Raw genomic sequence first — 144,179 nt, forward strand, 5'->3', positions numbered from 1 at the left:
CGGAACACAGCCTGATATACAGACATATACGGAACACAGCCTGATATACAGACATATACGGTACACAGCCTGATATACACACATATACGGTACACAGCCTGATATACACACATATAAGGTACACAGCCTGATATACAGACATATACGGTACACAGCCTGATATACAGACATATACGGTACACAGCCTGATATACACACACATATACGGTACACAGCCTGATATACACACACATATACGGAACACAGCCTGATATACACACATATAGGGTACACAGCCTGATATACAGACATATACGGTACACAGCCTGATATACAGACACATATACGGTACACAGCCTGATATACAGACATATACGGTACACAGCCTGATATACAGACATATACGGTACACAGCCTGATATACAGACATATACGGTACACAGCCTGATATACAGACATATACGGTACACAGCCTGATATACAGACATATACGGTACACAGCCTCATATACAGACATATACGGTACACAGCCTGATATACACACATATACGGTACACAGCCTGATATACAGACATATACGGTACACAGCCTGATATACAGACATATACGGTACACAGCCTGATATACAGACATATACGGAACACAGCCTGATATACAGATATATACGGTACACAGCCTGATATACACACATATACGGTACACAGCCTCATATACACACATATACGGTACACAGCCTGATATACAGACATATACGGTACACAGCCTGATATACACACATATACGGTACACAGCCTGATATACAGACATATACGGTACACAGCCTGATATACAGACATATACGGTACACAGCCTGATATACACACATATACGGTACACAGCCTGATATACAGACATATACGGTACACAGCCTGATATACACACATATATACGGTACACAGCCTGATATACACATATACGGTACACAGCCTGATATACACACATATACGGTACACAGCCTGATATACAGACATATACGGTACACAGCCTGATATACACACATATACGGTACACAGCCTGATATACACACATATACGGTACACAGCCTGATATACAGACATATACGGTACACAGCCTGATATACACACATATACGGTACACAGCCTGATATACAGACATATACGGTACACAGCCTGATATACAGACATATACGGTACACAGCCTGATATACACACATATACGGTACACAGCCTGATATACATACACATATACGGTACACAGCCTGATATACACACATATACGGTACACAGCCTGATATACAGACATATACGGTACACAGCCTGATATACCCATATATACGGTATATAGCGCCTGATATACCCATATATACGGTATATAGTGCCTGATATACCCATATATACGGTATATAGTGCCTGATATACCAATATATACGGTTTATAGAGCCTGATATACCCATACTGTATATACGGTTATACGGTATATAGAGCCTGATATACTCATATATACAGTATATAGCCGCTGATATACTCATATATACGGTATATAGCGCCTGATGTACCCATATATACGGTATATAGCGCCTTATATACCCATATATACGGTATATAGCGCCTGATATACCCATATATACGGTATATAGTGCCTGATATACCCATATATACGGTTTATAGAGCCTGATATACCCATACTGTATATACGGTTATACGGTATATAGAGCCTGATATACTCATATATACGGTATATAGCCCCTGATATACCCATATATACGGTATATAGCCCCTGATATACTCATATATACGGTATATAGCGCCTGATGTACCCATATATACGGTATATAGCGCCTGATATACCCATATATACGGTATATAGTGCCTGATATACCCATATATACGGTGCACAGTGTTGTGATTTTGCTTTTTGCTCCCTCTAGTGGTCATTAGTGATTTGACTCTGGAGCGTCTGTCTTTTCCTATATCCTCACCTGGGCCGTTAGTTCAGGGGTGTTGCTATATAAGCTCCCTGGACCTTCAGTTCAATGCCTGGCATCGTTGAAATCAGAGCTAATCTGTTGTGCTCTTGTCCTCTGATCCTGGTTCCTGTTTTTCAAGCTAAGTCTGCTTCTTTGCTTTTTGCTTTTGTTTTGTTTGGTATTTTTGTCCAGCTTGTTCCTATCTGTATCCTGACCTTTGCTGGAAGCTCTAGGGGGCTGGTGTTCTCCCCCCGGACTGTTAGACGGTTCGGGGGTTCTTGAATCTCCAGCGTGGATTTTTATAGGGTTTTTGTTGACCAGATAAGTTATCTTGCTATATTCTGCTATTAGTAAGCTGGCCTCTCTTTGCTGAACCTGGTTCATTTCTGTGTTTGTCATTTCCTCTTACCTCACCGTTATTATTTGTGGGGGGCTTGTATCTTGCTTTAGGGTCCCTTTCTCTGGAGGCAAGAGAGGTCTTTGTTTTTTTCTCCTAGGGGTAGTTAGATTCTCCGGCTGGCGCGAGTCATCTAGCGATCACCGTAGGCATGATCCCCGGCTACTTCTAGTGTTGGCGTTAGGAGTAGCTATTTGGTCAACCCAGTTACCACAGCCCTATGAGCTGGATTTTTGTATCTTGCAGACTTAAACGTTCCTCTGAGACCCTGTCCACTGGGGTCATAACAGTTTGCCAGGCCAGTATTAAATGTTTAATGCATTGCAGAAGTGGGATTATAAGAAAGAAAATTTTGAGTTTTTTTTTTTCCCTCTCTCATTTTTTTTTTTCTTTTCCCCTTTACCTCAGAGTGGCTTAAGCTTGCTGCAGACATGAATGTCCAGACCTTGATTACAAGTGTGGACCAGCTTGCCGCTCGTGTGCAGGGTATACAAGATTATGTTACCAGAAATCCTAGGTCTGAACCCAAGATTCCGATTCCTGAACTGTTTTCTGGAGACAGGTTTAAGTTTAGGAATTTCATGAATAATTGTAAATTGTTTTTGTCCCTGAGACCCTGTTCATCTGGAGATTCTGCTCAGCAAGTAAAAATTGTTATTTCGTTCTTACGGGGCGACCCTCAGGATTGGGCTTTTTCGCTGGCGCCAGGAGATCCGGCATTGGCTGATATTGATGCGTTTTTTCTGGCGCTCGGTTTACTTTATGAGGAACCCAATCTTGAGATTCAGGCAGAGAAAGCCTTGCTGGCTATGTCTCAGGGCCAGGACGAGGCTGAGGTGTATTGCCAAAAATTTCGGAAATGGTCCGTGCTGACACATTGGAACGAGTATGCACTGGCCGCTAATTTTAGAAATGGCCTTTCTGAGGCCATTAAGAATGTTATGGTGGGTTTTCCCATTCCCACAGGTCTGAATGATACTATGGCACTGGCTATTCAAATTGACCGGCGGTTGCGGGAGCGCAAAACCGCAAATTCCCTCATGTTGTTGTCTGAACAGACACCTGATGTGATGCAATGTGATAGAAAAACCGCAAATTCCCTCATGGTGTTGTCTGAACAGACACCTAATTCGGTGCAATGTGATAGAAAAACCGCAAATTCCCTCATGGTGTTGTCTGAACGGACACCTGATTTGATGCAATGTGATAGAATCCTGACTAGAAATGAGAGGAAAATTCATAGACGCCGGAATGGCTTGTGCTACTACTGTGGTGATTCTACACGTTATCTCAGCATGCTCTAAACGTATAGCTAAGGTTGTTAGTCCTGTCACCGTTGGTAATTTGCAACCTAAATTTATTCTGTCTGTAACTTTGATTTGCTCACTGTCATCTTATCCTGTCATGGCGTTTGTAGATTCAGGTGCTGCCCTGAGTCTTATGGATCTCTCATTTGGTAAGCGCTGTGGTTTTATTCTTGAACCATTAGAAAATCCTATCCCTCTTAGGGGTATTGATGCTACACCATTGGCAGAAAATAAGCCGCAGTATTGGACACAGGTTACCATGTGCATGACTCCTGAACACCGCGAGGTGATACGTTTTCTCGTTCTACATAAAATGCATGATTTGGTTGTTTTGGGGCTGCCATGGTTACAGACCCATAATCCAGTCCTTGACTGGAAAGCTATGTCAGTGTCTAGTTGGGGCTGTCGTGGTATTCATGAGGATTCCCTGCCTGTGTCTATTGCTTCTTCTACGCCTTCGGAAGTTCCGGAGTACTTGTCTGATTATCAGGATGTCTTTAGCGAGTCCAGGTCCAGTGCATTGCCTCCTCATAGGGAATGTGACTGTGCAATAGATTTGATTCCAGGCAGTAAATTTCCTAAGGGAAGACTGTTTAATCTGTCGATACCTGAACATACCGCGATGCGTTCATATATCAAGGAGTCTCTGGAGAAAGGACACATCCGTCCGTCTTCTTCCCCTCTTGGTGCGGGATTCTTTTTTGTGGCTAAAAAGGACGGATCTTTGAGGCCTTGTATTGACTATCGGCTTTTAAATAAGATCACTGTCAAATTTCAGTATCCTTTGCCGCTGTTGTCTGACTTGTTTGCCCGGATTAAAGGTGCCAAGTGGTTTACCAAGATAGACCTTCGTGGTGCGTACAACCTTGTGCGCATTAAGCAAGGGGATGAATGGAAAACCGCATTCAATACGCCCGAAGGTCATTTTGAGTACTTGGTGATGCCTTTTGGGCTCTCTAATGCCCCTTCAGTTTTTCAGTCCTTTATGCATGACATTTTCCGGAACTATCTGGATAAATTTCTGATCGTTTATCTGGATGATATTCTGGTTTTTTCTGATAATTGGGACTCGCATGTGGAGCAGGTCAGGATGGTCTTTAAAATTTTGCGTGAAAATTCTTTGTTTGTCAAGGGCTCAAAGTGTCTTTTTGGTGTACAGAAGGTTCCCTTTTTGGGGTTCATTTTTTCCCCTTCTGCTGTGGAGATGGACCCAGTCAAGGTCCGAGCTATTCTTGATTGGACTCAGCCCTCGTCAGTTAAGAGTCTTCAGAAGTTCTTGGGTTTCGCTAACTTCTACCGTCGTTTTATCGCTAACTTTTCTAGCATTGTGAAACCTTTGACGGATATGACCAAGAAGGGCTCCGATGTGGTTAATTGGGCTCCTGCTGCCGTGGAGGCTTTCCAGGAGTTGAAACGTCGGTTTACTTCGGCGCCTGTTTTGTGCCAGCCTGATGTCTCGCTTCCCTTTCAAGTTGAGGTGGATGCTTCAGAGATTGGAGCAGGGGCCGTTTTGTCGCAGAGAGGCCCTGGTTGCTCTGTTATGAGACCTTGCGCCTTTTTCTCTAGGAAGTTTTCGCCTGCGGAGCGAAATTATGATGTGGGCAATCGGGAGTTGTTGGCCATGAAATGGGCATTTGAGGAGTGGCGTCATTGGCTCGAGGGTGCTAAGCATCGTGTGGTGGTCTTGACTGATCACAAAAATCTGATGTATCTCGAGTCTGCTAAACGCCTGAATCCTAGACAGGCCCGCTGGTCATTGTTTTTCTCCCGATTTGACTTTGTTGTCTCGTATTTACCAGGTTCAAAGAATGTGAAGGCCGATGCTCTTTCCAGGAGCTTTGTGCCTGATGCTCCTGGAGTCGCTGAACCTGTTGGTATTCTTAAGGATGGTATTATCTTGTCAGCTATTTCTCCAGATCTGCGACATGTGTTGCAGAGATTTCAGGCTGATAGGCCTGACTCTTGTCCACCTGACAGACTGTTTGTGCCTGATAAGTGGACCAGCAGAGTCATTTCCGAGGTTCATTCCTCGGTGTTGGCAGGTCACCCAGGAATTTTTGGCACCAGAGATCTGGTGGCCAGATCCTTTTGGTGGCCTTCCTTGTCTAGGGATGTGCGGTCATTTGTACAGTCCTGTGGGACTTGTGCTCGAGCTAAGCCTTGCTGTTCTCGTGCCAGCGGGTTGCTCTTGCCCTTGCCTGTCCCTAAGAGACCTTGGACACATATCTCCATGGATTTCATTTCTGATCTTCCGGTGTCTCAGGGCATGTCTGTTATCTGGGTGATATGTGATCGCTTCTCCAAGATGGTCCATTTGGTTCCTTTGCCTAAACTGCCTTCCTCTTCCGATCTGGTTCCTGTGTTTTTCCAGAACGTGGTTCGTTTGCACGGCATCCCTGAGAATATTGTGTCAGACAGAGGATCCCAGTTCGTTTCCAGATTCTGGCGATCCTTTTGTAGTAGGATGGGCATTGACTTGTCGTTTTCGTCTGCTTTCCATCCTCAGACTAATGGACAGACGGAGCGAACTAATCAGACTTTGGAAGCTTATTTGAGGTGTTTTGTCTCTGCTGATCAGGACGATTGGGTGACCTTCTTGCCGTTAGCTGAGTTTGCCCTTAATAATCGGGCTAGTTCCGCCACCTTGGTTTCGCCGTTTTTCTGCAACTCTGGTTTCCACCCTCGTTTTTCTTCGGGTCATGTGGAACCTTCTGACTGCCCTGGGGTGGATTCTGTGGTGGATAGGTTGCAGCGGATCTGGAATCTTGTGGTGGACAACTTGAAGTTGTCACAGGAGAGGGCTCAGCGCTTTGCCAACCGCCGCCGCGGTGTGGGTCCCCGACTACGTGTTGGGGATTTGGTGTGGCTTTCTTCCCGCTTTGTTCCTATGAAGGTTTCCTCTCCCAAATTTAAACCTCGTTTTATTGGTCCTTACAAGATATTGGAAATTCTTAATCCTGTATCCTTTCGCCTGGATCTACCTGTGTCGTTTGCTATCCACAACGTGTTTCATAGGTCCTTGTTGCGGCGGTACGTTGTGCCTGTGGTTCCTTCTGCTGAGCCTCCTGCTCCGGTGTTGGTTGAGGGCGAGTTGGAGTACGTGGTGGAGAAGATCTTGGATTCTCGTCTCTCCAGGCGGAGGCTTCAGTACCTGGTCAAGTGGAAGGGCTATGGTCAGGAAGATAATTCCTGGGTGGTCGCCTCTGATGTTCATGCGGCCGATTTAGTTCGTGCCTTTCACGCCGCTCATCCTGATCGCCCTGGTGGTCGTGGTGAGGGTTCGGTGACCCCTCACTAAGGGGGGGGTACTGTTGTGATTTTGCTTTTTGCTCCCTCTAGTAGTCATTAGTGATTTGACTCTGGAGCGTCTGTCTTTTCCTATATCCTCACCTGGGCCGTTAGTTCAGGGGCGTTGCTATATAAGCTCCCTGGACCTTCAGTTCAATGCCTGGCATCGTTGAAATCAGAGCTAATCTGTTGTGCTCTTGTCCTCTGATCCTGGTTCCTGTTTTTCAAGCTAAGTCTGCTTCTTTGCTTTTTGCTTTTGTTTTGTTTGGTATTTTTGTCCAGCTTGTTCCTATCTGTATCCTGACCTTTGCTGGAAGCTCTAGGGGGCTGGTGTTCTCCCCCCGGACCGTTAGACGGTTCGGGGGTTCTTGAATCTCCAGCGTGGATTTTTATAGGGTTTTTGTTGACCAGATAAGTTATCTTGCTATATTCTGCTATTAGTAAGCTGGCCTCTCTTTGCTGAACCTGGTTCATTTCTGTGTTTGTCATTTCCTCTTACCTCACCGTTATTATTTGTGGGGGGCTTGTATCTTGCTTTGGGGTCCCTTTCTCTGGAGGCAAGAGAGGTCTTTGTTTTCTTCTCCTAGGGGTAGTTAGATTCTCCGGCTGGCGCGAGTCATCTAGCGATCACCGTAGGCATGATCCCCGGCTACTTCTAGTGTTGGCGTTAGGAGTAGCTATTTGGTCAACCCAGTTACCACAGCCCTATGAGCTGGATTTTTGTATCTTGCAGACTTACACGTTCCTCTGAGACCCTGTCCACTGGGGTCATAACAACACAGCACCTGATATACCCATATATACGGTATATAGCCCCTGATATACCCATATATAGGGTATATAGCCCCTGATATACCCATATATACGGTATATAGCCCCTGATATACCCATATATACGGTATATAGCGCCTGATATACCCATATATACGGTATATAGAGCCTGATATACCAATATATACGGTATATAGAGCCTGATATACCCATATATATGGTATATAGCGCCTGATATACCCTTATATACGGTATATAGCCCCTGATGTACCCATATATATACGGTATATAGAGCCTGATATACAGACATATATATGGTACACATCCTGATATACACACATATACGGTACACAGCCTGATATACACACATATACGGTATATAGCCCCTGATATATTCATATATATGGTATATAGCGCCTGGTATACCCATATATACGGTATATAGCGCCTGATATACTCATATATACGGTATATATTATTATTATTATTTATTGTTATAGCGCCATTTATTCCATGGCGCTTTACAAGTGAGGAGGGGTATACATAATAAAAACAAGTACAATAATCTTGAACAATACAAGTCATAACTGGTACAGGAGGAGAGAGGACCCTGCCCGCGAGGGCTCACAATCTACAAGGGATGGGTGAGGATACAGGAGGAGAGGATAGAGCTGATCGTGCAGCGGTTTGGTCAATCGGTGGTTACTGCAGGTTGTAGGCTTGTCGGAAGAGGTGGGTCTTCAGGTTCTTTTTGAAGGTTTCGATGGTGGGCGAGAGTCTGATGTGCTGTGGTAGAGAGTTCCAGAGTAGGGGTGACGTGCGAGAGAAATCTTGTATACAATTGTGGGAAGAGGAGATAAGAGAGGAGTAGAGAAGGAGATCTTGTGAGGATCGGAGGTTGCGTGTAGGTAAGTACCGGGAGACGAGGTCACAGATGTATGGAGGAGACAGGTTGTGGATGGCTTTGTATGTCATGGTTAGGGTTTTGTACTGGAGTCTCTGGGTAATGGGGAGCCAGTGAAGGGATTGACAGAGGGGAGAGGATGGGGAATAGCGGGGGGACAGCTGGATTAGTCGGGCAGCTGAGTTTAGAATAAATTGGAGGGGTGCGAGAGTGTTAGAGGGGAGGCCACAGAGCAGGAGGTTGCAGTAGTCAAGGTGAGAGATGATGAGGGCATGGACTAAGGTTTTTGCAGATTCTTGGTTGAGGAATGAACGGATTCGTGAAATATTTTTGAGTTGAAGTCGGCAGGAAGTGGAAAGGGCTTGGATATGTGGTTTGAAGGAGAGATCAGCGTCAAGGATTACCCCGAGGCAGCGAGCTTGTGGGACTGGGGAGAGTGGGCAGCCATTTACTGTAATGGTTAGGTTCGTTGGGGGGGTCGCGTGAGATGGGGGAAAGATGATGAATTCTGTTTTGTCCATGTTAAGTTTCAGAAATCTAGTGGAGAAGAAGGATGAAATAGTGGACAGACATTGAGGGATTCTGGTTAGTAGGGAGGTGATATCTGGTCCAGAGATGTAGATCTGTGTGTCGTCAGCATAGAGATGATACTGAAAGCCGTGAGATTCTATGAGCTGTCCGAGGCCAAAGGTGTAAATGGAGAAGAGCAGGGGCCCTAGGACTGAACCTTGTGGGACTCCGACAGATAGGGGGCGAGGTGAGGAGGTGGTGTGCGAGTGGGAGACGCTGAATGTTCGGTCAGTTAGGTATGACGAGATACAGGATAGGGCCAAGTCTGTGATGCCAAGGGATGAGAGGGTCTGTAATAATAGGGAATGGTCCACTGTGTCAAAGGCAGCCGGCAGGTCCAGGAGGAGGAGGATAGAGTAGTGTCGCTTGCTCTTGGCGGTTAAGAGGTCATTGGTGACCTTAGTTAGGGCAGTTTCAGTGGAATGGTGTGACTGGAAGCCAGATTGTAAGCGGTCAAAGAGGGAGCAAGAAGAGAGATGGGAGGACAGTTCAAGGTAGACGTGTTGTTCCGGTAGTTTGGAGGCATAAGGGAGAAGTGATATAGGGCGATGGCTAGATACAGAGGATGGGTCAAGAGAGGGCTTTTTGAGGATAGGTGTGATGGAGGCATGTTTAAAGCTTGAGGGGAAAACACCAGTTGTTAGTGATAGGTTGAAGAGATGGGTTAGGGTTGGGATGAAGACTGTGGTGAGGTTTGGGATGAAGTGGGATGGGATCGGGTCAAGTGCACAGGTGGTGAGGTGTGATCTTGAGAGTAGAGTGGCGAGTCGATCTTCTGTAATGGTGGAGAAGTTGGTTTTCGAGGTGGAGGGCTGGGTAGTTAGGAGGAAGGGCTCTGGGGGTTGTTGACCAAAACTGTCTCTGATGTTCTCAATCTTCTGCTTGAAAAATGAGGCAAAGTCTTCAGCTGAGATAAGTGGGGAGGGAGGAGGTGCTGGGGGACGGAGGAGAGAATTGAAGGTGTTGAATAACTGTTTAGGGTTGTGAGACAGGGAGGATGAGAGATGAGAAGTAGGTTTGTTTTGCTGTGGCGAGTATGGTCTTGAAAGTAGTGAGGGACTGTTTGAATGCGATGAAGTGCTCGTTGGAGTGGGATCTTTTCCATCTGCGCTCATCAGCCCTGGAAGCCCGCCTCAGTTCTTTGGTCAGGCTGGTGTGCCAGGGCTGTCTGTTGATTTTGCCAGCTTTGGTATGTGTAAGTGGGGCAGCAGATTCCAAAGCTGCAGCTATTGTGGTGTTATATAGAGCGGCAGCGTCATCCGCATTGTGTATGGAACTTATGTCTGTGAGAGGGAGGAGGGATTCAGAGAATGAATGTAGGTCAAGATGTTTAAGATTTCTGCGAGGGTGTGAAAGTTTGTGGGGTGGGGATTGTAGACATGGAGTGGAGAGGGAAGAGAATGTGAGAAGGTTGTGGTCAGAGAGTGGAAGAGGTGAGTTAGAGAGGTTAGATAGGGAGTAGAGGCGGGTGAAGATGAGGTCCAATGTGTGACCATCTTTGTGAGTGGCTGCAGAAGACCATTGAGTGAGGCCGAAGGAAGAAGTGAGAGATAGAAGTTTAGTGGCTGCTGAGAGGGAAGTGTCAATGGGGATGTTGAAGTCGCCCATGATGATAGTGGGGATGTCCGCAGAAAGGAAATGAAGTAGCCAGGTGGTGAAGTGGTCAAAGAAGGTGGTGGCTGGCCCTGGGGGGCAGTAAATTACAGCCAGTTGGAGGGGAAGTAGATGCGCACAGAGTGCACCTCAAAGGAAGGGAGGGTAACAGAGGGTGGCAGTGGGATTGGGGTGAAGGAGCAGGTATCTGACAGGAGAAAACCAACTCCTCCGCCATGTTTGCTGCTAGGGCGGGGTGTGTGAGAAAGGTGGAAGCCACCATAAGAGAGTGCAGCAGGGGAGGCTGTGTCAGAAGGGGTGAGCCAGGTTTCGGTGATGGCGAGTAAGGAATGTTTGGTAGTAACAAAAAGATCATGGATGTAGGAAAGCTTGTCACAGACAGAGCGAGCGTTCCACAGAGCTCCTGTTAGTGGGACGGGGAAGCGGTGGCTGGGCGAATGGGTATAAGGTTAGAGAGGTTACGGAAGTTTGTGATGGAGCGTGGGTGGGAGGTAGAAATGACTGTGGGAATGTGGTGAGGAGGACCAGGATTTGGACAGATATCACCAGCAGTGAGAAGGAGCAGAGAAAGTGTTAGCAGGTGGGAGCAGGAGAGGGCGTGAGGGGGCTGTCTGTGTTTGGAGGCAGATGATTGTAGGTTAAGGAACAGTTCTGAGGAGGAGGTGAGATGGATGGGGAGGATTGAAGAGGAGATGAACAGTTCCTTACTTGGTGTGGGGATTAGGGGAGGTAGCAGAAAGTGAAGGATTATAGGGGTGAAAGTGAAAACAAACAGAAACATTGTTTGCAGTGACTGGCCAGTTACCTTCAGTTCCCTTCTGGTTCAATTCAGGTTTTAATTCTAATGTAATCCACACTTTTAGGACACACTTCTAGAAATCACACTGCAGACTGAAGTCTAGCAGACTTGTGCTATGCAATATATGGAAAACTAAGTGCGTTCAGGTGTGGAGCAGAGAGGAGTGGTCTCTGCTCATCTTGGTCAGAGAATTAAGGGTGGACCAGATGCATACAATCAAGCCTGAGTAAACAAGGTCATAAATAACACAGGGTAAGCTGGGGTTAGCTGAAAGGCATACCATGAAAATGCTAGGAGCAGAGGAAAGTCTATGTGCAAAGCTGGGTGATGTACTATGTGCACTTCACAGACAGACAGCAGGAGAGCTGGGTGGATGAACATACCTGTCGGAAGAATAGAGATGCTTGTTAGAGGGCGATGGTGGCAGGTAGCAGGGCACAGTCTGTATACATCTTTCAGGTTTTAATTCTACTGTTATCTGCACACTTTTAGGACACACTTCTAGGAATCACACTGCAGACTATATAGAGAGAGAGAGAGAGAGAGAGAGAGAGAGAGAGAGAGAGAGAGAGAGCTTGATATACCCATATATACGGTATATAGCGCCTGATATACCCATATATACGGTATATAGCGCCTGATATACCCATATATACGGTATATAGCCCCTGATGTACCCATATATACGGTGTATAGCACCTGATATACCCATATATACGGTATATAGCGCCTGATATACCCATATATACGGTATATAGCGCCTGATATACCCATATATACGGTATATAGCGCCTGATATACCCATATATACGATATATAGCGCCTGATATACCCATATACACGGTATATAGCGCCTGATATACCCATATATACGATATATAGCGCCTGATATACCCATATATATGGTATATAGCACCTGATGTAACCATATATACGGTATATAGAGCCTGATATACCCATATATATGGTATGTAGCGTCTCATATACCCATATATATACGGTACATAGAGCCTGATATACCCATATATACGGTATGTAGTGCCTGATATACCCATATATACGGTATATAGCGCCTGATAGAGCCTGTGCAGAAGTCTGGTGGATACACAGCTGATAGTCCTACTGAATAGACTGTTAGCTGCTTTTTTCTTGCCATAATACAAATTCTAAGTAAAGAAAAACGAGTGGCCATCATTACTTTAAGAAATGAAGGTCAGTCAGTATGAAAAATTGGGAAAACTTTGAAAGTGTCCCCAAGTGCAGTGGCAAAACCATCAAGCACTACAAAGAAACTGGCTCACATGAGGACCGCCCCAGGAAAGGAAGACCAAGAGTCACCTCTGCTTCTGAGGATAAATTTATCCGAGTCACCAGCCTCAGAAATCGCAGGTTAACAGCAGCTCAGATTAGAGACCAGGACAATGCCACACAGAGATCTAGCAGCAGACACATCTCTACAACAACCGTTAAGGCTGGTTTCACACTTGCGTTTTGATCTGCAGGGTTTTAGCGCTAAAAAACGCATGCGTTTTTTTTTCTATACTTAACATTAAAAACGCATGCGTTTTTTAGCGTGCAATTTGACGCGTTTTCGGCAACGCATGCATTTTTTGACGCGTGCGTTCATTTGCAGAAATGCAACATGTAGTAATTTCTAGCTGCGTTTTTTTGCCGCAAAAAAATGTATTGCTGTCTATGTAAACGCATGCGTTTTTAAGCACATGCGTTTGTTTGCGTTAAAAACGCATGCGTTTTTTTAGAAAAACACAAGAAAAAACAAGAAAACCCTAACCCTAAACACAAGAAAAAACAAGAAAACCCTAACCCTAACCCTAGGGTTACTAGGGATCCTAACCCTAACCCTAAGGTTAGGATCCCTAGTAACCCTAGGGATCCTAACCCTAACCCTAACCCTAGGGATCCTAACCCTAAACCTTAGGGTTAGGGTTACGATCCTAACCCTTAGGGTTAGGATCCCTAAGGTTAGGGTTAGGGTTAGGGTTAGGATCCCTAGGGTTAGGGTTAGGATCCCTAGGGTTACTAGGGATCCTAACCCTAACCCTAGCTATTTCTGTTTTTAGTGGGTTTTCTAGTTGATTTTGATGATTGGCAGCTGTCACACACTTCTCAGCATGCATTTAAAAAACGCAAACGCAGGAAAAAACGCATGTAAACGCCGCAAAACGCCGCATTTTTTTTTCTGCATGCAAAAATGCATGCATCTAAAAAACGCGGCGTTTTGCTGCGTTTACATGCGTTTTTTCACCACATGCGTTTTTTTTTAAAACGCTGCAGATCAAAAGGCAAGTGTGAAACCAGCCTAAGAGGAGACTTTGTGCAGCAGGCCTTCATGGTAAAATAGCTGCTAGGAAACCACTGCTAAGGACAGGCAACAAGCAGAAGAGACTTGTTTGGGCTAAAGAACACAAGGAATGGACATTAGACCAGTGGAAATCTGTGCTTTGGTCTGATGAGTCCAAATTTGAGATCTTTGGTTCCGTGTCTTTGTGCGACGCAGAAAAGGTGAACGGATGGACTCTACATGCCTGGTTCCCACCGTGAAGCATGGTGGAGGAGGTGTGATGGTGTGGGGGTGCTCTGCTGGTGACACTGTTGGGGATTTATTCAAAATTGAAGGCATACTGAACCAGCATGGCTACCACAGCATCTTGCAGCAGCATGCTATTCCATCCGGTTTGCGTTCAGTTGGACCATCATTTATTTTTCAACAGGACAATGACCCCAAACACACCTCCAGGCTGTGTAAGGGCTATTTGACCAAGAAGGAGAGTGATGGGGTGCTACGGCAGATGACCTGGCCTCCACAGTCACCAGACCTGAACCCAATCGAGATGGTTTGGGGTGAGCTGGACGGCAGAGTGAAGGCAAAAGGGCCAACAAGTGCTAAGCATCTCTGGGAACTCCTTCAAGATTGTGGGAAGACCATTCCCGGTGACTACCTCCTGAAGCTCATCAAGAGAATGCCAAGAGTGTGCAAAGCAGTCATCAAAGCAAAAGGTGGCTACTTTGAAGAACCTAGAATATAAGCCATATTTTCAGTTGTTTCACAGTATATAATTCCACATGTGTTAATTCATAGTTTTGATGCCTTCAGTGTGAATTTACAATTTTCATAGAAATTACAGAAAAACGACTCGCACATCCAAACTAGTGTGAATAGGTGCATACCAGGAGCAGCTACCTCCATACACAAATATACAAAAAAGGTTGCACTCTATCGTGCCAAAGCATGTCTGATATGAAATACATGAAATATGAATAGCAAAATGGCTTTTGAACATTAGGAAAATATTTAAGAGACGCTTTGCACAGAATTTGATTTAATCAAATAGTGTGAGCCCATAAACCAGCTGCTCCTGGTATGCACCTATTCACACTAGTTTGGATGTGCCGGTCTTTTTTCTGTCATTTCTATGTTAGCTGACTGACTGAGCCACTCCTCCCGTCACCATCTGGTTTCTAATTACATCTCATCACACTTGGTTCCAGCCAACCCATATGTAGGCTTTGCTGAACAGAGGTGTCCACATTCACCCAGGCATACAGACATTGGCCTTTGGTAAGTGTCCACATTTGGACAGGGAGGTCAGGGACCCATCAGTTTAATGAGACCACCTTGACGATGGTTGATGGGCTCACACTATTTGATTAAATCAAATTCTATGCAAAGCGTCTCTTAAATATTTTCCTAATATTCAAAAGCCATTTTGCTATTCATATTTCATGTATTTCATATTAGACCTGCTTTGGCACGATAGAGTGCAACCTTTTTTGTATATTTGTACAATTTTCATAGTCATGAAAATACAGAAAAATCTTTAAATGAGAAAGTGTGTCCAAACTTTTGGTCTGTACTGTATGCCTCAGTGCACACAAGCAGCCTTGGTTCTCTGCAGCTCGAGTCTTGATCACACAATGCGCTGCTGAGAACTATGCACATGAGATCATTGCACTGGATGAAGCAGAGTTCTGCGGATTTACCGAGTGATCGGTGGCCTGGTTACACTGCCAGATAATAAGTGTTCTACAGAGAAGGAAAGTGTTCTCACTACATGGTGCACTCCACTGACAATCCCCTGTGGTCGGACACGACCCTGACAAACACACTGACTTACATGAAGCAAAGTCTAAGGGTACTGTCACACAGTGCCATTTTGGTCGCTACGACGGTACGATCCGTGACGTTTCAGTGATATCCATATGATATCGCAGTGTCTGACACGCAGCAGCGATCAGGGATCCTGCTGAGAATCGTACGTCGTAGCAGATCGTATGGAACTTTCTTTCGTCGCTTGATCACCCGCTGACATCGCTGGATCGTTGTGTGTGACAGCGATCCAGCGATGTGTTCGCTTGTAACCAGGGTAAACATCGGGTAACTAAGCGCAGGGCCGCGCTTAGTAACCCGATGTTTACCGTGGTTACCAGCGTAAACGTAAAAAAAACAAACAGTACATACTTACATTCCGGTGTCTGTCCCCCGGCGTTCTGCTTCTCTGCACTGTAAGCGCCGGCCGGCCGGAAAGCGAGCACAGCGGTGACATCTGACGTCACCGCTGTGCTTTCCGGCCATGGCGCTTACACAGTGGAGAGAAGCAGAACGCCGGGGACAGACACCGGAATGTAAGTATGTACTGTTTGTTTTTTTTACATTTACGCTGGTAACCACGGTAAACATCGGGTTACTAAGCGCGGCCCTGCGCTTAGTTACCCGATGTTTACCCTGGTTACCCGGGGACTTCGGCATCGCTCCAGCGCCGTGATTGCAACGTGTGACCGCAGTCTACGACGCTGGAGCGATAATCATACGATCGCTGCGACGTCACGGATCGTGCCGTCGTAGCGATCAAAATGGTACTGTGTGACAGTACCCTAACTCGAGAAACTTTGGACTGAGTTTTCCTCCTTTCCTGCTGTGTCTGCAAACCGGCTGACACCAATCTAGCAAGGGAAACGGAGGCCAAAGGTTCAGGTTTTAGACTTTGCTTTGTTCAGGTGACTACACAGGAATGCCTTTCTATGGCTGTTCAGGTAGAACCTCCGGGCATGCCCAATGGAGAACAGGTCGTCATGTGGACTCTCCCTTACCAGCAATCTTTGGGCCCTCTCTTTTTCTTTAAGCATTTCCTTTCCATGAAGATCTCATCAACACCAAAGCTTTCCATGGCTCAGGGTTGTTATGATGGGCTGTAAAGAAGTGGAAATATGCATCTGACAGCAGAAAATAACCTCGGGTCGTGCTGCCGTTGGACTAAGGCCTGTGTCACGCAGAGACTTTTTGTAGCAATTTAGTATAATTTTATGTGAGATCAGATACACAATATGGCTGACTGCCACCATGGAGACGTCCAATGATCTGCAGCTAAAAGCCGGATTACTTTTAGAGCAAATCGGTCTATTGATTCCAAACCATGGGAAGCAGGATCCGGAACCGACTGCATAATTGGTTTTCTCTAAAATGCTCCGATGCTTCAGAGAAAACATAGTTTACAGATCTGCCCGCGGACCATAGCTGGAGGCAAAACTGGAGTGGCGATTCCCCAGCCGCCTGCTCCCAACATCGCTCTAGTTGATTGACAGGTTTGGTCCATGTGTGTATGTAAGAAGCGACCTGTCAATCACTTGGAGCGATAGGGGGAGAAGATGGCCGAGGCGGAGCTGGTCTAGTCTCATCTCTGGACGGCCGAGGTGGAGCTTGCCTAGTGTCATCTCTGGACGGCCGAGGTGGAGCTGGTCTAGTCTCATCTCTGGACGGCCGAGGCGGAGCTGGTCTAGTCTCATCTCTGGACGGCCGAGGTGGAGCTGGTCTAGTCTCTCTGGACGGCCGAGGCGGAGCTGGTCTAGTGTCATCTCTGGACGGCCGAGGTGGAGCTGGTCTAGTCTCATCTCTGGACGGCCGAGGTGGAGCTTGCCTAGTGTCATCTCTGGATGGCCGAGGTGGAGCTGGTCTAGTCTCATCTCTGGACGGCCGAGGCGGAGCTGGTCTAGTCTCATCTCTGGACGGCCGAGGTGGAGCTGGTCTAGTCTCTCTGGACGGCCGAGGCGGAGCTGGTCTAGTCTCATCTCTGGACGGCCGAGGCGGAGCTGGTCTAGTCTCCTCTCTGGATGGCGGAGGTGGAGCTAGTGCAGCGCCCCAGAGTCCTGGTCGTTGCAGTATTGTCGCTCTTCCACTAGGGGGAGTGATGGTACGTCTGATGGCACTAAATGAGTTCACCTGACCAGGTATCACAGTCACACACTACACTTTACACTCCAACCACCAGGGGGAGCAAAGGGTTCTATCAGACCACTCCTCACACTCGGGTAAAACTGGTGGGTTGGATAGGAAGTTAGTCGGAGAACGCTACTGGGTGAGACCCAGGAAAGACCTGTCAGGCAGACAGGGGGAGCAGGAACATCTGAGCTGCAGACAGAGGTCCCTGTCAGGGGTGGGATCCTGGCAGAGACTGAGCGAGAGATAGAACGTTACGGAGCTGCGCCTGCACTTCATTGCGGCAGTCTCCTAAGAAAGGACACGAAGCGGAGTATATTGTGGAGAAGTGAGAAACGAGATCACAGCACAAGGAGATAATACCGGGAGGAGTTCTCCCTTAAGATCGGCAACATCCTTCTGAATCGCGTAGCCGGTGGCCGGAACACCGAGGAAGTAATAGGCTTTACGCATTACTTCAAACTACGGCAGGACAGTTAATTCCAAGTTGGCTGCCCAACCTTAATACCTAATGAAGACAACAGAGACAAATTGTGGGAGAGGGGCGTCTCTAGGGTCCCTATAAAATAGCTCCAGGCCTACCCCGTCATACGGGTTGTCCTATCCATACCATCTGGGGGACGGAGAGAGAGAATATCAGAAACATACACGACAGTTGTGAGGACTATCCCGTGGTGCTCAGCAGGGAGGTACTACAACACACAGGCGCAAGTAGGAAGGCTACTGATTTCCACCTGCAAAGGGAACTCTGGATGTGCCTTCGGACCGGCCGGATTCAGCCAGCCCTGTTAGCAGTGCTCTGGATTGTGGATGCTGAAGTCTACAGTAAAAGGTAAAGAGACTGCAACCTTTGTGTCTTCGTTATTTACTGCGACCTACACCATCATCATCTACCTTACTGGGAAGCCCTGGGGACACACTTCACCTGTGGGAAGGTATTCCATCTAGTTGCCATAACATCACCCCAGTGGACCCCTAGCAGCGTCGGTCATCCTGACCGAATACCACAGGTGGCGTCACGAACACCGTACAAACAACTAACTACACCTTTAATTGGGCGCCCCTTAGCAGGCCCACGGACCGGGTCGGGCCACCGTGATATCCCCAGAATTGAGACAGAAGGGACCCGGTACCGAGTACCCCACTGCCCTGCGCCTGGGGGCGATCCACTTGCCTAGTGTCATCTCTGGACGGCCGAGGGGGAGCTGGCCTAGCCTCATCTCTGGACGGCCGAGGCGGAGCTGGTCTAGTCTCATCTCTGGATGGCTTTTCAAGCTACATTTTCTCTGAAGTGTGGGAGCACTTGATTGATGCTGCCCGTGGTTTGAATGGAGTGATAGGTTTGCTTTAATGTCAGTGCAATAAACTACTACTCGGCTGGAGAACCACACGGCTATTAACAATGAAACTGCTTTTAGCTGCAGTTAAAAGTATGACAATCTGATCTCAGTGTCACATCTCCACCAGGACCCGCTCCTACGCTGTCTTCTCTTGCCAGATGCTTCTGTATTCATTCTGCGGGCAGTGCTGGTGCTAGAGGAGACGTTGGACCCAGAAGCTATGGACGGCACTGGCTCTGTCCAGCCACTTAGATTTGGGTGGCTTTGGCCTGTGGCGCCATCCAGTCTGGCAGTATGGATGTGTGTCCAGCTGGAGTTATCAGCTCTCAGCTCAAGCCAATTAAAGAGCACCGCACCCTACTGAAGTCCCAGCTTACTGCTGGAGGCTGCCCGACCTTGCCTTGTCCTCCTTTGTGTCTCTGCTCCAGTTTAGTGTATGTGTTCCTGTTTTGACCTCTGCTTGTTTATTATCATTTTCCTGGCCTGACAATTTTGTACCTTTGCTGCCTTCTTGGTTTTCACTCAGCTACCAGACCATTCTTTTTGCCTGGTTTACTCCTCCGTCGAGCAGTCCTTCCATGGAAGCAATCCAGTAGACCCCATTAAAAAGTCCAGATCCCCGTACAAGGGTTAAAGAGTGAAGGCTGGGGTTCTTCTGGTATCTACCAGATGGAGATGATTGTGCAAAGTCTGTCTGTAGTAGACTTTTTGGGCCTCGGACAGATGTAACACTGTCAGTGAAGTTTATGCAACGAGCAATCAACGTATTTTAGTCTCAGAAATCGGCCTAAATTTTCAAGCAGAAGACACTTCAGGAAACTCTGGTGTTTTTGCTCCTGAAGCGTCTTTTGTTTTGTACTTTGGAGGTTTCTTGAGTGTTTTCCTGATGCCTTTTCAACTGGCAGATTTATGTAGCTTTTTCCCATGGTTTTTGTGATGTCCTCTTTACTGTCATTTTCAATCTATTGAATAATGAACAAACAGCTAGCATTGTTATAGGGAAAACTGTGGGAAGACACCAAAAACGATGTCTGAGTTTTCTCATTGACTTGTACTGTAAAGCACAGTGTTTTCTGAGGGGAAACACCAGAAGAATGGGCCGGTCACTTCTTTTAACTGCTTGGTATTTTTAGAAACGGGAAGCAGTTAAAAAAAGTTTAAATACCTGAACATGTGAACAGCAACTCACATTTACATCATGACGCATATTTGTAACCTTCTAAGCGTTTTCTGACAAAGCCGGCATGTGCACATAGCCTTATTCCGAAACCTGTAGCCCCAGCTCCAAGTACACGTGTGAGTGAAAGATCCACAGGTGTCTGTAGCCCGAGCAGACAGGAGCAGAAAAGTGCAGTCTCTTTACCTTATAGCAGTGGCGGACACTGTCAGCTTGTGGCCCCTATGTAAAAAATGTGTCTGGGCCCCATTTATCCCCCTCCTTTTATTGCGACAAAGATATGTAAATTAATAATAATAATCTATATTTTCATATAGCACTAACATATTCCGCAGCGCTTTACAGTTTGCACACATTATCATCGCTGTCCCCGATAGGGAATTTAGATTATGAGCCCCATTAGTATGTCTTTGAAATGTGGGAGGAAACCGGAGAACCCTGAGGAATCCCACGCAAACACGAGGAGAACATACAAACTCATTGCAGATGTCGTCCTTGGTGGGATTTGAACCCAGGGCTCCACCACTGCAAGGCTGCAGTGCCAACCACTGAGGCACCGTGCTATATATTGTGACAGAGTCAGTGGTAATTTAATAAAGGGGAGATATGTTTCACTACTCCTAATGATATCAGTGATCTAAATCCAGTCGCATGAGGTGCGGGTGGATAAGGACTTTTTACACCCGGTGATAATAGGGCAGGACTTTAGCCTATTCTGGGACTTGTGGGGGAAGTCGGAGATACCAAATGTTCCAAACAGGAGCCTGTCCAACCCTGAGGGAACTCCATCGCAGTTGGAAGTGGATGAATTCCCCTTGTATGTCCTGGTTGGCGACGAGGAGACGAGGAGGAGACGGTGACCAGTGATGCCGAGATTCTGGAACTCGGGGTTTCTGGGGGAAATTTTGGGACTGCTCAAATGCAGGAACTTAGCCTAAAATGGGTTTTGGAAAATGTGACCGTGATAAATGGGGTTGCCCAAGAGCCAGAGGCTGACACCAGGTATCAACATTTTGTATTAAATGGAGAGCTGCCGTATCGGGTCACTAAGCTGAGAGACAAAGTGGTACACCAGTTGTTAGCACCGGGTCCCTATAGGCATAGGGTCTTAGACCTGGCCCATTCCCATGTCTTGGGTGGACATCTGGGAGTTGACAAAACCCAAGAGTGGGTCCTTAGGAGGTTCTACTGGCCTGGGTGTCACGGGGAGATTGTTAACTATTGCCGGTCCTGCCCTACTTGTCAGCTTACAGCCCTCGTGTCCCATTTCCGAAGTCCTCTAATGCCATTGCCCATTATAGAGGTCCCATTCGACAGAATTGCCATGTACCTTGTGGGGACCCTGGTTAAGTCCACCAGAGGGCACCAATACATTCTTGTGGTGATGGACTATGCAACACGGTACCCGGAGGCAGTACCCCTTAGGAATTCCTCCACCAGGAGCATAGCCCAAGTGTTAGTCCATATTTTTTCTCGGATGGGACTGCCGAAAGAGATCCTGACAGACCAAAGCACATTGTTTATGTCCAAAGTGATGAGGGAGTTGTTTAAGACTCTTCAGGTTACACAACTCTGCAGGTCTGTGTACTATCCGCAGACATACGGCCTGGTGGAGAGATTGAACAAGACGTTAAAATCAATGCTTAAGAAGGTCGTGGAGAGGGATGGCTGAGACTGGGATTGCCTACAGCCGTACCTGTTGTTCTTCATCAGGGAAGTTCCTCAGTCTTCTACGGGACTCTCACTATTCGAGCTGTTGTATGGACGACACCCCTGTGGACTTCTAGATGTTGCAAAGGAGATCTGGGAGGCAGAAGTTACACCCCACCGGAGCATTATTGAGCATGTGGCCCAAATGCAGGATTGAATCACAAGGGTGATGCCGATTGTGAAGGAGAGCCTCCTTCAAACATAAGAAGCCAGGGCGAGGGTCTGAAATCGAGCTGTGAGGCTGAGTTTAGCCCTGGAGAAAGGGTGTTGGTGTTGATTCCCACTGGGGAAAGCAAATTCCTGGCCAAGTGGCAAGGGCCATACAAGGTGGTCGAGAAGATGGGTGACATCAACTGCAAGGTCCACCAAGCAGGGAGAAGGAAGTCGCACCAAGTGTACCACATTAACCTGCTAAAACCATGGAGAGACAGGGATCCGGTAGAAGCACCATGCCTAGGGGCCAGTCCTGAAGCCAGGGTTGAGGATGTCACAGTGGCAGAGACACTGTCACCAGCCCAGAAACAACAATGCCGTGAGCTACTTCAGCAGAACCGGGACCTGTTTACGGAGCTACCAGGTTGTACGCAGGTTGTGGAGCCACATGTGAGGGTGAATCAGAAGCTATGGCGGATTCCTGAAGCCCGCCACGAGGTCATCCCCCAGGAGCTGAAGAGAATGTTGAGCCTGGGTGTCACAAATCCCACCGGGATGCCTCCAATCTGTCACTGTTCACGGGGAGGATACCTTTATCATCCCCACCAATCACATCAATTTGTCACGAACTGGGGTTGTTTGGTTGCCCCTGGTTCCTTTTGCAGGGGATTTATCTATATTCCAGTTCTGGTTTGGAACTTGCAGCTCTCTGGTGCCCCCTTACCCTCTGGTAAGTCAGAGTACTGCACCTAGGGTAAATAATTATCAGAAAGGCTGCCTGCTATGTATTGGGCACACTGCTGCGAGGGAGATATAACTACTCCCACACAGGTGGGAACAATAATTATCAATGCTGCCAGTCACTGCAAAGACGCCCAATAGCACAGGACAAAGTATGCTGCCACCAGCACCGCTTCTCTTAATTGTTAACCGGTCCGGAGCCAAACGGAATCAGTAGCGTAATTCACCTCAGAGGACACGACAGTTCATTATAGAGCACAGAGAGATAAGCTAGTAATTTTATATTTTACTCCCAAAAAAGTAGGCAGTGTTTACAAAGTATAAAAGATATTATAAAGAAGACAAATCATATGAACTATACAATAACAAATAAAATGGGATTAAAATTGAAAAGAACACTTACAGGTCATTATATCATTGCATCATCATGGCTGGCCGTGTGCTGGGGGGAAGGGCAAGCATATATCCAGATGCATAGCACCCCTCTGTATAGCAGCTAGACCCAGGACAAAAGACACTGAAGACTCCTACTTCACACAGTTATTCCTAGCCTAAAACCAAAGTCCTCCCCCTGTAGTGACCTCCCTTAGAGGCTGAAACCCCCCTTTACTTAGAATTATGAAAACTATTTTTATGCCTAGCTCGCTGTATGAGTCTCGTATACGAAAGACACGATGATCAGAATGTGCCCCATGGGGATTATTTTAAGTGTAAACAAAAAGTAATTACATGACCCCCAGATGGAGAAATCCACTCTTTGTACTTGTTGCGTTTAGCTGCTAGCAGTTTCATTGAGTGGTAGATCAATCAAGGGACATCCAGAATATATAATTCTTATATCTCTAGCCCGGATAGGTGCCCCTATATATCACTTTACTAGAACAATAGAAGCTCATGGTTTCTATATACCAGTTTCAACCAGTACCAGTTGGGAGGGGGAATGAGTAGTGTAGGATGACTTGTCTGCTGCAGCTAAAAGCCATAAAACTTCTTCAGTGATTCTAGTGAGGGTTGCTAGCACACTGAGATCACACTACACTATATAGCATCAGGGAGGGAGAGGTGGCTTAGAATTCCAGCCTTGTTAACAGCCAGAGAAAAGAAGGGGTTGAATCAGCAGCGGGTGTCTGTGCCATGGTACCTTCTAGAACTAAACTCACATTATGGCATTTTTACATTATCGTGACACTGGGTGTTATCGAGGAGTCAAACAGTGGTTGGTCCAGCCCTATTATCCTTGTGCTGAAGCCCAATGGAGAGTGTCGCTTCTGTAATGATTACAGGAAGCTGAAGGAGGTGTCTAAATTTGACACGTATCCAATGCCCTGGGTGGATGAGCTCATTGAAAGGTTATGGTCAGCCAGATACATCACCACCCTGGACCCAACAAAGTGGTACTGGCACATTCTCCTGTCCCCAAGTGCCAAGGAGAAGATGGCTTTCTCCACACCTGATGGATGCTTCCATTATACTAGAATGCCGTTCGGTTGACAAGGAGCCCCTGCTACCTTCCAGAGGGCTATGGACTGGATTCTAGCCCCTCACAAGAAGTACACCGCCGCTTATTTGGACGACATTGTGATTTTCAGCCCAGAGTGTGGAAGTCAACTGCAGAAAGTCCTGGTGGTACTGGATGCACTGAGGAAGGCAAGGTTTACCATAAACCCAAAGAAGTGCACGCTCGGGAAAGAAGAGGCAAAATACTTGGTCTACCTTGTCAAAAGGGGCGAAATAAAGTCACAAATAGACAAAGTGGAGGCAATCCGAAAGTGGCCACAGCCGGTCTCCAAAAGCAGATCAGAGCATTCCTGGACATTGTGGGATATTACCACCGGTTTATCCCAAACTTCGCCACAGTAGCTGCCTGACGGACCTCCTTAAAGGGATAAAATCGACAATGGTCAAATGGTCCTTTGAAGCTGAAGCTCGTCCTGTGCCGACAGCCAGTCTTGGTCGCACCAGATTTCACTAAGGAGTTTGTGCTCCAAATGGACGCTTCAGAAGGCAGGTTAGGAGCTGTGATGTCCCAGGTAATAGATGGAGATGAATACCCAGTCCTATACCGGAGTAGGAAACTCTCCTCCTGTGAGAAGAACTATGCCATCATGGAGAAAGAGTGCTTGGCCATCAAGTGGGCGATTGACAGCCTGAGTTACTACCTGCTAGGCCAGAAGTTCAGGCTAGTATCAGATCATGCGCGCCTGAGATGGATGAAGGAAAGGAAGGGGAAGAATGCCCGGGGTGACTGGATTGTTTTTAGCACTGCAGGATTTTAATTTTCATGTTGAGCACTGGCCAGAGAAGCTGCATGGGAATGCATATGCCGTGTCCAGACTCCCCTGCTTAGCCAGTGAAGGTGCCAAAACCCCCGGCTTTGGGCGGGAGGGGGATATGTGACAGAATCACTGGTAATGTAATAGAGGGCAGATATGTTTCACTACTCCTAATGGCGTCAGTGATATAAATTCCAGAGTTGTATTTCCTCCAGCACAGTAAGTATTGTGAGGATTAAGTTATGTTATGGGCTGGTTTTTAGGGGGACATTCATAGAGCGGGTGGGAGTGTCCCCCATATCTCCACCTACAGAGCCGGCACCACTGTGTGCTGACAGGACCTGGGTGAGGTCACAGTCATGTGATCGGTCACATAATGGAGGAGTCACATGGTCTGGGCTTAAATGGCTGAAGGAACAACCTCTCAGTGTGTTCGGCTGGAGAAGGAGCTCTGCAGGAGACTGCTGCATGGACTTGTGAACCTGAACTGTGTGTGTTCTGTCAGCCGTGAGCGGGAGGAGCCCCGCTCACAGAAGGACTGTGTTCTGCTACCATTTTGCTTTTTTCTCCCTATTTTGCCTGTAGGGCTGTATTTCCTTTACCACCTGGCTTTATGCTGCCTGCAATAAACCCAAGGAAGTTCTTAGAGCCGCAGTGTGTCCGTGTCTACCTCCGTGTGCAGCCGAGTGAGCCGACCTACCATAATATATACACGAGTATATATATTACTTAGTCTCCTTTATTATTTTTATCTATATTAGGCCGGGGTCACACTTGCGTGTGTAATGTGAGAAAGTCGCACATCAATACCCGGCACTGCTGCTGGCACTTGGGGCCGGAGCGCTCAGCTACATAGAAATACATGCAGCCGCACACTCCCGAGTGCCGCCGGCAGTGCCGGGTATTGATGCGCGAGTTTCTCGCATTGCGCTCGGAAGTGTAACCCTGGCCTAACACATTGACCTCTCTTGTTACGTACAGCACCGTCCCTTACATGTCAGATTACATACACTCCTGTCTTGTTAGATGTATAATGCAATGACGGCTGATGGAGCATGGGACAGCTTCTTTTATATAATATATATAATGGAGGAGCTGCTGGACTGGTCATCTGGTCACGGACTGCTCCATCGTCAGCAGTCATTTAATATCTAACAACAGAGGAGACTATGTAATAAAAGAGGGCGCTGTGAAGAACTAAAATAACACAATGTAAGAGACAGTGCTGTACATAACAGCAGAGAAAGCTATATAATAAGGGACAGCACCACATATAACTAGAGAGGATGGTACGTAATAAGGGACGGTGTTATACATAGCAAGAGAGGAAACTATGTAACTAAAGAGAGCGCTATACATAACCGCTCACTTCTTCGCACGCTCCCCTGCAGCTGTCATGTCGGACGCTATTCAGACCAGGTCATCCGACAGACAGCGGTAATTCCGCTTTTGACCACTATTTGCTCATTGGCGTCGGCTAGATTTTATCTAGCTGTTCCGGGGTTAATTTACCTGATCCTCGGATTGGAAGCTGGGCCATGCCCACTGCCTTTAAATAGTTCTCCTGAACATTCGGCGTCGCCGATTATAGCTTCTCTCTTGTGCGTTGTTATCTCGGTCTGGAGTGGAGAGCTGGTTGTTGGAGATTCGTTGCTGGTGGTGTATTTTCCTCGGTCTTATTTACTCCTTCCTATATTTGTATTTATTTTGCCCTGCACATTTATAGTGTATTCCTGAGTGACTGCGGTGTGGTGTATATTTTCCTTTATCCTTGTCTGTTCTATCTGTGGGTATTGGAATATTACCTCTTCACTGGGTGGAGGGCGGAGGTATCAGCCTAGGGTTATTACAGGAGTCAGGGTGAGGTTCGAGGCCTGGACATGCACACCATCAGTGTAAACTCCAGGTAGAGGGTCAGTCAGGATTTCCCTAGTCTGAGGGAAACTGCAGGGGCCCGGGTTATTAGCTCTCGCTCACCTAGTCTCCCCGTGACATTATAATCGGCCCAACAACAAAAAAAAAGAAAAAAGAAAAAAAAAAAAAGGGGGTTCTTTTTTTTTTTTTGTGTTTTGTCATGGATCCCATGACTTCCATAACCCGCCAGTTGGAGGCGCTGTCCCTACAGGTCACTGAGTTGAGGGGGGCACTGCAGCAACAGGGACTAGCAGTATCTAATGTGCAGGCCCTTCTGATGTACGAGACTCCTGCTTCTCTAGATTCCGCTATGAGTCTGATTGTCTGCATTGATCGCTGTTTGCGTCAGGGGGAGCATGAGACACCGCCTATGGGAGAGGGTTTAGGTTCACATGAGGTTGCTGCAGGTGAGCCCACGGAACCTATGCAAATCGCAGGGGTGTCACATGTGAAGCGTCGAGCCCCTAAGCTCAGGAAGCAGGGAGCCTGTTTTTACTGTGGTAAAACGGGTCATTTTATTAACATCTGTCCTCTGCTGCCTAAGAAAAACGCATCGGCGGAAAACTTCTAAGCTCAGAGGGTGTGGAGGAGACCAATCTGAGCTTATGTATATCCTCCATGGTGGTTTCTCAATGCATGCTCCCAGCTAAGGTTTTTATCGCTGGCAGTGAGCTGCCAATTACTGTTTTTGTGGATAGTGGTTCAGCCACAAATCTCATTGATGAGGAGTTTGCGCGCTCAGCAGGTTTTAGGATTGAAAAACTGCCTCATCCTATCCGTGTGGTCACCATCAATGCTGCTCCTCTCTCACAGGGGGAGATTACTGAATTTGTGGCTGAGGTGAAACTCCACATAGGAGTTCTACATTCTGAGCGGGTTACATGTAAGGTGCTCAGGAATCTTCCTGCTCAGGTGGTTTTGGGTTTTCCTTGGTTGTCCATGCACAACCCGGTAATTGACTGGAAAACTCAGGACATAATTCGGTGGAGCGAATTCTGCCAGGAGAATTGCCTGGCCACATGTGTGGCTGCGGTGACTTCAAGCGTTCCGGAGTCACTTCTGGATTTTGTGGATGTGTTCTCTGAAAAGGGTTGTTCAGAGTTGCCGCCACATCGTCCTTATGACTGTTCTATCAGGTTTAAACCAGGGGCCAAATTGCCTAAAGCAAGGATGTTTAACATCTCCGGTCCGGAGAGACAAGCGTTAAAAGATTACATTGCTGAAAGCTTGAGCTAAGGGCACATCAGGCCGTCATCCTCGCCGGTGGCAGCAGGGTTCTTCTTCGTGAAGAAGAAAGATGGCGGATTACGCCCGTGTTTGGATTTCAGGGAGCTGAACCAGATTACGGTACGTGATCCATACCCTATGCCTCTGATACCAGATTTGTTCATCCAGGTGGCAGGTGCTAAGTGGTTTACCAAGCTTGACCTCAGGGGGGCGTATAACCTCATAAGAGTCCGTCAAGGTGATGAGTGGAAGACGGCTTTTAATACCCCTGAAGGTCATTTTGAAAATTTGGTGATGCCGTTTGGGTTGACTAACGCACCTGCAGTGTTTCAACATTTCATCAATGATGTGTTCTCGCATGTTTTGGGGAAATTCGTTATCGTGTATCTAGATGACATTCTCATATATTCTTACGACCATGATGCTCATTTAGATCATGTCAGGCAGGTGTTACAGCTTCTCAGAGAAAATAAGCTGTATGCTAAACTTGAGAAATGTGTATTTTCTGTTCAAGAGTTGCCTTTCTTGGGTTATATTGTGTCTGCTTCTGGTTTTAAAATGGACGCCGCTAAGGTGCAAGCGGTGCTGCATTGGGAACGGCCTTATAACCTGAAAGCACTTCAGCGGTTCCTTGGGTTTTCTAACTACTATAGGAAATTTATCAAGGATTTTTCCATCATTGCTAAACCGCTAACTGACATGACTAAAAAGGGTACCAATTTCTCCGTTTGGCCTGAGGCTGCTGTGCGCGCATTTGAATTTCTTAAGAACAGTTTTGTTTCAGCCCCCATTCTTGTGCAGCCAGACGTATCTAAACCCTTTGTTGTGGAAGTCGATGCGTCTGAGGTTGGTGTGGGGGCGGTACTATCTCAAGGCTCATCTTTGAGTGGTTGAGTGGTTTATGTCCGTGCGCCTATTTCTCCAAGAAACGGTCGTCCGCCGAACGTAACTACGATATCGGCAACAGGGAGTTGTTGGCAATTAAGTTGGCCTTTGAGGAATGGCGACACTTCTTGGAGGGGTCGGTACATCAGGTTACTGTTATTACCGATCATAAGAATCTGCTGTATTTGGAGTCAGCCAAGCGTCTGTCCCCCAGGCAGGCTCGCTGGGCATTGTTTTTCATGCGGTTCAATTTTGTGGTCACTTACAGACCGGGGTCTAAAAACACTAAGGCGGATGCTCTGTCCAGGTGTTTTCCGGGGGGAGAACCTCGGGAGGTTCCAGTACCCATCCTCCAAAAGGGTGTTGTTGTTTCGGCTCTCACTACCGAGGTTGAGGCTGAGATTGCCAAGGCTCAGGAGGAGGTACCATCTGAGCTTCCCGTCAACAAATCTTTTGTACCACTTCATCTCCACCTAAAGGTTTTGGCGGAGCATCATGATGCTGTCCTGGCTGGCCACCCAGGGGTTAGAGGTACCTTGGAGTTGGTGTCACGTCGGTTTTGGTGGCCCAAGATCCGACAGGACGTGGTCTCATACGTGTCAGCTTGTACCATGTGTGCTAGGGCTAAGGCGCCTCGCTCCCGTCCTGTTGGCATACTACTTCCTCTTGAGGTACCTAGTAAGCCTTGGACGGAAATCTCCATGGATTTCATCACTGATTTGCCCCCATCAGCTGGGAACACGGTCATATTGGTGATTGCTGATCGGTTTTCTAAAATGTCGCACTTTGTGTCTTTGCCTTCGTTGCCTAACGCTAAGACTCTGGCCCAAGTATTTGTGCAGGAGGTGGTCAGACTTCATGGGGTTCCGTCTGACATCGTGTCTGATAGAGGGTCTCAGTTTGTGGCAAAATTTTGGAGAGCATTTTGCTCACGGCTGGGGATCAAGTTCTCATTCTTCGGCATTTCATCCTCAGTCAAATGGTCAGACTGAGCGTATGAACCAAAATTTGGAACAGTACTTACGCTGCTTTGTCTCTGATAACCAGGAGGAGTGGTCTACCTTTCTTCCTTTGGCTGAGTTTGCCATCAATAATCACCACCAGGAGTCGTCTGGGGAGTCTCCGTCTTTTTGTGTTTACGGGCTACATCCTCAATTTTGTACCTTGAGTCAGAGGGGCTCTTCCGGCGTTCCGGAGGAGGACCAGTTGGGGACACAATTGTCATCAGTCTGGAGGAGAGTTAAGCAGCGCCTGTTGAGTGTTGGTGCTAGGTACAAACGTGTGGCTGACAGTAGGCGTGTGCCAGGTCCGGACCTGAGTGTGGATGACTGGGTGTGGTTATCCACAAAAAACATAAGACTCAAAATACCGTCCCTTAAATTGGGTCCATGGTTTATTGGTCCATTTATGGTCACCGCCGTCATTAACCCAGTAGCGTACCGATTGGAGCTCCCTACGGTGTATAAGATACACAATGTGTTCCACAGGTCTCTTCTAAAGAAGGTGGTGGGTTCTGTGGACGCGGCGCCTATGCCACCTCCAGTCTTGGTGGATGGTAATTTGGAGTTTGAAGTCTCCAAGGTGGTTGACTCTCGTGTAGTGCGTCGCACTTTACAGTACTCGGTACACTGGCGTGGTTATGGGGCTGAGAGGTCCTGGGTACCAGCCTCGGACATTCATGCGGATCGGCTGGTCAGGTTTTTTCATCGTCGCCATCCAGACAAGCCGGGTCCTATAAGCCGTGAGAGCCCTGGGGGCCCTCGTAGAAGGCGGGGTACTGTCATGTCGGACGCTGTTCAGACCAGGTCGTCCGACAGACAGCGGTAATTCCGCTTTTGACCACTATTTGCTCATTGGCGTCTGCTGGATTTTGTCAGGCTGTTCCGGGGTTAATTTGCCTAGTTCTCGGATTGGAAGCTTTGCCATTCCCATGGCCTTTAAATAGTTCTGAACATTGGGCATCGCCGATTATAGCTTCTGTCTTGTGCGTTGTTATCTCGGACTGGAGTGGAGAGCTGGTTGTTGGAGATTCGTTGCTGGTGGTGTATTTTCCTGTCTTATTTACACCTTCCTATATTTGTATTTATTTTGCCCTGCACATTTATAGTGTATTCCTGAGTGACTGCGGGGTGGTGCATATTTTCCTTTATCCTTGTCTGTGCTAACTATGGGTATTGGAATATTACCTCTTCACTGGGTGGAGGGCGAAGGTATCAGCCTAGGGTTATTACAGGAGTCAGGGTGAGGTTCGAGGCCTGGACATGCACACCATCAGTGTAAACTCCAGGTAGAGGGTCAGTCAGGATTTCCCTAGTCTGAGGGAAACTGCAGGGGCCCGGGATTTTAGCTCTCGCTCACCTAGTCTCCCTGTGACAGCAGCATCTTCGTCATCTGCAGCTTTCTGACACAGACGCATGCTGAATGCTGACGTCATCCAGCCGCATGGCTGTGTTAAGACAGGAAGCGGCGGGCAGGAAGTGGAGGATGAATCCCTGCAGCTCCGCTGCCATTTTGTCCTGTAGGCAGCGGAGCTGCAGGGATCACTCCCTGCCTGTCGTACATTAGGGCAATCTGGCCAGGGACCCCCGGAACCTTGGGGCCGGAGAAACAAGCTAGATTGCCCTCAGTGTTAACCGCCCTGCAGGGGCCCCCCTGCACCTTCGGGCCCCAGTGCGGCTGCACTGGCTCGGTGTCACAGGGAAACTAGGTGAGCGAGAGCTAAATACCCGGGCCCCTGCAGTTTCCCTCAGACTAGGGAAATCCTGACTGACCCTCTACCTGGAGTTTACACTGATGGTGTGCATGTCCAGGCCTCGAACCTCACCCTAACTCCTGTAATAACCCTAGGCTGATACCTCCGCCCTCCACCCAGTGAAGAGGTAATATTCCAATACCCACAGATAGAACAGACAAGGATAAAGGAAAATATACACCACACCGCAGTCACCCAGGAATACACTATAAATGTGCAGGGCAAAATAAATACAAATATAGGAAGGAGTAAATAAGACCGAGGAAAATACACCACCAGCAACGAATCTCCAACAACCAGCTCTCCACTCCAGACCGAGATAACAACGCACAAGACAGAAGCTATAATCGGCGACGCCCAATGATCAGGAGAGCTATTTAAAGGCCATGGGAATGGCCCAGCTTCCAATCCGAGGATCAGGTAAATTAACCCCGGAACAGCTAGACAAAATCTAGCAGACGCCAATGAGCAAATAGTGGTCAAAAGCGGAATTACCGCTGTCTGTCGGACGACCTAGTCTGAACAGCGTCCAACATGACACTCGGCCGCACATGTGATATGTCCACCCCTGCCTTATAGTGAACTTAAGGATAAGCAGAACTTACAAAACTCAACTTTAACAGATTTGCTACAATTTGGTTGTGGAGATCAGAAAATACTTCAAAGCCTCCAATTGCCCTGAAAAGTCATGGGTCAAACATCTCATCAAATATGACTATGGTTAAGGGGATGGAAATTGCTGGTAATAGCATGCGATGCATTTGGAAAAAGTCATGATTTCTCAACTAGTGGTGGTCCAAAAATATATTCTTTCTTGGGGAGTAGCAACAAGTTGGTGTCGAGAAGCTGAAATGGCTTGGATTCCTTAAAGGGAACCTGTCACCCCGTTTTTTCAGTATGAGATAAAAATACCGTTAAATAGGGCCTGAGCTGTGCTTTACAATAGTGTATTTTGTGTACCCTGATTCCCCACCTATGGTGCCGAAATAACTTACCAAAGTCGCCGTTTTTGCCTGTCAATCACGCTGGTCTGGTCAAAAGGGCGTGGAGATGCGAACTCGGCTTCAGGAAAATGGCCGCCGCGATCTCCATCTGCGCACGCGCGGCATCCCGCGGCCATTTTCCTGAAGCCCCGGGCAGCAGAGCGCTCTATCTGCGCACGCGCGGCCTCAGGAAGATGGCCGCCGCCACGGAAAAGCCGGTGAATAGCGCAGATCGCGCTCTTTGTCTGCCGCTGCGCAGTGCATTCGGCAGTTGCGCATGCGCAAAACCCTACGCCAAAGCTGGGAAGATAAGCAAGAGGTGGGGGAGAAACAGCCATTTCACCACACCCTTTTTACCAGACCAGCGTGATTGACAGGCGAAAACGGCGACTTTGGTAAGGTATTTCGGCAGCAAAGGTGGGGAATCAGGGGATAATAAAGGCACTATTGTAAAGCACAGCTCAGGCCCTATTTAACGGTATTTTTATCTCATACTGAAAAAACGGGGTGGCAGGTTCCCTTTAAGCCATCCAAATATTATCTCTTCTCTGTTGAGTGGCTATAGATTTCTTTTTTCTTTGCAAAGTGAATAAACCACGGATTACCACTAGATGCAGACAGCATGTCAAATGAAAAAGTAATGGCACCTCACCAAAACTGGTATCGAAGCAATGGCATCTCACCAAAAATGGTAATGAAGCAATGGAATATTTCAGTGGTGGTGACAACAGTGAAAAATATTTGTGTAGCAGGAAACTTTTGGCTGGACACCATATTACATTTCTCTGGGGTGCTGTGAACCACAAAGAAGCAATTGCTTATTTATGAACAATTTTCAATTTTTTTTTACACCAGCAATAAAAAAAAAGTTTTCTCCCTGGATAGGGTGCAATTTCATGTCAGCAGCAGCGGGAAGTCATTGTTGCCAATAATCATGAAGAAGCAATGGCTTTTGGCACTGGGTGAGTAAATTTAGGATTGGAAGAAAATGTAACCTTTCTGGTTTCACTGCGCAGTCAGGACCATGAAGATGCAATATCTTACTTTAGCTAGTCCTTGACAATTTTCAACATTTTAATTTACTTTTTGTTGGCAGCAGTGAAGATGTTTTAAAAGGATTTTCACTGTGTGTTGTACAAAATATTGCCCACAGCTTCCCAACAATACGGCCATCCTCATTTTCACCAAAAATGGTGAAGAAATGGCTTATTTCAAAAGGACCATGAGTATCTGAAGTTTTGGTTGGAAAATAACTACATTTCTTGCCCACAGGACAAAGATAGCGGATGTGTTATCAATAGCACCAGGTCTGGGGTCAATGTAGCTATATGGTGTGGATACTAATAAAAACCAAAATAACCCAAATAGTGAACACAATACTTCAAGTGCAATGTGCAGAAACGGCATAAGAAGTTCACCAGAATGGTGCGCGGTGTGCCACCAAATCAATGGGATCCCACTTATTTCTTACTGTGTGGATTCATTAGGGATAAGAAACTGTAGTAGCTATAGTTCGGCGCACACGATTTACATCAGGGGATCCCAGTGCAGATCCACATATATAAGGTACACGGAGGTATCTGTGTCCACTGCAGGCAGGCAACATGCCGCTCACCAACTCAATAGTTACATTTTCACCTCATCTGCTACACATTCTGGTTGAAGAGGTGTATCGTCTTGCAAAACACTGACCAGTGGACCATGAAAAACACATACTGTCCCAAGCCATAAGTGAGAGTTTCTCATGGTGCTAGCGGGGATCTTATCGAGGTCACGGTAGTTCAGCCCAGCTAGGAACGCAGCCTCAGTGACCGGAGGTAACCTCGATGACGTCACTGCCGGTCACTGACGCTGCGCTCGCAGCAGTTCAGTCACCAGTGGTTCTCAGCCTGGACGGTCACATCTTGGCACCGTCCATGTTGAAAACTATTAAGGCCCAGACATGGATTACGGAGTGGGACAGAACGATGGACAGGTGAGGGATATTGTTTTTTTATTTTTGGTTTATTACAGGAGAACGAGGGCTTCGATGGAATAGGTGTTAGGTGAGTATAACTGTGTTTATTAATTTTAAATAAAAATGGAAAAGTGTATTTTGTTTTATTTCTAATGAAGGACTTTATTCTGGCTGTGTCTTTATTTACCATCTAACAATAGGACTAGTAATGGAGAGGTGTCTTATAGATGCTTCTCCATTACTAATCCGTGGGCTTGATGTCACCTGACAATACAAAGGGGACATCAACCCCACAAATATGAACCCCACCTGCCATTTCTACAGGGCAAGTGGGAAGGGCTGGGCAAAGCGCCAGAATTAGGGCATTTAATAAATGTGCCTTTTCTGGGCAGCTGCGGGTTGCTATTTTTAGGTTTGGGGTCAATATCAATGGCCCCTTGCGAACCTAAGAATACCAGCCCCCAGCTGTCTGCTTTAGCTAGGCTGGTTGTCAAAAATGAGGGGGGACCCCATGCCGTTTTTTTAAATTATTTATTTAAATAATAATAAAAAATACGGCGTGGGGACTCCTCTATTCTTGATGACCAGCCTTGTTGAAGCTGACAGCTGGGGGTTGCAGCCCCCAGCTGTGAGTTTTGCCTGGTTGGCTATAGAAAATACAGGGGAAGCCACGCCGTTTTAAGTTATTTCTTTACAGCGCAGGAGCCAGCTAATGAATACTCCCATCAGCCGCTCCTGCTGTTATTCGCTGCAGCAGGTGTCGGATGATGGGAGCAGTAGTCCCATCCTCTGACACCAGTGATTGGAAGTAAACTTTATACCTTCAATCACAGCTGAGCGCTCACGCTGTCTTTTGGCAGGGATGATTTCACCGCTGATCAGAAGCAGTGTTTGCAGCGCTGTCATCCACATGGATGTTCGGGCGCTCCATTCAAGTGAATGTGGTCAGAGTCCTGTTCTGGTGCCGGAACCCAAACTTTTTGTAACTGTTCGGCCGAATCCGGACATCCAGGTGTCCGCCCATCTCTAGTAAGCAGCTGGCAGTCTCCATAACACTATAGCACTACGGAGATTTTTTTATAATTCTCTCTATTTTTGGAAACTTTGAGCCGTTTGGTCTACTTCTCACTTAAACAGATAAATATAAGCATTTGAGATGGAAAATGTAAGTTTTTCATTTAGATGCCCAATAATTCTGCACAGTGATATTCTCCTACGAAAGATAAAACCACACTGACTTTCTTAACTATTCAGGTTTATACATTTTTTTGGGGATTGACGGACAGCACTGCAGATGTTCAATAATACAATGAATCACACACAAAGTGCTCAATAATGAAGCACAAAGTGTAGAACATGGTGGAGTGGACAAGCAGGAGATGTACAGCTGAGCAGGGCCAGCATCGGCAGCAGCAGGAACATGATGGAGAAGGCAACGGCTGTGGCATCATTGTGAAATGCAGACAGTCCTTACTCTTAGCCAAGGCAGATCTAATCATTTAGCAGGTGTGTAAAAATCCTGATTCATTTTCCCAATTGTACGTTTCTCCACACTAGTGGAGGGCACTCGCATCTACTTGGGTGTGACGACATCATGTGCCACACTGACTACCCATCTGACTGTATACTGGGGCTGGACAAGACCCTATAGCAATGGCAAATTGGGCCTGTCCCTAGCACTGCTGCAACTGGCTGACCCAGAGGCCCACGGGATGGATTCTCTGGGTATCCAATAGATATAAGGCACTATCCAGGTACAAGCAGAGAACCTCCGTCTTCAGGCAGTGTATCTCCATCTGAAGATGTGCATTGGGATGGCACAGAGGACAATAAAACATCTGGTGCATCATGTCCCGTAGCGATCATCATTAATGCTGGCAGAGATGTTGGAACGTTGGTTGTGTGGGAAGCAGAACGACCGATTTCTTCAATTTGCTCTTATGGCAAGGGTCTAAGAGTATAACTTTTCAATAGCAATCACTTGGCTTGGTGCTTACAATACACCTTCCAGACCACAAACATCCAACTTGCCAACGGGTGACCCAAAGAACCCGTTGGCTTGTTCTCTGCTGTGTTGTGAAGGTTGGCCATCATGGCCAGAGTAGTTCTCAAATTGATCATGCGTGTCCTCATCCCCAGGTGAGCCTGGATAACTCAGTCTCTTTCCACATTCTCCAGCTTCTCAATATCCTCATGTGTAGGACACTCTACGTGCAGGAACCAACAACCCCAAGGTGCAGCTGAAGCAGTTTCCTCCATCTCTTGAAGCAGAAACGAGAGCATTGCTGTAATGTAAGTATCAGAGAGAGGAGATCATTGATGCCATAATTGTCCCAACTTATAAATTGGGTGGACTCACATACAACTCATATCAGCCATGCCTGATATCTGCATGATGCAATTGTTGACCTCTTTGCGCTGTTCGTTCGGTTGGTCCAGCGTATGCAATGTGAAATTTGATGAAGTTTTGGAGGGCATTTTAAGTCACATATGAATGGCTGAAATAGCCAATAATCCAAACCTCCCACTCCCGTGTCCAAGACTTCTTGCATGCTGCACCAATTCTTTAGAATGCACTACCTAGGACAATTTGATTAATTCTCAATACCCACAGTTTTAAGTCTGGCCTAAAAAGCATTTATTCAGACTGGCCTACTGCCTCACCTCACTTATCTAACTATCCCCGTTTTGTCCATACAAAATTTTCCACAAAACCAGGACCCTCGTATCATCTGTTCACACCATCCATGCACTTATTAGCCCTCGGTGTCTCTACTGTACACACTGGGTGGTCACCGGTCCTTGCAGCCTTATGTGCACACCCTAGTTAGAATGTTTTGGCTGTATTGCACAATATGAGCACATTTTACCATTTTCCTTTCGTGTCCCCCCCAATTTCCTCAGATTGCAGCTAGGAGCAGCTGGACCCTCATTCCTGATATCTGAGTTATGTTTATTCCCTCTAAAATATAAAGTGCTGCGGACTATGTTGGCGCTATAGAAATAAAATTATAATTATTGTTAGCCAAACAATGGCCTTTGCCAATGCCATAATCCAACCACAATGTGTTGAGAAGACGTTACAGCACCACATTTAGGACTTGTATAATGCATTAAATTGCCCAATCGTCAGCCAGTACTGCTCACTACATTGCCTACAGTAGCTGCAGAATTGTCACACAAGCAGTGACTTTGCTCCTAGATGCAGAGGAGCTCCTCCATCTCCTCGGTGTGGCTCCTCTTGACCACGCTCTTCAGGTGTAAGACAGCATGGCGGTGCTTCAGCATACACAACTGCAAGTAGAGGCCCACTGTCTCCGACACGAGGGCAATGGCACAGCATTCCAGAAGAAATGATGCGAGTTCAAGCCATCGGCTCCCGAAAGACAGTAGAATACACCACTAGTACGGCAGTGACTTGGCTGATAAATTGACGTATGTTGTGGTTTATAAACCACACAATCGGGTATATCGGATAATTGCTGATGCAATGAAGGCCGAGGAGGACGCCAAGCAGATGATGGTGACGACAACAACGACCAGGAACTATTTGTGCACGTAGTTTGGTTATTAGGAAGACCATGATGAAAAGGGCGAGTGTCTTGATCACATTACTATGGTTTCCTTTTCTAATGCAAGCTGTTGTAATGTGCTGCTATACAGCTGTAGTTTGTACCAGCAGGTCTCCAGGACACTGCAATACATTGGCATTTCAGGTGTGGGAATTCTTTTCTACATTTTCGGAGAACCAGCCTGTTGCCACCAGCTTTGTTATGTTGGCCTCCACATTATTTCAGTCCAAACACTGCCTGTTCTCATCCAAAGCATCATTTGGAAGAATCACTTGTGAAATATCTCCTTTGGCTCTCAGAGTACAGTCTCTTGGGAAACAAGGCACCTGGCAGTTACTAGGGATCAAGGAAAGCAAAGATGTCAGTGACAGAATTGAAAGTCGAAAATAAAAAATATTAACTAGCCAAAGGCGGCAAGTGCAGAGCGCTGACTCAAACTGATGATGTCACTTTCAGAGGCAACATCACCCTGCTGTTAATAAAGGATGTGCCATATCGTGCTATAACATGTGCCATAACATCATAGGTTTCCACCTCAATAATAGTTTGATGGAGGCAGAATAGAACACTAATGGTCTGCCTTCGGTGGTATTACTGGCCACAGAGGCTGGACAGACATCTGTCTGGGATGATTTAGTGAATCCTGCTTTGAGCAGGGGGTTGGACCAGATGACCCAGGAGGTCCCTTCCAACGCTACCATGCTATGATTCTATGAAAGCAGGAGAAACTGCAGGCTTCTGACTCACACGTTCTTCCTGAAGGGTGACCCAGGGACTCTATGGATGAATTAACTTGTTTTGTAGGCTTTCCAAGTACCAAAAGTAAACATAACCATCTTTGTGGTAAGTTCTCCAATGTGTATAACCTGTGGTAGATCGACTCACTTGGCTGCACACAGAGGTACACACAGGAACACTATCTCTTTAAATCTTCCACTGGTTTATTAAAAAGTACTGCATAAACCAGTGCAATGCTAGCAAAACAACGTGGCCTTCCTGGCCTAACAGGAAACCAAAAACATAATGTACAGCACAGTCCTTGTTGGTACGGGAATCCGTCTTCATCAGGAACAAACAACAAAAGGTTCACCAGCTCCAGTGCGGCACCTCCAGGCCCACCCCACACCGAATGCTCTAGACGGCTGGGTATTTATCCTCCGGACCCTCCCATTCTACAGCTGTTCAATGAACCTAGCAATAAACATGGCCGATTAACTACTTTCAGCACTTGGGGTGCTGGAGCATTTGCTAGGTTGCCATCATTGAAGCCAACACCCTTAGTGAAACCTAGCTCCCTCCAACACTTTGCCTCTGACTGTCACAAACCCAAGCTTGGATACAGGTTTCCAGACTCCAGCACATTTTCTGGCCATTAGTAAATGATGTATTATGGCGCACAGTTTTATAATATTGATACACAACATTTTATTCCAGGATCTGATAGGTGGACGACTACCAAATGTTGTGAACTAAGGGTGAAAAGTGTTGAAAATCTACAAAAGAACCATCAAGATTGAAACTGGAGCAAAAAATCAGTACAAATTTACCACCACAACCAGAGTGTCTGACAATACTATTCCCAGGGGCATTGTGGGGGAGGGGAGAAGATGGGGTCAATGTAAGAATATCAGCCAATGGTAAGTGTGCGGCAGTTTATTGGACCAAGCTGGCCATATTGGATATCTACAGACAAGTCTCTGAAGGTCACAGATTACATACAAGATACAGACATTTTGTTTCCAGACTTAGTTCTGATAGGTCAGGGCAAAAACAGAAGGGCTGGGGCAGTTGTAGGGGTTAATTTAAAGGCACATTATAATCAAACCAGACAGTGAAAAAGAATGTCACGTTTTTCCAAGAATCAGGGGGAAATATACAGGCAGCGGCATAGAAGAGCATCTTATGGCAGGAGTTAGCGCGGAGGCTGCGAGACTGCAGGTACTGAGGATGGTTGTTCTACAGATGGGGAGGGAACAAACATGGAGAGATTGTCCACATGGGACACCCCGAAGAGGCACCACAAGACAGATGTGATGGCCACTAGGCTAAGGGGGTTACAGTGTAAGGTGCCCCTGGGACGTTGATGGAGTGCTGGAGAAGAGTTACAGAGTCCGATGTGTGGCGTTGTACAGTGTGAGGCAGACAAGACTGGACATGATGGAAACAAACATGGCAGCTGTAGAGTTAGAACCAGCAAGGAGCGGCTCCACCATCTGCTACACGACAGACACAAACCAACATGGAGCCTCGTACAGATGAAGCGTTGAGGTCACCAGCATCTGTGCGGCCTCATCTATCGTGTTCTCACAGGGGTTCAGCAATAGAGAAGTCTGCGGTCAGTAATCATCATCTAGACAATTATTTTATTACCTATGTGCAGTTAAAACCACAAATTAACATGGTCTAACAGATGAAAACGCACAGATAAGACCCTGATCATCCATGAACCTGTCCCCCCAACACAGCGGTGCAAGGGGAGGAAAGAAAATCACGAGAGCAGGTAATGGAGGGACAGGGCTGGCAGAGTGGACTCTGGCTTGTTGCTGGTGAGTGTTTGGCACACATAAAAGATGGCCCCATAAAGCTAGAGAAGACCACGGAGAGCCTGGAGGTCACCACTTCCTGTAGGCAGAGCTCCTCTGGTTCCAGGGACTGCTCTCTCTGTGCTGGGGCCCAGGGTCTCTATGTGGGGTAGGACTGGAGTCTCTACATTGGTCCCGAGGTTTCTTAGTAACCATGCTTTATAACACAGTGCCCCGAATGATCAACTCTGGGTTCTCAATGTCCTTCCTGCTCTGCACCATCCGGAGTTCCAGCTGAGGATATGACGGTCTCACCCCAGGTCCAGCCAGAGCTGCAACGAGACAACAATCAGAATTGTTCCACACACACCTCACACTAACGACGAAAAAGACTCTCCCGATGTGGTGGCCCCTTCCCCATATTTCTAGCCGAGGGTCCATATACTGCACGTCTCAACCCTTCTTCTTCCCCGGGACTCACTGTGTGCACTGGTGATGGTTCTCTGCAGTACAAGCTGCATCGCGGACACGGTCTTCTCACACGCCAGCTGCAAATGACAGGAACAAGTCAGGATTCAGCGTCTCACAGTAAGGCTCACACAGGAAACAGCGGCAGCTTCATTCAGAACATTGGGAAGATAGTCTTCTTATTTGTCGCCTGCTTTTTTTACAGCAGCAGTTATTAATAATTTACACGACCACTTTCAGTTCATGTTGGACAGCGGCAATGTATCTGCAAAAAGCTAACGCTATATGGAGGCTCCATCCTGCAAACATGGGAAGATTCCCAACCTCTCCTCCTCTGCCTGTGTCACAGAAGATCTTTGTAATTGTATAGATCGTTATACTACAGTATATATTGTTTTGTTGCAATGTTGTATAATCTTTTATATACTTTTATAAACACTGCCAACGTTTTGGATTAAATATATAAAATGTAATAGTTCCTCCTGCTGCAGAAACCGCACCCCTGTAGCCATACGCTACCTGTTACGTGTGTATATACAGTATATATATATATATATATATATATATATATATATATATATATATATATATATATACATATATACATACACACACATATACATATACACACAGTTTTGCTCAAAAGTTCACATACCTCATCAGAATTTTTGCTTTCTTGGCCTTTTCTCAGAGAACATGAATGATAACACCAAACCTTTTCCTGCCGTCATGGTTAGTGGTTGGGAGAAGCCATTTATTGTCACACTACTGTGTTTTCTCTTTTTATATCATAACGACAACCGAAAACATCCAGTATTGTAAACAATGAGCACAACTGATTATATATACACACATATTCCATGTGTTGGCATTGGATGTGTAAAGATTATGAGCTCACATTGTAGTTATAGTCAAATTAGTGACAAAATGGACAATTTGTGGAGAAAGTTTGTACTTGATGGATCTAAGTCTTTTTTCAACTTACCGGTATGTAAAAACAGTGTAGTGAAAACCGCGGCGGCCTCGTCCATCACACGTCAGGCCATTGTGTGATGCTCCCTGACAGATCGCTGTTCTCCTTGACATATGTACATTTCTGTACTGTAAACGATATCTATAACCCTGTATGTAACCCCTTTCTCATGTTCAGCACCATGGAATTAATGGTGCTATATAAATAAATAATAATAATGTACAATGCGGTCACCAGTCACCGACATATCGCAGAGATTACCTTAAAGTTGTTGGGGTGAAGGTGCGTCCAAGCCAACAGCATAGCTGCAAAGAGATCTCCAGTGCCCACAAACACTGCGTCTACGCGGGGTAGTTCAAAGCTAATCCTCAATGTCTGGATCTCTCCGTCCTCCCGCACTTCAAAAAAGGCAGAATAAGCAGGGGGTGTTCATTAGACGCAACACAGTTTCAGGATTTCTATGCCCTGTCATTATGTTTAAAATTAAAGTGTCCCCCATTTTATTAGAATGTAGGTTCGGCCAGTGCGTCAAGTCCCCGGGACCAACACGTGTAACAGACTCAGAGACAGCAGCCAGAGAGTGACAAGCTTCAGGGACAGCGGCCAGGGAGTGATGAACCTCCTTGGCGAGTGGTCAGAGAATGACGAGCCCCCAAACGTAAGGCCAGAGAGTGACAAGCTTCAGGGACAGCGGCCAGGGAGTGATGAACCTCCTTGGCGAGTGGTCAGAGAATGACGAGCCCCCAAACGTAAGGCCAGAGAGTGATGAGCCTCAGGGACAGCGGCCAGGGAGTGATGAACCTCCTTGGCGAATGGTCAGAGAATGACGAGCCACCAAACATAAGGCCAGAGCGTGATGAGCCTCAGGGACAGCAACCAGAGAGTGATAAACCCCCTTGGTGAGTGGTCAGAGAATGATGAGTTCCCTAGAGAAATCCCAGAACGTGTTGAGCCTCAGGAACAGCAACCAGAGAGGGATGATTCCCCCCCATTGAGCGGCAGAAAGTGACAAGACTCAGGGACAGCGGCCAGAGTGACTAGCCCCCCCAGCGAATGTTGAGCCCTCGAGGCCTGCACGAGTCTGGCCTCAGGCCCAGCGGTTAGAGAGTGATGAACCCCCTCGCTGAGCGGCCAGAGAGTGACGAGACCCACCCTCCAGCGAACAGTCATCGTGTGTCGAACCCCCAGGGACAGCACGAGTTTAGCCTCAGGGACAGCGGCCAGAGAATGATGACCCACCCAATGAGCAGACAGAGTATGACGACGAGCCTCAGGGACAGTGGCCAGAGAGTGATGAACCCCCACAGCAAGCGGCCAGCATGTGTTGAGCCCCCGATCTAGCCTCAAGGACAGGAGCCAGAGAATAACGAGCCTCAGACACAGTGGCCAGAGAGTGACGAGGCCCACCCCCAACGAGCAGCCAGCATGTAGGGCCCTCGGGGCCAGCACGAGTATAGCCTCAGGGACAGCGGCCAGAGAGTGATGAACCCCCTCGGTAGCAGTCAGAGAATGACTAGCCTCAGGGACAGCAGCCAGAGAGTGATGGGGCCCCCACAGCAAGCAGCCAGCGTGTGTCGAGCCTCTGGGGCCTGCACGAGTCTAGCAAGCTCTCAGGGTGGACATCCAATGTGAATTAGCAAATGAGATTAATGCATGGTTGTGTTCTGGAGCAGCGTTTGGAGGGTGGGTAAAACAGATGGAGCTGGAGTGAGAGACTGTGGACATCATTGGGGGTTGTGTACTAGAAACGATACATAATTTGGAAGTCTGTGGGACCAGACTGGTTGGTCGTGAAACGCTCGAGCCTTGGTGTTATTATTGGAGACCTAGGGGGGAGAGACCTAAACAAGGAGTTACCGGACATCTGACCCCATTCAGGTAACAGAAGGATGGAGGAAAGATTTACATATAACTCAGCGTGAAAATCAATGTTCAAGTTGTTTTGACCAAAAGCAGAACAGCAGTGAGTGGCCAATGAACAGAAGTTAGTGGTCAGAAGCGTCACCGAGTCCTCACCTCGTCTCTGGCTCCCCAGTGTAATGAGATAATCAGAACCTCGTGATGCCGGGAGATCTGAGCTGGTGATGACCACGGTGCTCGGTCCCAGAGAATGTAACATGTCCATGACCTGAGAGATGTAAGCGGCGTAAATCACAATGCAGGACAACAGTGAAGACACAGTGGGGATCTGCTCACCTGCACGGCCTCCTTCTGAGTGCGGATCTTACGTCCAGTCAACAACCTGAGGAGGAGGACAGTATTAGAGGACAGACGACCACCATTCCTCTACATACAGCTGCCTGCCATAGAATCACCATCCTCAGCTTACAGGATCAGACACACATGAGACGCCCTACACCCGGGCCCATCACCTCCATTCCTGATTACATTCACTACCAGGTATCACTTTATGAAGGGACTGGAGCAAAAACCTAACAGTAAATGTCACTTGTGGGGCAGCCGTTACCGTACGTCGAGGTACAAGGATTTACTTTACAGTCGGGCAGACACCGGAAGCTCAAAACAGAAAATATTGCAAATATTGGGGCAAATACATTACACAACCACACTACACAAAAAAGCTAAAGCCCTTCTCACATTCCCCTGTGCCTTATATATCAGCTCCCTCCATTAAGGAACCAACCTCCAAGGGCACAGAACCGAAGACCCCATAACCTCCAAAGGGCATCGGCATGGTGGTAATTCCATGTCACCAATTACAGAAGGCGCAGCTTTGGAGCACTATTTGCGACTGGACAGCAGGCTCCTTGGGAGGTGGACTGGCGTGGAGGAGATCAGCTGGAGACCCCAGGTGGACAGTAAGATGGTGATACAACTGACCAGGGAGCAAATATACGGCTCCTCCATGCAGGATGTAAGTCCACTTACTCTGCTTCAAATTGGTTTGGAGTGATGATATCAGCGACCGGGACAACCAGATCTTTATAGACTGGGAGAAGCTCCTCCGGGACATACTGACGAAAGACAGAGAAATGTACCAGCAAGAGGAGTCACAGCAAGAGGGGAGGGGGTCAGAGCATGAGGAGAGGGAGTCAGAGCGTGAGGGCACGGAATCAGATCATGAGAAGAGGGGGTCAGAGCGTGAGAAGAGAGGGTCAGAGCGTGAGAAGAGGGTCAGAGGATGAGAAGAGGGGGTCAGAGCGTGAGAAGAGGGGGTCAGAGCGTGAGAAGAGGGGGTCAGAGCGTGAGAAGAGGGGGTCAGAGCATGAGAAGAGGGGGTCAGAGGATGAGAAGAGGGGGTCAGAGGATGAGAAGAGGGGAGTCAGAGCGTGAGAAGAGGGGGTCAGAGCGTGAGAAGAGGGGGTCAGAGCGTGAGAAGAGGGGGTCAGAGCGTGAGAAGAGGGGGTCAGAGCGTGAGAAGAGAGGGTCAGAGCATGAGAAGAGGGGGTCAGATCATGAGAAGAGGGGGTCAGAGCGTGAGAAGAGGGGGTCAGAGCATGAGAAGAGGGGGTCAGAGCGTGAGAAGAGAGGGTCAGAGCGTGAGGAGAGGGTCAGAGCATGAGAAGAGGGGGTCAGAGCGTGAGGGCACGGGATAAGATCATGAGAAGAGGGGGTCAGAGCGTGAGAAGAGAGGGTCAGAGCGTGAGAAGAGAGGGTCAGAGGATGAGAAGAGAGGGTCAGAGGATGAAAAGAGGGGGTCAGAGCGTGAGAAGAGGGGGTCAGAGCATGAGAAGAGGGGGTCAATGTGAGGAGAGGGGGTTAGAGCATGAGAAGAGGGGGTCAGAGCATGAGAAGAGGGGGTCAGAGCATGAGAAGAGGGGGTCAGAGCGTGAGAAGAGGGGGTCAGAGCATGAGGAGAGGGAGTCAGAGCGTGAGGGCATGGGATCATATCATGAGAAGAGGGGGTCAGAGCGTGAGAAGAGAGGGTCAGAGCATGAGAAGAGGGGGTCAGAGGATGAGAAGAGGGGGTCAGAGCGTGAGAAGAGAGGGTCAGAGCATGAGAAGAGGGGGGGTCAGAGGATGAGAAGAGGGGGTCAGAGCGTGAGAAGAGAGGGTCAGAGGATGAGAAGAGGGTCAGAGAATGAGAAGAGGGGGTCAGAGCGTGAGAAGAGGGGGTCAGAGCATGAGAAGAGGGGGTCAATGTGAGGAGAGGGGGTCAGAGCATGAGAAGAGGGGGTCAGAGCATGAGAAGAGGGGGTCAGAGCGTGAGAAGAGGGGGTCAGAGCATGAGAAGAGGGGGTCAATGTGAGGAGAGGGGGTCAGAGCATGAGAAGAGGGGGTCAGAGCATGAGAAGAGGGGGTCAGAGTATGAGAAGAGGGGGTCAGAGCGTGAGAAGAGAGGGTCAGAGCATGAGAAGAGGGGGTCAGAGTATGAGAAGAGGGTGTCAGAGCGTGAGAAGAGGGGGTCAGAGCATGAGAAGAGGGGTCAGAGTGAGAAGAGGGGGTCAGAGGGTGAGAAGAGGGGTCAGAGCGTGAGAAGAGGGGGTCAGAGCGTGAGAAGAGGGGGTCAGAGCGTGAGAAGAGGGGGTCAGAGCGTGAGAAAAGGGGGTCAGAGGGTGTGAAGAGGGGTCAGAGCGTAAGAAGAGGGGTCAGAGAGTGAGAAGAGGGGGTCAGAGGGTGAGAAGAGGGGTCAGAACGTGAGAAGATGGGGTCAGAGAATGAGGAGAGGGGGTCAGTGTGAGGGGACAGGGTCAGAGCGTGAGAAAGGGGATAAAAGCATGAGAAGAGGAGGTCAGAGCGTGAGAAGAGGGGGTCAGAGCGTCAGAAGAGGGGTCAGAGCGTGAGAAGAGGGGGTCAGATTGTCAGAAGAGGGGTCAGACCGTGAGAAGAGGGGGTCAGAGTGTGATGAGAGGGGGTCAGAATGTGTGGAGAGCAGGTCAGAGTGTGAGGGGACTGGGTCAGAGCATGAGAAGAGGGTGTCAGAATGTGAGGGGACGGGGTCAGAGCGTGAGTGAGAAAGTCAGAAGAAAAGAGGGTTTGGTACCGTGTTAGCCAGTTTAAAAAAGATTGTTCTCAGTGAGAAAAACAAGATAATCTTGTAGTTATGAGAACTTTAATGGCTAATCATAATATAAGTAATCTTACCCTGCAGCCTCCAGACTTCTCACATCTCGTCATCAGGCAACAAAGCTTCTAAAGAAACAATAATATATGCACAAAAAACAGAGGCGTGGCCTAATAAACGGTCATTTAAATAAACAAGCTGCGCTCAGAGAATGAGTCCTTCATTGGGTTAGATTTGAATCAATGTTTTGTAGTCCAAGCATCCGAGTAAGATCTCATCCTTACTCTGGTTCTGTACTGTTCCTCCAACATAGAGATCCCCAACAGGACATACAGTTGTGTGAAAAAGTGTTCACCCCCTTCCTGATTTCCTATTCTTTTCCATTTCTGTCACACTTAAATGTTTCGATCACCAAACCAATAAATATTAGACACAGGTAACACAAGTAATCACAAAATGCAGTTTATAAATGAAGGTCTTTATTATTAAGGGTAAAAGAAATCCAAACCCCCAGGGCCCTGTGTGAAAAAGTGATTGCCTCCTAAACCTAATACCTGGTTGTCAGCAACAACTGCAGTCAAGCGTTTGTGATAACTGGCAATGAATTTTGGCAGCTCATATTTGCAGAATTGTTGTATTGCAGCAGCACTGGGTTTCCGAGGGTGGACCGCCTTTTTAAGGTCATGGCAGCATCTCAATCGGACTAAGGTCAGGACTCTGACTAGGCCACTCCAAAGTCTTAATTTTGCTTTTCTTAAAGGGACTCTGTGACCTCAATTTGGCTGGATATTAAAATGAGTTGTTACCGGTCAGATGGGCGGCGTATCCTCGTAATTTCTCCACCCCGTCTGTCCCTTTTTTCCGCAATATTTTAGTGCATAAGAGTATGTGTGCGCCATAGTTGGCGCGTGAGCCTGCAGTCTTCGGTGGAGCATGCGCAGTATGCTTTGCCCTACTGCGGGCAAAGCCGAAAACATTACTGCGCATGCGCCCGCGTACTATGTCCCGGAACACAGCAAAATACATCCGGAACATAGTGCGCTGGCAAAAAGCATTACTGTGCATGCGCCATGTTCCGGAAGAATTTTGCGTGCGCCACCGAAGACTGCAAGCAAACGCGCCAACTATGGCGCACGCATACTCTTATGCACTAAAATATTGCGGAAAAAAAGGGATGGACGGGGTGGAGAAATTACGAGGATACGACGCCCATCTGACCGGTAACAACTCATTTTAATATCCCGCCAAATTGAGGTGACAGAGTCCCTTTAAGCCGTTCAGAGGTGGACTTGCTGGTGTGTTTTGGATCATTGTCCTGCTGCATAACCCAAGTGCACTTCTGCAATGTAGCAGTTGTATTCAGAAGGAATATGCAAAACCTTTATCCGCAGGCTTAATAGTGATCTCCTTGCTGTTCTTCAGGCTATGAGTAGCCAGTCTCTCCTGCACATTGATGTTAGGTGTTTCATTTAGACATTCTGTGCAGTCCATGATATTGGACAAAAAAAGAAAGGAGTCAATAGTGGTCCAAGATGGTGTTGCGGCCAGTCAAGCTTTTTCTTGTCCTGCAGTCTGACTTGTGTTTGGCTCCTTAGAAGCCTCAACTCCTCTTTAACATCAAACAACTCCTTCAGTCTCAGTCTCCTGAAATATTGTTCCATGTCACTAGAAAGTTCTGTTTTGTCTACAGCTTTAGTACGACAAAATGTGAGACCTCTGGAAAGCCCACAGAGCTGTAGTTTGGTGGGTTTGTGAGATGAATAACCCAGCTGACCGTACATGTGTCCTGGAAGTCTTGCCCCATACTGTTGGGCTTAGCAGGACCTTCACTAGTGCTGGAACAGAATCCAGCGTTCAGTGAAGGGTGTGGAGTTTCTTTTTCTAGTCTATTAGGCATGACTGCAGTGTTGCAGAATGTTGCATTTTCTGCTGTACGTTTCCAGTAAGCGGACTTCTTAAAGTTAGTATTTGCATTTGGACCTTTTTCTTGGTGCTGTAGAAAACATGTGTAAGGCGATTCCGTATTCTCTCCAAAGTTCTGTAGCAGAAGTGTTGTGAATAATGAGTATCGTATGGGTTCCAGTCCTTTGGGTATTAGATGTTCTTTCTTGCATCTGGGTAAAAAATGGGAACACTCACTGAATAAATCTCAGGGTGGGTAGAAAATGTCTTTAAACCGCTGGTAAGGAGGACAGCTAGCTATTTACAGGACAGCATGGACCTTTCAAAAAAAAAGCTATCTACAATAGGTCCTCTCCCTAAAAGTGCCATCTTAGCCACCATGGATGTGGAATCCCTATAGTCAAACATCTCACATGAAGAGGACTATCCACCTGCCAAATGTTTCTTGTAGCTAATGAGATCCCTTCTGAGTCTGTACTAAGACTCACCAGATTTATCCTCACACATAACTTTATCTATTTAGGAGAGGAGCTATATGTACAACACACCAGAATTGCTATGGGTAGCAAGTGGCCCCCAGTATGCCAACTTTTTCATGGCTAAACTGGAAAATGACTTTTTAGCATCCTGCTCAATCAAACCCTTTCATCTATTTCCGTTACATCGATGATATCTTAATAATCTGGACTGAGTCTGAACAAGAACGTCAAAAAATTCCATCATACATTCAATACATTTCATCCCACCATAAATATAACATTGGACCACTCAAAAACGGAAACTTTCTGGATACCACCATAAAAATTCAAAATGGCTCAGTCCAGACAGCGGTGTATCGGAAACCAAATGACCATCCCACATACCTCAGATGGGACAGCTTCCATCCGAAACACATGAAATAGTCCATCATCAACAGCCAGGTCCTTACACGTAATCGTATCTGTTCCAGTCCAACAGATTTAACCCATCTTAAAAAGACATTTTTAAAACAATGCTACCATCCCACCACATTGATGATCAGATCATTAGAGCCACAAGGATCAGTCAGTTACTTCAATACGGAGAAAAATAGGAAAATAATCGCGCACCTCTGGTGGTGACCTACTACCCACAGCTTGAGGTAATGAGGAAAACTGCACCATAGCTTACACAAGGATGACCGGCTAAAGACAATATTCAAAGACCCTCCCTTGTTGTGCTACAGGCAACCTCCAAATTTAAGAAACATCATGATCCGAAGTTCAATGCTTTCAGATACACCGAGAGGAAATTATCCGTGCAATGTGAAGATAATGTGAAGAGCTGCAAAACCTGCAGTCATGTAGAGACCAAAGACAGCATACAAACTCCCAACACACAGCAGGGCTAGAAGACTCCCGGGACATTCACAGTTCGTCTTCCAATGTGGTGTAGTTAATTCTGTGCTCTATATGTCCTATTGGGGGCCTCTGTGTGGGAGAAACAGGACAAAAACTGAGGGCAAGGATGAGGTCTCATCACCACACAATTACAGATAAAAAAAAACCATTTACAGGTGGCACAACATTTCTGTGGTCCAGGACACAATATAAACAATATGAAAGTCATAATATTAAAAGGCAATTTTAAAACACAAAAACATTGAAAGGTTTGGGAATACAAACTTATTAGAGTCTTTGATTCTATCCACACAGGACTAAACCGGTCAGGAGGATTTATGACTTACTACAGAATCTGAGGAATCTGCTCCAGAGACAGTGAGGGCACCAGGAATCTGCTCCAGAGACAGTGAGGGCACCAGGAATCTGCTCCAGGGACAGTGAGGGCACCAGGCCTCTGCTCCAGAGAAAGTGAGGCCACCAGGAATCTGCTCCAGAGACAGTGAGGGCACCAGGAATCTGCTCCAGAGACAGTGAGGGCACCAGGAATCTGCTCCAGAGACAGTGAGGGCACCAGGAATCTGCTCCAGAGACAGTGAGGGCACCAGGAATCTGCTCCAGAGACAGTGAGGGCACCAGGAATCTGCTCCAGAGACAGTGAGGGCACCAGGAATCTGCTCCAGAGACAGTGAGGGCACCAGGAATCTGCTCCAGAGACAGTGAGGGCACCAGGAATCTGCTCCAGAGACAGTGAGGGCACCGGGAATCTGCTCCAGAGACAGTGAGGGCACCAGGAATCTGCTCCAGAGACAGTGAGGGCACCAGGCCTCTGCTCCAGAGACAGTGAGGGCACCAGGAATCTGCTCCAGAGAAAGTGAGGCCACCAGGAATCTGCTCCAGGGACAGTGAGGGCACCAGGAATCTGCTCCAGAGACAGTGAGGGCACCAGGCCTCTGCTCCAGAGACAGTGAGGGCACCAGGAATCTGCTCCAGAGACAGTGAGGGCACCAGGAATCTGCTCCAGGGACAGTGAGGGCACCAGGAATCTGCTCCAGAGACAGTGAGGGCACCAGGAATCTGCTCCAGAGACAGTGAGGGCACCAGGAATCTGCTCCAGAGACAGTGAGGGCACCAGGAATCTGCTCCAGAGACAGTGAGGGCACCAGGAATCTGCTCCAGAGACAGTGAGTACACCAGGACTCTGCTTCAGAGACAGTGAGAGCACCGGGAATCTGCTCCAGAGACAGTGAGGTCACCAGGCCTCTGCTCCAGAGACAGTGAGGGCACCAGGAATCTGCTCCAGAGACAGTGAGGGCACCAGGAATCTGCTCCAGAGACAGTGAGGGCACCAGGCCTCTGCTCCAGGGACAGTGAGGGCACCAGGAATCTGCTCCAGAGACAGTGAGGTCACCAGGCCTCTGCTCCAGAGACAGTGAGGGCACCAGGAATCTGCTCCAGAGACAGTGAGGGCACCAGGAATCTGCTCCAGAGACAGTGAGGGCACCAGGCCTCTGCTCCAGAGACAGTGAGGGCACCAGGAATCTGCTCCAGAGACAGTGAGAGCACCGGGAATCTGCTCCAGAGACAGTGAGGGCACCGGGAATCTGCTCCAGAGACAGTGAGGTCACCAGGCCTCTTCGCCAGAGAAAGTGAGGGCACCAGGCCTCTGATCTCACTTGGATATTGGGACTTTAAATCTTTCACACCATTAATCTAATCCAATTAAGGATTCATTCTCTGAGCTTAGCTTTATTTAAATATTCATTTATTATGCCATGTCTGTTTTTTGTGCATATACTTGTGTTTATTCAGAAAAATTTTTTTATACCAGCCTGAGGAAGAGACCTATAAGAAGTCTCAAAATATTGCTTTGTAACATCATTTATTGAGGGAGAAGGTCAGAGAGAAGGGACAGGTGGTACAGGGGAAGGGTCAGTGTGAGGGGATAGGCAGAGCAGGGGGGAGTCAGAGTGAGGGGACAGGCGGTACAGGGGAAGGGTCAGTGTGAGGGGATAGGCAGAGCAGGGGGGAGTCAGAGTGAGGGGACAGGCGGTACAGGGGAAGGGTCAGTGTGAGGGGATAGGCAGAGCAGGGGGGAGTCAGAGTGAGGGGACAGGCGGTACAGGGGAAGGGTCAGTGTGAGGGGATAGGCAGTGCAGGGGGGAGTCAGAGTGAGGGGACAGGCGGTACAGGGGAAGGGTCAGTGTGAGGGGATAGGCAGTGCAGGGGGGAGTCAGAGTGAGGGGACAGGCGGTACAGGGGAAGGGTCAGTGTGAGGGGATAGGCAGAGCAGGGGGGAGTCAGAGTGAGGGGACAGGCGGTACAGGGGAAGGGTCAGTGTGAGGGGATAGGCAGAGCAGGGGGGAGTCAGAGTGAGGGGACAGGCGGTACAGGGGAAGGGTCAGTGTGAGGGGATAGGCAGAGCAGGGGGGAGTCAGAGTGAGGGGACAGGCGGTACAGGGGAAGGGTCAGTGTGAGGGGATAGGCAGAGCAGGGGGGAGTCAGAGTGAGGGGACAGGCGGTACAGGGGAAGGGTCAGTGTGAGGGGATAGGCAGTGCAGGGGGGAGTCAGAGTGAGGGGACAGGCGGTACAGGGGAAGGGTCAGTGTGAGGGGATAGGCAGTGCAGGGGGGAGTCAGAGTGAGGGGACAGGCGGTACAGGGGAAGGGTCAGTGTGAGGGGATAGGCAGTGCAGGGGGGAGTCAGAGTGAGGGGAGAGGCGGTACAGGGGAAGGGTCAGTGTGAGGGGATAGGCAGTGCAGGGGGGAGTCAGAGTGAGGGGACAGGCGGTACAGGGGAAGGGTCAGTGTGAGGGGATAGGCAGTGCAGGGGGGAGTCAGAGTGAGGGGACAGGCGGTACAGGGGAAGGGTCAGTGTGAGGGGATAGGCAGTGCAGGGGGGAGTCAGAGTGAGGGGACAGGCGGTACAGGGGAAGGGTCAGTGTGAGGGGATAGGCAGTGCAGGGGGGAGTCAGAGTGAGGGGAGAGGCATTGTGTTCACAGAACTTATCACCAGTGATGGGGGACGCACCATTGAACCTTCCCCGTTCCACTTATCTCCCAGCACAGGATCACAGACTGCGGGAAACAGAGAGAGATTAACCTGTGAATGTCACTCTACTTAAGTTATTGATCTCACGTCACAGTTTGACGGCGATGTGGAGACACAGCATTGCATCTTAATTAGCCAGACGACTATCTTTAGCAAACCAAGACAAATAGACTTATCTGTATGCTGACTTATGAATTTATGTGTTTGCGTAAACCTGTAATATTGCCATTTCATATAACATATTGTGCTCTTATCCTTGATGACTAGTGAGGTTTACTGATATGTTAATTATGCGTTGTGTAGGCCAGAGTTTGGTGACTTCGAAAACAGAGGAGGAAACACTATGCAAATAGATCAAATAATGCTACTGTGACGACATAGCATTTCTTAGTTACACCAGACATAAATTGTGTAGGTCCAGAATCAGAAACTGTTGTCTGAAGTACTGACTCTTCTTGTAGGATATTTATCTCTAATATTATCTTCTACAGTTTATCTTCTGTTATCTTTGCAAAACAGTAATGCCTGGCCACTGAAAAATTATGTTTGCGTATATGTTGATTATATGCAATGTCCATACTAGACTGTTGGCATTCCCAAACAGAGTAGGAAAACTAAGAAACTAGAAACATAATCAAACAATGCAGGTTGGCCTCATTCACTTCTCTCTCTGACCTCTGGATGCTGGTTGAAGGCCAGTTCTGAACTATATAAAGAGACTTTTTCTTCTGGTCCGTGTGACTCTACAGGAGATGAGCTTAGGGGACTATGGCCCAGCTGGAAGAACACAGGACTGCGTCATTAACCATCACTGAAACCCCAGAGATGTCTTAAAGAATCCAGGTTGGGACAATCGGGTAACTTGGCCACATACCTCACTAATCTCGGTTAGCATCTTAAGCTTGTCATTACCGCCTCGCTGTGGGGGTCTGCCAAAAGTGGGGAGCCACTGGTGGGGGTATTTGGCACTGGAAGCAGCTCTAATCCGGTGAGTAAGCGGAAGAGTAAGACTCTGTAATTTGCACCATCTTGGGTATTTGCTGGGACGGTTCTGTTTGCTATTGTGTGTTCGTGGTTCAATAAATTATTGCCACACTGTTTTACCCTCACCATGTGTTGTCTGAGTAGTGTTCTGCCCACAGGGAGAGAGTGACGGTGTTCAGTGGTATGAGCCCTGGTCCATGCAGTCTTTCTAAAATCAGCAGGGCCAGCAGACGAGAACACCCACTGACCCCCATGTCTCCACAGCTACTTGTTCTCATCTCCATTCTTACCCTTTATGTAAATACTGAAAGAAGGACACTTGTTAAGTGTAAAAGAAGGGTACATGCCTCTGTATAGAGGGACAGAAAGACAGCCAGAGATTCTGCTAAGACATCTAAACATCCAGGGGACCCAACAGGACTGCTGCCAATACATCTTGGCTTCATCACAAGGGACATGGATCCGTCATTCTACAGGAAAGAACCTAGGGGACCTCGGCCTTGGTTGGAAGAATACAGAGCTGATCTATTGACCATCGCTGAACCATGGATATATTTGGAGAAAACCAGGATTGGGACCCGCCGGTCGCCTGGCTCCATGGAGATGTTCCCAGAAGCCAGGTTGTGACCCTCGGGTCATCTGGCATTGTATCTCAATTGACTGTCATCTTCCTATGATTGTCGTTACCTCCTCCCTGTGTGTGTATCCCAGGTGGGGTAGCCGACCCTGGAAGCTCTGAAGTAACAGCTGCCATTATCCCGGCGAGTCAGCGGAAGATTGACTCTGTAACTTGCACCATCTTGGGTATTTTGCTGGGACTGTTCTACGTGTTATCTGCCTGTTTTGTGGTTCAATAAAGCATTGCCACAGTTTTACCCTCACTCTGTGTTGTCCGAATAGAGTTATTCCCACATTAAAAGGAGAGTGGGCGTTTGGTGGGACATTTCCTGGCCCATGCGATTTCAGCTAGCTGATCTGGGTGCCCACCGACCACCCGTGTCTCCACAGGCGCCATAATAGAAATGAACACGATCATGATGCTTGTGACATGGAAACCATGAGAAATCCAGGCCTGCACAATTCTCGTTTAAGGGGTTGTCCAAGAATGATATTTTTTTTTAGCCAGAGGTCTTCAACTGATGAGAATAACAAAGTCTCCTCAATAACCCCCCACCACCCCCAGACCCAGCGCTACCTCCTCACTGCTGCAGCCAGTACTGTTAAGCATTGGTGAGCTTTTTTGTTACTTTCATCATCTGCCCGGACAACCTATTTAACCTCTTATTTAGACAATTTTTTCTTCATTTTTGCATCTCTACTTTTCAGCAGGTGAAACTGTGATATAATGAATTTTATATGAGGATTGAATTTTTGGTAGGGGTCTTTTCTATTGCGCCCCCTCCAGAGGTTTATATACATTGTTATGTACTGCTGAAATATGTATCCATATATCTAACTAATCTATCTAACACATACACACAGCAGAATACTACACCCCCTTTGGCATTTTTCATGTTTTGCTCCCTCACAACCTGTAATTTCACTGTTTTTATTGAGTGTTTGCATCAGTTCATGTACAGAACATGCAGACAACTGTGAACATTTAGTTTTCTTTTTATTGTGAAGCCAATGACAAATAGGACACAATAACTGAAAACTTCAGTGTGCATAACTGTTAACCTCCTTAAAGTCAGTTCTTTGTAGAGCCTCATTTTGCAGCAATTACAAATGAAGGCACTTTGGATAAGTCTCTATGAGATGACCACATCTGGCCACTGGGATTTTTGCCCTTTCCTCAAGGCAGAACTGCTCCAGCTCCTTCAGGTTAGCGGTTTCCTCTGGTGAACAGCAATCTTCATGTCTGACCACAGATTTTCCAATGAATTAAGGTCTGGACTGTGACTCAGCCGCTCCAGAACATTTACACGTTTCCCCTTACACCACTCGAGTGTTGCTTTAGCAGTATACTTTGGGTCATTGTCTTGTTACAAGGTGAACCTCTGTCCCAGTCTCAAATCACTGACAGAAAAACAGGTTTTGCTCAACAATATCCCTGTATTTCGCATCATCCATCTTCCCCTCGACTCGGACCATTTTCCCTGTCCCAGCTGTAGAAAAACATCCCCACAGCATGATGATGCCACCACATTTCACTGTGGGGATGGTGTTCTTGATGAAATGAACTGTGTTGGTTTGTTTGCCGCCAGACATGGGATTTTTCCTTGATGGCCATAAAGTTATTATTGGTTGTAACAGCGTATCCCTCAACCGGCCTGTGTCCCTGGACTGCAATGTAAACAGGCCTGAGTCAACAACCAGTGGGGGAGTCTATCTTTGTTCTCCTCAGCATAGGACTTATCCAATACAAGCGAGTAGCTTCTGGAAACTTCTTAAGTTAGCCACATAGTAAAAAGTAAGTGGGAGCCCTCCCCCATGGAGGGGGTGGATCCCAGGACACAGAACAATAGACACATGGTTTGACCCAAGCAGATGGGTGTTGAAGGGCCAGGGGCTAGGATCTTATGCTGAGGCGAGATCCTGGTGTCCGTGTGTGGAGGGTTAAAAGATGCCACATGGAATGGTGTTCTGTCCCTCGTCTGTTGGATCCATTGAAATCATCCCAGGATTATTTCTGTCTTTTCCCTTTCGTTGGATTACTGGGTGGCGCCCCCGGAACTCTTCCCTTCTTGGTGTGGACTCACTGTGGACTCTAAGAGATGCTATTGATATTTTATGGTCTATGTTCCCTATCTCGATAAGTCCCGTTGGATTGATCATCGGCCTGGTGTCTATTCATGTTCTGTCGCACACCCAGGGTGGATAAAAATCAATGTTTTTTTAAAAAAAATCAAAAAAATCTGATTTTTTTGATTTAAATCGGATTTTTTTGATTTAAATCGGATTTTTTTCAATAAACTGCTTTTTGAGGAAAATATTTTACCATCCAAAGGTTCTTCCATCATGAGATAAAGCTGAGTTGTTTAACTCAGTAGAATAAAGGCTGTATATGTGTAACATTCACAATGCCATGCTCTTCCAGAGGTTTCTGTAGGATGCTGACTATCCAACAAGTTTGGGCATGTCAACTGAATGGAAAAAGAAACTAAACCAAAAGTGAAACCAAGCTAGAAGTGTGGAATTAAAGGGGCAGTATGAACAAAATGTGGAGGCTATTAATAGTTTATACAATTAAGACATGCTGCTTTTAAACACCTACCTATTGCCATATAGTAAAACAAAAAAGATTTTTACTTACTTTGGGGTCCCCCCCTCACCCTGGCGTTAGATCGTTGCCCCTAGTTTCGTCCGTGTAACTATGGGCGCACATGCGCACTGCTCTCACTTCTCATTTTAATCGTGATTTATATTAAAAAAAAACTTTTGATTTAAATCAGTGATTTAAATCATGATTAAAATCATGATTTAAATCGATCCGATTTAAATAGAAAAAAATCTTTTGATTTAAATCGTGATTTAAATCATGATTTAAATCGGCGTGATTTAAATCAATCCACCCTGCGCACACCCCATCAAATTGGACTCATCTAATCTGCCCCTCTTCCATAAAGACCACCTCTATAGAGTGTGCGGCTTATTATGGTTGTATGGACATACTCCAGTCTCTGCTGGGACTCTGCAGCTACTTCAGGGTTACCTTTGGTCTCTGTGCTGCCTCTCTGATTAATGCCCTCCTTGACCGGGCTGAGAGTTTTGGTGGATGGTCCTCTCTTGGCAGGTTTGTTGCGGTACAATTTTCTTCCAATTTGATGATAATGGGGATTTGATGGTGCCCTGGGGATCATCAGAGATTGGGAAATTTTGCTTATAACCAAACTTTGTCTCTGAATATTTGGAGATCTCCTTGGTCTTCATGGTGTTGTTTGGAGATCTCCGTGGACTCTTCTGGTGTTGCAGCCTCTGTGGCCTTTCAGATACGGTAAAGTGTATATACTGACCGACATGTGACACTTAAATTGCACACAGGGGGACGTCCCATCACTAAGCATGGGACTTATGAAGGGAACTGCTTGCACTAGAAAGTTATAGGGGCTTCATCGCAAAAGGGGTGAATACATTTCCTTGCCAATTTTTAGTTATTTGATCCCATAATTTTACTTTATGCCCATATTTTTCTCACTTCACCAACTTATTAGTGCTGATGGATCATGTCACGATAATATGAATATGCCATGTTTTGAGTATATACCTAAAAGGTCCATGGCTTTTCAGACATGCTGTGGGCTTTTCTGACCCCCCCTTCTTCACTCTGCCTAGAAAGCTCTTCTGCTCTCTTAGCCTGCAGGCAACTTCCTCACCCCTGCTATATAGTGGTAATGGAAGACCAGTGTGCCAGCAAGAGGAATTTTTATGGCTCTGAGCTGCGAAAGCCAGCCTTTCCTTAAACTCCTCATCCCCCCTCCCACCTAATACTAGCTAAAACTGGTACAGCCATTTCCAAACTGCATGGAACTCTATTCTTCTTTTAAAGTTAAGTATACAGGCACCGATCAGGGCTAGAGATATAAGGATTATATATTCCGGATATCCACCGAGAGAGGTATAATTCCCTGAAATCGCTAGGAGCTAAACCCAACGAGTTGCAAGGAGCAGATTTCTCCGTAAGCGGGTCATGTAACTATACCATGTTTATAATTAAAAGAACCCCCCTGACGTGGTGAACATCCTGATCATTGTGTCGTTCGTATACGAGGTTCATACAGCGAGTTATGTATAGAAATGGTTTGTCATAACTCTAAGTGAGGTCACCACAGGGGGAGTGCCTTGGTATTGCGCTGGGAGATAAGTGAGGGAGACATCAGTCTTCACTAGTCTTTGTTCTGGGTCTAGCTGCGAGACAGACCTTGTGATGCATCTAGATGTGTGCCCTTCCCCCACAGCACACGGTCAGCCATGAGATGAAATGATATGAACAAAATGTAAGTGTTTTTTCAACTTTAATCCCATTGTACTGTACATACGATACTTGTCTACTTTTATAATACCTTTTTATACTTCTGTAAACACTGCCTACCTTTTTTGGAGTAAAATATAAAATTACTAGCTTTGTCTCTCCTTGCTCTATAACGAACTGTCACGTCCTCTGAAGTGAATTACGCTACTAATCTGGGTCGGCTCCGGACCCGATATTAAGAAATCGGAGCTGGTGGCAGCGGATTTGTCCTGTCTGTTTGGGAGGCTGTGTAGCGACGGCGGCGTTGATAATTATTGTTCCCGCCTGAATGGGAGTAGTTATATCGCCCTCACTACAGTGTGCCCATTAGCCAGTACAAAGTAAGGCAGCATTTCTGGCGACTAATTATCCTAGGTGCAGTACCTGGTCTGACCTGAGGTTAAGGAAGGCACCAGAGAGCTGCAAGTTCCAAACCGAAAGTGGGATATAGATAAATCCCCTTCAGAAAGGAACCAGGGGCAACCAAACAACCCCGGTTCATGACAAATTGGTGAGAGAGGCGGGGATGATAAAGGTATCCTCCCTTCTACAAACCTCACTCTACCCAACATCAAAATTACCCTGGAGGGTTCAACCATAACTCCCAAGCAGCATGCCCGCTGTCTTGGGGGTCATATTCAACACTGAACTTTCCTTTACTCCCTATATCTGATCACTCACTCGCTCTTGTCACCTGCATCTTAAAGGGAACCTGTCACCCCCAAAATGGAAGTTGAGCTAAGCCCACCAGCATCATGGGCTTATCTCCAGCATTCTGTAATGCATTCTGTAATGCTGTAGATAAGCCCTGATGTAGCCTGAAAGATGAGAAAAAGAGGTTAGATTATACTCACCCAGGGGCGTTCCCACTACGGTCCGGTCCAATGGGCATCGCGGTCCGGGGCCTCCCATCTTCATAGGATGACGTCCTCTTCTTGTCTTCACGCTGCGGCTACGGCGCAGGTGTACTTTGTCTGACCTGTTGAGGGCAGAGCAAAGCACTGCAGTGCGCAGGCGCCGGGAAAGGTCAGAGACGCCCAGCGCCTGCACACTGCAGTACTTTGCTTTGCCCTCAACAGGGCAGACAAAGTACGCCTGCGCCGGAGCTGCAGCGTGAAGACAAGAGGACGTGATCGTAAGAAAATGGGAGGCGCGGAACCGGACCGCGACGCCCATCGGATTGGACCACCCGTCCAGGTGAGTATAATCTAACCTCTTTTTCTCATCTTTAAGGATACATCGGGGGCTTATCTACAGAATTACAGCATGAGGTAGATAAGCCCTGATGCCGGTGGGCTTAGCTCATCCATTTTGGGGGTGACAGGTTCCCTTTAAAAACATCTCCAGAATCCGACCCTTTCTCACCTTTGAAACTGCTAAGACTCTTACTGTCGCTCTTATTCATTCCCGTCTGGACTACTGCAACTCTCTTCCGATCGGTTTCCCTCTTACCAAACTTTCTCCTCTCCAGTCCATCTTGAATGCGGCAGCCAGAGTCATATTTCTGTCCAGAAGCTTCACCGATGCCTCCATCTTGTGCCAGTCATTACACTGGCTACCCATTCGCTACAGGGACCAGTATAAACTCATCTCTCTCACCCACAAAGCTCTCCACAGTTCTGCACCGCCTTATATCTCCTCTCTCATCTCCGTCTATCGCCCTACACGTGCCCTCCGTTCTACAAATGACCTAAGGCTAACTTCCCCCGTAATCCGAACCTCGCACCTCCGTCTCCAAGACTTCTCTCGTGCTGCGCCAGCTCTCTGGAATGCACTTCCCCAGACGATCAGACTGATACCTAGCCCCGACCTATTCAAGCGCGCTCTAAAAACCCATCTCTTCAAACAAGCCTACCACACCAACTACTCAGTAAACTAACTTTGCCCAGTTCACTCCTTCCAAATATTATTCTGAATCTGCCCCCTACTATTCATCTGTCTCCACACCCTCCATGCACACAATTAACTGCACTGGATACTTGACTATTGCACTTAAACACACGGGCTGATGACCGGATCATGCAGCTTTGTATGAAAATCCCGATTTATTATAATTGCCAGACCTGAAATAACGAGCACTTTTCACCTATTGTGTCCCCCCCATTTCCTTGTAGATTGTAAGCTTGCGAGCAGGGACCTCACTCCTAATGTCACTGTTTAAATTGTCTTAACTCGTACCGAATTTATGGTCTGTACATGTCCCCGCTAATTGTAAAGTGCTGCCGAATATGTTGGCGCTATATAAATAAAAAATTATTATTATCCTCCCCGTGAACCGTGAGACATCACACATACAAATCTGATAACAAAAACATTTACACAGGTTGTAATGTAACAAAATAGGTAAAAAGCCAAGGGGGTGAATACTTTTGCAAGCCACTATATGTTTCTTACTTTCTCCCCAGAACGTCATAAACCACCTAGGATCTGGGGCTCTTATCCACATCCCATTATGTCATGGTCGTGGTTTGTGGAATCACCATGCCATGGACCGTGGAGAGCCTGGGGGGGCCGTGACTAAGTGAACACCTGACTGATCACTAGAGCCTCTGATGGTGAGGTTAGACTTGGCTCCGGATGAATGCCACTCCAGGACAGACCAACGGACGCACAGCAGCTGGACCCAGAGGACAGACTGGAGGGAGAAGCTGGCAGAATTTGTATTAGAATGCAGCAGACAGTTTGCATCCGAGTGCAGCAGACAGAGTTCGCATCAGAGTGCGGCAGGCAGTGTTTGTATCAGAGTGCAGCTGACAGGATCTGCAGTAGAGTGCAGCAGGCAGGATCTGCAGTAGAGTGCAGCAAGCAGGATCTGCAGCAGGCAGGGTCTGCAATTCAGTGCAGCGGCGATTGGTATGCAACCTTACACAACTTAGACTGCGAAACAGGAAGGTTGCTCAGGCACCTCCCCAGTGGGGAGGAAGCAATATACACATAATGTACCACAGCCATTGGCTGGGGAGGAAATAGCAACTGCACGCGCTGACCCTTTAAGAGGGCGGGAGCGCATGCCATAAGGACATGGCTAGAGGACCGGCTGGAAGCATGCCGAGCATGGAGAAGGGAAGAACTGTCTGCAGCATGGGTGAGTGAAGAGACACGCCGGAGACCCTGCCTGTCAGAGCAGGGACAGCGTGGTGCTAACACATTGTCACCCAAGAAGCACCACCACTCAGGTCCACTACACACCTTGGGCAGAGCTGATCGGGGTGTGCTAGGATCCAGTAGAAACCAGGTAGACACCAGCGATCATGTGATGTTAGGTGCCATGAAGCTTAGAAAACAGCAGAGAGAAGCAGAACTGAAGCGCTCCGTCTCCTCCCCGCATCTGCTGGACGGCAGCAACTTTACCCTGCGCCAGGACAGGATGATCCAAATAGAACAGTTTACGAAATTATTTACTTCTGTGTTCAGCGGTTTCATGTGAAGTCAGTTCCCACCATCACCACAATGGCTACACGTGAGTGTGAGGGGCACATCACGCAGCGCTCCTCTGCTCTGCACAGGTGGTCCATGAAGCGGAGAAGCAGCACATCGGCGCGCGGCTGTCAGCACAGGCAAAAGACAGTGGAGGTCTCCTCGATGACAACAGCGGTCTCTTAAGATCTTGCTGAATATGGCAGACAGCACCTGTCACTAATCCCACCAATCTGTCACGGTGCACAGGAGAAATACCTTTATCATCCCAACCACTCACACCAATTTGTCATGAACCGAGGTGGTTTGGTTTCCCCTGGTTCCTTCTGAAGGGGATTTATCTATATCCCACTTCCGGTTTGGAAATTGCAGCTCTCTGGCGCCCCCTTACCCTCAGGTCAGGATAGGTACTGCACCTAGGGTAATTAGTCGCCATAAAGGCTGCCTGCTATGTACTGGCTATTGGGCACGCTGCAGAGAGGGCGATATAACTACTACCACTCAGGCGGGAACAATAATTATCAACGCCGCCGATCGCTGCAACGACTCCCAATTGCACAGGACATATCCGATGACACCAGCTCCGATTTTCCAAGTATTAACGGGTCCGGAGCCAACCCAAATCAGTAGCGTAATTCACCTCAGAGAGACAAGCTAGTAATTTTATATTTTACTCCAAAAAAAAGTAGGCAGTGTTTATAAAGTATAAAATATATTATAAAGACGACAAATCATGTGTACAATAGAATTACAAATAAAAGAAGGATTCAAATTGAAAAGAACACTTACAGGATGTTAGGTCATTGCATCATCATGGCTGGCCATGTGCTGAGGAGGATGCACACATGTAGATGCATAGCAGGCATCTGTACAGCAGCTAGACCCTGAACAAAAGATACTGAAGACTCTTGCTTCACACAGTTATTCCGAGCCTAAAACCAAAGCCCTCCCCCTGTGGTGACCTCACTTAGAGGCTGAAACCCCTTTACTTTTAATTATGAAAACTATTTTTATGCCTAGCTCGCCGTATGAGTCTCATATACAAAAGACACGATGATCAGAATGTGCCCCACATCATGGGGATTCTTTTAAGTGTAAACACAGTAATTACATGATCCGCAGAAGGAGAAATCCACTCTTTGCACTCGTTGCGTTTAGCTGCTAGAGGTTTCAGTGAGTGACGGATCTATTGAGGGACATCCGGAAGATATAATTCTTATATCTCTAGCCTGGATCGGTGGCCCTATATATCACTTCACTAGAACAATAGAGGCTCATGGTTTCTATATACCAGTTTCAACCAGTACCAGTTGGGAGGGGGAATGAGTAGGGTAGGAAGACTTGTCTGCTGCAGCTAAAAGCTGGGGGGGGGGGGGCTTAGAATTCCAGCCTTGTTAAGAGGCAGAGAAAAGAAGGGGGGCTGAATCTGCAGCGGGTGTCTGTGCCATGGTACCTTTTAGAACTAAACTCACATTATGGCATTTTTACATTATCGTGACGGCACCATCCACAGAAAGTTTACAGTAACTGCGCATAGGCGGGGAACAAATGAGCAGTGCGTCCTCTCACTACCCCGACGCGCAGCCGCCATCTCCCGCACTGAACGTCATCTGCCTGAGACAACTGCCAGGTCCGGCTGTATGGGGACAGGAGTCATATCACCGCCGGGCAGGGGGGGAACTTCCAGGCAGAAGCTCTGCCCACCCTGACAGTGGAGGCCGTACACATCCCCCGCTGTATGGGGACAGGGGTCACATCACCGCCGGTCAGGCTGAGAACCTCCTAACAGTGGAGGCCGTACACATCTCTGAAGTTTCACAAGTAACTGCATTTACAAACGTCATTACTTTCTCATTTAATAAGAAAACAGTTGCGGAATTTTGTGATTGGAAGCAACAAGTTAATGTCACAGATAATAATCACATCAGAATGTAGTGCTGACAACCAGTGTGAGTTGTCAGCCCCACCCATGGGGCTATGAGGATCCTGGGATCCTGCCTGCTCCCCCCGCAGTGAGTTATACAGATCGGAGGCTGGGGGCCTGGGATGGCTGTGAGTAGGTAATGAAGCAGGTTATCTGTTGGACAGCAGACATGGAGGGTGCACAAAGGTAACTGTCACGATAATGTAAAAATGTCATATTGTGAGTTTAGTTTCAGAAGGTTACATGGCTTTCCAGACACGCTGTGGGCCATTCCGACCCCCCCTCTTCTCTCTCTGCTGCTGCTTGTGTGTGTGAATCCTAAACCCCTCCCTGAAGAATTTTTATAGTTCTACACTGCAGGCAGCGCAGTCTCCCTAAAACTACTCATTCCCCCTCCTACATGGTACTAGTTGAAACTGGTGTAGCCACCATAAGATTCTTTGTTCTATTAAAGTGACATATTCTGGCACCGATCCAGCCTAGAAATATAGGAATTGTATATTCCGGATGTCCATTGATAGATCTATCACTCACTGAAAGCGCTGGCAGCTAAACACGAGGGCAAACTGCCGATTTCTCAGTAAATGGTTCAGGTAATAGCTCCGTGTTTACACTTAAAAGAATCGTTCCGACATCTTTTATCTGGGGTCTAGCTGCTCTATAGATGTGACATGCATCTTGATGTATCTCCTGAGCACATGGGCAAACAGGAGATGAAATGATCTGAACGCTATGTAAGTGTTTTTTCAATTTTAATCCTTATATTTGTAATTGTAATGTATACATGATTTTGTCTTCTTTATGATATCTTTTTTATACCTTGTAAACACTGCCTACCTTTTTTTTTTGGAGTAAAATATAAAATTACTAGCTTGTCTCTCCATGCTCTAAACAAACTGTCGCATCCTCTGAAGTGAATTACGCTACTGATTGGATTGGCTCCGGACACGTCAATACTTTGAAAATCGGAGCTGGTGGCAGCATACTTTGTTCTGTGCCTTTGGGAGGCTTTGTAGCGACGGTGGCATTGATAATTATTGTTCCCGCCTGAGTGGGAGTAGTTATATTGTCCTTGCTGCAGCGAGCCCAATAGCCAGTACATAGCAGACAGCCTTTTTGGCGACTAATTACCCTAAGTGCAGTAACATAACATAGTAACATAGTTATTAAGGTTGAAGGAAGAAAGTCCATCATGTTCAACCCATAGCCTAACCTAACATGTCCTAACTTGTTGATCCAGAGGAAGGCAAAAAAAACCCATGTGGCAAAGAGTAAGCTCCATCATGGGGAAAAAAAATTCCTTCCTGACTCCACATACGGCAATCAGACTAGTTCCCTGGATCAACGCCCTATCAAGGAATCTAGTGTATATACCCTGTAATATTATACTTTTCCAGAAAGGTATCCAGTCCCCTCTTAAATTTAATTAATGAATCACTCATTACAACATCATACGGCAGAGAGTTCCATAGTCTCACTGCTCTTACAGTAAAGAATCCGCATCTGTTATTATGCTTAAACCTTCTTTCCTCCAGACGTAGAGGATGCCCCCTTGTCCCTGTCTCAGGTCTATGATTAAAAAGATCATCAGAAAGGTCTTTGTACTGTCCCCTCATGTATTTATACATTAACATAAGATCACCCCTTAGCCTTCGTTTTTCCAAACTAAACAGCCCCAAGTGTAATAACCTATCTTGGTATTGCAGACCCCCCAGTCCTCTAATAACCTTGGTCGCTCTTCTCTGCACCCGCTCCAGTTCAGCTATGTCTTTCTTATACACCGGAGACCAGAACTGTGCACAGTATTCTAAGTGTGGTCGCACTAGTGACTTGTATAGAGGTAAAATTATGTTCTCCTCATGAGCATCTATGCCTCTTTTACTGCATCCCATTATTTTATTTGCCTTTGTAGCAGCTGCCTGACACTGGCCACTGAATGTGAGTTTGTCATCCACCCATACACCCAGGTCTTTTTCATTGACGGTTTTGCCCAGAGTTTTAGAATTAAGCACATAGTTATACATCTTATTACTTCTACCCAAGTGCATGACCTTACATTTATCCCCATTAAAGCTCATTTGCCATTTATCAGCCCAAGCTTCTAGTTTACATAAATCAGCCTGTAATATAAAATTGTCCTCCCCTGTATTGATTACCCTGCAGAGTTTAGAGTCATCTGCAAATATTGAAATTCTACTCTGAATGCCCCCTACAAGGTCATTAATAAATATGTGAAAAAGAAGAGGGCCCAATACTGACCCCTGTGGTACCCCACTGCTAACCGCGACCCAGTCCGAGTGTGCTCCATTAATAACCACCCTGACTGACCTGAGGGTAAGGGAGGCGCAGAGAGCTGCAAGTTCCAAACCGGAACTGGAAAGTGGTATATAGATAAATCCCCTTCAGAAGGAACCAGGGGCAACCAAACAACCCCGGTTCGTGACAAATTGGTGTGAGTGGTGGGGATGATAAAGTTATCTTCCCCGTGAACCGTGACATAGTGGTGGGATCCCTGACATATCCGGTGGGATCCGTGACATATTGGTGGCAGCACGGTGGGATCTGTGACAGTAACGACAGGTAGCTGTGATTGCGCGAGAACCACAAGGGCCGGCAGAGGTGTGCTGTATGCCCCACTGGGACATAGGTGGTACACACGGGGGGCATCAGTGCTGTCACCTGCTGGAGCCGCTCAGTACTGCACACAATTCCTGGATACATCCATGATCAGGGACATATTCACACCTGTGGTAACAGATTTGGTAGCTGGCGAAAACTGACCAAAAGTTCTGAATATCCGGGTCAGACAGCCAGAGAAGCTATGAGTGTAGCAGATCCGTCCAAATGTCCGCAGCATTGGCTCCACCAGAAGCGCTGGGGGTCCAGGCCGCCAGCAGTATCTGCTCTTCCTGTGTCGGCATTCTTCCTTCTTTCCTACTTCCTTTTGTACATTCTCACCCTTGGGAAAGCTGGGTGTCGTGTGCCAACGGGTGCAGGCGTTTCGCTGGAGTGGTAGAACTGGAGTGGTGGCAGCGCAGAGTGTGGATGTGGGGACCGGCTGTGGGGGTTGCTACGCTCACTGTGGGGGGGTGCTACGCTCAATGTGTGGGGGGGTGCTACGCTCACTGTGGGGGGGTGCTACGGTCACTGTGTGTGGGGGGTGCTACGCTCACGGTGGGGGACGCTACGCTCACTGTGGGGGGGTGCTACGCTCACTGTGGGGGGGAGCTATGCTCACTGTGGGGGGGGCTACGCTCAACAAATTCACAGAAAAGAAAATTATCGTTGGGGAAAAATATCCTTAACAAATTCACAGAAAAAAATCCCCTGTGTTGGTTGGATAAAATACCTTTTATTTCTTATTATATTAAAATCCAAAAAATTGGTGCACTAACAAAAACCATCACCATACCAGCAACATACCATAGAAAAGACCATGGTGGTGCCTATCCCTGTACTCCACTACTTGCACCCTACCTGCCTGCGGAGGTTGGCACCCTATATGCCTGCGCAGTTGGCGCCCCCGCTCCTCGTCGGCTATCCCTCCTACCCCTGTTGGGCCCTGATAGGACAGGATAGAGCATTAATGCCAATCATAGCAGATCACCCATCATCATTGTTCAAATTATTAGAAATATTGATAAAGTGGCAGGTTTCTATCTGCAACTATCCTGCCCCTGCCTAACTGCGGGGGTTGACACCCTATTATGATACGACAGTGGCGCCCCCACTCCTCGACGGCTAGCCTCTATCCTGTCCCCTATCAGACGGTTGAGGGAAAAAGTAGTTTTTCATTAAAGTGCTGTAGTGCTTTAAAGATGTCCCAAAACACTCCTCAGGATTCTACATGTAAATCCGGATCCCCTTAATAACCACATTCACAGCGCATGTATACCAGACACAAAAACAGCTTGGTGTTTACCACTTCCAAATATCAGGTCTAGCACATCGCCAGATCACTATGGTGCACTGCTACAGTTTGGTGTTGCACACGTTCAAATATCTAATCTAGTGCACAGCCTGATCCCCCTGGTGCACTAGTAGGTCTAGTCCATAATCCCTTAGTATACCCGCTGTTTTGAGATATCGAAAAAATCCTTTGGACACAATGGTATCATTCACATTATACACCTCTAGGTATATCCCTTATAGCCTCCATTCACATTATGTACCGGTCACGATTCACACCGCGACTGTCAAGATCCCTTAGCCGCTGCCCACAATATGTCACGGATTGGGGTGACTTTAGACCAGCAGACGGCTATCACATGTGCAGGGGGCTTATCCTAGTTATCCCTCCACTGCCACAATGTGATGAAAAGAACACACACAATGCTATTGACCTCTTAGTTTACAGCAGGGGCTTATTTTAGGTATCCCACTGCTCTTCAATATACCATGAACTGCAGGGATTTGTGTATATCCCGCTTACAGTTCCACTTGAACCTTGCAGCTCTCTGGCGCCCCCCTTACCGTCAGGTCAGATTAGGTACTGCACCTAGGGTAATTAGTCGCCAGAAAGGCTGCCTGCTATGTACTGGCTATTGGGCGCGCTGCAGCGACGCGATAACTACTCCCACTCAGGCAGGAACAATAATTATCAAGCCGCAGTCGCTACAGTGAAACCCAAAGGCCTGCACAGTACACGGTATCACTGCCACCAGCCTCGATTAAACGGGTCCGAAGCAAACCCCAAAACAGTAGCGTAATTTCCCTTCAAGAAACAGGGTACGTTTTTAGAGCATGGAGAAATAACTGGCATGAAATAATATACCCATAAAGTTTATGCAGTGTTTATCAAAATTTTCTACAAAGATGTTATAAATGAGACAATTGCAAATATGTACAAGGTAATTATGAAAATAAAAGGATTAAAGGAAGAAAAGATAACTCACATGTTCTTAGTTCATATCAGTTCAGGCAAACACCATGCTCGGGGGAGGGGCTCCCAAAAATCCCAATGCATGAGGTACAGCTCTTCAGGTCAGACCCACATGTTCTTCCAGCAACAGACTCCCTGCTGGAGTCCGGCCAAAACAGTTATAGTTTTAGCCTGGTGACCTCACCAAAAGGGCTGGCTATCCCAGTCCCTCCTCTCTCTGCATTCTGACTAAGTATAAGCTAAATCTTTCTAAGACTTGTAATTCCGCTGCTGAACATCTCATAGCCGTAATACAACCAGCATTCATCTCGTATTATCGCTGGCATTCTAGTGAGACCAAATATGTCCTATTTGGGATGTATATTTACAGAGAAATCCCTACTTCTTCCCCTGATGGAGTTAAAAGCTCATGTTTAGAGTGATGGGTAGCTCCTTCGATGGAGATTACAAATATATGTTTTCGTGGTCTTAACTTAAACGATTTGCCTAATATCTTCCAAAAACAGAACAAAAGACTTTCATATTCTGGAAGGTTCTAATCTAGTTAAAGCTGGGCACTTTCCCCCACAGGAAATACTGGTCGTAAATACCTTTCGTCAATAAAACTCTCTTCCCCATGTACATTGACAAGGCAGCTCTTGGCTGAGTGAAAGGGAAGGGGGGTTTTTAACCCACAGCATGCTAGCAACAGAACTAAACTTATATGATATTTCATACCATATCGTGACAGTACCCATAAGTATATCCCTTAAACACTCGACGCGTTTCCCCTCACAAATTATATGAGGTTCATCAGGAGCAACAATTTGTTATCAAAGGGTTACTTAGCTCTTCTCTTCAATATTGGTGTGTTTTAACCATTTATACAGCTCGGCATTCCAGGGCGGGTCCCCTCTTGATATGATGCCTCGAAGAAAGTGCCGAAGTGCATGCGCTTTGTACCTTCCGTACTACTCACTATTATCACCTGGTGGCTCGGCGTGCGTATCAACCTAGACATCCGGTTACCTATTTGCGTTCCAAATGTATCCCGTGGCCCTGATCATATGACCATAGGACCTGACGTGTATCTAAAGATATCGCGCACTTGCGCAGATACCACTGCGTTCCACAAGTGAGTTCCATTTTCTGCGCCTGCGTGCTCTTCTCCGTGCCCCATAGTGAGAGGGTCATTTGTGCTAATGCGCACGCGTCATCACTACGGCAACCGGAGAGACCATCTTACATATAGCTGCTGCGCCTGCGCTGTTCCTTCAATGGAAGCGCCGAACTCATCGATGTGCATGCTTCATCATTGAGGCCACTTGGATACCATATATTGTAAATCTGGTAAGAAATGCATAAAGTACCCATGTATTCTAAAGGCAGCTATAGCTACTACGCTTGGTATCAACATGCATGTACTTTGGTCATTATATCATTATGCAAGCGCATAGAGAGTTCAGATTTAGCACACCGTTTATATGCATTCTTTTATATTCACTCCATATACTATTATTAAAATGCCATCCAGGGTTGGTATAACCATTCATCTAAAAGTGCCTCTTGCCATATGGCCATATATTAGTTCCATAGGTATCTTTTGGAAATTGGGTATCTATCCTCCCCATTTCCATTATATAACTGACACATACATATAGTCATATCAGCGCATGTCACCATCTCATTCTCATATCAGAAATTACGCCTTCACCAGATGAATACAAATATAATATCCTAAAATTAGGAAGGATAAATTTACACTACATTTAACCCATTCGGGTCGATACTGCAGGCCAACTCTTTAACCAATATTTTATCAACAGGGAAGAATTCATAAAAAACAACCAAAGTTCATCTGTTCATTTAGCCCCTTTGGGGAAACAGTATCCAGTTGATGGATCCATTTGACCCCTTCCGTAAAATGTTTCTATCCCAGTTACCACCTCGGACCGATGGAGCCACCACTTCCACAACGCAGAAAGAGAAGGAACCAAGGTCACCCTGGTGTACTTCCCGGACATGCCTAGATATAGGAGTATCCCTGGCATGTCTAATGTCACCCAGGTGATCCCCTATCCTTCTCCTCAATTCCCTTTTAGTTTTTCCAATGTAGTTTTTTGGGCAGGTACACTTAAATAAATATACCAAACCACGCGTCTTGCAATTGGCAAAATGTCTGGTCTCAAAAATTTGACCTGTACTTGCACTAGAGAAGAGGTTTCCTGTTGAAATAAAGCCACAAAAGGAACAACCCCCACGAAAGGTGCCCATCTGTCTTTTATCAAGCCAAGTGCCACTCTTTTTTTGGGGGGTAAAGGTGCTGTGCACAAGTTGATCCCTAATGGACCTCCCCCTCTTGTATGTAATCATAGGTGTTACAGGCAAAAATTCTTTGATGTCTGTATCTGCCAGCAGGATATCCCAGTACCTTCCAATAATATCCCTTACTTCCCGGGAGCAGTGATCAAAGTTACCAATGAGTCTCACAATAGAGTCAGTTTGTTCCCTGATCTTAGGTTGTAGGAGGCTAGTTCTTGGGATTTTTTCCACATGCTTAAATGTTTCCCGAAGAATGTTATTGGGGTAGCCCCTTTCCCGGAATCTATCCCTTAGATTCCGAGTCTCCACATAAAAGGACGAGTCTGAGGAGCAATTTCTCCTAGCCCTCATGTATTGACCCTTAGGTATCCCCCTCCTGAGTCCATAAGGGTGGTGACTGCTCCATCTTATTAAATTAGGGTTAGTCTGACAAGTGGGGTAATCTCGTGATTCTGGACTGTGATGATTATAGAAATATGTGCCTGAGAATATTAAAGGATGAATCAACATATGGGATAATAAAAAAAGATCCCACTGATAAATTCAATTCTGAACTTAGCTATATGCTGGATGAGGCCTTGAGTTATGGGCTAATATCTAAGAATGAAAGGGATTTTATGTTACAGAAAACACCAACAATACCTGTGTTCTACGCCCTTCCAAAAGTGCACAAAGGGCTGGTACCTTTAAAGGGACGGCCGATAGTTTCGGGTAACGACTCCATCACACAGAATTGTGGCATATATATTGATAAAGTTTTAAGAAACTTCGTGACAGCCCTACCATCTTATGTACGGGATACTGCTGATCTTTTATTGAAAATAGAGGATATCATGGTCGGAGAGGAGGTGTGTTTAGCATCAATTGATGTTGAAGCATTGTATAGCAGCATCCCCCATGATGCAGGTCTTCGAGCCGTTGATTATTTTTTGAAATCCAGAGGGATCCAGTTTGTGGAGCATAACCAGTTCATAGGCCGCCTTTTACAATTTGTGTTGACCCATAATTATTTTCTTTTTGATGGAAAGTTTTACCACCAGCTCAGGGGCACGGCAATGGGTAGCCCATGTGCCCCTACCTATGCCAATCTGCTCCTGGGCTGGTGGGAGGACACGGTTGTATTTGATGAGGGGAGGTCGTCCTGGTGGTGCCCCCAGATATTATTCTGGGGGCGTTATATCGATGATGTGCTGATTCTGTGGATCGGGGATGCCACCTCCTTCAACACTTTTGTTCAGGATTTAAATAAGAACGATATTGGTCTGAGGTTTACAGCTGAGATTGATAAAGAGAAAATCAATTTCTTGGACGTCACAATTAGAAAAGATAGTGAAGGCCGCCTGGGGACTGCAAAATACAGGAAACCCACCTCTACAAATAATTTAATAAGATGGAGCAGTCACCACCCTTATGGACTCAGGAGGGGGATACCTAAGGGTCAATACATGAGGGCTAGGAGAAATTGCTCCTCAGACTCGTCCTTTTATGTGGAGACTCGGAATCTAAGGGATAGATTCCGGGAAAGGGGCTACCCCAATAACATTCTTCGGGAAACATTTAAGCATGTGGAAAAAATCCCAAGAACTAGCCTCCTACAACCTAAGATCAGGGAACAAACTGACTCTATTGTGAGACTCATTGGTAACTTTGATCACTGCTCCCGGGAAGTAAGGGATATTATTGGAAGGTACTGGGATATCCTGCTGGCAGATACAGACATCAAAGAATTTTTGCCTGTAACACCTATGATTACATACAAGAGGGGGAGGTCCATTAGGGATCAACTTGTGCACAGCACCTTTACCCCCCCAAAAAAGAGTGGCACTTGGCTTGATAAAAGACAGATGGGCACCTTTCGTGGGGGTTGTTCCTTTTGTGGCTTTATTTCAACAGGAAACCTCTTCTCTAGTGCAAGTACAGGTCAAATTTTTGAGACCAGACATTTTGCCAATTGCAAGACGCGTGGTTTGGTATATTTATTTAAGTGTACCTGCCCAAAAAACTACATTGGAAAAACTAAAAGGGAATTGAGGAGAAGGATAGGGGATCACCTGGGTGACATTAGACATGCCAGGGATACTCCTATATCTAGGCATGTCCGGGAAGTACACCAGGGTGACCTTGGTTCCTTCTCTTTCTGCGTTGTGGAAGTGGTGGCTCCATCGGTCCGAGGTGGTAACTGGGATAGAAACATTTTACGGAAGGGGTCAAATGGATCCATCGACTGGATACTGTTTCCCCAAAGGGGCTAAATGAACAGATGAACTTTGGTTGTTTTTTATGAATTCTTCCCTGTTGATAAAATATTGGTTAAAGAGTTGGCCTGCAGTATCGACCCGAATGGGTTAAATGTAGTGTAAATTTATCCTTCCTAATTTTAGGATATTATATTTGTATTCATCTGGTGAAGGCGTAATTTCTGATATGAGAATGAGATGGTGACATGCGCTGATATGACTATATGTATGTGTCAGTTATATAATGGAAATGGGGAGGATAGATACCCAATTTCCAAAAGATACCTATGGAACTAATATATGGCCATATGGCAAGAGGCACTTTGAGATGAATGGTTATACCAACCCTGGATGGCATTTTAATAATAGTATATGGAGTGAATATAAAAGAATGCATATAAACGGTGTGCTAAATCTGAACTCTCTATGCGCTTGCATAATGATATAATGACCAAAGTACATGCATGTTGATACCAAGCGTAGTAGCTATAGCTGCCTTTAGAATACATGGGTACTTTATGCATTTCTTACCAGATTTACAATATATGGTATCCAAGTGGCCTCAATGATGAAGCATGCACATCGATGAGTTCGGCGCTTCCATTGAAGGAACAGCGCAGGCGCAGCAGCTATATGTAAAATGGTCTCTCCGGTCGCCGTAGTGATGACGCGTGCGCATTAGCACAAATGACCCTCTCACTATGGGGCACGGAGAAGAGCACGCAGGCGCAGAAAATGGAACTCACTTGTGGAACGCAGTGGTATCTGCGCAAGTGCGCGATATCTTTAGATACACGTCAGGTCCTATGGTCATATGATCAGGGCCACGGGATACATTTGGAACGCAAATAGGTAACCGGATGTCTAGGTTGATACGCACGCCGAGCCACCAGGTGATAATAGTGAGTAGTACGGAAGGTACAAAGCGCATGCACTTCGGCACTTTCTTCGAGGCATCATATCAAGAGGGGACCCGCCCTGGAATGCCGAGCTGTATAAATGGTTAAAACACACCAACATTGAAGAGAAGAGCTAAGTAACCCTTTGATAACAAATTGTTGCTCCTGATGAACCTCATATAATTTGTGAGGGGAAACGCGTCGAGTGTTTAAGGGATATACTTATGGGTACATAATGTGAATGGAGGCTATAAGGGATATACCTAGAGGTGTATAATGTGAATGATACCATTGTGTCCAAAGGATTTTTTCGGTATCTCAAAACAGCGGGTATACTAAGGGATTATGGACTAGACCTACTAGTGCACCAGGGGGATCAGGCTGTGCACTAGATTAGATATTTGAACGTGTGCAACACCAAACTGTAGCAGTGCACCATAGTGATCTGGCGATGTGCTAGACCTGATATTTGGAAGTGGTAAACACCAAGCTGTTTTTGTGTCTGGTATACATGCGCTGTGAATGTGGTTATTAAGGGGATCCGGATTTACATGTAGAATCCTGAGGAGTGTTTTGGGACATCTTTAAAGCACTACAGCACTTTAATGAAAAACTACTTTTTCCCTCAACCGTCTGATAGGGGACAGGATAGAGGCTAGCCGTCGAGGAGTGGGGGCGCCACTGTCGTATCATAATAGGGTGCCAACCCCCGCAGTTAGGCAGGGGCAGGATAGTTGCAGATAGAAACCTGCCACTTTATCAATATTTCTAATAATTTGAACAATGATGATGGGTGATCTGCTATGATTGGCATTAATTCTCTATCCTGTCCTATCAGGGCCCAACAGGGGTAGGAGGGATAGCCGACGAGGAGCGGGGGCGCCAATTGCGCAGGCATATAGGGTGCCAACCTCCGCAGGCAGGTAGGGTGCAAGTAGTGGAGTACAGGGATAGGCACCACCATGGTCTTTTCTATGGTATGTTGCTGGTATGGTGATGGTTTTTGTTAGTGCGCCAATTTTTTGGATTTTAATATAATAAGAAATAAAAGGTATTTTATCCAACCAACACAGGGGGGGCTATGCTCACTGTGGGGGGGGGGGGGGGGGGTGCTACGCTCACTGTGGGGGGCGCTATGCTCACTGTGGGGGGGTGCTACGCTCAATGTGTGGGGGACGCTACGCTCACGGTGGGGGGGTGCTACACTCACTGTGGGGGGCGCTATGCTCACTGTGGGGGGGGGGGGGGGGGGGTGCTACGCTCACTGTGGGGGGCGCTATGCTCACTGTGGGGGGGGGGGTGCTACGCTCACTGTGGGGGGCGCTATGCTCACTGTGGGGGGCGCTATGCTCACTGTGGGGGGGGGTGCTACGGTCACTGTGGGGGGCGCTATGCTCACTGTGGGGGGGGTGCTACGCTCACTATGGGGGGCGCTATGCTCACTGTGGGGGGGGGGTGCTACGCTCACTGTGGGGGGCGCTATGCTCACTGTGGGGGGGGGTGCTACGCTCACTGTGGGGGGCGCTATGCTCACTGTGGGGGGGGGGGTGCTACGCTCACTGTGGGGGGCGCTATGCTCACTGTGGGATTGTGATAAGTCAGTGAACGAGCGATTGTGAAGAAGAGCCGACTGTTATGGGGGCATCAGAAGCACGTGTAATCAGACCGGAGACCCCACCTTACATCCCAGCCCCTCCTATTACTGCTGACAACCAGCCTGTACATAGGGCAGTTGTAAGCCCCGCCCCCGGCGATGACATCACTGATATAGTAACATTGTACCATAAACCAGTCGTGGATTCTGACGCTTCAGTTCCTGGACAATGTCCACGACTCGGGCCAGGAATGAGGAGTCACGAGTGTAACCTGCATCACAGAGAAACGTGTCAGTGTCCACCATGACACAAGAGGGAAAAAGCGAGCACACAGTGGTACGGTCACATGACACGCACCGAGACAGACGGGCGCACAGGGACGCGCAAACGGGGTGCACAGACCACACACACGGGGACGGTCACATGACATACACAGAGACGGACGAGCACGCACAGAGACACGCACCAAGACAGATGAGCACGCGCAGAGACACACACAGACGAGCACGCAAACAGACAAACGAGCATGCACACAGGCAGACGCACACAGACACATGAGCACGCACACAGACACACACAGACGAGCACGCAAACAGACAGACGAGCATGCACACAGGGACACGCACACAGACATGAGCACGCACACAGAGACACACACAGACGAGCACGCAAACAGACAGACGAGCATGCACACAGGGACACGCACACAGACAGACGAGCATGCACACAGGGACACGCACACAGACAAACGAGCACGCACACAAATAGACAGAGAGAGACACAAATGAGCACGCTAACAGACAGACGAGCATGCACACAGGGACACGCACACAGAAGCACGCACACAGAGACACACACAGACGAGCACGCAAACAGACAGACGAGCATGCACAGAGACACGCACAGAGACAGACGAGCACGCACACAGGGACACGCACACAAACGAGCACGCACACAGATACACTCACAGAGAGACGAGCACGCACACAGGGACACAGAGAGAAAAGCATGCACACAGATACACACAGAGAGAGACGAGCACGCACACAGGGACACACACACAGAGACGAGCACGCACACAGAGACACACAGACGAGCATGCACACAGAGACACACAGAGAGAAAAGCATGCACACAGAGAGAGACGAGCACGCATACAGAGAGACGAGCACGCACACAGGGACACAGAGAGAGACGAGCACGCACACAGGGACACACACACAGAGACACACAGAGAGAGACGAGCACGCACACAGAGACATACAGAGAGAGAGAAAAGCATGCATACAGATACACACAGAGAGAGACGAGCACGCACACAGAGACACACAGAGAGAGGAGCTCGCACACTGGGACACACTCAGACAGACGGGCACACAGGGACACACAGAGAGAGATGAGCACGCACACAGAGACACACACCATGACAGACGAGCACGCACACAGGGACACAGAGAGACGAGCACGCACACAGGGACACACAGAGAGAAACGAGCACGCACACAGAGACACACAGAGAGAGACACAGAGAGACGAGCACGCACACAGAGACACACACAGAGAGAGGCGCACGCACACAGAGACACACACACAGAGACGAGCATGCACACAGAGACATACAGAGAGAGAAAAGCATGCACACAGATACACACAGAGAGAGACGGGCACGCACACAGGGACACACACACAGAGAGACGAGCACGCACACAGAGACACACACGCAGAGAAGAGCATGCACACAGAGACACACACGCAGAGACGAGCATGCACACAGACACACACAGAGAAAAGCATGCACACAGAGACACACACAGACAAGCACGCACAGAGACACACACAGAGAGAGACGAGCATGCACACTGGGACACACTCAGACAGACGGGCACACTGGGACACACAGAGAGATGAGCACGCACACAGGGACACACACACAGAGACACAAAGAGAGAGACGAGCACGCACACAGAGACATACAGAGAGAGAGAAAAGCATGCATACAGATACACAGAGAGACGAGCACGCACACAGGGACACACAGAGAGACGAGCACGCACACAGAGACACACAGAGAGAGGAGCTCGCACACTGGGACACACTCAGACAGACGGGCACACAGGGACACACAGAGAGAGATGAGCACGCACACAGAGACACACACCATGACAGACGAGCACGTACACAGGGACACACAGAGACAGACGGGCACACACACACAGAGACAGACGAGCACGCGCACACCGAGACAGACAAGCACGTACACAGGGACACACACAGAGACAGACGGGTACACAGGGATGTGCACAGAGACAGACGGGCACATACACAGAGACACGCACAGACAGAGGAGCACACACACAGGGACACACAGAGACAGATGAGCAAGCACACAGGGACACGCACAGAGACAGACGGATACACAGGGACACACGAAGAGACAGACGAGCATGCAAACAGGGACACACACAGAGACAGATGGGCACGCACACAGGGACACACACCTCGACAGACGAGCACGTACACAAGGACACACACAGATACAGACGAGCACGCACACAGGGACAAGCACCGAGACAGACGAGCATGCACACAGGAACACGCACAGAAACAGACGGTTACACAGGGACACGCACAGAGACAGACGTGCACACAGGAACACACGCAGAGACAGACGAGCACGCACACAGAGACACACAGAGACAGACGAGCATGCACACAGGGACAAGCAAATAAGGCTGCACAGACCACACACACAAGGACGGTCACATGATGCGCGCAGAGATAGACGACCACGCACCCAGGGACGCGCATACAGGGACACACACACACAGGGATGCACAGAACACACACATGGGAACTGTCACATGACGCGCGCAGAGATAGACGAGCACGCACCCAGGGATGCACATACCACACACACAGGGGACATAGTCCCACATTTATCACATGATGGTACATGACGTGTCTGGCGGAGTACACACAGATCACATGACATGGTCACCTGTCAGGACATAGTCATACTGAGTGACCCCATTCAGCCTCAGCCCCTCGTACACCTCCTGCAGCTCCTCCGCATTTAGTACCTGCCCCTTCCAGTGTGTGTATCCTGAAACGGGGAACAGACACATCCATAAGTGAGAGGACAAACCCCCAATGAGACCACTCATCACGTTGCACTCACCCGTGTGATTGGAGAACTGCACAGAATTTATAGTGTCCACCTCAAACCCCAACACCTGCAGGAACAAAAGAGGATCCATGAAACGGGCATCAGAGAGAAGGGAAAAGCTGAAGGATGGGAAGGAGGTGAAGAACCAGCAACAACCAAGGGATAAAATAGGGAGAAAGTCGGAAACATGCAGACTAAACAGGGGCAGCCGACCACAGCCCATGGAAAACAGGAGAAAACAGGGTAGGCGACCACAACCATCGGTAAGCAGGAGAGAACGGGGCAGCCGACCACTACCATCAGAAAACAGTAAAGAACGGGGTGGCCGACCACAGCCATCGGAAAACAGGAGAGAATGGGGCGGCAAACCACAGCCATCGGAAAACAGGAAAGAAGGCATCTGACCACTACCATCGGAAAACAGGAGAGAACGGGGCGTCTGACCACTACCATCGGAAAAACAGAAAAGAACGGGGTGGCCGACCACAGCCATCGGAAAACAGGAAAGAACGGGGTAGCCGACCACAGCCATCGGAAAATAGGAGAGAAAGTGATGGCCGACCACAGCCATTGGGAAAGAGGAGAGAACAGAGCGGCAGGCCACAGCCATTGGGCAAAAGGAGAGAATGGGGCAGCCGACCACAGCCCACAGAAAACAGGAGAAAACAGGGCAGGCGACCACAGTCATCGGTAAACAGGAGAGAACGGGGCGGCTGACCACAACCATCGGAAAACAGGAGAGAACAGGGCGTCCGACCACTACCATCGGAAAACAGTAAAGAACGGGGTGGCCGACCACAGCCATCGGAAAACAGGAGAGAATGGGGCGGCAAACCACAGCCATCAGAAAACAGGAAAGAAGGCGTCTGACCACTACCGTCGGAAAACAGGAGAGAACGGGGCATCTGACCACTACCATCGGAAAAACAGAAAAGAACGGGGTGGCCGACCACAGCCATCGGAAAACAGGAAAGAAAGGGGTGGCCGACCACAGCCATCGGAAAATAGGAGAGAAAGTGATGGCCGACCACAGCCATTGGGAAAGAGGAGAGAACAGAGCGTCAGGCCACAGCCATTGGGCAAAATGAGAGAACGGGGCAGCCGACCACAGCCATCAGGAAAGAGGAGAGAATGGGGAGGCCGACCACAGTTATTGGGAAATAGAAAAGAACGGTGCGGCAGGCCACAGCCATCGGGAAAGAGGAGAGAACAGGACGGCCGACAACAGCCATCGGAAAAGAGGAAAAACAGGGCGGCCGACCACAACCATCGAGAAAGAGAACAGAGCAGCTGACCATAGTCAATGGGAAAGAGAGAATGGAGCGGCAAGCCACAGTCATCGGGAAAAAGGAGAGAACGAGGCAGCCAACCACAGTCATCGGGAAGGGGAAAAGAACGGTGCGTTAGGCCAACTCCAACAAGAAAGAGGAGAGAACGGGGCGGCCATACACAGCCATCGGGAAAAGGGAGAGAACGAGGTGGCCGAACACAGCCATCGGGAAAAAAGAGGGTACTGGTCGGTCAAACACATCCATAGGGAAAAAGGAGAGACCGGGGAGGCCAGCCACAGCCATCGGGAAATAGGAGAGAATGGGCAGGCCACCCACAGCCATCGGAAAAAAGGGGAGAATGGGGCGGCAAGCCACAGCCATTGGGAAAAAGAGAATGGGAGGGCTGACCACAGCCATCAGGAAAAAGCAGAGAATGGGATGCCAGCTACAGTCTTCGGGAAAAAAGAGAGAACGGAGCAGCTGACCTCAGCCATCGAGAAAAAAGAGAGAACGGGGCGGCTGACTACAGCCATCGGAAAAGATGAGAGAACGGGGCGGCCAGCCACAGCCATCGGGAAAAAAAAAGAGAGAATGGGATGGCTGACTACAGCCATCAGGAAAAAGAAGAGAACGGGATGCCAGCTACAGACTTCGGAAAAAAGGAGAAAACGGGACGGACAGCCACAGCCATCGGGAAAAAAGGGAGAAAAGGGGTAGCCACCCATAGCGATTGGGAAAGAGGAGAGAATGGGACGGCTGACCACAGCCATCAAGAAAGAAGAGGGCAGACGGCCACAGCCTTTGGGAAAAAGTAGAGAACAGGGTGGCCGGCCACAGCCATCAGGAAAAAAGAATGGGACAACTGACCACAGCCATCAGCAAAAAGAAGAGAACGGGATGCCAGCTACAGCCTTCAGAAATAAGGAGAGAACGAGACGGACAGCCACAGCCATTGGGAAAAAGGAGAGAATGGGACGGCTGACCACAGCCATCGGGGAAAAAAAGAGGGAAGGGGGCGGCTGGCCACAGCCATCGGGAAAGAAGAGGTAAGGGGGCAGTCGGCCACACCCATCGGGAAAAAGGAGAAGGGGGTGGCCAGCGACAGCAACCAGGAAAAAGGAGAGAATGGGGCGGCAGACCACAGCCATCGGGAAAAACGAGAGAACGAGGCGGCCAGACACAGCCACTGGGAAAAAGGAGAAAACGAAGGGGCCAACCACAGCCATTGGGAAAAAATAGAAAACAAGACGCTGGCCACAGCCATTGAGAAAAAGCAGAGAACAGGGCGACCAACCACAGCCATTGTAAAAGAAGAGCGAAGGGGAGGGCCGACCACAGCCATCGGGAAAAAGGAAAATAGGGGAGGCCAGCCACAGCCATCAGGAAATAGGGGATAACAGGGCGGCCAGACACAGCTATTGGGAAAAGAGGAGAGAATGGGATGGCGGACCACAGCCATCAACAAAGAAGAGGGAAGAGGGCAGCCAGCCACAACCTTTGGGAAAAAGGAGAGAACGGGGCGGCTGGCCACAGCTGTCGAGTGAAAAAAGAGAGAATGGGATGGCTGACCACAGCCATCAGGAAAAAGCAGAGAATGGGATGCCAGTTTCAGCCTTCAGGAAAAAGGAGAGAACGGGGTGGACAGCCACAGCCATCAGAAAAAAAGAAGAGAATGGGAAGGCTGACCACAGCCATGAGGAAAGAAGAGGGAAGAGGGCGGTCGACCACAGCCACAGGGAAGGACGAGAGAACGGGACGACTGACCACAGCCGTCGAGAAAGAGGAGAGAATGGGACGGCTGACTACAGCCATCAGGAAAGAGAAGAGAACGGGATGGCTGACTACAGCCATCAGGAAAGAGAAGAGAACGGGACGGCTGACCACAGCCATTGGGAAAGAGGAGAGAACGGGACAGCTAACCACAGCCATTGGGAAAGAGGAGAGAACGGGACAGCTAACCACAGCCATTGGGAAAGAGTGGAGAAAAAGGCAGCTTACCACAGCCATCAGGAAAGAGGAGAGAACGGGACAGTTGACCAAAGACATTCCGAAAGTGCAGAGAAAAAGGTGGCAGACCACAGCCATCGGGAAAGAGGAGGGAAGGGGGCAGCTGGCCACAGCCAGAGAGAAGGAGGTGACTTCAGGAAAAAGTGGAGGGGAGCAACTACAGGAAAAAGCACACAACAGCAAGGAGAATACAGGGGAAAGGGGGATGCTAACCACAGAAATGGGGGAAGATGGGGAAGCCCACGTACAGCCGTACTCCCTTTACAGCCTTACATTCCTACTGTTATCCGCACTTTATTACTCCCTCCTACATTCCTAACATCTGCAGTGCTTACACGCATGATCTGCTAATAGTAGCCGCCTGCACCCCCATGTCACTTCCGTCACCCCTGACACATACACCCTACGTCACCCCTGACACATTCACCCCTATGTCATCCCCGTCACTTACACGCCAACATCACTCCTGTCAATTACACCTCCATGTCACTGTCACATTCACCATTACATTGCTCCTGTCACCACAATGTCGCTCCTGTTATCCTCACGCTGCTACAGTCACATGCACCCTCATGCTACTTCTGTCACACCCACACCGACCCTGCCATCCCACCGTCGCTCCCGTCACATACATCCACAAGTCGCTCCTGTCACATACACTCACAAGTCGCTCCTGTCACCACAATGTCACTCCTATTATCCTCATGCCACTCCGGTCACACCCACACCACTTCTGCTATACCCTCGTTCCTGCCATCAACCCGTCATTCGTGAGATACACCCCCATGTTGCTCCTGTCACATACACCTTCAAGTCGCTCCTGTCATCCCCACATCATTTGTCACATACAACTCCACATGTCACTCCCACATCGCTCCTGTCACCCCATATCACGCCGATCACATACAACCCGTCGCTCCTGTCACCCGCCATGTCATTTGTCACATACACCCCCACGTCGCTCATGTCACCACAATGTCACTCTTGTTATCCTCACGCTGCTAGTCACATACATTCTCATGCCACTCATGTCACACCCACACGGTTCCTGCCATCCCCCTGTCACTGTCATGTCATTCGTCACATACACCCCCAAGTCACTACCCCACTGCTCCTGTCACATACACCTCCATGTCACTCCTGTCAACTCCACATTGCTCCTGTCATTCCCCTTTCGATCTAGTCACCTATACGTCGCTCATGTCATTCAGTCGTGGCTCGTCACTCCCACACCACTCCTGTCCCATACACCCCCCAGTCACTCGTTATATACACCCCCTCCTGTCAACCCCACATTACTCCTGTCACACACCTCCACATCGCTCCTGTCACCCCAACGTCGCTCCTGTCATCCAGCGGTCGCTCGTCGCTCCCACGTCACTCCTGTCCCATACACCCCCCCCCCCCCCCGAGTCATTCGTCACATTCACCCCCACATCGCTCCTTTCATATACACCTCCACGTCGCTCCTGTCACATACACCTCCATGTCACGCCCTGTCATCCCCCCGTCGCTCCTGTTACCAAGTTGATCCAGTTACATACACCCCCACGTCACCCGTTATCCCCCCGTCGCTCCTGCTATCTCCCGTCATTCCTGTCACCCCCACGTCGCTCCTGTCACAAACACTCCCACGTCGCTTCTGTCATCCTGCGGTCGCTCGTCACCCCCATGTCGCTCCTGTCACATACACCCCCGAGTCATTCGTCACTTACACCCCCACATCGCTCCTGTCATGTACACCTCCACGTTACTCCTGTCACGCCCCACGTCACTGTTCTCAACACCACGTTGCTCCTGTTACATATACCCCCACATCGCTCCTGTCACATACACTTCCACGTCACTCCTGTCATGTCGCTCCTGTTAGATACACCCCCATGTCGCTATTATCACATACACCCCCACTTCACTCCTGTCACCCCTATGTCGCATCTGTCACATACACCTCCACGTCACTCCTGTCACATAATCCTCCTGACGCTCCTGTCACGATGTCACTCCTGTCACATACACTCCCATGTCACTGCTGTCACCCCCACGTTGCTCCTGTTACTCCACATCAATCCTGTCACATACACCCCCACCCCACGTCGCTCCTATCACATACACCTCCACGTTACTTCTGTCATACCCCCGTCGTTCCTGTTATCTCCCATCGCTCCTGTCACGTACACCCCATGTCACTCCTGTCACATATACCTCCAGATCACTCCTGTCATATTCCCCCCCCCCGTCACTCCTGTCACATACACCCCTATATCGCTCCTGTTATCCCTTCATTGCTCTTGTCACACCCACGTCACTCCTATCACCTCCACATCACTCCTGTCACATACACACCCATGTCATCCCCACATTGCTCCTGTCACATACACCCCCTCTTGTCAACCCAACGTCGCTCCAGTCATATACATAACCACGTTGCTCCTGGCACATACACCTCTACGTCACTCCTGTCACCACCACGTCGCTCTTGTCACATACAATACAACCCCTGTCACATACACTCCAACGTCGCCCGTGTCATCCCCCATGTTGCTCCTGTCACATACACCACCCCTGTAGCTCCAGTCATACACTTCCACATCATTCCTGTCACACCCACATCGCTCCTGTCACATACACCCCTAAGTCACTCCTGTCCCCCCCATGTCGCGCCAGTCATATACATAACCACGTCGCTCCTGGCACATACACCTCTACGTCACTCCTGTCACCACCACGTCGCTCCTGTCACGTACACCCCCACGTCGTTCCTGTCACATATACCTCCAGATCACTCCTGTCACCCCCACTTCACTCCTGTCACATACAACCCCCGTCACTCCTGTAACATACACCCCTACGTCGCTCCTGTCATCCCCCGTCGTTCCTGTCACATCCACCTCCATGTCACTGCTGTCACCCGCACATTGCTCCAGTCACATACAACCCAACGTCGCTCCTGTCATACACCTCCATGTCACTCCTGTCATACACCTCCATGTCACTCCTGTCAACCCCACATCGCTCCTGTCATATACACTCCCACATCACTGTCACCCCCACGCCATTCTAATCACATACACCCCAACATCGCTCCGTCATCCAAGTTGCTCCTGTCACAAACACCCCCACGTTGCTCCTGTCACATACAATGAAGGAAATAATTATTTGATCCCTTGCTGATTTTGTAAGTTTGCCCACTGACTAAGACATGAACAGTCTATAATTTTAAGGGTAGGTTTATTTTAACGTTGAGAAATAGAATATCAAAAATAAAATCCAGAAAATCACATTGTAAAAATTATATAAAATGTATTTGCATTTTGCAGTGAGAAATAAGTATTTGATCCCCTACCAACCATTAAGAGCTCTGTCTCCTACAGACCAGTCAGACTCCTAACCAACTCGTTACCTGCATTAAAGACAGCTGTCTTACATAGTCACCTTTATAAAAGACTCCTGTCCACAGACTCAATCAGTCAGACTCTAACCTCTACAACATGGGCAAGACCAAAGAGCTTTATGAGGATTTCAGGGACAAGATCATAGACCTGCACAAAGCTGGATAGAGCTACAAAACCATAAGGCGCTGGGTGAGAAGGAGACAACTGTTGGTGCAATAGTAAGAAAATGGAAGAAATACAAAATGACTGTGAATCGACATCGATCTGGGGCACCGTGCAAAATCTCACCTCGTGGGGTATCCTTGGTCATGAGTAAGGTGAGAGATCAGCCTAAAACTACACGGGGGAACACGTGTTAATGAACTCAAGGCAGCTGGGACCACAGTCACCAAGAAAACCATTGGTAACACATTACGCCGTAAAGGTTTAAAATCTTGCAGAGCCCGCAAGGTCCCCCTGCTCAAGAAGGCACATGTGCGGCCCGTCTGAAGTTTACCAATGACACCTGGATGATTCTGTGAGTGATTGGGAGAAGGTGCTGTGGTCAGAGGAGACAAAAATTGAGGTCTTTGGCATTAACTCTCCTCGCTGTGCTTGGAGGAAAAGAAATGATGACTATGACCCAAAGAACACCATCCCCACAGTCAAGCATGGAGGTGGAAACATTATGTTTTGGGGGTGTTTCTCTACTAAGAGCACATGACTACTTCACCACATCAATGGGAGAACAGATGAAGCCATGTACCGTAAAATCCTGAGTGACAACCTCCTTCCCTCCGCCAGGACATTAAAAATGGGTTGTGGCTGGGTCTTCCAGCAAGACAAGGACCCAAAACATACAACCAAGGCAACAAAGGAGTGGCTCAAAAAAGAAGCACATTAATGTCATGGAGTGGCTGAGCCAGTCTCCAGACCTTCATTCCATAGAAAACTTATGGAGGGAGTGGAAGCTCCGAGATGCCAAGCGACGGCCTCAAAATCTTAATGATTTAGAGATGATCTGTAAGGGTATGTGCACACGTTGCGGATGTTGCTGCGGATTTTTCCACTGCGGTTTTCACTGCGGATTTTCACGCGGTTTCTTCTGCGGGTTTTCAACGGTACTTTCCTATTGGTGCAGGTTGAAAACCGCTGCGTAATCCGCAGAAAGAAGTGACATGCTACTTCTTTTTTTCTGCAGCGTTTCCGCGCAGAATTTTCCGCAGCATGTGCACAGCGGTTTTTTTTCCCCATAGGTTTACATGGTACTGTAAACTTTGGGAAAACTGCTGCGGATCCGCAGCGTCAAATCCGCTGTGGATCCGCAGCAAAATCCGCAGCGTGTGCACATACCCTAAAGAGGAGTGGACCAAAATTCCTCCTGACATGTGCGCAAACCTCATCATCAGCTACAAAAAAAATCTGACTGCTGAGCTTGCCAACAAGGGTTTTACCACCAAGGATTAAGTCTTGTTTCCCAGAGGGATCAAATACTTATTTCTCACTGCAAAATGCAAATAAATGTATATAATTTATACAATGTGATTTTCTAGATTTTACTTCTGATATTCTATCTCTCAATGTTAAAATTAACCGACCCTTAAAATTATAGACTGTTCATGTCTGTCAGTGGGCAAACTTACAAAATCAGCAAGGGATCAAATACTTATTTCCTTCCCTGTACACCCCCACATCCCTCCTGTCACATACACCCCCAGTCATTGGTCACATACACCCCCACATGTCAACCCCAAGTCGCTCCTTTCACATACACCACCCAACAAATCCTGTCACATACACACCCAGTCACTCCTATTACATACACCTCCACGTCAATCCTGTCACCCCCACATTGCTCCAGTCACCACATCACTCCTGTCACCTCATGTCACATACACCCCCACGTCGCTCCTGTCACCCCCACGTCGCTCCGGTCACATACACCCCCACATGTCATCCCCACGTCTCTCCTGTCACCTCCACGTCGCTCCTGTCACATACACCCCTACGTCGCTCCTGTCACCCCCACGTCTCTCCTGTCACCTCATGTCACATACACCCCCAAGTTGCTCCTGTTACCCCCACGTCGCTCCTGTCACCCCCACGTCGCTCCTGTCACATACACCCCCACATGTCAACCCCATGTCGCTCTTGTCACATACACCGCCACGTCGCTCCGGTCACCCCCACGTCACTCCTGTCACATACACCCCCACATGTCAACCCCATGTCGCTCTTGTCACATACACCCCCACGTCGCTCCTGTCACCTCATGTCACATACTGTACACACACATGTTAGGGCATGTTAGGTTAGGCTATGGGTTGAACTAGATGGACTTACAGTCTTCCTTCAACCTTAATAACTATGTAACTATGTAACTATGTATACACCCCCACGTCGCTCCTGTCACCCCCACGTCGCTCCTGTCACCCCCACGTCGCTCCTGTCACCCCCACGTCGCTCCTGTCACCCCCACGTCGCTCCTGTCACATCATGTCACATACACCCCCATGTCGCTCCTGTCACCCCCATGTCGCTCCTGTCACCCCCACGTCGCTCCTGTCACCCCCACGTCGCTCCTGTCACCCCCACGTCGCTCCTGTCACCCCCACGTCGCTCCTGTCACCCCCACGTCGCTCCTGACATCCCAACATCGCTCCTGTCACATGCACCCCTATGTCGCTCCTGTCACCAACCTGTTGCTCCTGTCACATACACCTCACGTCGCTCCTGTCACCTCACGTCACATACACCCCCAGTCACTCCTGTCACCGCACTGTCGCTCCTCTCACATACACCCCCCCCCCGTAGTCCCTGTCACCCCCATCGCCCGCCACAAACACCCCCACGTCAATCCTATCAACATACACCCCACATCGCTCCCGTCACCCCATGTTGCTCCTGTCACATACACTCAATCGTAACTCCTGTCACCCACAAGTCGCCCCCTTAGGTCTCCGGTACCTGCAGAGGGAAGGAGGCCGCCTTGTTGCCCACATAACCCCGGACCACATGACTCTGGATGGAGAGGACCCGACACTCGGCGGCCGCGGGCTCCTCCATGACCGGACACTGCAGAGGAGTGCGAGCACAGGAAGAACCGGGGCAGCCGACGAGGAGGAGGAGGAGGGACCGGGAGGAGGCGGAGACCCCGGGGAAAAGGAGGAGGAGAACCGGGGCCTCACAGACTGCTGCACGGACACACCGAGAGATACAGAGACAGACCGAGAGTTACAGAGAGAGACCGAGAGATACAGAGAGAGACCGAGAGATACAGAGAGAGACCGAGAAATACAGAGAGAGACCGAGAAATACACAGAGAGACCGAGAAATACAGAGAGAGACCGAGAGATACAGAGAAATACAGAGAGATACAGAGAGAGACCGAGAGATACAGAGAGAGACCGAGAGATACAGAGAGAGACCGAGAGATACAGAGAGAGACCGAGAGATACAGAGAGAGACCGAGAAATACAGAGAGACCGAGAGATACAGAGAGAGACCGAGAGATACAGAGAGAGACCGAGAAATACAGAGAGACCGAGAGATACAGAGAGAGACCGAGAGATACAGAGAGAGACCGAGAGATACAGAGAGACCGAGAAATACAGAGACTGAGAGATACAGAGAGAGACCGAGAGATACAGAGAGAGACCGAGAAATACAGAGAGAGACCGAGAGATACAGAGAGAGACCGAGAGATACAGAGAGAGACCGAGAAATACAGAGAGAGACCGAGAAATACACAGAGAGACCGAGAAATACAGAGAGAGACCGAGAGATACAGAGAAATACAGAGAGATACAGAGAGAGACCGAGAGATACAGAGAGAGACCGAGAGATACAGAGAGAGACCGAGAGATACAGAGAGAGACCGAGAGATACAGAGAGAGACCGAGAAATACAGAGAGACCGAGAGATACAGAGAGAGACCGAGAGATACAGAGAGAGACCGAGAAATACAGAGAGACCGAGAGATACAGAGAGAGACCGAGAGATACAGAGAGAGACCGAGAGATACAGAGAGACCGAGAAATACAGAGACTGAGAGATACAGAGAGAGACCGAGAGATACAGAGAGAGACCGAGAAATACAGAGAGAGACCGAGAGATACAGAGAGAGACCGAGAGTTACAGAGAGAGACCGAGAGATACAGAGAGAGACCGAGAAATACAGAGAGACCGAGAGATACAGAGAGAGACCGAGAGATACAGAGAGAGACCGAGAAATACAGAGAGACCGAGAGATACAGAGAGACCGAGAGATGCAGAGAGAGACCGAGAAATACAGAGAGAGACCGAGAGATACAGAGAGAGACCGAGAGATACAGAGAAATACAGAGAGAGACCGAGAGATACAGAGAGAGACCGAGAGATACAGAGAGACCGAGAGATACAGAGAGAGACCGAGAGATACAGAGAGAGACCGAGAAATACAGAGAGACCGAGAGATACAGAGAGACCGAGAGATACAGAGAGAGACCGAGAGATACAGAGAGACCGAGAGATACAGAGAGACCGAGAAATACAGAGAGACCGAGAGATACAGAGAGAGACCGAGAGATACAGAGAGAGACCGAGAGATACAGAGAGAGACCGAGAGATACAGAGAGAGACCGAGAGATACAGAGAGACCGAGAGATACAGAGAGACCGAGAGATACAGAGAGAGACCGAGAAATACAGAGAGAGACCGAGAGATACAGAGAGACCGAGAAATACAGAGAGACCGAGAAATACAGAGAGACCGAGAGATACAGAGAGAGACCGAGAAATACAGAGAGAGACCGAGAGATACAGAGAGATACAGAGAGACCGAGAGATACAGAGAGAGACCGAGAGATACAGAGAGATACAGAGAGATGCAGAGAGAGACCGAGAAATACAGAGAGAGACCGAGAGATACAGAGAGAGACCGAGAGATACAGAGAGAGACCGAGAGATACAGAGAGACCGAGAGATACAGAGAGAGACCGAGAGATACAGAGAGAGACCGAGAGATACAGAGACCGAGAGATACAGAGAGAGACCGAGAAATACAGAGAGACCGAGAGATACAGAGACACCGAGAGATACAGAGAGACCGAGAAATACAGAGAGAGACCGAGAGATACAGAGAGACCGAGAAATACAGAGAGACCGAGAGATACAGAGAGAGACCGAGAGATACAGAGAGAGACCGAGAGATACAGAGAGACCGAGAGATACAGAGAGAGACCGAGAGATACAGAGAGAGACCGAGAAATACAGAGAGACCGAGAGATGCAGAGAGAGACTGAGAGATACAGAGACCGAGAGATACAGAGAGACCGAGAGATACAGAGAGAGACCGAGAGATACAGAGAGACCGAGAGATGCAGAGAGAGACTGAGAGATACAGAGAGAGACCGAGAGATACAGAGAGACCGAGAGATACAGAGAGACCGAGAAATACAGAGAGACCGAGAGATACAGAGACACCGAGAGATACAGAGAGAGAACGAGAGATACAGAGACCGAGAGATACAGAGAGAGACCGAGAGATACAGAGAGACCGAGAGATACAGAGAGACCGAGAGATACAGAGAGAGACCGAGAGATACAGAGAGACCGAGAGATACAGAGAGATACAGAGAGAGACCGAGAGATACAGAGAGAGACCGAGAGATACAGAGAGACCGAGAAATACAGAGAGACCGAGAGATACAGAGAGAGACCGAGAGATACAGAGAGACCGAGAGATACAGAGAGACCGAGAGATACAGAGAGACCGAGAGATACAGAGAGAGACCGAGAGATACAGAGAGACCGAGAAATACAGAGAGACCGAGAGATACAGAGAGAGACCGAGAGATACAGAGAGAGACCGAGAGAGACCGAGAAATACAGAGAGAGACCGAGAGATACAGAGAGAGACCGAGAGATACAGAGAGACCGAGAGATGCAGAGAGAGACTGAGAGATACAGAGAGACCGAGAGATACAGAGAGACCGAGAGATACAGAGAGACCGAGAGATACAGAGAGACCGAGAGATACAGAGAGACCGAGAGATACAGAGAGAGACCGAGAAATACAGAGAGACCGAGAAATACAGAGAGACCGAGAGATACAGAGACCGAGAGATACAGAGAGAGAGACCGAGAGATACAGAGACACCGAGAGATACAGAGAGAGACCGAGAGATACAGAGAGAGACCGAGAGATACAGAGAGAGACCGAGAGATACAGAGAGAGACCGAGAGATACAGAGAGAGACCGAGAGATACAGAGAGAGACCGAGAGATACAGAGAGAGACCGAGAGATACAGAGAGAGACCGAGAAATACAGAGAGAGACCGAGAGATACAGAGAGACCGAGAGATACAGAGAGAGACCGAGAGATACAGAGAGAGACCGAGAAATACAGAGAGAGACCGAGAAATACAGAGAGAGACCGAGAAATACAGAGAGAGACCGAGAGATACAGAGAGACCGAGAGATACAGAGACCGAGAGATACAGAGAGTGACCGAGAGATACAGAGAGACCGAGAGATACAGAGACCGAGAGATACAGAGAGAGACCGAGAGATACAGAGAGAGACCGAGAGATACAGAGAGACCGAGAGATACAGAAAGAGACCGAGAGATACAGAGAGACCGAGAAATACAGAGAGAGACCGAGAGATACAGAGAGACCGAGAAATACAGAGAGAGACCGAGAAATACAGAGAGAGACCGAGAGATACAGAGAGACTGAGAAATACAGAGACCGAGAGATACAGAGAGAGACCGAGAAATACAGAGAGACCGAGAGATACAGAGTGAGACCGAGAGATACAGAGAGAGACCGAGAAATACAGAGAGAGACCGAGAAATACAGAGAGACCGAGAGATACAGAGACCGAGAGATACAGAGAGAGACCGAGAGATACAGAGAGAGACCGAGAGATACAGAGAGAGACCGAGAGACACAGAGAGACCGAGAGATACAGAGAGACCGAGAAATACAGAGACCGAGAGATACAGAGAGAGACCGAGAAATACAGAGAGACCGAGAGATACAGAGAGAGACCGAGAGATACAGAGAGAGACCGAGAGATACAGAGAGAGACCGAGAGATACAGAGACCGAGAGATACAGAGAGATCGAGAGATACAGAGACCGAGAGATACAGAGACCGAGAGATACAGAGAGACCGAGAGATACAGAGAGAGACCGAGAGATACAGAGAGACCGAGAAATACAGAGAGACCGAGAAATACAGAGAGAGACCGAGAGATACAGAGAGAGACCGAGAGATACAGAGACAGAGAGATACAGAGAGAGACCGAGAGATACAGAGAGAGACCGAGAGACACAGAGAGACCGAGAGATACAGAGAGACCGAGAAATACAGAGACCGAGAGATACAGAGAGAGACCGAGAAATACAGAGAGACCGAGAGATACAGAGAGAGACCGAGAGATACAGAGAGAGACCGAGAGATACAGAGAGAGACCGAGAGATACAGAGACCGAGAGATACAGAGAGACCGAGAGATACAGAGAGATACAGAGAGACCGAGAGATACAGAGAGATCGAGAGATACAGAGACCGAGAGATACAGAGACCGAGAGATACAGAGAGACCGAGAGATACAGAGAGAGACCGAGAGATACAGAGAGACCGAGAAATACAGAGAGACCGAGAAATACAGAGAGAGACCGAGAGATACAGAGAGAGACCGAGAGATACAGAGAGAGACCGAGAGATGCAGAGAGACCGAGAAATACAGAGAGACCGAGAAATACAGAGAGAAACCGAGAGATACAGAGAAATACAGAGAGAGACCGAGAGATACAGAGAGAGACCGAGAAATACAGAGAGAGACCGAGAAATACAGAGAGAGACCGAGAGATACAGAGAGACCGAGAAATACAGAGAGAGACCGAGAAATGCAGAGACAGACCGAGAGATACAGAGACCGAGAAATACAGAGAGACCGAGAGATACAGAGAGAGACCGAGAGATACAGAGAGACCGAGAGATACAGAGAGACCGAGAAATACAGAGAGACCGAGAGATACAGAGAGAGACCGAGAGATACAGAGAGACCGAGAGATACAGAGACCGAGAGATACAGAGAGAGACCGAGAGATACAGAGAGACCGAGAGATACAGAGACCGAGAGATACAGAGAGAGACCGAGAAATACAGAGAGAGACCGAGAGATACAGAGAGAGACCGAGAAATACAGAGAGAGACCGAGAGATACAGAGAGAGACCGAGAGATACAGAGAGACCGAGAAATACAGAGAGAGACCGAGAGATACAGAGAGAGACCGAGAAATACAGAGAGAGATACAGAGAGAGACCGAGAGATACAGAGAGACCGAGAGATACAGAGAGACCGAGAGATACAGAGAGAGACCGAGAGATACAGAGAGAGACCGAGAGATACAGAGAGACCGAGAGATACAGAGAGACCGAGAAATACAGAGACCGAGAGATACAGAGACCGAGAGATACAGAGAGAGACTGAGAGATACAGAGAGAGACCGAGAGATACAGAGAGAGACCGAGAGATACAGAGAGACCGAGAGATACAGAGAGAGACCGAGAGATACAGAGAGACCGAGAAATACAGAGAGAGACCGAGAGATACAGAGAGACCGAGAAATACAGAGAGAGACCGAGAAATACAGAGAGAGACCGAGAGATACAGAGAGACCGAGAAATACAGAGAGAGACCGAGAGATACAGAGAGAGACCGAGAAATACAGAGAGAGACCGAGAGATACAGAGAGACCGAGAGATACAGAGAGACCGAGAGATACAGAGAGAGACCGAGAGATACAGAGACCGAGAGATACAGAGAGACCGAGAAATACAGAGAAAGACCGAGAGATACAGAGAGAGACCGAGAGATACAGAGACCGAGAGATACAGAGAGACCGAGAGATACAGAGAGACCGAGAGATACAGAGAGAGACCGAGAGATACAGAGAGAGACCGAGAGATGCAGAGAGACCGAGAAATACAGAGAGACCGAGAAATACAGAGAGACCGAGAAATACAGAGAGACCGAGAAATACAGAGAGAAACCGAGAGATACAGAGAAATACAGAGAGAGACCGAGAGATACAGAGAGAGACCGAGAAATACAGAGAGAGACCGAGAAATACAGAGAGAGACCGAGAGATACAGAGAGAGACCGAGAAATACAGAGAGAGACCGAGAAATGCAGAGACAGACCGAGAGATACAGAGACCGAGAAATACAGAGAGACCGAGAGATACAGAGAGAGACCGAGAGATACAGAGACCGAGAGATACAGAGAGACCGAGAAATACAGAGAGACCGAGAGATACAGAGAGAGACTGAGAGATACAGAGACCGAGAGATACAGAGAGACCGAGAGATACAGAGAGAGACCGAGAGATACAGAGAGACCGAGAGATGCAGAGAGAGACTGAGAGATACAGAGAGAGACCGAGAGATACAGAGAGACCGAGAGATACAGAGAGACCGAGAAATACAGAGAGACCGAGAGATACAGAGACACCGAGAGATACAGAGAGAGAACGAGAGATACAGAGACCGAGAGATACAGAGAGAGACCGAGAGATACAGAGAGACCGAGAGATACAGAGAGACCGAGAGATACAGAGAGAGACCGAGAGATACAGAGAGACCGAGAGATACAGAGAGATACAGAGAGAGACCGAGAGATACAGAGAGAGACCGAGAGATACAGAGAGACCGAGAAATACAGAGAGACCGAGAGATACAGAGAGAGACCGAGAGATACAGAGAGACCGAGAGATACAGAGAGACCGAGAGATACAGAGAGACCGAGAGATACAGAGAGAGACCGAGAGATACAGAGAGACCGAGAAATACAGAGAGACCGAGAGATACAGAGAGAGACCGAGAGATACAGAGAGAGACCGAGAGAGACCGAGAAATACAGAGAGAGACCGAGAGATACAGAGAGAGACCGAGAGATACAGAGAGACCGAGAGATGCAGAGAGAGACTGAGAGATACAGAGAGACCGAGAGATACAGAGAGACCGAGAGATACAGAGAGACCGAGAGATACAGAGAGAGACCGAGAAATACAGAGAGACCGAGAAATACAGAGAGACCGAGAGATACAGAGACCGAGAGATACAGAGAGAGAGACCGAGAGATACAGAGACACCGAGAGATACAGAGAGAGACCGAGAGATACAGAGAGAGACCGAGAGATACAGAGAGAGACCGAGAGATACAGAGAGAGACCGAGAGATACAGAGAGAGACCGAGAGATACAGAGAGAGACCGAGAGATACAGAGAGAGACCGAGAGATACAGAGAGAGACCGAGAAATACAGAGAGAGACCGAGAGATACAGAGAGACCGAGAGATACAGAGAGAGACCGAGAGATACAGAGAGAGACCGAGAAATACAGAGAGAGACCGAGAAATACAGAGAGAGACCGAGAGATACAGAGAGACCGAGAGATACAGAGACCGAGAGATACAGAGAGTGACCGAGAGATACAGAGAGACCGAGAGATACAGAGACCGAGAGATACAGAGAGAGACCGAGAGATACAGAGAGACCGAGAGATACAGAAAGAGACCGAGAGATACAGAGAGACCGAGAAATACAGAGAGAGACCGAGAGATACAGAGAGACCGAGAAATACAGAGAGAGACCGAGAAATACAGAGAGAGACCGAGAGATACAGAGAGACTGAGAAATACAGAGACCGAGAGATACAGAGAGAGACCGAGAAATACAGAGAGACCGAGAGATACAGAGTGAGACCGAGAGATACAGAGAGAGACCGAGAAATACAGAGAGAGACCGAGAAATACAGAGAGACCGAGAGATACAGAGACCGAGAGATACAGAGAGAGACCGAGAGATACAGAGAGAGACCGAGAGATACAGAGAGAGACCGAGAGACACAGAGAGACCGAGAGATACAGAGAGACCGAGAAATACAGAGACCGAGAGATACAGAGAGAGACCGAGAAATACAGAGAGACCGAGAGATACAGAGAGAGACCGAGAGATACAGAGAGAGACCGAGAGATACAGAGAGAGACCGAGAGATACAGAGACCGAGAGATACAGAGAGACCGAGAGATACAGAGAGATCGAGAGATACAGAGACCGAGAGATACAGAGACCGAGAGATACAGAGAGACCGAGAGATACAGAGAGAGACCGAGAGATACAGAGAGAGACCGAGAGATACAGAGACAGAGAGATACAGAGAGAGACCGAGAGATACAGAGAGAGACCGAGAGATACAGAGAGAGACCGAGAGACACAGAGAGACCGAGAGATACAGAGAGACCGAGAAATACAGAGACCGAGAGATACAGAGAGAGACCGAGAAATACAGAGAGACCGAGAGATACAGAGAGAGACCGAGAGATACAGAGAGAGACCGAGAGATACAGAGAGAGACCGAGAGATACAGAGACCGAGAGATACAGAGACCGAGAGATACAGAGAGACCGAGAGATACAGAGAGAGACCGAGAGATACAGAGAGACCGAGAGATACAGAGAGATCGAGAGATACAGAGACCGAGAGATACAGAGACCGAGAGATACAGAGAGACCGAGAGATACAGAGAGAGACCGAGAGATACAGAGAGACCGAGAAATACAGAGAGACCGAGAAATACAGAGAGAGACCGAGAGATACAGAGACCGAGAGATACAGAGAGAGACCGAGAGATGCAGAGAGACCGAGAAATACAGAGAGACCGAGAAATACAGAGAGAAACCGAGAGATACAGAGAAATACAGAGAGAGACCGAGAGATACAGAGAGAGACCGAGAAATACAGAGAGAGACCGAGAAATACAGAGAGAGACCGAGAGATACAGAGAGACCGAGAAATACAGAGAGAGACCGAGAAATGCAGAGACAGACCGAGAGATACAGAGACCGAGAAATACAGAGAGACCGAGAGATACAGAGAGAGACCGAGAGATACAGAGAGAGACCGAGAGATACAGAGAGACCGAGAGATACAGAGAGACCGAGAAATACAGAGAGACCGAGAGATACAGAGAGAGACCGAGAGATACAGAGAGACCGAGAGATACAGAGACCGAGAGATACAGAGAGAGACCGAGAGATACAGAGAGACCGAGAGATACAGAGACCGAGAGATACAGAGAGAGACCGAGAAATACAGAGAGAGACCGAGAGATACAGAGAGAGACCGAGAAATACAGAGAGAGACCGAGAGATACAGAGAGAGACCGAGAGATACAGAGAGACCGAGAAATACAGAGAGAGACCGAGAGATACAGAGAGAGACCGAGAAATACAGAGAGAGATACAGAGAGAGACCGAGAGATACAGAGAGACCGAGAGATACAGAGAGACCGAGAGATACAGAGAGAGACCGAGAGATACAGAGAGAGACCGAGAGATACAGAGAGACCGAGAGATACAGAGAGACCGAGAAATACAGAGACCGAGAGATACAGAGACCGAGAGATACAGAGAGAGACTGAGAGATACAGAGAGAGACCGAGAGATACAGAGAGAGACCGAGAGATACAGAGAGACCGAGAGATACAGAGAGAGACCGAGAGATACAGAGAGACCGAGAAATACAGAGAGAGACCGAGAGATACAGAGAGACCGAGAAATACAGAGAGAGACCGAGAAATACAGAGAGAGACTGAGAGATACAGAGAGACCGAGAAATACAGAGAGAGACCGAGAGATACAGAGAGAGACCGAGAAATACAGAGAGAGACCAAGAGATACAGAGAGACCGAGAGATACAGAGAGACCGAGAGATACAGAGAGAGACCGAGAGATACAGAGACCGAGAGATACAGAGAGACCGAGAAATACAGAGAAAGACCGAGAGATACAGAGAGAGACCGAGAGATACAGAGAGACCGAGAGATACAGAGAGACCGAGAGATACAGAGAGACCGAGAGATACAGAGAGAGACCGAGAGATACAGAGAGAGACCGAGAGATGCAGAGAGACCGAGAAATACAGAGAGACCGAGAAATACAGAGAGACCGAGAAATACAGAGAGAAACCGAGAGATACAGAGAAATACAGAGAGAGACCGAGAGATACAGAGAGAGACCGAGAAATACAGAGAGACCGAGAAATACAGAGAGAGACCGAGAGATACAGAGAGAGACCGAGAAATACAGAGAGAGACCGAGAAATGCAGAGACAGACCGAGAGATACAGAGACCGAGAAATACAGAGAGACCGAGAGATACAGAGAGAGACCGAGAGATACAGAGACCGAGAGATACAGAGAGACCGAGAAATACAGAGAGACCGAGAGATACAGAGAGAGACCGAGAGATACAGAGAGACCGAGAGATACAGAGACCGAGAGATACAGAGAGAGACCGAGAGATACAGAGAGACCGAGAGATACAGAGACCGAGAGATACAGAGAGAGACCGAGAAATACAGAGAGAGACCGAGAGATACAGAGAGAGACCGAGAAATACAGAGAGAGACCGAGAGATACAGAGAGAGACCGAGAGATACAGAGAGACCGAGAAATACAGAGAGAGACCGAGAGATACAGAGAGAGACCGAGAGATACAGAGAGAGACCGAGAGATACAGAGAGAGACCGAGAAATACAGAGAGAGATACAGAGAGAGACCGAGAGATACAGAGAGACCGAGAGATACAGAGAGACCGAGAGATACAGAGAGAGACCGAGAGATACAGAGAGACCGAGAGATACAGAGACCGAGAGATACAGAGAGAGACTGAGAGATACAGAGAGAGACCGAGAAATACAGAGACCGAGAGATACAGAGACCGAGAGATACAGAGAGAGACTGAGAGATACAGAGAGAGACCGAGAGATACAGAGAGACCGAGAGATACAGAGAGAGACCGAGAGATACAGAGAGACCGAGAAATACAGAGAGAGACCGAGAGATACAGAGAGACCGAGAAACACAGAGAGAGACCGAGAGATACAGAGAGACCGAGAAATACAGAGAGAGACCGAGAGATACAGAGAGAGACCGATAAATACAGAGAGAGACCGAGAGATACAGAGAGACCGAGAGATACAGAGAGACCGAGAGATACAGAGAGAGACCGAGAGATACAGAGACCGAGAGATACAGAGAGACCGAGAAATACAGAGAAAGACCGAGAGATACAGAGAGAGACCGAGAGATACAGAGACCGAGAGATACAGAGAGACCGAGAGATACAGAGAGACCGAGAGATACAGAGAGACCGAGAAATACAGAGAGAGACCGAGAGATACAGAGAGAGACCGAGAGATACAGAGAGAGACCGAGAGATGCAGAGAGACCGAGAAATACAGAGAGACCGAGAAATACAGAGAGACCGAGAAATACAGAGAGAAACCGAGAGATACAGAGAGATACAGAGAGAGACCGAGAGATACAGAGAGAGACCGAGAAATACAGAGAGAGACCGAGAAATACAGAGAGAGACCGAGAGATACAGAGAGAGACCGAGAAATACAGAGAGAGACCGAGAAATGCAGAGACAGACCGAGAGATACAGAGACCGAGAAATACAGAGAGACCGAGAGATACAGAGAGAGACCGAGAGATACAGAGAGACCGAGAGATACAGAGAGACCGAGAAATACAGAGAGACCGAGAGATACAGAGAGAGACCGAGAGATACAGAGAGACCGAGAGATACAGAGACCGAGAGATACAGAGAGAGACCGAGAGATACAGAGAGACCGAGAGATACAGAGACCGAGAGATACAGAGAGAGACCGAGAAATACAGAGAGAGACCGAGAGATACAGAGAGAGACCGAGAAATACAGAGAGAGACCGAGAGATACAGAGAGAGACCGAGAGATACAGAGAGACCGAGAAATACAGAGAGAGACCGAGAGATACAGAGAGAGACCGAGAGATACAGAGAGAGACCGAGAGATACAGAGAGAGACCGAGAAATACAGAGAGAGATACAGAGAGAGATACAGAGAGACCGAGAGATACAGAGAGACCGAGAGATACAGAGAGAGACCGAGAGATACAGAGAGACCGAGAGATACAGAGACCGAGAGATACAGAGAGAGACTGAGAGATACAGAGAGAGACCGAGAAATACAGAGACCGAGAGATACAGAGACCGAGAGATACAGAGAGAGACTGAGAGATACAGAGAGAGACCGAGAGATACAGAGAGAGACCGAGAGATACAGAGAGACCGAGAGATACAGAGAGAGACCGAGAGATACAGAGAGACCGAGAAATACAGAGAGAGACCGAGAGATAAAGAGAGACCGAGAAATACAGAGAGAGACCGAGAAATACAGAGAGAGACCGAGAGATACAGAGAGACCGAGAAATACAGAGAGAGACCGAGAGATACAGAGAGAGACCGAGAAATACAGAGAGAGACCGAGAGATACAGAGAGACCGAGAGATACAGAGAGACCGAGAGATACAGAGACCGAGAGATACAGAGAGACCGAGAAATACAGAGAAAGACCGAGAGATACAGAGAGAGACCGAGAGATACAGAGACCGAGAGATACAGAGAGACCGAGAGATACAGAGAGACCGAGAGATACAGAGAGACCGAGAAATACAGAGAGAGACCGAGAGATACAGAGAAACCGAGAGATATAGAGAGACCGAGAGATACAGAGAGAGACCGAGAAATACAGAGAGAGACCGAGAGATACAGAGAGACCGAGACATACAGAGAGAGACCGAGAAATACAGAGAGACCGAGAGATACAGAGAGAGACCAAGAGATACAGAGAGACCGAGAGATACAGAGAGACCGAGAGATACAGAGAGACCGAGAGATACAGAGAGAGACCGAGAGATACAGAGAGAGACCGAGAGATACAGAGAGACCGAGAGATACAGAGAGACCGAGAGATACAGAGAGAGACCGAGAAATACAGAGAGAGACCGAGAGATACAGAGAGAGACCGAGAGATACAGAGAGACCGAGAGATACAGAGAGAGACCGAGAGATACAGAGAGACCGAGAGATACAGAGAGAGACTGAGAGATACAGAGACCGAGAGATACAGAGAGACCGAGAAATACAGAGAGACCGAGAGATACAGAGAGACCGAGAGATACAGAGAGAGAACGAGAGATACAGAGACCGAGAGATACAGAGAGAGACCGAGAGATACAGAGAGAGACCGAGAAATACAGAGAGAGACCGAGAGATACAGAGAGACCGAGAGATACAGAGAGAGACCGAGAGATACAGAGAGACCGAGAGATGCAGAGAGAGACTGAGAGATACAGAGACCGAGAAATACAGAGAGAGACCGAGAGATACAGAGAGAGACCGAGAGATACAGAGAGACCGAGAGATGCAGAGAGAGACTGAGAGATACAGAGACCGAGAGATACAGAGAGACCGAGAAATACAGAGAGACCGAGAGATACAGAGAGAGACCGAGAGATACAGAGAGACCGAGAGATACAGAGAGAGACCGAGAGATACAGAGAGAGACCGAGAGATACAGAGAGACCGAGAAATACAGAGAGACCGAGAGATACAGAGAGAGACCGAGAGATATAGAGAGAGACCGAGAGAGACCGAGAAATACAGAGAGAGACCGAGAGATACAGAGAGAGACCGAGAGATACAGAGAGAGAACGAGAGATACAGAGACCGAGAGATACAGAGAGAGACCGAGAGATACAGAGAGACCGAGAGATACAGAGAGACCGAGAGATACAGAGAGAGACCGAGAGATACAGAGAGACCGAGAGATACAGAGAGAGACCGAGAGATACAGAGAGAGACCGAGAGATACAGAGAGACCGAGAAATACAGAGAGACCGAGAGATACAGAGAGAGACCGAGAGATATAGAGAGAGACCGAGAGAGACCGAGAAATACAGAGAGAGACCGAGAGATACAGAGAGAGACCGAGAGATACAGAGAGACCGAGAGATGCAGAGAGAGACTGAGAGATACAGAGACCGAGAGATACAGAGAGACCGAGAGATACAGAGAGACCGAGAGATACAGAGAGACCGAGAGATACAGAGAGACCGAGAGATACAGAGAGAGACCGAGAAATACAGAGAGACCGAGAAATACAGAGAGACCGAGAGATACAGAGACCGAGAGATACAGAGAGATACAGAGAGAGACCGAGAAATACAGAGAGACCGAGAGATACAGAGAGAGACCGAGAGATACAGAGAGAGACCGAGAGATACAGAGAGAGACCGAGAGATACAGAGAGAGACCGAGAAATACAGAGAGAGACCGAGAAATGCAGAGACAGACCGAGAGATACAGAGACCGAGAAATACAGAGAGACCGAGAGATACAGAGAGAGACCGAGAGATACAGAGAGACCGAGAGATACAGAGAGACCGAGAAATACAGAGAGACCGAGAGATACAGAGAGAGACCGAGAGATACAGAGAGACCGAGAGATACAGAGACCGAGAGATACAGAGAGAGACCGAGAGATACAGAGAGACCGAGAGATACAGAGACCGAGAGATACAGAGAGAGACCGAGAAATACAGAGAGAGACCGAGAGATACAGAGAGAGACCGAGAAATACAGAGAGAGACCGAGAGATACAGAGAGAGACCGAGAGATACAGAGAGACCGAGAAATACAGAGAGAGACCGAGAGATACAGAGAGAGACCGAGAGATACAGAGAGAGACCGAGAGATACAGAGAGAGACCGAGAAATACAGAGAGAGATACAGAGAGAGATACAGAGAGACCGAGAGATACAGAGAGACCGAGAGATACAGAGAGAGACCGAGAGATACAGAGAGACCGAGAGATACAGAGACCGAGAGATACAGAGAGAGACTGAGAGATACAGAGAGAGACCGAGAAATACAGAGACCGAGAGATACAGAGACCGAGAGATACAGAGAGAGACTGAGAGATACAGAGAGAGACCGAGAGATACAGAGAGAGACCGAGAGATACAGAGAGAGACCGAGAGATACAGAGAGACCGAGAGATACAGAGAGAGACCGAGAGATACAGAGAGACCGAGAAATACAGAGAGAGACCGAGAGATACAGAGAGACCGAGAAATACAGAGAGAGACCGAGAAATACAGAGAGAGACCGAGAGATACAGAGAGACCGAGAAATACAGAGAGAGACCGAGAGATACAGAGAGAGACCGAGAAATACAGAGAGAGACCGAGAGATACAGAGAGACCGAGAGATACAGAGAGACCGAGAGATACAGAGACCGAGAGATACAGAGAGACCGAGAAATACAGAGAAAGACCGAGAGATACAGAGAGAGACCGAGAGATACAGAGACCGAGAGATACAGAGAGACCGAGAGATACAGAGAGACCGAGAGATACAGAGAGACCGAGAAATACAGAGAGAGACCGAGAGATACAGAGAAACCGAGAGATATAGAGAGACCGAGAGATACAGAGAGAGACCGAGAAATACAGAGAGAGACCGAGAGATACAGAGAGAGACCGAGAGATACAGAGAGACCGAGAGATACAGAGAGAGACCGAGAAATACAGAGAGACCGAGAGATACAGAGAGAGACCAAGAGATACAGAGAGACCGAGAGATACAGAGAGACCGAGAGATACAGAGAGACCGAGAGATACAGAGAGAGACCGAGAGATACAGAGAGAGACCGAGAGATACAGAGAGACCGAGAGATACAGAGAGACCGAGAGATACAGAGAGACCGAGAGATACAGAGAGAGACCGAGAGATACAGAGAGACCGAGAGATACAGAGAGAGACTGAGAGATACAGAGACCGAGAGATACAGAGAGACCGAGAAATACAGAGAGACCGAGAGATACAGAGAGACCGAGAGATACAGAGAGAGAACGAGAGATACAGAGACCGAGAGATACAGAGAGAGACCGAGAGATACAGAGAGAGACCGAGAAATACAGAGAGAGACCGAGAGATACAGAGAGACCGAGAGATACAGAGAGAGACCGAGAGATACAGAGAGACCGAGAGATGCAGAGAGAGACTGAGAGATACAGAGACCGAGAAATACAGAGAGAGACCGAGAGATACAGAGAGAGACCGAGAGATACAGAGAGACCGAGAGATGCAGAGAGAGACTGAGAGATACAGAGACCGAGAGATACAGAGAGACCGAGAAATACAGAGAGACCGAGAGATACAGAGAGACCGAGAGATACAGAGAGAGAACGAGAGATACAGAGACCGAGAGATACAGAGAGAGACCGAGAGATACAGAGAGACCGAGAGATACAGAGAGACCGAGAGATACAGAGAGAGACCGAGAGATACAGAGAGAGACCGAGAGATACAGAGAGAGACCGAGAGATACAGAGAGACCGAGAAATACAGAGAGACCGAGAGATACAGAGAGAGACCGAGAGATATAGAGAGAGACCGAGAGAGACCGAGAAATACAGAGAGAGACCGAGAGATACAGAGAGAGACCGAGAGATACAGAGAGACCGAGAGATGCAGAGAGAGACTGAGAGATACAGAGACCGAGAGATACAGAGAGACCGAGAGATACAGAGAGACCGAGAGATACAGAGAGACCGAGAGATACAGAGAGACCGAGAGATACAGAGAGAGACCGAGAAATACAGAGAGACCGAGAAATACAGAGAGACCGAGAGATACAGAGAGAGACCGAGAGATACAGAGAGAGACCGAGAGATACAGAGAGAGACCGAGAGATACAGAGAGAGACCGAGAAATACAGAGAGAGACCGAGAGATACAGAGAGAGACCGAGAGATACAGAGAGAGACCGAGAGATACAGAGAGAGACCGAGAAATACAGAGAGAGACCGAGAAATACAGAGAGAGACCGAGAGATACAGAGAGACCGAGAGATACAGAGACCGAGAGATACAGAGAGTGACCGAGAGATACAGAGAGACCGAGAGATACAGAGACCGAGAGATACAGAGAGAGACCGAGAGATACAGAGAGAGACCGAGAGATACAGAGAGACCGAGAGATAGAGAAAGAGACCGAGAGATACAGAGAGACCGAGAAATACAGAGAGAGACTGAGAGATACAGAGAGACCGAGAAATACAGAGAGAGACCGAGAAATACAGAGAGAGACCGAGAGATACAGAGAGACCGAGAAATACAGAGACCGAGAGATACAGAGAGAGACCGAGAAATACAGAGAGACCGAGAGATACAGAGTGAGACCGAGAGATACAGAGAGAGACCGAGAAATACAGAGAGAGACCGAGAAATACAGAGAGACCGAGAGATACAGAGAGAGACCGAGAGATACAGAGAGAGACCGAGAGATACAGAGAGACCGAGAGATACAGAGAGACCGAGAAATACAGAGACCGAGAGATACAGAGAGAGACCGAGAAATACAGAGAGACCGAGAGATACAGAGAGAGACCGAGAGATACAGAGAGAGACCGAGAGATACAGAGACCGAGAGATACAGAGATACAGAGAGATCGAGAGATACAGAGACCGAGAGATACAGAGACCGAGAGATACAGAGAGACCGAGAAATACAGAGAGACCGAGAAATACAGAGAGAGACCGAGAGATACAGAGAGACCGAGACATACAGAGAGAGACCGAGAAATACAGAGAGAGACCGAGAGATGCAGAGAGACCGAGAGATGCAGAGAGACCGAGAAATACAGAGAGACCGAGAAATACAGAGAGACCGAGAAATACAGAGAGAAACCGAGAGATACAGAGAAATACAGAGAGAGACCGAGAGATACAGAGAGAGACCGAGAAATACAGAGAGAGACCGAGAAATACAGAGAGAGACCGAGAGATACAGAGAGAGACCGAGAAATACAGAGAGAGACCGAGAAATGCAGAGACAGACCGAGAGATACAGAGAGAGACCGAGAAATACAGAGAGACCGAGAGATACAGAGAGAGACCGAGAAATACAGAAAGAGACCGAGAGATACAGAGAGAGACCGAGAGATACAGAGAGACCGAGAGATACAGAGAGACCGAGAAATACAGAGAGACCGAGAGATACAGAGAGAGACCGAGAGATACAGAGAGACCGAGAGATACAGAGAGACCGAGAGATACAGAGACCGAGAGATACAGAGAGAGACCGAGAGATACAGAGAGAGACCGAGAGATACAGAGAGACCGAGAGATACAGAGACCGAGAGATACAGAGAGAGACCGAGAAATACAGAGAGAGACCGAGAAATACAGAGAGAGACCGAGAGATACAGAGAGAGACCGAGAGATACAGAGAGACCGAGAAATACAGAGAGAGACCGAGAGATACAGAGAGAGACCGAGAGATACAGAGAGAGACCGAGAGATACAGAGAGAGACCGAGAAATACAGAGAGAGATCGAGAGATACAGAGAGAGACCGAGAGATACAGAGAGAGACCGAGAGATACAGAGAGAGACCGAGAGATACAGAGAGACCGAGAGATACAGAGATCGAGAGATACAGAGAGAGACTGAGAGATACAGAGAGAGACCGAGAAATACAGAGACCGAGAGATACAGAGACCGAGAGATACAGAGAGAGACTGAGAGATACAGAGAGAGACCGAGAGATACAGAGAGAGACCGAGAGATACAGAGAGACCGAGAGATACAGAGAGAGACCGAGAGATACAGAGAGAGACCGAGAGATACAGAGAGACCGAGAGATACAGAGAGAGACCGAGAGAAACAGAGAGACCGAGAGATACAGAGAGACCGAGAGATACAGAGACCGAGAGATACAGAGAGAGACCGAGAGATACAGAGAGAGACCGAGAAATACAGAGAGAGACCGAGAGATACAGAGAGAGACCGAGAAATACAGAGAGAGACCGAGAGATACAGAGAGAGACCGAGAGATACAGAGAGACCGAGAGATACAGAGAGAGACCGAGAGATACAGAGAGAGACCGAGAAATACAGAGACAGACCAAGAGATACAGAGAAATACAGAATGAGACCGAGACATGCAGAGAGACCGTGAGATACAGAGAGAGACCGAGAAATACAGAGAGACCGAGAAATACAGAGAGACCGAGAGATACAGAGAGACCGAGAAATACAGAGAGAGACCGAGAGATACAGAGACAGAGACCGAGAGATACAGAGAGAGACCGAGAAATACAGAGAGAGACCGAGAGATACAGAGACACCGAGACATACAGAGAGAGACCGAGAAATACACAGAGAGACCGAGAAATACAGAGAGAGACCGAGAGATACAGAGAGAGACCGAGAAATACAGAGAAATACAGAGAGAGACCGAGAAATACAGAGAAAGACCGAGAGATACAGAGACCGAGAGATACAGAGAGAGACCGAGAGATACAGAGAGACCGAGAAATACAGAGAGACCGAGACATACAGAGAGAGACCGAGAAATACAGAGAGAGACCGAGAGATACAGAGAGAGACCGAGAAATACAGAGAGAGACCACGAGATACAGAGAAATACAGAGAGAGACCGAGACATACAGAGAGAGACCGAGAAATACAGAGAGACCGAGAGATACAGAGAGACCGAGAAATACAGAGAGAGACCGAGAGATACAGAGATAGAGACCGAGAGATACAGAGAGAGACCGAGAGATACAGAGAGAGACCGAGAGATACAGAGAGAGAGACCGAGAGATACAGAGAGAGACCGAAAGATACAGAGACACCGAGAGATACAGAGAGAGACCGAGAGATACAGAGAGAGACCGAGAAATACAGAGAGAGACCGAGAGATACAGAGATAGAGACCGAGAGATACAGAGAGAGACCGAGAGATACAGAGAGAGACCGAGAGATACAGAGATAGAGACCGAGAGATACAGAGAGAGACCGAAAGATACAGAGACACCGAGAGATACAGAGAGATACAGAGAGACCGAGAGATACAGAGAGAGACCGAGAAATACAGAGAGACCGAGAAATACAGAGAGAGACCGAGAGATACAGCGAGACCGAGAGATACAGCGAGACCGAGAGATACAGAGAGACCGAGAGATACAGAGAGACCGAGAGATACAGAGAGACCGAGAGAGACCGAGAGATACAGAGACCGAGAGATACAGAGAGACCGAGAAATACAGAGAGACCGAGAGATACAGAGAGAGACCGAGAAATACAGAGAAAGACCGAGAGATACAGAGACCGAGAGATACAGAGAGACCGAGAGATACAGAGAGAGACCGAGAAATACAGAGAGACAGAGAAAAACAGAGAGAGACCGAGAGATGAAGAGAGACCGTGAGATACAGAGAGAGACCGAGAAATACAGAGAGACCGAGAAATACAGAGAGAGACCGAGAGATACAGAGAGACTGAGACATACAGAGAGAGACCGAGACATACAGAGAGAGACTGAGAGATACAGAGAGAGACGGAGAAATACAGAGAGAGACCAAGAGATACAGAGAGAGACCGAGAGATGCAGAGAGACCGTGAGATACAGAGAGAGACCGAGAAATACAGAGAGACCGAGAAATACAGAGAGAGACCGAGAGATACAGAGAGATTGAGAAATACAGAGAGAGACCGAGAGATACAGAGACACCGAGAGATACAGAGAGAGACCGAGAGATACAGAGAGAGACCGAGAGATACAGAGAGAGACCGAGAAATACAGAGAGAGACCAAGAGATACAGAGAAATACAGAGAGAGACCGAGAGATACAGAGAGAGACCGAGAGATGCAGAGAGACCGTGAGATACAGAGAGAGACCGAGAAATACAGAGAGACCGAGAAATACAGAGAGAGACCGAGAGATACAGAGAGACCGAGAAATACAGAGAGAGACCGAGAGATACAGAGAGCGAGAGATACAGAGAGAGACCGAGAGACACAGAGAGACCGAGAGATACAGAGAGAGACCGAGAAATACAGAGAGACCGAGAAATACAGAGAGAGACCGAGAGATACAGAGAGACCGAGACATACAGAGAGAGACCGAGAAATACAGAGAGAGACCGAGAAATACAGAGAGAGACCGAGAGATACAGAGAGACCGAGAGATACAGAGAGACCGAGAGATACAGAGAGAGACCGAGAGATACAGAGAGAGACCGAGAGATACAGAGACACCGAGAGATACAGAGAGAGACCGAGAGATACAGAGAGAGACCGAGAGATACAGAGACACCGAGAGATACAGAAAGAGACCTAGAGACACAGAGAGACCGAGAGATACAGAGAGAGACCGAGAAATACAGAGAGACCGAGAAATACAGAGAGAGACCGAGAGATACAGAGAGAAAGAGACATACAGAGAGAGACCGAGAAATACAGAGAGAGACCGAGAAATACAGAGAGAGACCGAGAGATACAGAGAGACCGAGAGATACAGAGAGACCGAGAAATACAGAGACCAAGACATACAGAGAGAGACCGAGAAATACAGAGAGAGACCGAGAGATACAGAGAGACCGAGAAATACAGAGAAAGACCGAGAGATACAGAGACCGAGAGATTCAGAGAGAGACCGAGAGATACAGAGAGAGACCGAGAAATACAGAGAGAGATCAAGAGATACAGAGAAATACAGAGAGAGACCGAGAGATGCAGAGAGACCGTGAGATACAGAGAGAGACCGAGAAATACTGACAGACCGAGACATACTGAGAGAGACCGTGAGATACAGAGAGACCGAGAAATACAGAGAGACCGAGAAATACAGAGAGAGACCGAGAGATACAGAGAGACTGAGAAATACAGAGAGAGACCGAGAGATACAGAGACACCGAGAGATACAGAGAGAGACCGAGAGATACAGAGAGATACAGAGAGAGACCGAGAAATACAGAGAGAGACCGAGAGATACAGAGAGAGACCGAGAGATGCAGAGAGACCGTGAGATACAGAGAGAGACCGAGAAATACAGAGACCGAGAAATACAGAGAGAGACCGAGAGATACAGAGAGACTGAGACATACAGAGAGATACAGAGAGAGACCGAGAGATACAGAGAGACCGAGAGATACAGAGAGAGACCGAGAGATACAGAGAGACCGAGACATACAGAGAGAGACCGAGAGATACAGAGAGACCGAGAGATACAGAGAGAGACCGAGAGATACAGAGAGACCGAGAGATACAGAGAGACCGAGAAATACAGAGACCGAGACATACAGAGAGAGACCGAGAAATACAGAGAGAGACCGAGAAATACAGAGACCGAGAGATACAGAGAGTGACCGAGAGATACAGAGAAATACAGAGAGAGACCGAGAGATGCAGAGAGACCGTGAGATACAGAGAGAGACCGAGAAATACAGAGAGACCGAGACATACAGAGAGAGACCGAGAGATACAGAGAGAGACCGAGAAATACAGAGAGAGACCAAGAGATACAGAGAAATACAGAGAGAGACCGAGAGATGCAGAGAGACCGTGAGATACAGAGAGAGACCGAGAAATACAGAGAGACTGAGAAATACAGAGAGAGACCGAGAGATAAAGAGAGAGACCGAGAAATACAGAGAGAGAGACCGAGAGATACAGAGACACCGAGAGATACAGAGAGATACAGAGAGATACAGAGAGAGACCGAGAAATACAGAGAGAGACCAAGAGATACAGAGAAATACAGAGAGAGACCGAGAGATACAGAGAGAGACCGAGAGATGCAGAGAGACCGTGAGATACAGAGAGAGACCGAGAAATACAGAGAGACCGAGAAATACAGAGAGAGACCGAGAGATACAGAGAGACTGAGACATACAGAGAGAGACCGAGAGATACAGAGACACCGAGAGATACAGAGAGAGACTGAGAGATACAGAGAGACCGAGAGATACAGAGAGAGACCGAGAGAGACCGAGACATACAGAGAGAGACCGAGAAATACAGAGAGACCGAGAGATACAGAGAGACCGAGAGATACAGAGAGAGACCGAGAGATACAGAGAGACCGAGAGATACAGAGAGACCGAGAAATACAGAGACCGAGACATACAGAGAGAGACCGAGAAATACAGAGAGACCGAGAGATACAGAGAGAGACCGAGAGATACAGAGACCGAGAAATACAGAGAGAGACCGAGAGATGCAGAGAGACCGTGAGATACAGAGAGAGACAGAGAAATACAGAGAAAGACCGAGAGATACAGAGACCGAGAAATACAGAGAGAGACCAAGAGATACAGAGAAATACAGAGAGAGACCGAGAGATGCAGAGAGACCGTGAGATACAGAGAGAGACCGAGAAATACAGAGAGACCGAGAAATACAGAGAGAGACCGAGAGATACAGAGAGAGACCGAGAGATACAGAGACACCGAGAGATACAGAGAGAGACCGAGAAATACAGAGAGAGACCGAGAGATACAGAGACCGAGAGATACAGAGAGACCGAGAAATACAGAGAGACCGAGAGATACAGAGAGAGACCGAGAGATACAGAGAGAGACCGAGAGATACAGAGAGAGACCGAGAAATACAGAGAGAGACCAAGAGATACAGAGAGAGACCGAGAGATACAGAGAGAGACCGAGAAATACAGAGAGACCGAGAAATACAGAGAGAGACCGAGAAATACAGAGAGAGACCGAGAAATACAGAGAGAGACCGAGAGATACAGAGAGACTGAGACATACAGAGAGATACAGAGAGAGACCGAGAGATACAGAGACACCGAGAGATACAGAGAGAGACCGAGAGATACAGAGAGAGACCGAGAAATACAGAGACACCGAGAGATACAGAGAGAGACCGAGAGATACAGAGAGAGACCGAGAAATACAGAGAGACCGAGAAATACAGAGAGAGACCGAGAGATACAGAGAGAGACCGAGAAATACAGAGAGAGACCGAGAGATACAGAGAGACCGAGAGATACAGAGAGACCGAGAGATACAGAGAGAGACCGAGAGATACAGAGAGACCGAGAGATACAGAGAGACCGAGAAATACAGAGACCGAGACATACAGAGAGAGACCGAGAAATACAGAGAGAGACCGAGAAATACAGAGAGAGACCGAGAGATACAGAGAGAGACCGAGAAATACAGAGAGACCGAGAAATACAGAGAGAGACCGAGAGAGACCGAGAAATACAGAGAGAGACCGAGAGATACAGAGAGACCGAGAGATACAGAGAGACCGAGAGATACAGAGAGAGACCGAGAGATACAGAGAGACCGAGAGATACAGAGAGACCGATAAATACAGAGACCGAGAAATACAGAGAGACCGAGAAATACAGAGAGAGACCGAGAGATACAGAGAGACCGAGACATACAGAGAGAGACCGAGAAATACAGAGAGAGACCGAGAAATACAGACAGACCGAGAGATACAGAGAGACCGAGAGATACAGAGAGACCGAGAGATACAGAGAGAGACCGAGAAATACAGAGAAAGACCGAGAGATACAGAGACCGAGAGATACAGAGAGAGACCGAGAGATACAGAGAGACCGAGAGATACAGAGAGACCGAGAGATACAGAGAGAGACCGAGAGATACAGAGAGAGACCGAGAAATACAGAGAGACCGAGAGATACAGAGAGACCGAGAGATACAGAGAGACCGAGAGATACAGAGAGACCGATAAATACAGAGACCGAGAGATACAGAGAGACCGAGAGATACAGAGAGAGACCGAGAAATACAGAGAGACCGAGAAATACAGAGAGAGACCGAGAGATACAGAGAGACCGAGACATACAGAGAGAGACCGAGAAATACAAAGAGAGACCGAGAAATACAGACAGACCGAGAGATACAGAGAGACCGAGAGATACAGAGAGACCGAGAGATACAGAGAGACCGAGAAATACAGAGAGAGACCGAGAGATACAGAGACCGAGAGATACAGAGAGACCGAGAAATACAGAGAGACCGAGAGATACAGAGAGAGACCGAGAAATACAGAGAAAGACCGAGAGATACAGAGACCGAGAGATACAGAGAGAGACCGAGAGATACAGAGAGACCGAGAAATACAGAGAGACCAAGACATACAGAGAGAGACCGAGAGATACAGAGAGAGACCGAGAAATACAGAGAGAGACCGAGAGATACAGAGAGAGACCGAGAAATACAGAGAGACCGAGAGATACAGAGAGACCGAAAGAGACAGAGACCGAGAGATACAGAGAGAGACCGAGAAATACAGAGAGAGACCGAGAGATACAGAGACACCGAGGGATACAGAGAGAGACCGAGAGATACAGAGAGAGAGACTGAGACATACAGAGAGATACAGAGAGAGACGGAAAGATACAGAGACACCGAGAGATACAGAGAGAGACCGAGAGATACAGAGAGACCGAGAGATACAGAGAGAGACCGAGAAATTCAGAGAGACCGAGAAATACAGAGAGAGACCGAGAGATACAGAGAGACCGAGAGATACAGAGAGACCGAGAGATACAGAGAGACCGAGAGATACAGAGACCGAGAGATACAGAGAGACCGAGAGATACAGAGAGACCGAGAAATACAGAGAGACCGAGAGATACAGAGAGAGACCGAGAAATACAGAGACCGAGAGATACAGAGAGTGACCGAGAGATACAGAGAAATACAGAGAGAGACCGAGAGATGCAGAGAGACCGTGAGATACAGAGAGAGACCGAGAAATACAGAGAGACCGAGACATACAGAGAGAGACCGAGAGATACAGAGAGAGACCGAGAAATACAGAGAGAGACCAAGAGATACAGAGAAATACAGAGAGAGACCGAGAGATACAGAGAAATACAGAGAGAGACCGAGAGATGCAGAGAGACCGTGAGATACAGAGAGAGATCGAGAAATACAGAGAGACCGAGAGATACAGAGACCGAGAGATACAGAGAGACCGAGAGATACAGAGAGACCGAGAAATACAGAGAGACCGAGAGATACAGAGAGAGACCGAGAAATACAGAGACCGAGAGATACAGAGAGAGACCGAGAAATACAGAGAGACCGAGACATACAGAGAGAGACCGAGAGATACAGAGAGAGACCGAGAAATACAGAGAGAGACCAAGAGATACAGAGAAATACAGAGAGAGACCGTGAGATACAGAGAGAGACCGAGAAATACAGAGAGACTGAGAAATACAGAGAGAGACCGAGAGATAAAGAGAGAGACCGAGAAATACAGAGAGAGAGACCGAGAGATACAGAGACACCGAGAGATACAGAGAGAGACCGAGAAATACAGAGAGAGACCAAGAGATACAGAGAAATACAGAGAGAGACCGAGAGATACAGAGAGAGACCGAGAGATGCAGAGAGACCGTGAGATACAGAGAGAGACCGAGAAATACAGAGAGACCGAGAAATACAGAGAGAGACCGAGAGATACAGAGAGACTGAGACATACAGAGAGAGACCGAGAGATACAGAGACACCGAGAGATACAGAGAGAGACTGAGAGATACAGAGAGACCGAGAGATACAGAGAGAGACCGAGACATACAGAGAGAGACCGAGAAATACAGAGAGACCGAGAGATACAGAGAGAGACCGAGAAATACAGAAAGAGACCGAGAGATACAGAGAGAGACCGAGAGATACAGAGAGACCGAGAGATACAGAGAGACCGAGAAATACAGAGAGACCGAGAGATACAGAGAGAGACCGAGAGATACAGAGAGACCGAGAGATACAGAGAGACCGAGAGATACAGAGACCGAGAGATACAGAGAGAGACCGAGAGATACAGAGAGAGACCGAGAGATACAGAGAGACCGAGAGATACAGAGACCGAGAGATACAGAGAGAGACCGAGAAATACAGAGAGAGACCGAGAAATACAGAGAGAGACCGAGAGATACAGAGAGAGACCGAGAGATACAGAGAGACCGAGAAATACAGAGAGAGACCGAGAGATACAGAGAGAGACCGAGAGATACAGAGAGAGACCGAGAGATACAGAGAGAGACCGAGAAATACAGAGAGAGATCGAGAGATACAGAGAGAGACCGAGAGATACAGAGAGAGACCGAGAGATACAGAGAGAGACCGAGAGATACAGAGAGACCGAGAGATACAGAGATCGAGAGATACAGAGAGAGACTGAGAGATACAGAGAGAGACCGAGAAATACAGAGACCGAGAGATACAGAGACCGAGAGATACAGAGAGAGACTGAGAGATACAGAGAGAGACCGAGAGATACAGAGAGAGACCGAGAGATACAGAGAGACCGAGAGATACAGAGAGAGACCGAGAGATACAGAGAGAGACCGAGAGATACAGAGAGACCGAGAGATACAGAGAGAGACCGAGAGAAACAGAGAGACCGAGAGATACAGAGAGACCGAGAGATACAGAGACCGAGAGATACAGAGAGAGACCGAGAGATACAGAGAGAGACCGAGAAATACAGAGAGAGACCGAGAGATACAGAGAGAGACCGAGAAATACAGAGAGAGACCGAGAGATACAGAGAGAGACCGAGAGATACAGAGAGACCGAGAGATACAGAGAGAGACCGAGAGATACAGAGAGAGACCGAGAAATACAGAGACAGACCAAGAGATACAGAGAAATACAGAATGAGACCGAGACATGCAGAGAGACCGTGAGATACAGAGAGAGACCGAGAAATACAGAGAGACCGAGAAATACAGAGAGACCGAGAGATACAGAGAGACCGAGAAATACAGAGAGAGACCGAGAGATACAGAGACAGAGACCGAGAGATACAGAGAGAGACCGAGAAATACAGAGAGAGACCGAGAGATACAGAGACACCGAGACATACAGAGAGAGACCGAGAAATACACAGAGAGACCGAGAAATACAGAGAGAGACCGAGAGATACAGAGAGAGACCGAGAAATACAGAGAAATACAGAGAGAGACCGAGAAATACAGAGAAAGACCGAGAGATACAGAGACCGAGAGATACAGAGAGAGACCGAGAGATACAGAGAGACCGAGAAATACAGAGAGACCGAGACATACAGAGAGAGACCGAGAAATACAGAGAGAGACCGAGAGATACAGAGAGAGACCGAGAAATACAGAGAGAGACCACGAGATACAGAGAAATACAGAGAGAGACCGAGACATACAGAGAGAGACCGAGAAATACAGAGAGACCGAGAGATACAGAGAGACCGAGAAATACAGAGAGAGACCGAGAGATACAGAGATAGAGACCGAGAGATACAGAGAGAGACCGAGAGATACAGAGAGAGACCGAGAGATACAGAGAGAGAGACCGAGAGATACAGAGAGAGACCGAAAGATACAGAGACACCGAGAGATACAGAGAGAGACCGAGAGATACAGAGAGAGACCGAGAAATACAGAGAGAGACCGAGAGATACAGAGATAGAGACCGAGAGATACAGAGAGAGACCGAGAGATACAGAGAGAGACCGAGAGATACAGAGATAGAGACCGAGAGATACAGAGAGAGACCGAAAGATACAGAGACACCGAGAGATACAGAGAGATACAGAGAGACCGAGAGATACAGAGAGAGACCGAGAAATACAGAGAGACCGAGAAATACAGAGAGAGACCGAGAGATACAGCGAGACCGAGAGATACAGCGAGACCGAGAGATACAGAGAGACCGAGAGATACAGAGAGACCGAGAGATACAGAGAGACCGAGAGAGACCGAGAGATACAGAGACCGAGAGATACAGAGAGACCGAGAAATACAGAGAGACCGAGAGATACAGAGAGAGACCGAGAAATACAGAGAAAGACCGAGAGATACAGAGACCGAGAGATACAGAGAGACCGAGAGATACAGAGAGAGACCGAGAAATACAGAGAGACAGAGAAAAACAGAGAGAGACCGAGAGATGAAGAGAGACCGTGAGATACAGAGAGAGACCGAGAAATACAGAGAGACCGAGAAATACAGAGAGAGACCGAGAGATACAGAGAGACTGAGACATACAGAGAGAGACCGAGACATACAGAGAGAGACTGAGAGATACAGAGAGAGACGGAGAAATACAGAGAGAGACCAAGAGATACAGAGAGAGACCGAGAGATGCAGAGAGACCGTGAGATACAGAGAGAGACCGAGAAATACAGAGAGACCGAGAAATACAGAGAGAGACCGAGAGATACAGAGAGATTGAGAAATACAGAGAGAGACCGAGAGATACAGAGACACCGAGAGATACAGAGAGAGACCGAGAGATACAGAGAGAGACCGAGAGATACAGAGAGAGACCGAGAAATACAGAGAGAGACCAAGAGATACAGAGAAATACAGAGAGAGACCGAGAGATACAGAGAGAGACCGAGAGATGCAGAGAGACCGTGAGATACAGAGAGAGACCGAGAAATACAGAGAGACCGAGAAATACAGAGAGAGACCGAGAGATACAGAGAGACCGAGAAATACAGAGAGAGACCGAGAGATACAGAGAGCGAGAGATACAGAGAGAGACCGAGAGACACAGAGAGACCGAGAGATACAGAGAGAGACCGAGAAATACAGAGAGACCGAGAAATACAGAGAGAGACCGAGAGATACAGAGAGACCGAGACATACAGAGAGAGACCGAGAAATACAGAGAGAGACCGAGAAATACAGAGAGAGACCGAGAGATACAGAGAGACCGAGAGATACAGAGAGACCGAGAGATACAGAGAGAGACCGAGAGATACAGAGAGAGACCGAGAGATACAGAGACACCGAGAGATACAGAGAGAGACCGAGAGATACAGAGAGAGACCGAGAGATACAGAGACACCGAGAGATACAGAAAGAGACCTAGAGACACAGAGAGACCGAGAGATACAGAGAGAGACCGAGAAATACAGAGAGACCGAGAAATACAGAGAGAGACCGAGAGATACAGAGAGAAAGAGACATACAGAGAGAGACCGAGAAATACAGAGAGAGACCGAGAAATACAGAGAGAGACCGAGAGATACAGAGAGACCGAGAGATACAGAGAGACCGAGAAATACAGAGACCAAGACATACAGAGAGAGACCGAGAAATACAGAGAGAGACCGAGAGATACAGAGAGACCGAGAAATACAGAGAAAGACCGAGAGATACAGAGACCGAGAGATTCAGAGAGAGACCGAGAGATACAGAGAGAGACCGAGAAATACAGAGAGAGATCAAGAGATACAGAGAAATACAGAGAGAGACCGAGAGATGCAGAGAGACCGTGAGATACAGAGAGAGACCGAGAAATACTGACAGACCGAGACATACTGAGAGAGACCGTGAGATACAGAGAGACCGAGAAATACAGAGAGACCGAGAAATACAGAGAGAGACCGAGAGATACAGAGAGACTGAGAAATACAGAGAGAGACCGAGAGATACAGAGACACCGAGAGATACAGAGAGAGACCGAGAGATACAGAGAGATACAGAGAGAGACCGAGAAATACAGAGAGAGACCGAGAGATACAGAGAGAGACCGAGAGATGCAGAGAGACCGTGAGATACAGAGAGAGACCGAGAAATACAGAGACCGAGAAATACAGAGAGAGACCGAGAGATACAGAGAGACTGAGACATACAGAGAGATACAGAGAGAGACCGAGAGATACAGAGAGACCGAGAGATACAGAGAGAGACCGAGAGATACAGAGAGACCGAGACATACAGAGAGAGACCGAGAGATACAGAGAGACCGAGAGATACAGAGAGAGACCGAGAGATACAGAGAGACCGAGAGATACAGAGAGACCGAGAAATACAGAGACCGAGACATACAGAGAGAGACCGAGAAATACAGAGAGAGACCGAGAAATACAGAGACCGAGAGATACAGAGAGTGACCGAGAGATACAGAGAAATACAGAGAGAGACCGAGAGATGCAGAGAGACCGTGAGATACAGAGAGAGACCGAGAAATACAGAGAGACCGAGACATACAGAGAGAGACCGAGAGATACAGAGAGAGACCGAGAAATACAGAGAGAGACCAAGAGATACAGAGAAATACAGAGAGAGACCGAGAGATGCAGAGAGACCGTGAGATACAGAGAGAGACCGAGAAATACAGAGAGACTGAGAAATACAGAGAGAGACCGAGAGATAAAGAGAGAGACCGAGAAATACAGAGAGAGAGACCGAGAGATACAGAGACACCGAGAGATACAGAGAGATACAGAGAGATACAGAGAGAGACCGAGAAATACAGAGAGAGACCAAGAGATACAGAGAAATACAGAGAGAGACCGAGAGATACAGAGAGAGACCGAGAGATGCAGAGAGACCGTGAGATACAGAGAGAGACCGAGAAATACAGAGAGACCGAGAAATACAGAGAGAGACCGAGAGATACAGAGAGACTGAGACATACAGAGAGAGACCGAGAGATACAGAGACACCGAGAGATACAGAGAGAGACTGAGAGATACAGAGAGACCGAGAGATACAGAGAGAGACCGAGAGAGACCGAGACATACAGAGAGAGACCGAGAAATACAGAGAGACCGAGAGATACAGAGAGACCGAGAGATACAGAGAGAGACCGAGAGATACAGAGAGACCGAGAGATACAGAGAGACCGAGAAATACAGAGACCGAGACATACAGAGAGAGACCGAGAAATACAGAGAGACCGAGAGATACAGAGAGAGACCGAGAGATACAGAGACCGAGAAATACAGAGAGAGACCGAGAGATGCAGAGAGACCGTGAGATACAGAGAGAGACAGAGAAATACAGAGAAAGACCGAGAGATACAGAGACCGAGAAATACAGAGAGAGACCAAGAGATACAGAGAAATACAGAGAGAGACCGAGAGATGCAGAGAGACCGTGAGATACAGAGAGAGACCGAGAAATACAGAGAGACCGAGAAATACAGAGAGAGACCGAGAGATACAGAGAGAGACCGAGAGATACAGAGACACCGAGAGATACAGAGAGAGACCGAGAAATACAGAGAGAGACCGAGAGATACAGAGACCGAGAGATACAGAGAGACCGAGAAATACAGAGAGACCGAGAGATACAGAGAGAGACCGAGAGATACAGAGAGAGACCGAGAGATACAGAGAGAGACCGAGAAATACAGAGAGAGACCAAGAGATACAGAGAGAGACCGAGAGATACAGAGAGAGACCGAGAAATACAGAGAGACCGAGAAATACAGAGAGAGACCGAGAAATACAGAGAGAGACCGAGAAATACAGAGAGAGACCGAGAGATACAGAGAGACTGAGACATACAGAGAGATACAGAGAGAGACCGAGAGATACAGAGACACCGAGAGATACAGAGAGAGACCGAGAGATACAGAGAGAGACCGAGAAATACAGAGACACCGAGAGATACAGAGAGAGACCGAGAGATACAGAGAGAGACCGAGAAATACAGAGAGACCGAGAAATACAGAGAGAGACCGAGAGATACAGAGAGAGACCGAGAAATACAGAGAGAGACCGAGAGATACAGAGAGACCGAGAGATACAGAGAGACCGAGAGATACAGAGAGAGACCGAGAGATACAGAGAGACCGAGAGATACAGAGAGACCGAGAAATACAGAGACCGAGACATACAGAGAGAGACCGAGAAATACAGAGAGAGACCGAGAAATACAGAGAGAGACCGAGAGATACAGAGAGAGACCGAGAAATACAGAGAGACCGAGAAATACAGAGAGAGACCGAGAGAGACCGAGAAATACAGAGAGAGACCGAGAGATACAGAGAGACCGAGAGATACAGAGAGACCGAGAGATACAGAGAGAGACCGAGAGATACAGAGAGACCGAGAGATACAGAGAGACCGATAAATACAGAGACCGAGAAATACAGAGAGACCGAGAAATACAGAGAGAGACCGAGAGATACAGAGAGACCGAGACATACAGAGAGAGACCGAGAAATACAGAGAGAGACCGAGAAATACAGACAGACCGAGAGATACAGAGAGACCGAGAGATACAGAGAGACCGAGAGATACAGAGAGAGACCGAGAAATACAGAGAAAGACCGAGAGATACAGAGACCGAGAGATACAGAGAGAGACCGAGAGATACAGAGAGACCGAGAGATACAGAGAGACCGAGAGATACAGAGAGAGACCGAGAGATACAGAGAGAGACCGAGAAATACAGAGAGACCGAGAGATACAGAGAGACCGAGAGATACAGAGAGACCGAGAGATACAGAGAGACCGATAAATACAGAGACCGAGAGATACAGAGAGACCGAGAGATACAGAGAGAGACCGAGAAATACAGAGAGACCGAGAAATACAGAGAGAGACCGAGAGATACAGAGAGACCGAGACATACAGAGAGAGACCGAGAAATACAAAGAGAGACCGAGAAATACAGACAGACCGAGAGATACAGAGAGACCGAGAGATACAGAGAGACCGAGAGATACAGAGAGACCGAGAAATACAGAGAGAGACCGAGAGATACAGAGACCGAGAGATACAGAGAGACCGAGAAATACAGAGAGACCGAGAGATACAGAGAGAGACCGAGAAATACAGAGAAAGACCGAGAGATACAGAGACCGAGAGATACAGAGAGAGACCGAGAGATACAGAGAGACCGAGAAATACAGAGAGACCAAGACATACAGAGAGAGACCGAGAGATACAGAGAGAGACCGAGAAATACAGAGAGAGACCGAGAGATACAGAGAGAGACCGAGAAATACAGAGAGACCGAGAGATACAGAGAGACCGAAAGAGACAGAGACCGAGAGATACAGAGAGAGACCGAGAAATACAGAGAGAGACCGAGAGATACAGAGACACCGAGGGATACAGAGAGAGACCGAGAGATACAGAGAGAGAGACTGAGACATACAGAGAGATACAGAGAGAGACGGAAAGATACAGAGACACCGAGAGATACAGAGAGAGACCGAGAGATACAGAGAGACCGAGAGATACAGAGAGAGACCGAGAAATTCAGAGAGACCGAGAAATACAGAGAGAGACCGAGAGATACAGAGAGACCGAGAGATACAGAGAGACCGAGAGATACAGAGAGACCGAGAGATACAGAGACCGAGAGATACAGAGAGACCGAGAGATACAGAGAGACCGAGAAATACAGAGAGACCGAGAGATACAGAGAGAGACCGAGAAATACAGAGACCGAGAGATACAGAGAGTGACCGAGAGATACAGAGAAATACAGAGAGAGACCGAGAGATGCAGAGAGACCGTGAGATACAGAGAGAGACCGAGAAATACAGAGAGACCGAGACATACAGAGAGAGACCGAGAGATACAGAGAGAGACCGAGAAATACAGAGAGAGACCAAGAGATACAGAGAAATACAGAGAGAGACCGAGAGATACAGAGAAATACAGAGAGAGACCGAGAGATGCAGAGAGACCGTGAGATACAGAGAGAGATCGAGAAATACAGAGAGACCGAGAGATACAGAGACCGAGAGATACAGAGAGACCGAGAGATACAGAGAGACCGAGAAATACAGAGAGACCGAGAGATACAGAGAGAGACCGAGAAATACAGAGACCGAGAGATACAGAGAGAGACCGAGAAATACAGAGAGACCGAGACATACAGAGAGAGACCGAGAGATACAGAGAGAGACCGAGAAATACAGAGAGAGACCAAGAGATACAGAGAAATACAGAGAGAGACCGTGAGATACAGAGAGAGACCGAGAAATACAGAGAGACTGAGAAATACAGAGAGAGACCGAGAGATAAAGAGAGAGACCGAGAAATACAGAGAGAGAGACCGAGAGATACAGAGACACCGAGAGATACAGAGAGAGACCGAGAAATACAGAGAGAGACCAAGAGATACAGAGAAATACAGAGAGAGACCGAGAGATACAGAGAGAGACCGAGAGATGCAGAGAGACCGTGAGATACAGAGAGAGACCGAGAAATACAGAGAGACCGAGAAATACAGAGAGAGACCGAGAGATACAGAGAGACTGAGACATACAGAGAGAGACCGAGAGATACAGAGACACCGAGAGATACAGAGAGAGACTGAGAGATACAGAGAGACCGAGAGATACAGAGAGAGACCGAGACATACAGAGAGAGACCGAGAAATACAGAGAGACCGAGAGATACAGAGAGACCGAGAGATACAGAGAGAGACCGAGAGATACAGAGAGACCGAGAGATACAGAGAGACCGAGAAATACAGAGACCGAGACATACAGAGAGAGACCGAGAAATACAGAGAGATACAGAGAGACCGAGAGATACAGAGAGACCGAGAGATACAGAGACCGAGAAATACAGAGAGAGACCGAGAGATGCAGAGAGACCGTGAGATACAGAGAGAGACCGAGAAATACAGAGAAAGACCGAGAGATACAGAGACCGAGAAATACAGAGAGAGACCGAGAGATGCAGAGAGACCGTGAGATACAGAGAGAGACCGAGAAATACAGAGAGACCGAGAAATACAGAGAGAGACCGAGAGATACAGAGAGAGACCGAGAGATACAGAGACACCGAGAGATACAGAGAGAGACCGAGAGATACAGAGAGAGACCGAGAGATACAGAGAGAGACCGAGAAATACAGAGAGAGACCAAGAGATACAGAGAAATACAGAGAGAGACCGAGAAATACAGAGAGAGACCGAGAAATACAGAGAGAGACCGAGAAATACAGATAGAGACCGAGAGATACAGAGAGACTGAGACATACAGAGAGATACAGAGAGAGACCGAGAGATACAGAGACACCGAGAGATACAGAGAGAGACCGAAAGATACAGAGAGAGACCGAGAGATACAGAGACACCGAGAGATACAGAGAGAGACCGAGAGATACAGAGAGAGACCGAGAAATACAGAGAGACCGAGAAATACAGAGAGAGACCGAGAGATACAGAGAGAGACCGAGAAATACAGAGAGAGACCGAGAGATACAGAGAGACCGAGAGATACAGAGAGACCGAGAGATACAGAGAGAGACCGAGAGATACAGAGAGACCGAGAGATACAGAGAGACCGAGAAATACAGAGACCGAGACATACAGAGAGAGACCGAGAAATACAGAGAGACCGAGAAATACAGAGAGAGACCGAGAGATACAGAGAGAGACCGAGAAATACAGAGAGAGACCGAGAAATACAGAGAGAGACCGAGAGATACAGAGAGAGACCGAGAGATACAGAGAGAGACCGAGAGATACAGAGAGAGACCGAGAAATACAGAGAGAGACCGAGAGAGACCGAGAAATACAGAGAGAGACCGAGAGATACAGAGAGACCGAGAGATACAGAGAGACCGAGAGATACAGAGAGAGACCGAGAGATACAGAGAGACCGAGAGATACAGGGAGAGACCGAGAAATACAGAGAGACCGAGAAATACAGAGAGAGACCGAGAGATACAGAGAGACCGAGACATACAGAGAGAGACCGAGAAATACAGAGAGAGACCGAGAAATACAGACAGACCGAGAGATACAGAGAGACCGAGAGATACAGAGAGACCGAGAGATACAGAGAGAGACCGAGAAATACAGAGAAAGACCGAGAGATACAGAGACCGAGAGATACAGAGAGACCGAGAAATACAGAGAGACCGAGACATACAGAGAGAGACCGAGAGATACAGAGAGAGACCGAGAAATACAGAGAGAGACCGAGCGATACAGAGAGAGACCGAGAAATACAGAGAGAGACCGAGAGATACAGAGAAATACAGAGAGAGACCGAGAAATACAGAGAGAGACCGAGAGATACAGAGAGACCGAGAGGTACAGAGAGACCGAGAGATACAGAGAGACCGAGAGATACAGAGAGACCGAGAGATGCAGAGAGACCGAGAAATACAGAGAGACCGAGAAATACAGAGAGACCGAGAGATACAGAGAGAGACCGAGAGGTACAGAGACCGATAGATAAAGAGAGAGACCGAGAGATACAGAGAAATACAGAGAGAGACCGAGAGATACAGAGAGAGACCGAGAGATACAGAGAGAGACCGAGAGATACAGAGAGACCGAGAAATACAGAGAGAGACCGAGAGATACAGAGAGACCGAGAGATACAGAGAGACCGAGAGATACAGAGAGACCGAGAGATACAGAGAGACCGAGAAATACAGAGAGACCGAGAAATACAGAGAGAGACCGAGCGATACAGAGAGAGACCGAGAAATACAGAGAGAGAACAAGAGATACAGAGAGACCGAGAGGTACAGAGAGACCGAGAGATACAGAGACCGAGAGATACAGAGAGACCGAGAGATGCAGAGAGACCGAGAAATACAGAGAGACCGAGAAATAGAGAGAGACCGAGAGATACAGAGAGAGACCGAGAGGTACAGAGACCGAGAGATAAAGAGAGAGACCGAGAGATACAGAGAAATACAGAGAGAGACCGAGAGATACAGAGAGAGACCGAGAGATACAGAGAGAGACCGAGAGATACAGAGAGACACCGAGAGATACAGAGAGAGACCGAGAAATACAGAGAGAGACCAAGAGATACAGAGAAATACAGAGAGAGACCGAGAGATACAGAGAGAGACCGAGAGATGCAGAGAGACCGTGAGATACAGAGAGAGACCGAGAAATACAGAGAGACCGAGAAATACAGAGAGAGACCGAGAGATACAGAGAGACTGAGACATACAGAGAGATACAGAGACACCGAGAGATACAGAGAGAGACCGAGAGATACAGAGAGAGACCGAGAGATACAGAGACACCGAGAGATACAGAGAGAGACCGAGAGATACAGAGAGACCGAGAAATACAGAGAGAGACCGAGAGATACAGAGAGACCGTGAGATACAGAGAGAGACCGAGAAATACAGAGAGACCGAGAAATACAGAGAGAGACCGAGAGATACAGAGAGACTGAGACATACAGAGAGATACAGAGACACCGAGAGATACAGAGAGAGACCGAGAGATACAGAGAGAGACCGAGAGATACAGAGACACCGAGAGATACAGAGAGAGACCGAGAGATACAGAGAGAGACCGAGAAATACAGAGAAATACAGAGAGAGACCGAGAGATACAGAGAGATACCGAGAGATGCAGAGAGACCGTGAGATACAGAGAGAGACCGAGAAATACAGAGAGACCGAGAAATACAGAGAGAGACCGAGAGATACAGAGAGACCGAGAGATACAGAGAGAGACCGAGAGATACAGAGACACCGAGAGATACAGAGAGAGACTGAGAGATACAGAGAGACCGAGAGATACAGAGAGAGACCGAGAGATACAGAGAGACCGAGACATACAGAGAGAGACCGAGAAATACAGAGAGACCGAGAGATACAGAGAGACCGAGAGATACAGAGAGAGACCGAGAGATACAGAGAGACCGAGAGATACAGAGAGACCGAGAAATACAGAGACCGAGACATACAGAGAGAGACCGAGAAATACAGAGAGAGACCGAGAAATACAGAGAGACCGAGAGATACAGAGAGACCGAGAGATACAGAGAGACCGAGAGATACAGAGAGACCGAGAAATACAGAGAGAGACCGAGAGATACAGAGAGAGACCGAGAGATGCAGAGAGACCGTGAGATACAGAGAGAGACCGAGAAATACAGAGAGACCGAGAAATACAGAGAGACCGAGAAATACAGAGAGACCGAGAGATACAGAGAGAGACCGAGAGATACAGAGAGAGACCGAGAGATACAGAGACACCGAGAGATACAGAGAGAGACCGAGAGATACAGAGAGAGACCGAGAGATACAGAGACACCGAGAGATACAGAGAGAGACCGAGAGATACAGAGAGAGACCGAGAGATACAGAGACACCGAGAGATACAGAGAGAGACCGAGAGATACAGAGAGAGACCGAGAGATACAGAGACACCGAGAGATACAGAGAGAGACCGAGAAATACAGAGAGAGACCGAGAGATACCGAGAGATGCAGAGAGACCGAGAAATACAGAGAGACCGAGAAATACAGAGAGAGACCGAGAGATACAGAGAGACTGAGACATACAGAGAGAGACCGAGAGATACAGAGACACCGAGAGATACAGAGAGAGACCGAGAGATACAGAGAGACCGAGACATACAGAGAGAGACCGAGAAATACAGAGAGACCGAGAGATACAGAGAGACCGAGACATACAGAGACCGAGACATACAGAGAGAGACCGAGAGATACAGAGAGACCGAGAGATACAGAGAGACCGAGAAATACAGAGACCGAGACATACAGAGAGAGACCGAGAAATACAGAGAGAGACCGAGAAATACAGAGAGACCGAGAGATACAGAGAAATACAGAGAGACCGAGAAATACAGAGAGACCGAGAGATACAGAGAGAGACCGAGAAATACAGAGAGAGACCGAGAGATACCGAGAGATGCAGAGAGACCGAGAAATACAGAGAGACCGAGAAATACAGAGAGAGACCGAGAGATACAGAGAGACTGAGACATACAGAGAGAGACCGAGAGATACAGAGACACCGAGAGATACAGAGAGAGACCGAGAGATACAGAGAGACCGAGACATACAGAGAGAGACCGAGAAATACAGAGAGACCGAGAGATACAGAGAGACCGAGACATACAGAGACCGAGACATACAGAGAGAGACCGAGAGATACAGAGAGACCGAGAGATACAGAGAGACCGAGAAATACAGAGACCGAGACATACAGAGAGACCGAGAAACACAGAGAGACCGAGAGATACAGAGAAATACAGAGAGACCGAGAGATACAGAGAGACCGAGAGATACAGAGAGACCGAGAAATACAGAGAGACCGAGAGATACAGAGAGAGACCGAGAAATACAGAGAAAGACCGAGAGATACAGAGACCGAGAAATACATAGAGAGACCAAGAGATACAGAGAAATACAGAGAGAGACCGTGAGATACAGAGAGAGACCGAGAAATACAGAGAGACCGAGAAATACAGAGAGAGACCGAGAGATACAGAGAGACTGAGACATACAGAGAGATACAGAGACACCGAGAGATACAGAGAGAGACCGAGAGATACAGAGAGAGACCGAGAGATACAGAGACACCGAGAGATACAGAGAGAGACCGAGAGATACAGAGAGACCGAGAAATACAGAGAAATACAGAGAGAGACCGAGAGATACAGAGAGACCGTGAGATACAGAGAGAGACCGAGAAATACAGAGAGACCGAGAAATACAGAGAGAGACCGAGAGATACAGAGAGACTGAGACATACAGAGAGATACAGAGACACCGAGAGATACAGAGAGAGACCGAGAGATACAGAGAGAGACCGAGAGATACAGAGACACCGAGAGATACAGAGAGAGACCGAGAGATACAGAGAGAGACCGAGAAATACAGAGAAATACAGAGAGAGACCGAGAGATACAGAGAGATACCGAGAGATGCAGAGAGACCGTGAGATACAGAGAGAGACCGAGAAATACAGAGAGACCGAGAAATACAGAGAGAGACCGAGAGATACAGAGAGACTGAGACATACAGAGAGACCGAGAGATACAGAGAGAGACCGAGAGATACAGAGAGAGACTGAGAGATACAGAGAGACCGAGAGATACAGAGAGAGACCGAGAGATACAGAGAGACCGAGACATACAGAGAGAGACCGAGAAATACAGAGAGACCGAGAGATACAGAGAGACCGAGAGATACAGAGAGAGACCGAGAGATACAGAGAGACCGAGAGATACAGAGAGACCGAGAAATACAGAGAGAGACCGAGAAATACAGAGAGACCGAGAGATACAGAGAGACCGAGAGATACAGAGAGACCGAGAGATACAGAGAGACCGAGAAATACAGAGAGAGACCGAGAGATACAGAGAGAGACCGAGAGATGCAGAGAGACCGTGAGATACAGAGAGAGACCGAGAAATACAGAGAGACCGAGAAATACAGAGAGACCGAGAAATACAGAGAGACCGAGAGATACAGAGAGAGACCGAGAGATACAGAGAGAGACCGAGAGATACAGAGACACCGAGAGATACAGAGAGAGACCGAGAGATACAGAGAGAGACCGAGAGATACAGAGACACCGAGAGATACAGAGAGAGACCGAGAGATACAGAGAGAGACCGAGAGATACAGAGACACCGAGAGATACAGAGAGAGACCGAGAGATATAGAGAGAGACCGAGAGATACCGAGAGATGCAGAGAGACCGAGAAATACAGAGAGACCGAGAAATACAGAGAGAGACCGAGAGATACAGAGAGACTGAGACATACAGAGAGAGACCGAGAGATACAGAGACACCGAGAGATACAGAGAGAGACCGAGAGATACAGAGAGACCGAGACATACAGAGAGAGACCGAGAAATACAGAGAGACCGAGAGATACAGAGAGAGACCGAGAGATACAGAGAGACCGAGAGATACAGAGAGACCGAGAAATACAGAGACCGAGACATACAGAGAGAGACCGAGAAATACAGAGAGAGACCGAGAAATACAGAGAGACCGAGAGATACAGAGAAATACAGAGAGACCGAGAAATACAGAGAGACCGAGAGATACAGAGAGAGACCGAGAAATACAGAGAGAGACCGAGAAACACAGAGAGACCGAGAGATACAGAGAAATACAGAGAGATACAGAGAGACCGAGAGATACAGAGAGAGACCGAGAGATACAGAGAGACCGAGACATACAGAGAGAGACCGAGAGATACAGAGAGAGACCGAGAAATACAGAGAGAGACCGAGAAACACAGAGAGACCGAGAGATACAGAGAGAGACCGAGAGATACAGAGAGACCGAGAGATACAGAGAGAGACCGAGAGATACAGAGAGACCGAGACATACAGAGAGAGACCGAGAAATACAGAGAGAGACCGAGAAATACAGAGAGATACAGAGAGACCGAGAGATACAGAGAGAGACCGAGAGATACAGAGAGACCGAGAGATACAGAGAGACCGAGAAATACAGAGACCGAGACATACAGAGAGAGACCGAGAAATACAGAGAGAGACCGAGAAATACAGAGAGACCGAGAGATACAGAGAGACCGAGAGATACAGAGAGACCGAGAGATACAGAGAGACCGAGAGATACAGAGAAAGACCGAGAGATACAGAGACCGAGAGATACAGAGAGACCGAGAAATACAGAGAGACCGAGAGATACAGAGAGAGACCGAGAGATACAGAGAGACCGAGAAATACAGAGAGAGACCAAGAGATACAGAGAGAGACCGAGAGATGCAGAGAGACCGTGAGATACAGAGAGAGACCGAGACATACTGAGAGACCGAGACATACAGAGAGAGACCGAGAGATACAGAGAGAGACCAAGAGATACAGAGAAATACAGAGAGAGACCGAGAGATGCAGAGAGACCGTGAGATACAGAGAGAGACCGAGAAATACTGAGAGACCGAGACATACAGAGAGAGACCGACAGATACAGAGAGAGACCAAGAGATACAGAGAAATACAGAGAGAGACCGAGAGATGCAGAGAGACCGTGAGATACAGAGAGAGACCGAGAAATACTGAGAGACCGAGACATACAGAGAGAGACCGAGAGATACAGAGAGAGACCGAGAAATACAGAGAGAGACCAAGAGATACAGAGAAATACAGAGAGACCGAAAGATGCAGAGAGACCGTGAGATACAGAGAGACCGAGAAATACAGAGAGACCGAGAAATACAGAGAGAGACCGAGAGATACAGAGAGACCGAGAGATACAGAGAGACCGAGAAATACAGAGAAATACAGAGAGAGACCGAGAAATACAGACAGACCGAGAGATACAGAGAGACCGAGAGATACAGAGAGACCGAGAAATACAGAGAAAGACCGAGAGATACAGAGACCGAGAGATACAGAGAGAGACCGAGAGATACAGAGAGACCGAGAAATACAGAGAGACCGAGAAATACAGAGAGAGACCGAGAGATACAGAGAGACCGAGAGATACAGAGAGAGACCGAGAAATACAGAGAAATACAGAGAGAGACCGAGAAATACAGACAGACCGAGAGATACAGAGAGACCGAGAGGTACAGAGAGACCGAGAAATACAGAGAAAGACCGAGAGATACAGAGACCGAGAGATACAGAGACCGAGAGATACAGAGAGAGACCGAGAGATACAGAGAGACCGAGAAATACAGAGAGACCGAGACATACAGAGAGAGACCGAGAGATACAGAGAGAGACCGAGAAATACAGAGAGAGACCGAGAGATACATAGAGAGACCGAGAAATACAGAGAGAGACCAAGAGATACAGAGAAATACAGAGAGAGACCGAGAAATACAGAGAGAGACCGAGAGATACAGAGAGACCGAGAGGTACAGAGAGACCGAGAGATACAGAGAGACCGAGAGATACAGAGACCGAGAGATACAGAGAGACCGAGAGATGCAGAGAGACCGAGAAATACAGAGAGACCGAGAAATACAGAGAGACCGAGAGATAGAGAGAGAGACCGAGAGGTACAGAGACCGAGAGATAAAGAGAGAGACCGAGAGATACAGAGAGAGACCGAGAGATACAGAGAGAGACCGAGAAATACAGAGAGAGACCGAGAGATACAGAGAGAGACCGAGAGATACAGAGAGAGACCGAGAAATACAGAGAGAGACCGAGAGATACAGAGAGAGACCGTGAGATACAGAGACCGAGAGATACAGAGACCGAGAAATACAGAGAGAGACCGAGAGATACAGAGAAATACAGAGAGAGACCGAGAGATACAGAGAGAGACCGAGAGATACAGAGAGAGACCGAGAAATACAGAGAGACCGAGAAGTACAGAGAGAGACCGAGAGATACAGAGAGAGACCGAGAGATAAAGAGAGAGACCGAGAGATACAGAGAGAGACCGAGAAATACAGAGAGACCGAGAAATACAGAGAGAGACCGAGAAATGCAGAGAGACCGAGAGATAAAGAGAGACCGAGAGATACAGAGAGACCGAGAGATACAGAGAGACCGAGAGATACAGAGACCGAGAGATACAGAGAGACCGAGAAATACAGAGAGACCGAGAAATACAGAGAGAGACCAAGAGATACAGAGTGAGACCGAGAGATGCAGAGACCATGAGATACAGAGAGAGACCGAGAAATACAGAGAGACCGAGAAATACAGAGAGAGACCGAGAGATACAGAGAGACTGAGACATACAGAGAGAGACCGAGAGATATAGAGACACCGAGAGATACAGAGAGAGACCGAGAAATGCAGAGAGACCGAGAAATACAGAGAGAGACCGAGAGATACAGAGAAATACAGAGAGAGACCGAGAGATACAGAGAGACTGAGACATACAGAGAGAGACCGAGAGATATAGAGACACCGAGAGATACAGAGAGAGACCGAGAAATGCAGAGAGACCGGGACATACAGAGAGAGACCGAGAAATACAGAGAGATACAGAGAGACCGAGAGATACAGAGAGACCGAGAGATACAGAGACCGAGAGATACAGAGAGAGACCGAGAGATACAGAGACCGAGAGATACAGAGAGAGACCGAGAGATACAGAGACCGAGAAATACAGAGAGACCGAGAAATACAGAGAAATACAGAGAGAGACCGAGAAATACAGAGAGAGACCGAGAGATACAGAGAGAGACCGAGAAATAAAGAGAGAGACCAAGAGATACAGAGAAATACAGAGAGAGACCGAGAGATGCAGAGAGACCGTGAGATACAGAGAGAGACCGAGAAATACAGTGAGAGACCGAGAGATACAGAGAGACCGAGAAATACAGAGAGAGACCGAGAGATACAGAGACACCGAGAGATACAGAGAGAGACCGAGAGATACAGAGACCGAGAGATACAGAGAGAGACCAAGAGATACAGAGAAATACAGAGAGAGACCGAGAAATACAGAGAAAGACCGAGAGATACAGAGACCGAGAAATAAAGAGAGAGATCAAGAGATACAGAGAAATACAGAGAGAGACCGAGAGATGCAGAGAGACCGTGATATACAGAGAGAGACCGAGAAATACAGAGAGACCGAGAAATACAGTGAGAGACCGAGAGATACAGAGAGACCGAGAAATACAGAGAGAGACCGAGAGATACAGAGAGACTGAGACATACAGAGAGATACAGAGAGAGACCGAGAGATACAGAGACACCGAGAGATACAGAGAGAGACCGAGAGATACAGAGAGAGACCGAGAGATACAGAGACACCGAGAGATACAGAGAGAGACCGAGAGACACAGAGAGACCGAGAGATACAGAGAGACCGAGAGACACAGAGAGACCGAGAGATACAGAGAGACCGAGAAATACAGAGAGACCGAGAAATACAGAGAGAGACCGAGAGATACAGAGAGACCGAGACATACAGAGAGAGACCGAGAAATACAGAGAGAGACCGAGAAATACAGAGAGAGATACAGAGAGATACAGAGAGACCGAGAGATACAGAGAGAGACCGAGAGATACAGAGAGACCGAGAGATACAGAGAGACCGAGAGATACAGAGAGAGACCGAGAAATACAGAGAGACCGAGAAATACAGAGAGAGACCGAGAAATACAGAGAGAGACCGAGAAATACAGAGAGAGACCGAGAAATACAGACAGACCGAGAGATACAGAGAGACCGAGAGATACAGAGAGACCGAGAGATACAGAGAGAGACCGAGAAATACAGAGAAAGACCGAGAGATACAGAGACCGAGAGATACAGAGAGAGACCGAGAGATACAGAGAGACCGAGAAATACAGAGAGACCGAGACATACAGAGAGAGACCGAGAGATACAGAGAGAGACCGAGAAATACAGAGAGAGACCGAGAGATACAGAGAGAGACCGAGAAATACAGAGAAATACAGAGAGAGACCGAGAAATACAGAGAGAGACCGAGAGATACAGAGAGACCGAGAGGTACAGAGAGACCGAGAGGTACAGAGAGACCGAGAGATACAGAGAGACCGAGAGATACAGAGACCGAGAGATACAGAGAGGCCGAGAGATGCAGAGAGACCGAGAAATACAGAGAGACCGAGAGATACAGAGAGAGACCGAGAAATACAGAGAAAGACTGAGAGATACAGAGACCGAGAGATAAAGAGAGAGACCGAGAGATACAGAGAAATACAGAGAGAGACCGAGAGATACAGAGAGAGACCGAGAAATACAGAGAGAGACCGAGAGATACAGAGAGAGACCGAGAAATACAGAGAGAGACCGAGAGATACAGAGAGAGACCATGAGATACAGAGAGACTGAGACATACAGAGAGATACAGAGAGACCGAGAAATACAGAGAGAGACCGAGAGAGACCGAGAGATACAGAGAGAGACCGAGAGATACAGAGAGAGACCGAGAGATACAGAGAGACCGAGAAATACAGAGAGACCGAGAAATACAGAGAGACCGAGAGATACAGAGAGAGACCGAGAGATACAGAGAGAGACCGAGAAATACAGAGAGAGACCGAGAAATACAGAGAGACCGAGAGATACAGAGAGACTGAGAGATACAGAGAGAGACCGAGAAATACAGAGAGACCGAGAGATACAGAGAGAGACCAAGAGATACTGAGAGAGACCGAGAAATACAGAGAGAGACCGAGAAATACAGAGAGACCGAGAGATACAGAGAGACTGAGAGATACAGAGAGAGACCGAGAAATACAGAGAGACCGAGAGATACAGAGAGACCGAGAGATACAGAGACCGAGAAATACAGAGAGACCGAGAGATACAGAGAGTCCGAGAGAGACTGAGAAATACAGAGAGAGACCGAGAGATACAGAGAGAGACCGAGAGATACAGAGACCGAGAAATACAGAGAGACCGAGAGATACAGAGAGACCGAGAGATACAGAGAGAGACCGAGAAATACAGAGAGAGACCGAGAAATACAGAGACCGAGAGATACAGAGAGACCGAGAGATACAGAGAGACCGAGAAATACAGAGAGACCGAGAAATACAGAGAGAGACCGAGAAATACAGAGAGAGACCGAGAGATGCAGAGACCATGAGATACAGAGAGAGACCGAGAAATACAGAGAGACCGAGAAATACAGAGACAGAGACCGAGAGATACAGAGACACCGAGACATACAAAGAGAGACCGAGAAATACACAGAGAGACCGAGAAATAGAGAGAGGCCGAGAGATACAGAGAGAGACCGAGAAATACAGAGAAAGACCGAGAGATACAGAGACCGAGAGATACAGAGAGAGACCGAGAGATACAGAGAGACCGAGAAATACAGAGAGACCGAGACATACAGAGAGAGACCGAGAGATACAGAGAGAGACCGAGAAATACAGAGAGACCGAGAGATACAGAGACCGAGAGATACAGAGAGACCGAGAAATACAGAGAGACCGAGAGATACAGAGAGACTGAGAGATACAGAGAGAGACCGAGAAATACAGAGAGATCGAGAGATACAGAGAGACCGAGAGATACAGAGAGACTGAGAAATACAGAGAGAGACCGAGAGATACAGAGAGAGACCGAGAAATACAGAGACCGAGAGATACAGAGAGAGACCGAGAAATACAGAGAGACCGAGAAGTACAGAGAGAGACCGAGAGATACAGAGAGAGACCGAGAGATACAGAGAGACCGAGAAATACAGAGAGACCGAGAGATACAGAGACCGAGACATACAGAGAGATACAGAGAGAGACCGAGAAATACAGAGAGACCGAGAAATACAGAGAGAGACCGAGAAATACAGAGAGAGACCGTGAGATACAGAGAGATACAGAGACCGAGAGATACAGAGAGACCGAGAGATGCAGAGAGACCGAGAGATACAGAGAGACCGAGAAATACAGAGACCGAGAGATACAGAGAGACCGAGAGATACAGAGAGACCGAGAAATACAGAGACCGAGAGATACAGAGAGACCGAGAGATACAGAGAGACCGAGAAATACAGAGAGACCGAGAGATACAGAGAGAGACCGAGAAATACAGAGAAAGACCGAGAGATACAGAGAGAGACCGAGAGATGCAGAGAGACCGAGAAATACAGAGAGAGACCGAGAGATACAGAGAGACTGAGAAATACAGAGAGAGACCGAGAGATACAGAGACACCGAGAGATACAGAGAGAGACCGAGAGATACAGAGACACCGAGAGATACAGAGAGAGACCGAGAGATACAGAGAGACCGAGAGATACAGAGAGAGACCGAGAAATGCAGAGAGACCGAGAAATACAGAGAGAGACCGAGAGATACAGAGAGACCGAGACATACAGAGAGAGACCGAGAAATACAGAGAGAGACCGAGAAATACAGAGAGACCGAGAGATACAGAGAGACCGAGAGATACAGAGACCGAGAAATACAGAGAGAGACCGAGAGATACAGAGAGAGACCGAGAGATACAGAGAGAGACCGAGAAATACAGAGAGAGACCGAGAAATACAGAGACAGACCAAGAGATACAGAGAAATACTGAGAGAGACCGAGACATGCAGAGAGACCGTGAGATACAGAGAGAGACCGAGAAATACAGAGAGACCGAGAAATACAGAGAGACCGAGAAATACAGAGAGATACAGAGAGAGACCGAGAAATACAGAGACCGAGAGATACAGAGAGAGACCGAGAAATACAGAGAGACCGAGAGATACAGAGAGACCGAGAGATACAGAGAGACCGAGACATACAGAGAGAGACCGAGAAATACACAGAGAGACCGAGAAATACAGAGAGAGACCGAGAGAGACAGAGACCGAGAGATACAGAGAGAGACCGAGAAATACAGAGAGAGACCGAGAGATACAGAGACACCGAGAGATACAGAGAGAGACCGAGAGATACAGAGAGAGAGACTGAGACATACAGAGAGATACAGAGAGAGACGGAAAGATACAGAGACACCGAGAGATACAGAGAGAGACCGAGCGATACAGAGAGACCGAGAGATACAGAGAGACCGAGAGATACAGAGAGACCGAGAGATACAGAGACCGAGAGATACAGAGAGACCGAGAGATACAGAGAGACCGAGAAATACAGAGAGACCGAGAGATACAGAGAGAGACCGAGAGATACAGAGAGACCGAGACATACAGAGAGAGACCGAGAAATACAGAGAGACCGAGAGATACAGAGAGACCGAGAGATACAGAGAGAGACCGAGAGATACAGAGAGACCGAGAGATACAGAGAGACCGAGAAATACAGAGACCGAGACATACAGAGAGAGACCGAGAGATAAAGAGAGAGACCGAGAGATACAGAGAGAGACCGAGAAATACAGAGAGCCCGAGAAATACAGAGAGAGACCGAGAAATACAGAGAGACTGAGAGATACAGAGAGAGACCGAGAGATACAGAGAGACCGAGAAATACAGAGAGAGACCGAGAGATACAGAGAGAGACCGAGAGATGCAGAGACCATGAGATACAGAGAGAGACCGAGAAATACAGAGAGACCGAGAAATACAGAGACAGAGACCGAGAGATACAGAGACACCGAGACATACAAAGAGAGACCGAGAAATACACAGAGAGACCGAGAAATAGAGAGAGGCCGAGAGATACAGAGAGAGACCGAGAAATACAGAGAAAGACCGAGAGATACAGAGACCGAGAGATACAGAGAGAGACCGAGAGATACAGAGAGACCGAGAAATACAGAGAGACCGAGACATACAGAGAGAGACCGAGAGATACAGAGAGAGACCGAGAAATACAGAGAGACCGAGAGATACAGAGACCGAGAGATACAGAGAGACCGAGAAATACAGAGAGACCGAGAGATACAGAGAGACTGAGAGATACAGAGAGAGACCGAGAAATACAGAGAGATCGAGAGATACAGAGAGACCGAGAGATACAGAGAGACTGAGAAATACAGAGAGAGACCGAGAGATACAGAGAGAGACCGAGAAATACAGAGACCGAGAGATACAGAGAGAGACCGAGAAATACAGAGAGACCGAGAAGTACAGAGAGAGACCGAGAGATACAGAGAGAGACCGAGAGATACAGAGAGACCGAGAAATACAGAGAGACCGAGAGATACAGAGACCGAGACATACAGAGAGATACAGAGAGAGACCGAGAAATACAGAGAGACCGAGAAATACAGAGAGAGACCGAGAAATACAGAGAGAGACCGTGAGATACAGAGAGATACAGAGACCGAGAGATACAGAGAGACCGAGAGATGCAGAGAGACCGAGAGATACAGAGAGACCGAGAGATACAGAGACCGAGAGATACAGAGAGACCGAGAAATACAGAGACCGAGAGATACAGAGAGACCGAGAGATACAGAGAGACCGAGAAATACAGAGAGACCGAGAGATACAGAGAGAGACCGAGAAATACAGAGAAAGACCGAGAGATACAGAGAGAGACCGAGAGATACAGAGAAATACAGAGAGAGACCGAGAGATACAGAGAGAGACCGAGAGATGCAGAGAGACCGAGAAATACAGAGAGAGACCGAGAGATACAGAGAGACTGAGAAATACAGAGAGAGACCGAGAGATACAGAGACACCGAGAGATACAGAGAGAGACCGAGAGATACAGAGACACCGAGAGATACAGAGAGAGACCGAGAGATACAGAGAGACCGAGAGATACAGAGAGAGACCGAGAAATGCAGAGAGACCGAGAAATACAGAGAGAGACCGAGAGATACAGAGAGACCGAGACATACAGAGAGAGACCGAGAAATACAGAGAGAGACCGAGAAATACAGAGAGACCGAGAGATACAGAGAGACCGAGAGATACAGAGACCGAGAAATACAGAGAGAGACCGAGAGATACAGAGAGAGACCGAGAGATACAGAGACCGAGAAATACAGAGAGACCGAGACATACAGAGAGAGACCGAGAGATACAGAGAGAGACCGAGAAATACAGAGAGAGACCGAGAAATACAGAGACAGACCAAGAGATACAGAGAAATACAGAGAGAGACCGAGACATGCAGAGAGACCGTGAGATACATAGAGAGACCGAGAAATACAGAGAGACCGAGAAATACAGAGAGACCGAGAAATACAGAGAGATACAGAGAGAGACCGAGAAATACAGAGACCGAGAGATACAGAGAGAGACCGAGAAATACAGAGAGACCGAGAGATACAGAGAGACCGAGAGATACAGAGAGACCGAGACATACAGAGAGAGACCGAGAAATACACAGAGAGACCGAGAAATACAGAGAGAGACCGAGAGAGACAGAGACCGAGAGATACAGAGAGAGACCGAGAAATACAGAGAGAGACCGAGAGATACAGAGACACCGAGAGATACAGAGAGAGACCGAGAGATACAGAGAGAGAGACTGAGACATACAGAGAGATACAGAGAGAGACGGAAAGATACAGAGACACCGAGAGATACAGAGAGAGACCGAGCGATACAGAGAGACCGAGAGATACAGAGAGACCGAGAGATACAGAGAGACCGAGAGATACAGAGACCGAGAGATACAGAGAGACCGAGAGATACAGAGAGACCGAGAAATACAGAGAGACCGAGAGATACAGAGAGAGACCGAGAGATACAGAGAGACCGAGACATACAGAGAGAGACCGAGAAATACAGAGAGACCGAGAGATACAGAGAGACCGAGAGATACAGAGAGAGACCGAGAGATACAGAGAGACCGAGAGATACAGAGAGACCGAGAAATACAGAGACCGAGACATACAGAGAGAGACCGAGAAATACAGAGAGAGACCGAGAAATACAGAGAGACCGAGAGATACAGAGAGACCGAGAGATACAGAGAGACCGAGAGATACAGAGAGACCGAGAAATACAGAGAGAGACCGAGAGATACAGAGAGAGACCGAGAGATGCAGAGAGACCGTGAGATACAGAGAGAGACCGAGAAATACAGAGAGACCGAGAAATACAGAGAGACCGAGAAATACAGAGAGACCGAGAGATACAGAGAGAGACCGAGAGATACAGAGAGAGACCGAGAGATACAGAGACACCGAGAGATACAGAGAGAGACCGAGAGATACAGAGAGAGACCGAGAGATACAGAGACACCGAGAGATACAGAGAGAGACCGAGAGATACAGAGAGACCGAGAGATACAGAGACACCGAGAGATACAGAGAGAGACCGAGAGATACAGAGAGAGACCGAGAGATACAGAGACACCGAGAGATACAGAGAGAGACCGAGAAATACAGAGAGAGACCGAGAGATACCGAGAGATGCAGAGAGACCGAGAAATACAGAGAGACCGAGAAATACAGAGAGAGACCGAGAGATACAGAGAGACTGAGACATACAGAGAGAGACCGAGAGATACAGAGACACCGAGAGATACAGAGAGAGACCGAGAGATACAGAGAGACCGAGACATACAGAGAGAGACCGAGAAATACAGAGAGACCGAGAGATACAGAGAGAGACCGAGAGATACAGAGAGACCGAGAGATACAGAGAGACCGAGAAATACAGAGACCGAGACATACAGAGAGAGACCGAGAAATACAGAGAGAGACCGAGAAATACAGAGAGACCGAGAGATACAGAGAAATACAGAGAGACCGAGAAATACAGAGAGACCGAGAGATACAGAGAGAGACCGAGAAATACAGAGAGAGACCGAGAAACACAGAGAGACCGAGAGATACAGAGAAATACAGAGAGACCGAGAGATACAGAGAGACCGAGAGATACAGAGAGACCGAGAAATACAGAGAGACCGAGAGATACAGAGAGAGACCGAGAAATACAGAGAAAGACCGAGAGATACAGAGACCGAGAAATACATAGAGAGACCAAGAGATACAGAGAAATACAGAGAGAGACCGAGAGATGCAGAGAGACCGTGAGATACAGAGAGAGACCGAGAAATACAGAGAGACCGAGAAATACAGAGAGACCGAGAGATACAGAGAGAGACCGAGAGATAAAGAGAGAGACCGAGAGATACAGAGAGAGACCGAGAAATACAGAGAGACCGAGAAATACAGAGAGAGACCGAGAAATGCAGAGAGACCGAGAGATAAAGAGAGACCGAGAGATACAGAGAGACCGAGAGATACAGAGAGACCGAGAGATACAGAGACCGAGAGATACAGAGAGACCGAGAAATACAGAGAGACCGAGAAGTACAGAGAGAGACCGAGAGATACAGAGAGAGACCGAGAGATAAAGAGAGAGACCGAGAGATACAGAGAGAGACCGAGAAATACAGAGAGACCGAGAAATACAGAGAGAGACCGAGAAATGCAGAGAGACCGAGAGATAAAGAGAGACCGAGAGATACAGAGAGACCGAGAGATACAGAGAGACCGAGAGATACAGAGACCGAGAGATACAGAGAGACCGAGAAATACAGAGAGACCGAGAAATACAGAGAGAGACCAAGAGATACAGAGTGAGACCGAGAGATGCAGAGACCATGAGATACAGAGAGAGACCGAGAAATACAGAGAGACCGAGAAATACAGAGAGAGACCGAGAGATACAGAGAGACTGAGACATACAGAGAGAGACCGAGAGATATAGAGACACCGAGAGATACAGAGAGAGACCGAGAAATGCAGAGAGACCGAGAAATACAGAGAGAGACCGAGAGATACAGAGAAATACAGAGAGAGACCGAGAGATACAGAGAGACTGAGACATACAGAGAGAGACCGAGAGATATAGAGACACCGAGAGATACAGAGAGAGACCGAGAAATGCAGAGAGACCGGGACATACAGAGAGAGACCGAGAAATACAGAGAGATACAGAGAGACCGAGAGATACAGAGAGACCGAGAGATACAGAGACCGAGAGATACAGAGAGAGACCGAGAGATACAGAGACCGAGAGATACAGAGAGAGACCGAGAGATACAGAGACCGAGAAATACAGAGAGACCGAGAAATACAGAGAAATACAGAGAGAGACCGAGAAATACAGAGAGAGACCGAGAGATACAGAGAGAGACCGAGAAATAAAGAGAGAGACCAAGAGATACAGAGAAATACAGAGAGAGACCGAGAGATGCAGAGAGACCGTGAGATACAGAGAGAGACCGAGAAATACAGTGAGAGACCGAGAGATACAGAGAGACCGAGAAATACAGAGAGAGACCGAGAGATACAGAGACACCGAGAGATACAGAGAGAGACCGAGAGATACAGAGACCGAGAGATACAGAGAGAGACCAAGAGATACAGAGAAATACAGAGAGAGACCGAGAAATACAGAGAAAGACCGAGAGATACAGAGACCGAGAAATAAAGAGAGAGATCAAGAGATACAGAGAAATACAGAGAGAGACCGAGAGATGCAGAGAGACCGTGATATACAGAGAGAGACCGAGAAATACAGAGAGACCGAGAAATACAGTGAGAGACCGAGAGATACAGAGAGACCGAGAAATACAGAGAGAGACCGAGAGATACAGAGAGACTGAGACATACAGAGAGATACAGAGAGAGACCGAGAGATACAGAGACACCGAGAGATACAGAGAGAGACCGAGAGATACAGAGAGAGACCGAGAGATACAGAGACACCGAGAGATACAGAGAGAGACCGAGAGACACAGAGAGACCGAGAGATACAGAGAGACCGAGAGACACAGAGAGACCGAGAGATACAGAGAGACCGAGAAATACAGAGAGACCGAGAAATACAGAGAGAGACCGAGAGATACAGAGAGACCGAGACATACAGAGAGAGACCGAGAAATACAGAGAGAGACC

At 47.9% G+C, this 144,179-nt stretch overlaps 1 protein-coding gene across 1 annotated transcript; it reads right to left on the reverse strand.

The window, feature by feature from the left end:
- Nucleotides 1-40,149: 40,149 nt before the first annotated feature.
- Nucleotides 40,150-90,024, reverse strand: PDXK (pyridoxal kinase). The gene is made up of 11 exons (XM_077293548.1): nucleotides 89,724-90,024; nucleotides 80,120-80,174; nucleotides 79,940-80,044; nucleotides 77,129-77,212; nucleotides 53,731-53,777; nucleotides 45,364-45,449; nucleotides 44,671-44,716; nucleotides 44,491-44,602; nucleotides 42,736-42,872; nucleotides 41,515-41,581; nucleotides 40,150-41,365 (listed from the first exon to the last, which is right to left on the reverse strand). Exons 1-11 carry the CDS (start codon nucleotides 89,820-89,822, stop codon nucleotides 41,253-41,255), a joined length of 951 nt encoding a protein of 316 aa, XP_077149663.1. The 5' UTR covers nucleotides 89,823-90,024; the 3' UTR covers nucleotides 40,150-41,252.
- Between the last annotated feature and the right edge of the window lie 54,155 nt (nucleotides 90,025-144,179).

This window comes from Ranitomeya variabilis, chromosome 3, assembly GCF_051348905.1.
Source record: "Ranitomeya variabilis isolate aRanVar5 chromosome 3, aRanVar5.hap1, whole genome shotgun sequence".
Taxonomy (NCBI): domain Eukaryota; kingdom Metazoa; phylum Chordata; class Amphibia; order Anura; family Dendrobatidae; genus Ranitomeya; species Ranitomeya variabilis.

Bases quoted from the DNA above. Each gene is read 5' to 3' on its own strand.
- PDXK (XM_077293548.1), bottom strand. From the start codon at position 89,822: ATGGAGGAGCCCGCGGCCGCCGAGTGTCGGGTCCTCTCCATCCAGAGT. The intron at 45,450-53,730 runs GTGCGTCCCCCA...GTCTTTCGTCAG, and splicing joins GGAACGGGGAAGGTTCAATG to TATGTCCCGGAGGAGCTTCT. The intron at 42,873-44,490 runs GTGAGGACTCGG...CCTTTTTTGAAG, and splicing joins ACTGGGGAGCCAGAGACGAG to TGCGGGAGGACGGAGAGATC.